General features: G+C 42.5%; 6 protein-coding genes and 1 long non-coding RNA gene across 20 annotated transcripts; 3 read left to right on the top strand and 4 right to left on the bottom strand.

Annotated features, from left to right (window-relative positions):
• Window positions 1-2,210: 2,210 nt before the first annotated feature.
• Window positions 2,211-27,651, top strand: intu (inturned planar cell polarity protein). 2 transcript variants are annotated; one of them, XM_085450994.1, is made up of 17 exons: window positions 2,211-2,414; window positions 4,627-5,216; window positions 7,561-7,646; window positions 14,148-14,363; window positions 17,553-17,671; window positions 18,280-18,369; window positions 18,986-19,063; window positions 20,477-20,663; window positions 20,966-21,019; window positions 21,607-21,669; window positions 21,949-22,158; window positions 23,958-24,050; window positions 24,133-24,564; window positions 25,009-25,103; window positions 25,191-25,380; window positions 25,754-25,896; window positions 27,028-27,651. In XM_085450994.1, exons 1-17 carry the CDS (start codon window positions 2,329-2,331, stop codon window positions 27,137-27,139), a joined length of 2,844 nt encoding a protein of 947 aa, XP_085307120.1. In that variant the 5' UTR covers window positions 2,211-2,328; the 3' UTR covers window positions 27,140-27,651. The 2 variants fall into 2 exon arrangements, with proteins under 2 accessions (XP_085307120.1, XP_085307118.1); XM_085450992.1 differs by lacking the exon at window positions 2,211-2,414 and adding an exon at window positions 3,009-3,336.
• On the bottom strand, window positions 27,633-40,941 carry ino80b (INO80 complex subunit B). Of its 2 annotated transcripts, none has more exons than XM_085450997.1 (5): window positions 39,985-40,941; window positions 29,754-29,934; window positions 29,516-29,667; window positions 28,681-28,853; window positions 27,633-28,518 (listed from the first exon to the last, which is right to left on the bottom strand). In XM_085450997.1, the coding sequence occupies exons 1-5, from the start codon at window positions 40,040-40,042 to the stop codon at window positions 28,054-28,056; spliced, it is 1,029 nt and encodes a 342-aa protein (XP_085307123.1). In that variant the 5' UTR covers window positions 40,043-40,941; the 3' UTR covers window positions 27,633-28,053. The 2 variants fall into 2 exon arrangements, with proteins under 2 accessions (XP_085307123.1, XP_085307124.1); XM_085450998.1 differs by lacking the exon at window positions 39,985-40,941 and adding an exon at window positions 31,737-32,067.
• On the top strand, window positions 32,145-50,220 carry aadat (aminoadipate aminotransferase). 2 transcript variants are annotated; one of them, XM_085450995.1, is made up of 14 exons: window positions 32,145-32,273; window positions 32,867-32,938; window positions 42,045-42,213; window positions 42,404-42,536; window positions 42,740-42,814; window positions 42,897-43,106; window positions 43,300-43,365; window positions 43,481-43,563; window positions 45,317-45,413; window positions 46,079-46,140; window positions 46,244-46,308; window positions 47,948-48,054; window positions 49,039-49,140; window positions 49,220-50,220. In XM_085450995.1, the coding sequence occupies exons 1-14, from the start codon at window positions 32,255-32,257 to the stop codon at window positions 49,259-49,261; spliced, it is 1,302 nt and encodes a 433-aa protein (XP_085307121.1). In that variant the 5' UTR covers window positions 32,145-32,254; the 3' UTR covers window positions 49,262-50,220. The 2 variants fall into 2 exon arrangements, with proteins under 2 accessions (XP_085307121.1, XP_085307122.1); XM_085450996.1 differs by lacking the exon at window positions 32,145-32,273 and adding an exon at window positions 32,275-32,427.
• Window positions 50,221-52,096: 1,876 nt separating this feature from the next.
• mfap3l (microfibril associated protein 3 like) lies at window positions 52,097-59,705 on the top strand. Of its 4 annotated transcripts, XR_014918832.1 has the most exons (4): window positions 52,097-52,532; window positions 53,937-54,337; window positions 57,839-58,776; window positions 58,864-59,705. XR_014918832.1 is itself a non-coding variant. In XM_085450990.1 (3 exons), the coding sequence occupies exons 2-3, from the start codon at window positions 54,070-54,072 to the stop codon at window positions 58,711-58,713; spliced, it is 1,143 nt and encodes a 380-aa protein (XP_085307116.1). In that variant the 5' UTR covers window positions 52,097-52,398; window positions 53,937-54,069; the 3' UTR covers window positions 58,714-59,705. The 4 variants fall into 4 exon arrangements, 3 of the variants coding, with proteins under 3 accessions (XP_085307116.1, XP_085307117.1, XP_085307115.1); XM_085450990.1 differs by having other exon boundaries at window positions 52,097-52,398; window positions 57,839-59,705; XM_085450991.1 differs by having other exon boundaries at window positions 52,097-52,489; window positions 57,839-59,705.
• A 573-nt stretch (window positions 59,706-60,278) lies between these two features.
• On the bottom strand, window positions 60,279-62,755 carry LOC146714582 (uncharacterized). Its single transcript, XR_014918833.1, has 4 exons — window positions 61,869-62,755; window positions 61,694-61,786; window positions 61,209-61,400; window positions 60,279-60,480 (listed from the first exon to the last, which is right to left on the bottom strand). It is a non-coding gene; the product is annotated as an uncharacterized LOC146714582 (long non-coding RNA).
• A 204-nt stretch (window positions 62,756-62,959) lies between these two features.
• Window positions 62,960-108,794, bottom strand: clcn3 (Cl-/H+ antiporter 3). 7 transcript variants are annotated; one of them, XM_085450981.1, is made up of 15 exons: window positions 108,367-108,794; window positions 92,178-92,359; window positions 78,221-78,381; window positions 77,271-77,370; window positions 75,935-76,122; window positions 75,455-75,577; window positions 74,794-75,000; window positions 74,580-74,660; window positions 74,230-74,482; window positions 73,668-73,954; window positions 73,392-73,578; window positions 72,726-73,124; window positions 72,421-72,637; window positions 70,532-70,607; window positions 62,960-65,189 (listed from the first exon to the last, which is right to left on the bottom strand). In XM_085450981.1, exons 2-15 carry the CDS (start codon window positions 92,338-92,340, stop codon window positions 65,007-65,009), a joined length of 2,625 nt encoding a protein of 874 aa, XP_085307107.1. In that variant the 5' UTR covers window positions 92,341-92,359; window positions 108,367-108,794; the 3' UTR covers window positions 62,960-65,006. The 7 variants fall into 7 exon arrangements, with proteins under 7 accessions (XP_085307107.1, XP_085307108.1, XP_085307113.1 ...); XM_085450982.1 differs by lacking the exon at window positions 108,367-108,794 and adding an exon at window positions 108,047-108,097; XM_085450986.1 differs by lacking the exon at window positions 62,960-65,189 and adding an exon at window positions 66,418-68,171.
• A 1,033-nt stretch (window positions 108,795-109,827) lies between these two features.
• nit1 (nitrilase 1) lies at window positions 109,828-112,740 on the bottom strand. 2 transcript variants are annotated; one of them, XM_085450979.1, is made up of 6 exons: window positions 112,534-112,740; window positions 111,987-112,220; window positions 111,682-111,785; window positions 111,446-111,582; window positions 110,821-110,946; window positions 109,828-110,728 (listed from the first exon to the last, which is right to left on the bottom strand). In XM_085450979.1, the coding sequence occupies exons 1-6, from the start codon at window positions 112,620-112,622 to the stop codon at window positions 110,462-110,464; spliced, it is 957 nt and encodes a 318-aa protein (XP_085307105.1). In that variant the 5' UTR covers window positions 112,623-112,740; the 3' UTR covers window positions 109,828-110,461. The 2 variants fall into 2 exon arrangements, with proteins under 2 accessions (XP_085307105.1, XP_085307106.1); XM_085450980.1 differs by having other exon boundaries at window positions 111,987-112,254; window positions 112,534-112,598.
• Window positions 112,741-115,185: the final 2,445 nt, after the last annotated feature.

Raw genomic sequence — 115,185 nt, 5'->3', positions numbered from 1 at the left:
GTTTGGATAGTTTTATGTGGAAAAAGGGTTGGAACCATCTGTGTTGGGTAAAGTAGCCTGGGTAGAATATTCATTTTCAGAAGAGCGATAAGACCGAGCCAGGATAACGGTAAGGACTTCCATCTCTCCAGATCTAATTTGACCTGCTCAAATAGGGGGGTAAAGTTACTTTTATACATCTGTTCAAAGGCAAGTGTGACCCTAATCCCCAGATACGTAAAGCCCTGTGGGGACCAAGTGAAGGGAGATGGAGAAGGGGACCGTGGTTTTTGTTTCAGACTGCCCAATGGCATCGCTTCTGATTTATTGAAATTAATTTTCTAGTCTGAGATTTCACTAAACTTAATAATAGTTTCAACCGGTGAGGGGACTGATGTTTCCGGCCGAGTCAACAAAACAAGTACATCATCAGCATACAAAGTAAACTTATGCTGTCTTTGTCCTACAGATAGACCATGTATCTCCGTCTGAACTCGTACTGCCTCTGCCAATGGCTCTATGGCTAGGGCAAAGAGCAAAGGGGAGAGGGGGCAGCCTTGTCTGGTTCCCTTCAGTATCCGGAAGTTGGAGGACTGCACCCCGTTTGTGAGGACTGCAGAGCAGGGATTGTTATAAAGTAACTTAATCCAGTTTATAAAGTTTCCACTGAAACCGAATTGGTGTAGTGTAAAAAACAGGTAAGACTATTCAACACGGTCAAATGCCTTCTCGGCATCAAGGGAAATTACCACACCAGGCAGAGATTTTTGTTGGAAGAACTGGATCATATTCAACAACCTACGCATGTTATTATATGAATTGTGCCCTTTAATGAAAGCCGTTTGGTCCTCATTAATAAGCGAGGGGAGTAAAAGTTCCAGACGTTTTGCTAATATCTTGGAGAGGATTTTCAGATCCACATTCAACAAAGAGATTGGCCTGTAGGAGGCACAATCTTCAGGTAGCTTACCTTTTTTAAGTATAAGGGATATATTGGCTTCCCTTAAAGAATTGGGCAAGAGACCCTTTTTAAAGGAGTCATTGTACATGTTCAGCAGCGGGCCAGCTAAAATTTCTCTGAATTCTTTATAAAACTCGGCACATAGTCCGTCTGGTACTGCTACTTTGCCAGCCTTCAGCTCTTTAATGGCATCTGTTTTGATATGGGAGAGTCCAATTTGAGGTTCTGGTCTCCAGACACCCTGGGAAGGTTAAGAGGGGCAAAAAATACATCCAATAGGTCTGCTGTATTAGTCTGAATTTGTGGTTTATAAAGGTCTTCATAGAAATTTCTAAATATATTATTAATACTGGTGTTGTCAAAAAACTGTTTACCATTTACATCTTGGATTTGCCTAGCAAATCTAATTTTAGTCTCTGCATCTTTTGTCAGTAGACAGTCTAATGCCGAGCATAGAGCATAAATTTCTTTGAGTTTACCCTTAGAAGGTTTTTTAAGATAATCTCCTTCTGTGTATTTTAGCTTGGATTCCAAAACCTTCCTTTGCTCTGCTTGTCTACGCTTCTTACCTTTAGTATATGAAATAATGAGACCTCTTGAGTAGGCCTTTAATGTCTCCCAGAGTAACGACGGGTTATCCGTGGAGGGTGTATTAATTAACAAGAACTGTCAATCCAAGATCGTACAGGATAGAGGGGTCAAAGTGCCAATGGCTATCCTGGGGGGCGGATTCCTGACGTTGCAATGAAGGAAAACTGTCGCATGGTCTGATATAACTATGTTACCAATCGAGCTAAACGTAACTGATGGCAAAATAAGGTTTGGGACGAAGAAGTAGTCAATTCTTAGTAGTAAGATTATAACTGATTCAGCTTTTTTCCAAGAGGTTTAATGCAATAAAAACGCTACAAACTGTGTTTTTTACTGCGTGGTTAAGTAAATGAGCATTTTTACATCACTTGCAGCAGCATTGCGTGATTCTCTGTGGATTTTATTTTTATGTACATATAAATGTGGGCTTGCCTGCAGAGCTTTTTTGTTGGTAGGCGTGTTTCTGCTCCACCTGCCAAGAAGACTGCCGGGACACATTCCGCCCTGCTGGCCTGCAAAAACACTCAAAACTATGAAAGGAGAAAAGAAATAAAGGAGGACCCGCTTTGAATTGTTGTTGAACCGTGCACCCTGTGATTGACGTGAGAAACTAGGGGGAGGATCCTGTCTGGGCTCAGACGCAGTTTGGGTTGCACGCTGCTGCTCGGGCATACAGAAACTTCAGGACGGAGAAGAGGCATCCATCAGGAGGACTAATAAAAGTTTTAAAGGATTTCTCTTCGGGAGTCTTCTTCTTTTATCGGGCAGGCTCGTCCCGGTGGAAACATGAAACATAAATGATGTTCAACGTTTCCATAGATGGAGGTTCATTCTCTAAGAACCTGGAGGACTTTGACTCCATCCGCAGTGTTCTCCTTTACAGGTCAGTCTAAACTTCACTTTACCCTCAGTGAGCATACAGAGCATTTACGCACTTTATTTATTTATTTATGTATGTATTTATGTATTTATTTATTTTTCTACAAAGGCGACGTCCCGTGCTTTCATTTGCTCGGAGACACTGTTTTGCTGAAATCCTGAGGGGATTTAAAAAACCTTATGTATTCAGGGAGGTGGAGGCACCGGGCATCAAAATAAAGGTGCAAATTAACAAAATAAAAGCCTATATTGTCATATTTTATAGGCTACTTAAGGCTCCATATTCTTTCAGTTTCTTTACTGGATTTTTTAAAAAATTTAAAACATATAAATCATTAGCAGTTAAACTGAATTATTACTCATAGTACGTATAATATGAGCAGGCTTGAGCTGTTGTCTGTGTGCTTGCTGCATTATTTTATAGGAAATAGCTTCACGGTGCCAAATAAACCGTTAAGTGTGTTATCGTACGTAAACATGAAGTAAACCGTATCCCCGACCCGTTATAACATGATATGCTTATGTTGCTAATAATTGGCGGCGTGATTGACGGAAAACACTATTTTAACAGGAAACTTCAGCAGGAAAGCAGCTAGCAAGAAGCAAAAGCTTCTGCGTTGTCAGGGGCAACTGTGCTATCCACCAATAGAATTCGGTGCTCACGTGTCACGTGACCACACCACAGCGCTCACCACTGCTTACAACATGGCGAGTGGATGTTGGTGCTTGTTTTGGTGAAAGTTCCTCTGTTTTTTCGCGCTTTTGGTGAACTAAGCCGTCCATAAACCGATGGCCACCGCGAATCCCCGCCACTGTGCCGGGAAAAGTATATCCAGCCGCCACACGGACGAAGAGACAGCCCAGAGCGACGAAGGTAGTGACTGTGGATCCACAGCATCGAGTTTCAGCAGCTCCGACTCCTCAGAGTAAGGACACACTATGTGTCAGAGACTAGAAACGTTTCACCTGTCTGTTCATTTCAAATGTCCAGATAAATGTTGCTTTTGAGTGGGAGTACTGCTAGGTTGTCAGAGAGCGGTGTCCGCAGTTTCCGTCTCCTCCCTTGTGCTTTTCATAGCTCTGGGCAATGTTTTCAACTTGGGAGGTAAACCTTCATAAATAATTACATGCTTTCTTAGTAAATTTATGGATGCCGTGTAAAAGCTACTTACCGCAACTTCTTAAAGTTAAAAGAAGAAAGACCCGAGGCAAAAATAGCTCCAACTCTTTTACATATGATGTTTGTACATATGGTGTTTTTCTCTGTTCTGTTTTTACAGCATGCACATGGTAGACATTGACATATTTTAGGAGTTTTGATATTTGTTCTACAGTTCACTCAGAAACCCCCCAGAAACAAACAAAAGTGCAACATGTTTGTGTGTATTTTTTTAAGGGGCAGTGAGACCTTGACACTGTTACAGGACCTTTCTGTATTTCCACCACATCTACCTAGATTCCTACAGAGACTGCTGCTGGCCTGTTAGGGATCAGGGATGAATATTCAAACACTAAAATAGTGATTATATGTGGTGCACAATAGGAACAGAGGTCGCACAGAGGTCAGATGTTGGCTTAACAGAAATATGAGATCTTATTAAAGGGTGGCACAGTGTTGGAGTAGTTTGCACTGTCGCCTAGGTTCCTAGTTTGAATCCTGGCTGGTGTCTTTCTGTGTGAAGTTTAGAAAATGCTATATAAATATATAGTTATACAAGTTTTCAGTGGTCAGTACGAGTAGAAAAGTGTTATATAAGTGCAAGTCATTTACATACCTATTTGTTGGCACTAATAAAAAGTAATCTAGTAATAAAGAAGTTAGAATCCATTTATTTTGAGCTAACTGAGAATAAAACAGAGATCAAAGAGGGGTTGGAGATTATAACCATTTGATATAATAGGATTTAAAGCCACCTGAGCTGGCATTTCAGTAAGTGTGGGAAACATATTTAGGTCAAACAGGACCTGATATTGTGTGATAATGGTTGCTTTTCTGCAAAAACAACTGTTGTAAAACCTAAAAAATAAACTCCCCGCTCTCTGAAGCATTAATTCATGATTAATCCTCCATTTATTAATGGCAAACATGCCATTTATACATTCTAAATTCAGCTGCAGTTCAAAATTTGTTGTAGACACTTATTATGAGTGAATTCTTGGAACCATACGGTGAATATGAACAGTACATAAGGCTTAAATCCTCTGCTTTCTCTCAGTGACCTGGAACCAGAATGGCTGGACGACATTCAGAAGAACGGCGAGCTCTTCTACCTCGAGTTGAGCGAGGGCGAAGAGGAGGCTGCGTTGGCCCAGCAGGTGAATCAAGGTGTATCCACCAATCATGTTCGCTTCAGTGAAAAAGAGGCAGAGATCATCACAGAGCAAAACAAGAAGCAGCGCTGCGGCTCACGGGCAAAAGGTGAGCCCACGCTTAAAAAGCTGGCTAGGATCCTGAGGAGGAAACGGCGGCCTTCACAGCGTAGAGGAGGGAAGGATGGGTGTAAAGACAGCTCATCGCCTCCAGCATCAATCCTGAAGAACCAGCAAGGCCAAAGGCAGGGTGTGACTGTTCAGCAGCAGCAGCTGAAGGAGGTGTGTGTCTACCTCAACCCTAAACGTTTAGGAGGTTCTTCGACCCCTTTGAGTGATGGCGGAGGCCTGCTGGAAGCACTGCTGGGTGTGGTGCATCGCCCTGCCTGGAGCAGAGGTCAGGAAGACCCTGCAGTGCTCACACGGGAGGAAAGACTGACTGTTCATGGATTAATACCAAACAGTCCAGCCATCAAATGTGGCCAAATCCTAATTGGTAAGAACATAAATCCAAAAGTCAGCTGGTTTTATCAGTGAGGGATATATTTGTTACTTCAAAGCTTATACTTCAGAGAAAGAAAAGTATTTGGGTAGAAATTAATCACTTAATTGTAACAAAACTGTTTGCGGAGGAGCTTGCGCCATCCTCAGAACTAAACTCCTACCTTCACAAGTGAGGAAAAAGTAGCTATGTAGCCATTAAGATTCTGTAACAATCATCAGCAGAGTCGAGATTTTAGTTGTTTTAGTACTGATAAAGATGAAAATTTAAAAAGTAGAAGAGCTGGGAGGAAAAAAAATACAGCCAGTGCTTGGGATTTAAAAAATCACCAAATATTGGTATCGGTTTTTAAAACCCTAGATTGGTCAGGCTTTAGTGGAGTCGTGTTTTAGTACTGACACATTAGTTTCCACACCACACAAGTGCCCTGCCAAAACACGGGCTGTAATTATGACGACATAGCCATAGTGACTGCATGCAGATTTCTTTTTTAATAATCACCTAAGCAAACCCTAAATGATGACTCTAGCATGCAACACAAGAAAAAAATCTTAGGGAAAAGAGAAAAGTCTGCACACCGTTTGCCTTCTGTTTAATAATCTGTTTTATTTTAAATTACACAATTAAACTCAAATTGGGATGTGAAGTGTATCTAAATGATGTTTATAAATAAAGTTCATTTCTTAGGATTTGTTAATTGACTTGTTATTATCATCATTATCATAGTAAACAAAGTAACCTAAGTTTGTCATATCTTATTTATTTAATTTTGCTTCTTGCAGTGTAGGTAGTAGCCACGTGTGTTGAAACCATAGTGCTAGTAAGCAGTATAAATCTGTCTGGAGCACACTGACCTATCTGCCCTGTTTAAAGAAATTTATTCAGTGCCATATTTTTATTCATGTATTCGCTCAGAGCAGCTTTACATGATTCACAATTGTGTTTTTTTTTAACTCCTTATTTGTTTATCCCAGGCTGTGTTGGAGTTACTCAGTTTATTGTCTGCTTGAAGCAAAAAGGTTTCAGCTTAGCTTTCTTCTGATTGATTTCCCTTCACAAACACAATGTTTGTGGGTTGGGCTCTTGTGTGTTGCATGACATGTCAGGGATATCCTCTAGCGAAGATCCAAGAGGAGAACAAACTAGGGGTCGACTTATGTCAGTTTTATAGGGGGAGATAATCACGTTCAGTTTTCTTACCAGAGCCACATTTCTTATGATCCAGTCCTCACATACTTGTTTGCGTTGTCCCTTCAAAAAGCCTCTGTTAACATTTTACAGTAGCTGAAGCTCTGCGTGCTTGTCAGCGATGAAATCGAGAACAGTTGTGGTCCTGTAACTTCAGCCGAGAGGACTGCGATGTTTATCGCGACTCCAGCGATAACTGCTGCTTTACTTTCAAACCGCAGCTCAGATTTCAGGAGCTACTTCAGACTGAATGCACTTGTGTGATGGCCTTTTACTCTTGTCATGTAACCAATCAGATAGCGGGTGTAGGTGAGATATTGCTCTAGACTTCAGAGTGGCGACTGCAAAGAGAGATGTGGCTGCGTTAGAGCCAAATCAGCAAAATCCACATGAATTATTTTTATTGTAAATCTGTAAAAATAAAAATAATAATAATGATACCAATGATTAGCAAAAAAATGCCTTAAACCTAATTCATCTACTTTAAAGAAAATCGTTATTCATGACCAACTCTAAACCTTTACAATCCTCCGCCTTAAATGAAGCTTTTACTGCAGATTTGCAGAGTGACTGGAACTTTGTGCGGTCAGATGTGGTCCTGTCTGTCTGAAAGCTAAGCATCTCTGAAGTGATTTTCTTCTTGGAGGACTAATCTTTTTTTTGTTGTACCAGCAAACAGAGGAATGCCAGTTGTACTTCACCACAAATGACTACCCACATCAGTTATGGTTTAGAGGAGCTTTTATGCAGTGCAGCTACATGTTTGAACAATTAGACTGCTTAAATACCTGAAATAGCTCCGTTACTGAGTCGGTGGAGCGCTTCTCTGCACAAGAGCAGGTGAAGCTCTTTACCGAATACAAACAGCAGTGGGTTTAGTAGCAGATTGCAGTTGCATATAATTAGTTTTTACAGGAAAGGGGTTGGCATAAAAAAATGAAGGTACATTTCCTTGTTATGGTTACATTAAAGAAACCTGTTTTGTATATCTACCAGATGCTTTCTAACTCTCACTGTATGTCTCAGTCCTAATATACACGGCGTGTCTATCTTTCTGTATAATGACAGTGTATTTGTTAAAACTTGCTGCTTTTGTTCTGATTGAGCCAGTTTACTTGATAAATATATACTTTCTGCATGTTTTTCTCAGGCGATGCGCTCGTAGCTGTAGACGATGTCGACGTGACCTCGGAGAATATCGAGAGGGTTCTCTCCTGCATCCCGGGACCAACGCAGGTCAGTGTGTGCGTGAAGCTGCCAAAATCACTTTTTCTGCTGGTGTTTGGAATTGGTGACATGCCGGTGGTGTAGTCAGTGATGATTTCCAGATCTGGATAAAGCTGACACGGGGAGTTGACGATAGCTCTGACGTACCTGGATTACCTGTAGCAGCATTCATTTATGGCTTTTATGGCCTTTTTTTTTTTTTTTTGACACAGCGAATCAACAGGAGTTTGTATTCTCAGCCTCTGTTAACAGTTAGCTCCAAAGTGACATGTTTTTTGTTTTGTAGTTATGCCTCTGTGAACTACCACGGTGGATTTTAATGAAGAAGTGCGGACTTTCAGCTTATCTTTTTAAACTAGTTTTCCACTAACTGTTTATGAATTACAGACATTTTTTTGTAAACACAGGCTCAACATTAATTGTAAAGATTAACATAATTTTAATATAAGGAATACTTTTTTACACTTTGATTGAAATCCTTTGCAGTCTAAAGTCTAGAACCCGTGAACTTCACAAAATGCTGTATTTCCACCTTAAGTTGCTCCTTGTTTTTGGGTCTCTCTGCCTTATGTTTGATTTTCAGTAACAGTTATGCTCTATTGGGTTGAAGAATATCCCATTTCTTTACAAACTCTTGGCTTGTTTTTTGTGTACTTGGGAACTGGCCTTACCTGGTCATGAAGCTGCTCATCAGTCAGTTGTCAAATTACTTTTGAGCCTTTTGTATAAAAATGGCTCCAAGTCGTAAAGAGTTAATGTATAACATAAATAAAGCTAGAAGTCTTACTGTCAATATTGGGAGGCCCCTTTTTTATTTGATGGCCACTTAGTGAGTGTTTTGTGTTGCCCTCTTTTCATTTGGTTTGATTTCTAAACGTATAAGGCAGCATGTATGCTTTTAAGATCCCGCTGCCTGTCATGAGCAGCAGTTGTCGAATGCAGATACAGATCAAATTGCTTTAAAACGCAGCGGTCCTGCCAAGCTGCTAAATTGTGAGTAAAAAAGCATAAGCCAGCACTGTTTAGAAAGCCTTCAATGATCCTTTGATCGTCAGCAAAGAAAAAAAAACAACAACCCGCAGTCTGCGTCTCAGATGTGCATTTTCACCAAAAAGCAGACCATCAAAAAGAAGGAATTTGCAAATGACAGAGTGTACGCAGAGTTGATGGCAAACATGGCGGATGCACAGGACGGCGGTGTGACTATTTTTCGGTGCCACAGGAAGCTGTTGCGGGACTGAAAGCTCAGCTGATTAGAAGTTGTAGTCGGAAACTAAATTACATCGTACGGGAAGAGCGAGAGAGATTTTTGGGGAAAAATGCGCAGCTCCTCGGGCACCGTGATGACTTTCAGAAACTTGAAATAGAGCTGTGCTGCTGACAGAATCATTGTTTGGTGTGCGTGTGGGTTTGTTGGAGGATAGAGTGTGTTTCTGTGCGGCGAGCCTGCCAAATGGAACACAGACAGTAGTTATTAAGTTTGAAGGGACAAATATTAGTATTAAAGTCAGTCCACCATGGCCTTTACCAACCCTGAATGAACTACAGCTTTTCCTTTGTGCCTGCATGTGTGTGTCCATCCATGAATGAGCGGTAAATGACTGACATCAACAGACTGGAATTCTAGCAAGAGCACACTCCAGTCTAACCACATCCTTATTATTTATGATGAGAGAAAGTGCTGCAGTTAGCCTACTCGGCCTCTTTACTCAGAGATTTCCCCAATTTATGCCCAGCCTCTTTCAAACTGTGGTACACCCTTATTTTTCACGTCATTTCAATTTGATGTCCACAGCTCAGAACTTACCGCTTTCATCATCTGTGCACCCAAAATAATTAAAGATATGCTATCATTAAATCAGTTTTTTTTTTTCTTTCTTTCTTTTTTTTTTTTACAGCTTTTAGAAGTCACTTTGCAGCACTGAGTTTGAAAGGTAGATCAGCGGGTGTTTCACCAGCGCTAACTTCTTCTTTAATAATACCCTTAAATTGGCTCAAATGGCCGAGCTCCCAGATGTAGGCGCCTGCTGGAGAGGCGGGTGGCCTGTGGTTAGTGCTGACAGGCCTTGGAGAGTTCTCAGGGAGCGATCGCTGGTTTAAAGAAATACGATTTAAACATTTTGACCAGGTAATTTGATCTTTTTTCTAAAATATATTAGGTAGGCTCCATGTAGTCTAAAGTTGGGAGAAATAAATACAGATTTATACCTTTGGAAAGTCTGCATCGGCTTATTATTTACTTCTCCGAGCAAACAATGCCCGTGTTAGAGTTTTAGCTCCAGATTGAGTTTTTTTTTCTTTAGAAAACTGTTCGCATAAATCAGTGTGAGCGGTTCTACAGTGTGCAATAAATGGCATAGTTCACATTCTGTGTTTCACAACCAGATTGTAGTTTTGGTGTGACTAGTGACAGTGGAGATGTAGTGGTTAAAACTTACTCACTGTGGGTTGAGGTTAAGTCTCAATTCTGTTCACTTCGCCTTTCTGCTTTTCCTGCAAACATTTTACTTAGAAAAAACGACTTAAAGCAGCTTGGTTCACCCCATAGGGTGCTGACCTTGGACAAGAGATAAACAGCATGCAAGCACAACCATATTGCTTCAGTTCATGTCAGCTTATTAACTTTTTATCAGGAAAGACACTTAACCCTTTAATCCCAAGTGTATCATGTTTGATACAAGAGTTTTTGAGACCTCTATATCAGCGGTCCTCAACCTTTTCTGTGCCACGGACCGGTTTAATGTCAGTCAATATTTTCACGGACCAACCTTTAAGGTGTCGCAGTTAAATACAACAAATAAAATGATACGACCAAGAAAAAATTGTGGTATTTTGTAAATATAATAATAAACGCAAATTCACTGTGTAATTGTGTAACTTTATTAGCAGCGTCCTCCTGAAATGCGCCAACAACATTGAGAGTAAAATCCTCCTCTCTGCCCCTTAATGCTCTCTGGTCGCTATGGTAACGCGTAAATATTTCTTTCAAAATCAGACACACAGCTACAACACGGGAAAAGACCGAGTTAACAGTAAAAACCCTGAAAACCATAAATTTCACACCCGATCCTCAACTCTCGCGGTCCGGTACCAAACGACTCACGGACCAGTACCGATCGTGGCCGGGGGGTTGGGGACCGCTGCTCTATATCATCAGTGTGATTTATAGGTTTTTGTTTAAGGTAAACAAAATATGATTGCACAAAAATGAAAACACACACAAATTAATATATCTTTTTTTATGTCCGATGGTCAAATAAACATACCAGCTTAAAAAAAGTAATTAAGTGCCCTGCCCATATGGTATTTATAAGGCTTTTTATTTACTATTCATTTGGAAATCATGAAAGTGGGACTGCGCTCTGTGTTTTAGCAGGAGCAGTTTCTTATAAACAAAAGTCTTGAGTTAAAACAAAAGAAATTGAGCTGGTCTAAAAATATCCCATAAATTTATACTTGGTTAAACACAGTATTTTAAGCAATACTCTGCTTTGCCCCTTTGTGCCACGCTAAAGTCTCACTGGCGCTCACGGGTTGAAATGCTAAATAAAATGTGATGTGGTGAGAACCTGACTTTTTTAGCTGAAGATATCTCAAATACCAACGCTAACTGAATCGTTAATTTTTGGGTTTAATCCTCATATAAATGTGACCTAGTTTAAGACAACCACATAAAGGAAATGTCTTTTTCTTCAGCCGGTTTTTACAAAAGATTCATTAGATATAATATTTATGTGTGTAAAAATGAAGAATGAAGTATAGCTTTGGCTAATATTGTGTAGTTTAGCCACAACAAGCTGTTGTCTCCCCATATCAACTTGTTGAATGTTGATTGCATGAAAGGTCAGGAAGGTGTAGTAGTTGTAGCTCACCATGTAAGTTCTCATGGATCTGCGTTATAGGTGGCAGTTAGCTGGTGTCATAGGCCACCACGTCTGTTCACCGATGGTCAGTCACAGTGGACGTAGGTGGCCTCCTTTATTCATCTCTCAAACCATATATCTCTCTTTTCTTTGGGTGCAGGTGTACAGCTGAGTCCTGTCCTGTTTAATTGCCTGTTTCAAATTCCCCTCCAGCATTTGAGTACAATTCAAACCCTGTGCTTCTGTGGCAGAGCCTTCCACAAACTATAGCTGTGGTCTTCTTCCAGCTCAGCTTCTGCTTTAACACAGATTGCCTCTCTGTGTCATAAATCTGTTTGATATGATGCAGAATTCGCATTCGAATGAATGATGGCATATTTTCTAGTCCCCGAGGCAGTGAAGTAACCCCAGACTCTAATATTTCCACCACCATGCTTCACATTTGGTATGAGCGTCTTCTCCTGAAGAACTGTCTGTTCTAAAGACGTCTGGTAATACTAACCCTGGTCCGTGTGTCCATCCGTCTGTAACTCTGACCCGTCTGTCTGGAGCACATTATTATAAAAAGCCAGGGTTCACTCAGATGGTTGTTTTTTTGTTCAACTTATAGTTTTGCTCTATTGCTCTTTTTGGAGTACAAAGTCTTTTTCCTGGCACACCTCCCATGTAGGTTAAATTTAAATGAGGTAAATTTGTGCAGTCTCGATCATAGATGGACTTCGACATCAAGAGTTACCTACAGGTCCTCTAATGAAATTAGGGAGTTCTTGGAGACGTCTTTTAACATCAGTTTGGTGTTGGATTAAACTTGCTTGGGCCACCAGCCCTTTAAAATCTCTGCCACTTGTAGGTAATTTTCCTTGGAGTGAAATATATTTTTAAAAAATAATTTAAATATGTTTTTTTTCCACGTCCTTTTCCTCCTAAAGAGCTCTTTAGGTCTTGGCATTATAGCAAACTGAACAACAGACCCTAAATGTTGCTGTCACTCATCTTCTATTACTTTTATTTTCGTAGATTAAACAGTCTTTTAATAAGTTGTGAAAAGACTTGCTTATTTGTTTCAGTGTATCATCTTTAATAATATCCACAACATTTTTTGTCCCGCTTTTAACTCAGCTTTGTTTTGATTGGTTGTACCTCATAAACAGAAGGTTTGAATGGTATGTGGGCGGGGCTTCTGCGCTCACAGACTATGTGCTCTGATGAACATGATAGTGATATGGTTTCTATACCACATCATACAGATTAAAGATTTGAAGAAAAAAATGCGTGGAACTCACTGTTTAAAGCACTCTGAGTTCTTTTGCACATGCTCAGCTCAGTATTTGAAATTTGACCACGTTTAATATGACCACTATAATCCAATGTTGTATAACCACTGACAGAAAACAAGGAAAAGCTCCAGAGGCCTGCTTCAAATTGTTAAAGGAAGGAAGAAGGTAAAGCTTTATTCATCCAGCTCTTCCTGAGCAACTCTTGCACACATTATGTTAACCAGCTGTTCCCTCTCACATCTGGACTCTGGCTCTGATTTACTTGAATTAGCATCAGCTTAGCTCCATAATTGGCCTCTGTGGCGCTGACAGCCTTCAGCCCAGAGTCAACACAGCGTGTGCGCAGGTATGCCGCTATAGCGTGTCTTTACTGTGAGCCGTCAGCACTAACTTCAGCCTGAACGATTCTTTAATTCAGTGTTTGCGTATGAGCGCACATACGTCCACACGGTCTTTCTTTGTGTTGATTCATTTTTGGTGTGTTTCTAATCTGTATGTGCATAAAAGAGGCTCTCTTGAAATGGAGAAAGCAGTAATCACAGGGCCTAACTAAAAAGTTTGATTAAATAAATACAGATCTTCTTTAATCAAAACTCCAGCACGATGATTTTAATTCATCTGTCTCCAGACTCGTCTATCGTGTCCTAATCTGTGAGGTCAGCAGGCAGCCTCTGACTCCAGCTATAATCACACTTAAATGTAGGTCTGACAAATTGTTTAAACAGAGACACCGCAGAGTTGCAGTTTCTCATCCTCCTGTGCGTCTCGGACACATGTGTTTCCATGTGCGGATGGTCCGATTTCCATGCGGCTCTTGTGTCTGTTTCCACTGCGACTTTCTATGAATGACAATGTGAAATGGAGGACTGTGGATGGAAAGTAAAACTGCTGCATGAATGAGAGCAGCAGTGCTGTCCGCTGCCTCAGCGCTGTTCCTCGGCCTTGTGAAGCAGTCTGGTTTTAATTTTAGTCAAACACACACACACAACCGCACCGATCTCTGCTATGTGTCATGCTGCGGTTAAGCCTAGATGTCAGTGTCACTTTCTCTTTGACAGTCGCCGTCCCGCTTTTCACTTTTCTCCTTAGTGAATGTGTAATGATTGAAGGTTTTTTTTTTTCTTTTTTCCCGTCTTTTGGAAGCATGGCACACATGCACACCTCGCCAAGTATAATCAAGTGGAGACGCAGTGACTTGCAGAATTTTTAGAAATGAATGAAATCTCTGAGAGGCCCTGGCAGGCAGACTGATGAAGTGATATTGTAAAAGAATGGCTGATTTTCTTCTTTGTCTCTCGGTTTGTTCCTTTACACTCAGAACTATTTCTCCGTAGTCTTTCTCTGATTTCCCTCATGTGTTGCTCCTCCAGGTGAGGCTGACCTTGGAGACCGTGGCTCCGTTGGACCGGGTCAGCGCTGGCGACACTTCCCTGATCCGTAGGACAAAGGCCTCTCCTCCAGTCAGCCAGCTGGTGCGGCTGCTGTGGGGCGAGGACACAGCCGAACTTCAGATGTCCATATCGCACATCCCTCATATCGTCATGTACCTGTCACTCAAACTGGACTCCACATCACCACAGGAGGAGGTTAGACAATAAAAATGCTACGATGAACAGTCTTTAAAGTTCATTTAATGAAATCTTTGTGCTGCGTTGGTGCTGCGCTGAGCTTTGCAGTCTGCAGTCTCACTCTTGTTCATGTTTGTGCTGTTGTTGATCCTTTAGGTTTGCCACGTCACAGAGAATTACAAGTTTTATAGACAAAGAACTTCTTTGAAGTTAAATGAAACTCGAGTGTTTAAAAACAGAGAAAAGTCTCCAGTGGAGACATTGTTTGTGCTTGTTCTCTTTGTTTCTCTGATCTTCATTGTTTTTTGCTTTGCTTATTTCTCACGATGACAAAGTCCGATGTGGCTTCTTTTCCTGTTTGAGCCAGCTTTTCAGCCAGTCAGTATTTAACCACACAGATATCTTATTCCAGATGGCAGACTTTTTGGAGGTTTGTGCATGAACGTGTCTCAGTAATCTTCCTGCTCAATATTCTGTGTGAAACTCAAAAGTTACACAGACAGACATGGAGCCATAAATCATACTCAAAGACCTACACTAGCACTAAATGGCGTTTGGACCGTCTTTTGCCTTCAGATCGTCCTTAATTCTTTATGGCACAGATTCAACAAGGTGCTGGAAACATTCCTCAGAGATTTTGGTCCTTTTTGACATGACATCATCACACAGTTGCTGCACATTTGTTCACTCCACATCCACGATGACAATCTCCTGTTCCAACACGTGCCAAAGGTGCTCTACTGGATTGAAATCTGGTGACTGTGTACACTACTGTGAGCTCACTGTCATGTTCTTGAAGCCAGTTTGAGAGGATCTGAGCTCCGTGGCATGGTGTGTTATCCTGCTGTGATCAATAGTGGGTCAGCCACCACCTCCAAAGTGTAAACCAGCAGCTTGTTGTTTGGTGAAAGCAAACTTAAAGTATTTGGGGGAATTTTTGTATCCTTCCCCAGTTATGTCTATGCAACCATGCTAGCCACCAGTACTGAGGTTTAGCAACATCTAGGATATTATTAAAGATAAAACATTGGCTTTGACACAATTTTTTTGGCAAAATGTTAAAACATTTTTGCATTTAAAGACTCCATTGAATCCCAAAAGGATAGACAAATAAAAAAATAGCAATTGTTTATTTTCATATTCATCTAGTTTTCTGTCAAAGTCTCTGGTGCTTCTGTTTCACTCATTTATAGCTAGTATTTAAAGTTATAACGAAGAAAAAAGTGTTTGCTGGGAAAAAAGGCAGTGCTGCTGACTCCACAGTGGTTATAAGTACTGTCACCAAAGCACTAAAGGTACGATTTGAAGGATTTATTGGCCAAAGAGCTACATTTAGACTTTGGGTCTTCCAGTTGAATTACAAGCAGAGTTCCTGTGTTTCTCTGCAAAAGGTTCCTGGAGGTCCTCCACTGAAAACAGGCTGCTATTAAAGAACAACATGTAGGGAGCTGTTAAAAGAGAAAGCCACCTTCAGACCTTAAATACTGCTGATAGGTTTGACCTAACTGAAACTGGCAGAATAAACAGAACCCTAAAGGCTGCTGTTGATATCCAAACCCCGGATGACCACATATTTTCCCATTCCTTTGGAGAGTAAATTGTTTTTTGCGGAAATCTGATCGTGACTTTTGTGGTCAACGGCTCTCATGACTCGGAGCAAACTCTATAAAACTCAATTTAAGACACTGAGCTGTGCTGAACAGACTGATTTAATTATCCACATTCTGACAAAGGGCATTCTGATAATGGAGTATTGAGTATTGGCCGTAGCTGTGTAGGAAACCCCAAGATTGGGAGTGGTGAGCTTCTCTTCTCTTCTGAATTTCTCTGATGTGAGTCAGACACTTCAGAAAACTACTACTCTGGACAGCGTCCAGCGCCTGCGGGTGCTACCAACCAAAACTAGAGAGTGGAGAGAAAAGCGAGAGGTGCTCTCCATCATTTTAATGCCGTGAACTTTCTATCCTGCCCCACGTTCCCTTTGCAGCAGCAGCGAGCTGTTCTTCCAGTCGGGCTATAAACAAAATAACATTTCCTATTTTAATTAGATCCATGTGCATGGTGCTGTTTTAACATCCCGTAGGTAGGACACAGCTCACTTGTAGTAAAGTGTTAATCCCAAAGTCTCTGCTGACCCACACCTCCCACACTGTAATCACATTTTCCCCGTGGACGCTGCTGGCAGGTTGACGTTGCCTTTATGGTTGCACTTCACTGTTCTGCAGTTCCTTTTTGTGTCTCTGCACGCCAGAGTTTTTTCTTCTTTTTTTTTTTATCTCGACCTAAAGAGCACTGGTGATAGAGAGTACAGCTTGTCTGGAGCCACATCAGCCAGCGGTTGATTTTTCTAAATGACAGTGCTGCGCACGAACCCGCTAAACTCTGACTTTGATTTTTTAAGTCCTTTGATTGTAGGGTAGTAGGAACCGGAGAGGTTCAGTGGTGATATTTTTGAGCTTTAGCTGTGCGATGTTTTGCTGATGTTTGTGTACAGGCTGAAGTTGCTTTCTGTGGTGGTTGTTCTGTAGCAGCCTCTCCGTGCGTGCTTTGTCCCCCAAGGTGAATATCTCCCATCGGCACTTGTTTGTGCCTTTGTTCTGGTTGCCAAGGCTATAAGAGGCCGTTCATTCAAAGTTTTTACCCCTCACCCACCATCCTCTTATCCTCTTGGCGGCTTGGATCTTATCCGCTCCTTTAAAGTTGCCAGCGTGCTGGGAGGAATACTAATAACTCAAACAATGCGCTGGATCTGCCCCAGAGCGCTCTGATTCTCTGCTGCTCTTTCTGCAGATTTTGGACCTGCAGATTTTTGCAGTCGCAGGAATAAGAGTTGTACAGAAACTAGCTGAACATTAACCGTGTGCCGCTATGTCCCTGAGAACGAATGGCAATTAAATTCCTGTGTGTCCTCCAGGACAGGAAAGTCAAATATTTAAAATGTGTTTGGAAACATTGGTCTTTAAAGTGACATATTTTTGTTGCTTTTTGGAGCCAAAGTGACATTGTTGAGTTGTGGCTCATCCATTCTTTCTTTTTTTTCTCTCCATAATTTATGGCAGAGAGCATTTGGTAGCAGCCAAGTTCAGATATTTCACATTCTGCTATTGAAAAACTAACCAGAGTTTGTTTTCCCCTCTATGCAGCGTGCGCGATTTTAACAATAGAGTTTGTTTCAATGCTAAGCGACGCTGCTGTCTGTGTCTGCAGGAGGAAGTCTTGTACCAGTACCCTGTGTCTGGAGCATCCAGCCAGCTGAAAGGAGTGAGGGGGATCTTCATCACTCTGTGTGACATGCTGGAGAATGTCACAGGCGGGCGGATCATCAGGTAGGAAAGATAAAATGTGCTGCAGCGTGCTGAATCCAGGCTACGCACACAAGAAAATCAGCAGAGCCATCTAATCATCATATAATGCTTAGCCCTATAGATCTGTTATAAGATGATAAGGGGATCTTTGGAAGATATCTTCACATGTAAGGGGAAAGAGAACTCCTGTATTGCGTGTACTGCCAGTGACACTGGTCTCTTGTCACACATGGTGCGCTTATGATTCCAAACGCTCTGATACTTTGTCAGGCTGGAGCTCACTGCCTTTATAGACACTTACTGCCTATTAACCTGATTAACCTGGTTGTGGTCACAATGAAGCCACTTTTAATTTAAGTTTCCAATAAATTTTTGTAGCAGCTCCGCCCCAGTAGGTCGCTCCATGGTGTACTGGTTAACTCACCCACCCACATTACGTACGTAAAAAAAAAAAAAAAAATCAAAGAAAACAAACTACAACACTTTTCCCTTAAAGTGATCACTGCCCAGAGGGTGAGCTGCCTTGGCAGATGTGTGTACTACTAAGAGTGTTTCTTGTATTGTATTAAAATTAAGTCACCCATTTCACCATCTCTCATATCCTCATCCATCCTCTTTTTCCCTCCCAGTTCGTCTCTTCTACTCGGCAAACATCTGGTACATGTTGGCTACTGGAAAGAAAGCAACAATCTTCTGGTCATCGGCCTTCCTGCTGAGAGGTAGCCTCAGGCAGCGTTACACACACACACGCACACACACACACACACACACTTATGCTGTGAGGTCAACTGCAGGCACATTCGACATGCTGTGTAGATATTACACAAGTCGATAGCACATGGCAGGTGTTAAAGTTTAACAGTAATTTTTCACGTATATCTTTTTTCCTTTTTTAAATTGCTGCCCTGTCACTGATGTGGCAATAAATCCTCCGAGCATGACCTGTGCTCCAGAAATGAAGTATTTTTGGAAAGAAGGAAAGATTTAAGAGCACAATCTGTAAAAACAATCGGAAAGGACCGTCTTTTTTTCTTCATCTCCTCGCTTTTAACTTTACCATGTGCTTCTCTTTGTCCTTTGTTGGCCAGATGAATGCCTCTTTAAGAAGCACGTGGTCGTAAAACGCTTGGCGAGATGAGTCACATTAGCCACCTTTATGTTTGTAGCGGGTCAGCCCCGACCAGTCATCGTCTCACGCCTGGAAATAATGGATCGATTCTTGAAGAACACCCACAAGCAGAAAAAAAAAGCACTGCCGTAAAAATGTTTTTCTCCGTGGCTGCTGGCTGTTAATCCAAATATTTGATAAGCTTGAATTTTTCCATTTCCCTCCAGGGTTCCTCTGCTGTATCTGCAGACCGTGGTAGGAGACGTAGTCCGCACACTAAAAGTGATGTACGGCTCCTTAGACAGGTTGGTCACTGTTGCCTTTCCCTCAGTCCTGCTGAGAGCTGGTTGGAACTTCCTCTTTCTGGTTGCCATTTTTCCACATTATGCAAAATATGCTGAAATCAAAGTAAAATGTCTTAGCTGTAAAGCGCAAACCTTCCCCACAAACTCATTATTGTCTCAATTTGTCTACTTGATGTACTTTCTTCTCATGAGCATGTTTTTTTTCTTTTAAAGGGGACCTGTTCCACTCATTTCTAGGCCCATGTATGTAAGGAGGGAGTAGGGGGAATGTAATCACTTGTTTGTTTGTCTCTCTTTGTTAGCAGGTTTCTAGCTGTCATTTTTCATATTTTGCGTGATGGTAGATCACAGATGGTACAGCTTGGACAAGGCCACAGCAAATGTAACAATAAGTCTAAACATTTGACCTTAACCTTCATTGTTGGCGCCAAAGTTCAAACCTGACCTTGAGGAAAAAATGTCAAGAAACCATATTGAACAATACATTATATAAAAGGGATGGAGAGAGCTGTGCAACACACTTTTTAAGTTTATTTCCAGACTGTATAAATCTCTGCAGGAGGGAAAAATGTATATCATGTATATTGTGTGCAGATGGGAGGCAGAGGCAAATATAAAATTAACAAAAAATCCTGATTGGATGAATTTATGTGAGACACGCTGATACACCACAATTTACTTGGAAGAACATGGTAAAGATTTTATACCTCAAAGATAAAGTGTGAGAAACTGTTCATCCTGAGCAGGAGCACTACTGGACAATGTGTAGGAATAAATCTGCAGGTCTCTTCCAAAGCTGTTCTCCCACTGAGGCAGCTGGCAGAAAAAAATGTAATAATTGGTTCAGGAGTTGGTCTTTGACTTCACTGTAATTTATCTAGGAAACCTACCATCTGGACTCGATGAAAAAGATAAATACTTAGAATAAATACTTTTTAAATACTAATGGTGGGTAGCGAAACATGCCAGACTATTAAAGACTGGATAGAAATCACACAGGAAGTAGATGACATTTTATATGACACAAGCTGTGTCCAAATTCATGAATTTGGACACAGCTAAAGACTGGTCAAAATGCAACACATTTTTGAATCAGAGGTGTTTCTTCTCTGTCTGTGCATCTGTGATTTATCTGTAATTTAAATGTGTTATATGTTATAGTTTTTCAACTCTAGAAATGAATCTAAAAGGTGCTTATGTCATATGCCTGAAAAGACTAATTACAAGGAACACGACTGTGAGTGCAGTGATGTGTGCAATTTTATTTCATCTTTTCAGTTGTTTTTCTCATGTCTGTTATTAGTAGATGAACTTGTGCTTTTGCATGTTTGCCAATTTCATGAATTAACATTAAACAATAAAATTAAATATATTTTTTTTAAAAAGATTTCTTCTAATTGTGTCCTCCCACAGTGCGTTCTGTAAGGCGGACCACGCTCCCAGGTTGGACCATTTCTTCTGCCTGTTCTTCCAGCAGCTCATCCAGCCCTCGCGTCTGAGGGAAGGCTCCTCCTCGGCACCTCCGCCCGACATCTCAGGGACTCTCTTCCTGGACGGACTGCCGGCGGTTCGATGGCTCACGCTGCCTCCAGAAATCAAGGTACACTGCTGGATCTGTGAATGTAAAGTTTCTTCTATCTTTCTGTTCTTACATGTGGCTATAGCTTGTTAGTTTAGCTCTGGTGCCCCCTTGTGTTCAATATTAAAAACAATACCTGCTTGATTTTGATTGATTTATTAAATCTGATTAAATTTTAATGGACTTCATAATGACAGTGGGTGGTGGGAATAAAGCGTAAGAGTTCATGAAAAATCACATTTAAAATGACTGCAGAAGGCAGCTTTAGTGTTAATAATATTTATGTGTGTGCGTTTTGTTTGGTTGTTTGTTTTCATCTGTAGATGGAGGTGGACACGGTTCTGTCTGACTTTGAGTCTTCTGATTTTGGAGAAATGGTAAGAAATGTTAGTTTTCCACCTTTATACGTTCTCTCCTGCACATATAAAGCTGTGCTGTCTTTGCAGTCAGCTGCAAGTCAGTGAGGTTTAACTCTTTCTCATAAAGAACGTCTAACGACCTGCCCCTGGACCCTTAATGACGAGTTTTCACACTCATTATACATCAATAAACCACTCTGTTCAGAAACGAGCTTCAAGGTTTACTCGCAGCAGGCTTTCAGGGGTAAAAGGTTAAGTGGGCAAAGACACACGACCATCATAAGGGCTTCTCTTGAGCATGTGTGCATGTTTGCTGAGATCTGTCTTCTGTCTTGAGCAGCAGAAGGGAGAAGGTCAGACTATTTATAGGAAGGCGTTCATGTCTCTGTGTGTATTTTTAATGAGCAGCTAATGAGGTCTGGTCTGTCCCTTTGTACGCGCAGCGCTAACAGGTTAGAGATGGATTATTGATGCTGGGAGCAGTGAAGCTGTTACTGCTTTCACTTAAATGATCATTCTGTTGAGCTCCACTGATTTAATGTTGCACTCACACAACACACAGAAAACCTTAAATGTGACTTTTTTTGTTCTATGTGCTTTTACAGTCTGAGGATTTCTTTGGCCTGAGGCGTCTGTATATAATCCTCGGCTCCTGTTTGTTCTATAAGGTAAGTTTCATAGTCACAACACGCACATGCCTGCTTCAGCGCCAGCAGCCTTATCATGTTTTTACTTCCTGATAGCATCTACGGTCTACACAGCTATTCTCGTCCAGATAACAGTCATTGTGTACATTAGGTGGCCTCTCACACGGGATAACAGGATGATGAGTGTGTTCTGTGGCTCAACAGCAAATTTACAAACAAATTAAGCTGTTAAATTATTAACTGAGAGGATAAGGGAGACAGTAATTTATCCTTTCATGTTTCCACTCCCTCCCCTTCCAGTCCTACCTGATCGCCAACCACCTGCCTAAGGAGGACTTGCTGGACGTGTGTCTGTACTGCCAGCACTACTGCCTGCTGCCGCTGGCGTCAGAGCAGCGCGTGGGTCAGCTGGTCATCTGGAGAGAGGTGTTTCCCCAGCAGAGGGCTAACGGAGCCACGCCGGGCTACAGCCAGCCAGAGGGCCGACACTTCCTCCTCATTGTGGGGCTGGTAGGGAAGGAAATCACTGACTTGTTTTATTGATATTTATTCTTTTCCTTGACAAAACTCCTTTTCTCATTTCAAATAAAAGGAGCATTTAATTATCGTGTTTACACAAAACCCACTTTAATCCCTCTTTACATTCACCCTCCTTGTGTGAAGAAAAAAGTACATCATCTCTAAATTCTAAGCATATATTATCTGGTCCTTAGTATTCTAGTCTTAAAATGAGGTAAGTAAAACCTCAGATAAATGACAAAACATGACATATTACACCTGAACCAAAATTAAAATGTCTATGCAAACTTGCATAGGAATTAAGTAGCAGTAGCAGCAGCAACCAGGTGCTGCTAATCAAATGCACTTGATTAACTGATCATCAAGTATGAAAGCAGAGGTTTTGGTGCAATGTTCCCTCTAATTTTTACGTGGCCGATCAACACAATTTAAAAAGTGGTATAAAATCCACACTTTTTCCAGCAATTGTTCCGTCTATGCTGCTCACATCTCCAATGGTTGTACACGTTGTTATTAACGTGGCTTCACTCCACATCAGCCGCTTTTCCAGCTAAAACACCGGTGTCGGCACATAAGGACGCTGTCATAGCCTGTCAACGACGTTGATTATCTGCGTATATACAAATGTGAATCGCATTATTGTCTGGACTATGGGATAAGGTGGCATCGTTCTAATCCCATACAGGAGCAGCCAGTCACTGACTGACTAACACTGCAAAACAGAATTGTTAAAGTATTAATTTTAATTTCAATTCAGGTTAGATTTTTTTTTTTGTGCGCAACACAGATTTTCTGTGCGCAGAGACCGTGCCAGCAGTGCACAATTGCGCACACGCGCAGCTTAGAGGGAACATTGTTTTGGTGTGTGTTAACGCAGTTCCAAGGAGGGAAGACAATCAATTGGAAATCCATCATTGTAGAGCAAAAAAGATTATTTACATTCGAGGCAGTTGTCAGTCTTCCCAGGAGTGGATGTGAGACAGACGGTGCAATGCTGAGAGAAACTGCACAAAAACCAACAAAAAACAAGAGCCACATCTCAGACTCAGACTCTCAGTTAGCATGTTAAATGTTAAAGTTCATGACAGTCTTTGGAACCTGTTTGTTTACAGGGGTTTGCAGGAGAAAGCTTCTTTTCTCTAAAAATATAATAACAACATGGCTTATGTTTGCAAAGTTAGATCTGAACAAACCACAAGACTTCTAGTTGATGTTCTTCGGACAACACCTCATAACAGCTGTCAGCACGGCGGTGGAGGGGTGATGATTTGGGTTTGGGTTGCAGCCACAGGACCTGGGCATCTTGCAGTGTTTGAGACGACCATGAATTCCTCTGTATACCAAAATATTCTTGAGTTAAATGTGAAGCCAGCCGTCTGAGAAGCTTTAAACTTGGCCTAAACTGAGTAATGCCACAGAACATTGATCCTGAGCACAGCAGCACATCTACAACAGAGTAGCTATAAAAGAAAAAAGTGTCACAGCGATCCAGTCAAAGTCCAGCCTGATATAAATTTTGTGGTGGGACCTTAAGAAAGATGAATACCTGCAAGCCTCAATAACATTATACACAGAGAGTGGGCCAAAATTCATCCGACTCAATGTGAGAGTCTGACAGAAAACAGCTGCCTCAAGTTGTTGCTGCTAAAGGTGGTTCTACAAGCTATGCAGTCATGGGGTGCTTTTTATCATGACTGTAATTCTGCCTCATCTCCTCAGTCTCTGCCCATGTGTGTGTTATCTGCCAGTATCGATGCTTCTTCATGATATCATTTTCCCTCTGTCCTCAGAGACACTTTATGCAGTGTGTACTGTTGGAAGCAGGCGGCTGTGCTTCCCCAGCTTTAGGCTCTCCTGGACCTGATTGTGTTTACATTGATCAGGTGGGCTTTTTTAAACCTGAAGATGAATTCCTGCCATGATCATTTACGTCAAACTGAAGCTCTGTGTTGTTCTGGCCCCCAGGTGAAAGCCACCCTGCTGCAGCTGGAGGTGTTGGAACCAGGTATCGAAGAGCGTCTGAATGCTCCGCCTGCTCCCTGCCTGTCCTGCGCCGACTGGTTCCTCCCTGCTGCCACAGCTCGTGACCGGCTCGACAGCCTGGCCTCCTCCTCGCCCGTCTTCAGCAAGCTCGCCGGTGCCGTTAAAGCCTCCTCGTCCGGGTACAGAGCTCGCGCCCTGTTTGGGGAGAAGTCGTGGAGGGCCAGCCCGCAGAGGAGCTTGTCGGACAGCGGGAGCGAGGGGCAGATGGATGCCGGGTCGGGGTCCAGTTCGTCAGCGGCTCCAGGCCTCAGTCCGCATTCCACACCGGACTCAGCCAGGAAGCTGGGAGGTCGTCGGGACTCGCTGGGGTCTGGAGGGTCTGATGGGAGCGGAGGCAGCGGAGGACTCTTCAAGGTTCATCTGTAATCTTTTAAGGAGTTTATATTTGTTCCTGTTTATTTTTTCATCTGTTAGCCAATATCAGTGAATTAAATTTGTTACAGGATGTGAAATATCTCATTTATTTTCTAATAAATCTGCACATAAATGGAAAAGTGCTGAACACAGAGGTTTTGAACAAGGTTTGGCTCAAAGTATTTTCATTGAAAATGCAAAAAACTTGCCCGAATTGTTTGCAACAAGCCAGCTGGTCACAAATAAAACAAGTTATAGGGAACAAAGCTGGAAGTCGATGGACTGCATTAACTTTAAAGAAATTAAAAGCACACTAATAGAATTTCTTTTTAAATAGGTAAAGTGAGAGTGGCTTAAATGTTTGTTTTTTTTTGTCTAAAAGCCAATTAAAAGCAGATTTTATTTAACCTTGACATTTTGATACACTTTATATGTTTTTATCAGATACCCAGGATGAAGCACCCAAACCCTTTTTACCTGGGCACCCTGAAGAAGACCCTGACTGAGAGAGAAACAGAGGAGATGTACAACACCATGAAGTAAGTGACCGGTTATCCGGTTCCTTTTACTAACCAGATAAAAACGATCTCTTTTCAGTTTGACCTGAGGTCCTGTGTTTGCCACAGACTAACATCGGGTGCAGAGAACACCTTGTTCCACTACGTCCTGATGGAAACCGTACAGGGAATCTTCATCGCTCCCACTCACAGAGAGGTGGCTCAGCTGAGCGGCTCCATTCACCCACAGCTCATTCGCAACTTCCACCACTGCTGCCTCTCCATACGAGCCGCCTTCCAGCAGAGTCTGCCAGCCAGGGTGAGACAGAAAGGTGTTTCCTTTAAGTGTGAGGTTTCCAGAATTATGTGGAAGCTCGTTTCTGCCGCTGACAATAAAAAGGGTTCGCTGGGATTTCTTTCATAGACAAACACATCAGGACCATCATGAATACAGCAGATTTTCCTGATCTTACACATTAACGGAGGCTACAGACTCATATTTCCCTCAACAGTAACTTTTTGGTCAGGACTTCTTTACCCAGCATGGAGAGACTAAGGTGTGGAAACACGAGTTTCCACTGTGGTTAAAGGAAACCCGTTTCCTGCAGGGCTCAGCGGGCGTTTTCTGTATTCTGCGCATTAATGTGTTGAATGAATCAGGTGATTGTTGGTGTGATTTTTGTTTCCCGTAGAGCCGCCGTGCAGCAGACAGGCCGCAGGGCGGCGGCTGGGGTCTGGGTCCCGTCAAAGAACACGGGGTTCTGTTTCAGTGTAAACCCGAGAACTGGACCGACCAGAAGAAACCTGCTCCCACCATGACTTACTGGGTCATTGGGTACGTCAGCTTCCACTTATCCACTTATTTGCTTTTTTAACCGCACAGGTTTACATGTTCAGATTATTCAGGCGGCAGCTGGAGCAATGAAGTGTGCTCAGGTTGAGTCCTCATCTGGGGACTGCAACCATTCAACTTTCTGTCTTCACCTGAATGATCGAGCAGCCAAACCTGATTCATAGCTTTAGTAAATAATATTACTGGAGGATAAAGCTGGTCTCAGTCCCATTCAGGGAGACTTCCAGTAACTCTGTTTTCTCAGTCTGCTGTTTAATGGCTGAAATGAATACGAAGCATTGTGCAGTGTGTTCAGTGAAACACGGGGAGGAGACGGGGAACTCGTCATGTTGGACCCGATGTTGGTACTTTGTGTTTATCCTGGAAAAACTCCCAGTCTCAGTAAGTCAAAGAGGAGAGGGGCAGGCAGATTAGAGATGGAGTTAAAACGGGATTTGTAAGGGTCACAGGGGAACAATTTAGAATGAATTAACTGAGCTCCTTTGTCGATTCATAACATGAATTTTAACATTTCTTGTTTCTATCCAAGGCGTTTTGTAAATGTGCCCCCGCCTCATTCTCACATACACTATATATATCATATGTTGTCTCCTCACATACAAAGTTTGGAATAATAATGGCCCACCTTGTTTTAAAGACCTTACAGTACAGTATCACCCCATTAGAGCACTTGGCTCTCTGCTTTTAAGATCAGGCTTAAAACTTTCCGTTTTGGTAAAGCATATAGTTAGGGCTGGATCAGGTGACCCTGAATCCTCCCTTAGTTATGCTGTAATAAGTGTAGGCTGCTGGGGGATTCCCATGATGCATTGTGTCTTCTTCACTCACTGTGTTTATACTCTGCATTTAATCATATCTGGCTATCTTTGTTTTTTTCCTCCGTCTTCCTCCCCTCACCTCCAACTGGTTAGAGCAGATGGCTGGTTCTGATGGAGTTTTTCCTTCTCACTGTCACCAAGTGCTTGCTCATAAGGGGTCATATGATTGTTTGTCTCTATTATTGTACGGTCTTTACCTTAGACTAGTCTTTGAGGCGACTGCTGTTACGATTCGGCACTATATAAATTAAGTAAATTGAATTTCTCATCTCAGTCTCCTTCCTTCGGCTTTCAGACGCATGCTGCTGGAGCCCGTTCCTCAGGAGTTCTACGTGTGCTTCCATGACTCTGTGCCCGAGGTTCCCGTGGAAATGGCCTTCAGACTCTCCTTTGGTTTGGCTTTGTGACCTGTCGCTATCCTCTTCTGCACCAGATCAGCGGCAGTGATGAACAGAAACTTTAAGACTTCGTTTACCAGTGAAGCATCCGTAACATCCTCAGGAAGATAATTCAAATTGTGACGCTTGTCGAAGCACGCGAGCATAAATGTAGGGAGCCTTTTTACATTTTTTTTTTTCCAACAGTGATATTAGGCTGACTGCTATTTTGTACCTTATTGCACATATAAAAGACCCTAGACACATTTTTTATGTGCACATGAAAATCCACTCAAGTCAATCAGGGAATACCTCATGACGCCATTGTGCAGAAACTCATGCAAGACCTTCCTGCAGCAGCAGCAGCGTACATGTCCACGCGGACACAGCACACAGGGGTGTAGTGATGTTTTCACAAACAGTTTACAGTGATGTAAAAATGCCTTTCAGTTGCTTAATTTAAACTTTGTACAGTTTTGTAAGGAAATTGACTCATTTGTTACATTAATGAATGAACATTAAAAAGGAAAATTATTATTATTTTATTGCTTCCAGACCAATTTGTTTTTTCACATTATTAACAACGAAAAGTGGAAACAGCTACTCTCAAAACTCAGAAACCAAAAAGATGCACTTTATCTGCACCAACAATGACGATGTTCTACAAATCATAATTACTGAATATTCGATTTGTACACAGATTGATCTTTTTAAAATATATATATATATATTGTACATAATTGGACGAGCAGCTCCACAGAGAATCATTATCATGACACATGAAAAAAGCATGTTGATATACAGTCTCCTCACACAGGTCAGGAAAGTCCAAAATCACCTTCCTACCACTACACAGTCACCAGTGTCCTGTTAACGTAAATACACGAGCATGAATACTCGCCATCGTCACATCCCAGGGTGGCATAAACTCAACTGTCTGGGGTTCACGCTGCGCTCTGCACGAGCATGAGGTTCCTCTTGTAGCACTCGAGGCTGCAGAGAGCAACTCCGGTCTTTGAGCACGAGTACTTCTTGAGGTTTGTGCACCCGCTCACTCCACAGTTCAATGGGGCTAGAGGAGGAGGGCAGGGAGGTGCCGGGGTAGGAGCGGGGACCCCTGCTGGGAAGGAGATGGCCATTCCCTGGACAGAATCGCTGTACCGAACCATGGGGCACTGGCTCTGCTTGGACTTCTTCTCCTTCATGCTTTTGATCTTGGCCTTGCTGGTTTTCGTCAGTCTCTCTATCGTCTGGTTCTTGTTCTCCTCTGCCTTCTTGGCAGCCTGCAGGCGTCTCTTTCGGGCACGCTCCTCCCGCTTCTGCATCATCTCAGCGGTCATCTCTTTCTCCTTGTAGCCCATGGGGAGCTCCAGGAGAGGCTGACTCTGCTGCTTGTGTAGCAGAGCTTTCTGAGGGGGAGAGACAAGGAAAGAAAAACATGTTTTAAGCTACTTTTAAAAAAAAAAAAGAAAAAAAAGTTTTACCCCTGATTTCAAATGCTGGAAGACCTTTCATATTAAAGTCAGGCACAGGTGAAAATGTTCTCCACAACACTGACAGCTGCTTCTTACCTGTCTGGCAGTGAGCAGAGACTCATCGATCTCCTTCTTCAGCTCTCCGTTGTCATCGAGCTCTCCTTTCTCCAGAGCGTCCAGCCACCGCTCCTCCTCGTCCACGGGCCCGCCCAGCATGGAATCTGAGTCCATATCCGGCAGAGGGGATGTGGCCAGGTTGCTGTCTTCATCTGGTACAAAACAATCAAGATACAGACAGTCTTTGTTGCAAGGCTAAAATAAAATCAAGATCAAGCTCTGTTGTGCTATTCTGTACCATCAGCAGATTCTCAGACATCACTGTTTGTTTCAGCTCTGAAGTTGGAGTCATGTAGGGATGCAGGCAGATTCTACTTATTAATGTGTGGAGTATTTCTTTCAAACCACAGTTTATAAACTGGTTTGTAAATATCAGAGGATGTTGTCAAGGTGATAAAAAAAATATTCAGTTCATGACCAGATTAGACAAAAGCAGTAAGTATTTGGGAATAAGAAAATATCTGGCAACAAACAGCACAAATGTTTTAACCTTTGGCAAAGGAACCATTTCTAACATAAAAATAGTATGTCAAAGACGTGTGACAAACACATGCAGAAAAAACCAACAAAACTGCCAGAAAAAAACAAAAAAAACAAAACCAGGTTTTTTTAAAGTATGCAACAAAGCTTTTACAAGAGCTTAGATCTCAGGAGGTTAGCAGAAACTTGAAACTAAACAGCAGGAACTAGTAATCATTTCTTTCAAATATGACTTCCTTCATGGTTTCATCCATGAAGTGTCAACAGTCCCGATCAAGCTGAGGTCATCCCTCCTCCTATATTAGAATTGAGTCCACTTGTTTTGCTAACTCACCGAGCCAGGCTCGATACTGCTCCAAAGGAACAGAGGGCTCGTCATCATCATCTTCATCGTCGTCATCATCGTCGTCATCAACGTTGTTGTCAATGATCATTAAAGGTGAGGGTGGACGAGCCACACCAGGATGGACGGTGAAAGTGGGAACACTGGAGAGCACAATGTCCTTTTAACTGACTGATCAAACTGATTCATGAACAGTTATCGATACTGAAATCTGGCTCAAACGTCTCACCTCTTGGTTCCCAGCGTCTGTCCTCCCAGTTTGATCTTCAGTCGGAGCTGCGGCGGAGGCCGAGGCACCACTACAGGCTCAGGCTCCGGCACCTCGGGGAAGCTGTGGTGCTTCTTCTTGTGCTTCTTGTGTTTTTTGTGTTTCCGCTTGTGAGCGCTGTGCAGGCTGGAGCCGCCTTCACCTGCAGAGGACGGGACAAAGCACAGATTAATACAAAGACCGTCAGTGAGTTAGTTGCTCATCCAGCTCATGGTACATCACAGTTCACAATTTAGAACTTTTAAATGGCTAATTGAGCACAGTTTAGGTTAAGATGATGAGACAATCACTGTGTGCAAGTTTGATTAAGTTCTGATCAAATCTGTAGGAGAACTGTGGAAGAACAGACACCTCGCCACAGCGTAAGGGCAGTGGTCCATCAGCTCGATGAGCTAAAACGCAAAATGATTTCTTTTCAAATAAAATGTTTACATCCACATCCATTCATCTTCTGCTTATCAAATTCAGATTCACAGAGCCAGACGGTTTTTCTAATTTGTTTTCTACAGAATTGAACCAGAAATCAAAGGTCAAGAATCAGAACTCCAAGTTGGTTTTAATATAAACAATCCACATCTTTGGATCTAGTTGTGTCATTTATATCCCCCTTTGAGTCAGGTAAACAAAGAAACTCATTAAAAGAGATAACTGTTTCCAAGTCTTTCAGCTTTCCATCACAACATATACCAACATGTATTTAACATAGGAATAATGTGACACAAGTAAAATAACCTGCATTGGAAACATCAACCTCATTAAAAAGCAAACAAACAAACAAATCCCTTTCTATTCTCGGGTTCTGATTATTTTTCTTGTTTTATTTGTGTGTGTTCTTTTAAAAACCACGTAATTTTTTTAATTACTTACTTACATTAATTACATCACTTTGTTCAGTGATGGCTGCCTTTTAAAAGGCCTAATAAACAGACTGTTTGAACCCTATAACAATAAAATTACAAATGAATCAGCTCAGAGTAAAAACAATATGATTTCACCTTTTTTTTTTTTTTTTAAATACATTCAGCAAAAAAGTATTTCATTCTAGTTTGCCATTTTTAATAGAGTGGCCGCTCCTACAGAGGTCACTGAAGCAGATAATCTGCCTATATGTATTCCTATCATCCTCCTCTGTCACACCATGTCCATCACTACATCCATGAACCTGCTTTGTGGTCTTCCCCTCCTGCCTGGAAGCTCCATCTCTCCTTTGTCCAGTATATCCACTACGCCTCTTCTGTACATAGCCACACCATCTCGGCTTTGCCTCTCTCCCTTTCTGTGTGGCCTGAGTTGTCCCTCTGTTACATTCATTTCTATTCTTGTCTATTCTGGTCACTCCCACTGAAAATCTTAACATCTCCAGCTCAACCACCTGTCTTTGTCAGTGCCACCGTCTCCAAATCACACAACATTTGTTGTGTGTAGTTTATGTGTTGTTGGGCTCACAACTGACCCACAGTCTGAATGCTGGCAGATTAAAACAAAACAAAACAAAAAAAAACACAACAACAACAACGAAAAGACCTTTTCTACTGCTGTAAGAAACTCTTTAAATCTACAGAGTAAACTGTGAAGGGACATGTTTTGTCCCAACTTGGAGGAGGTTTCTCCTATAAACATTTGTTTAAGATGCATTTCAAAATATCAGCCAAACTTCCTGTTTGTTATCCCCCCCAAACTATCAACACACACAGCCTCCATTTACTGCTAAAAACGGAGGCCAGCCACTACAAAAGGCCCACGTTAAGCTTTATACGAGGATGGGATATTCCAAGAGATCACCCCTGGTTTAGATGCGCTTATGTTTTGTTTTGTTTTATGGATATGTTTAATCAGCTTTTTGCAGGCTGTGGTTTTAAGCAGACAAACTGGAGACTTTAAGCACAAGGAAAGAATATACGAAAACGTGCGACTGCAACAGTACAAGCTTTCTCAAATACTCACCGAGAAATCTGGGGTGAATCATGTCTTTCCTTTTTCCCATTGAAACGACGAAACAAAAGCAGCTTACATAGCAGCAGAAACCTCACGGTAAACAAACATTAAAGCTTAAACACTGAGCGGCCTCATTCAGCCTCCTCTGCTAGCATCAAACAACTGCTAATATAGTCAAAAGGCTCAAAATAATGATAAAAAACCCAATTACCAATAAACTTTGGAGAAGAAACGCTACACAAAACATTAACTAACTCATTTTAGATATTAACTAAGCGAGATTACGCTACATTTTCTCACTCCATGTTGAACAACACGGAAGTTCCGCTTCTTCGTCGTTTTCCTGCTGTTTCCGCTTTCCCGCGCTTCACTGCACCCTAGCGGGGACCAGAGGAATAAACATTCACCAGAGACTGCTGCACAACGTCTCGTTCAGGCTTCGCATCTGTGAAATGTCGAGCAGCCGATATTTTCTTTAACGTGAAATAATTTCTAACGCTTCGTGACACAGACTCGTACAACAGAAAATGCAGACATTTCTGCCCGGTAAGCAGGCAGGCGTTAATATTTTTCTTTGTAGTACATCTTGGGTAATGTAGTTCAAGAAGCGGTCACCGGCGCTAACCACCACAGAAAGTCGCCACGCATCTAGAAATACACTGACCAGAAGCCCCCGCGTCGATTCTGCCACACGCGCAAGGTCAGTTACACTGCAGAGTGTGGTAGAGCAAATGTCATAACTACAGTTAAAATAATTGTTTACACCTATGATATGTTTAGTCCTGTGTTCACTGTAGCCTCCCATAGTGTGTGTCCGTGTTAGCTCACCTTATAGCTGTTTCGGGTTTATATCTATATATGTATATATAGATATATGTATATATAGATATATGTATATATAGATATATGTATATATATCGATATAGATATGAATCTGTTTTTACGTTACATACCAAAAAAAGGTAACACATTTCTACCATAGCCGCTGGCTCAGTTAAGAGCTACAGTTACAGATTAACTTACAGAAACAGCGTAAATGCTTCACTGAAAGCCTGTGGAAGGAGGTGTAAGCTTAATGGGCAGATAACCCCGCTGTGTGAGGGGAGGCAGCTGATATTTTTCACCTTGTAATTTGACAGGAAACATGAATTACGCTCGGTTTCTGACAGCTGTCAGTGCAGCGAGAAAGCCTTCCCCCATCAGGATGCTGAGTGAGTACTTTTCATATATTAATACACTTGTGTCCGGTTGTACAGCGAGACTAATGCACCCATTACAATAGCCAGTTTGACACAAAATGGTAAAAACGGGTGTTCCTAATCACCTTAAGGGTCTGTAGCTAATGTGGAATAGAGCCTATGATGTCACTGGTAGCACCCGTGTTTGGTGTTTACCTCTCTTTCGTGTGAGTTATGTCTGTGTGAGAATGCAAAAAAACAGCAAGTCTTCTGAGTTTTTTTCAGTTTTTCCTTGTCTGCTGTGGTTTTTATTTAACTACAACAAAAATGACCAATTAAACCGGTGATCTTTCTAACCGCAAGGTTCATATTTTCCATGCCATCTCTATTTACTCCACCGGAAACAGATGAAATAAACAGAACACATTAAAACACGAGTTTTATTTAGTTTATATGGTTAAAAAAAACGTCAGAGGCGTATAAATGACGACACTGGACGCAGCGTGTTCGGGTGATGTTTTCCAACTTTACTCGTAACCTTCTTTATGCAAAGCAACTTAAATCTGACTTTGTGTTTTTGCAAGAATCTCACTCTACTATCGACGATGTTAGTTTTTGGCGATCTCAATGGGGAAATTCTATTTGGTTATCTCATGGAACTGAACGATCAGCTGGGGTATCAATCCTAAAAAACAGATATAATGGGGATGTTTTACATACAGAATGTGATTCTGCAGGTCATTACATATGTCAAGTCATAAGATATAATGATTTAGTCTTAATTGTTACTAACATATATGGGTTTAACACGAAGCTAGAAAATGATCATTTATTTTTGACGATTGAAAAAAAAATATCTAGCTGGTTAAATAAATTTCCAAATGCAAAATTATTACTAGGTGGAGACTTTAACTGTATTATGGATGCTGAATTAGATAAATTTCCTCCAGGACATTCGAAAAGAATTAATACCACATTGAAGGCTGTTATGGTACGCCTGAAACTTACAGACATTTGGAGATTCAAATTTCCTCAGTCCAAAATGTTTACTTGGTGCAACAATTCTAACTCGAGACATTCAAGGATAGACTTTTGGTTAGTCTCAGAGAGCTTTGACAGCAATAGCATAGATGTAGGTGCTTGGCCTTCTCCAGCAACAGATCATAAAGCCATATATATTAAAATAAATCTAACTTCTCTACCTAATTCTTCTGTTGTTAAATTTACATACTGGAAACTCAACAGCTCATTATTACAAAAAGACGATGTGAAAAAGGATCTTAAAGAACTGATCTCAAACTTTTGGTCTATAGCTCAAGAAGATTTAAAATATGGTAATAACTGGGAATTATTAAAATTTGAAATTGGCAAATATTTAAGAAAGATTGGCAGCCTTAATGCAAAATCCAAAAGATTGGAGGAAGAAAATATAATTTCTCAAATCACACAGTTATCTAATAAACGAATTGACACTTTAACTGAAGAGGATAAAATGAACCTTGCTAAATTACAAGATAAATTAGATCGTTTATACACAGACAAAGCAAAAGGCGCTTTTATCAGATCAAGATCTAAATGGCTTGAAGAAGGTGAGCGTAACTCCCATTACTTCTTCAGTTTAGAAAAGAAACACTCAAGTATAAATAATATTAGCAAATTAATGATAAATGGAGTTATAACAGAGGATTACAGATTAATCTCTAAATATTGTAGTCATTTCTATAAGGAACTTTATAGTTCTACATTTTCTCAGGAAGATGCAAATCATCTCTTAGGATCGCTGAATGTTAAATCTATCAGCCAAGAAGAATCTATATTATGTGATCAACCCATCTCATTAGAAGAAGTCAAAGTTGCAATTGGGCTATTGAAAAATAATAAATCTCCAGGTACGGATGGTCTTACTGCTGAATTATATAAAACTTTCTCTGAAGAGTTGTCTCCCTTTCTTCTTGAGGTATTTGCAGAAAGCATAGGAAACCAACAGCTTCCCACTACGATGAATCAAGGTTTGACTACATTGATCCCGAAGCCTAATAAGGACCTATTAATGATTGATAATTGGAGACCGATTAGCTTGCTAAATAATGACTATAAAGTATTTGCTCTAATTATAGCTAACAGACTTAAGATGGTTCTTGACTTTGTTATTGATGAAACACAATCTGGCTTTATGCCCAAAAGACACATAACTAACAATATCAGATTGGTTTTAGATGTTCTGGATTATTCTGACCTCATAGATTGCAATGGTTTCATATTATTTTTAGACTTCTACAAGGCCTTCGATACGGTGGAGCATGAATTTATATTTCAAGCTCTGGATAAGTATGGTTTTGGCTCTTACTTCTCTACAGCGATTAAAACATTATACCATAACAGTAACAGCAGTATTAAATTAACAAACGGTACTTCACCCAGATTTAACATACAAAGAGGGATAAGACAAGGCTGTCCCATTTCTCCATACCTGTTTTTGTTAATTGCCCAACTATTGTCTAACCATTTGAAATCAAGCAATGTAAAAGGTATATCGCTAATTGGCAAAGATTTACTCATAACACAGTTAGCGGATGACACTACATTATTCCTAAAAGATGAACATCAAATCTCTATTGCTATTGACTCAATCTCTATATTTTCCAAAGCTTCTGGATTATACTTGAATATTCCTAAATGTGAACTTATGGCGATAAAAGACTGCTCGAAAACAGCTTTGTGTAACATTCCACTTAAACAAGAAGTTCGTTATTTAGGTGTCATAATAACCAAGAACCAGGAAAGTAGAATAACTCAAAATTTTTATCCTATTCTAGAGAAACTCAAACACAGATTTAATCAGTGGCTCTTAAGAGATTTGTCGTTAAAAGGCAGAGTATTAATAACTAAAGCAGAAGGCATCTCTCGTCTTACATACGCTGCATTGGCATTGCACCTTGATAAAAAGCTTATAAAAGAGGTTGATAAGTTAATTTTCAACTTTATCTGGAAAAATAGGACACACTACATTAAAAAAACAGTTCTTATGAACTCCTATGTCAACGGAGGACTTAATGTGTTAGATTTTAACACTTTAAATAACACATTCAAAATAAATTGGTTGAAGAATCTAATTACTAATCCTACTTCCATTTGGAATGCTATACCTGTGTTCATGTTTTCTAAGTTAGGTGGCACTGAATTTTTCCTTACTTGTAATTTTGATATTGATAAAATCCCGTTAAAGATCTCTGCTTTTCATCGTCAAGCTTTTTTAGCTTGGACCCTTATTTACAAGCATAACTTTAGTCCACACAGTTATTATATCTGGAATAATAAGGATGTTTTATTTAAAAGAAAATCTCTCTTCTTAGATAGTTGGTTTAGGAATGACATTGTTTTAGTCAACCAATTATTTGACTCAAATGGTATGCTTTTCTCCTATGAAGAATTTTGTTTACACTTCAATTTAGCTATAACTCGTCATGATTATACCAAAGTATTTGGCTCAATACCATCAGGGGTTTGTATGCTGTTTAAGAATCAACCTAATATCACTTCATTCCACAGGCCGTTGACATCTCCCATACAAACTTTTGTTGGCAAGATTTGCTTTTCTAAGCAATCTAAAAACAACAATAAATCGATTAGAGCTTTATTTCAGAGTACCATAACCACGCTACCATATGTTATTTTTTTCTGGAACCGGCTGTCAGATGGTATTATGTGGAACGAAGTTTGGAAACTCCCTAATCAGTTTTTAATTACCAACAAAATTAAAGATATTTCTTATAAATTAATACACAGAATTTATCCTTCTAAAGATTATCTTCAAAGCAAATTCAAATTAGACATTGATACAAGCTGTAGCTTTTGTAAAACTTCCAAGGAATCTACTACACATCTTTTTTGGTTTTGTAACCTTGTACAAGATTTTTGGCAGAGCTTATGTGTTTTTATTTCAGAAAATATATTTAAAGGATTTGTACTGTTTTGGAAATATGTTTTGTTTGGTCTGCACAAAAATCAAAAACAATTCAATTTTGATAACAGATATATGATTAACTTGTTACTTTTAATGGCTAAATTTCATATTCACAAGTCCAAATATTTAGGAAGACATCCCTCTTTCTATGTATTCTCCTTTGAACTTGTACAGTATCTTAACTCTATTAAGAACTCCACTAACCCAAAAGCTATAAAAACTATTGGTGTTTGTGAAAAAATCAAGATCTTTCAATCACTTTGTTCTTTGGCTTGATTAGTTACTTTCCCCCTAGCATGTTTCTATTGTTGTTTTTGAATGCTGTTCTTGTATTTGTTTATCTATGCATACAATTCTTCTGTAAGTACATCACCATTATTGTAATACTGCTTAATTCCATTTTGTATTGTACTGATGTTTAAATAAAGATTTTGGGGAAAAAAAAAAAAAAAAAAAAAAAACTTTACTCGTAACCCGGAAGCTCCCCCCACACACAGCCTTATGGGAACAGTAGTCTACTGCTACACCTCCTCCTTTTAGCTAAAGACATACTTCATAACGTCTCAAACGGCTCACTAGAACAGAAATGGGGAACATCATGAAACGTGAAAATTATACACATCCCTCATTTGTTCACTTACATTTAAACAAAACACATTATTGTAAACATCTCTGACAGCTTAGCTTTGAATAAGGCATGAATGGATAACTTTTTCCACAAGTCTTTAATGGTACGAACAGCGCGTTCTGCCTCCCCATTGGCTTGGGGGTACCTAGGGCTGCTCGTTTCATGTGTGAACTGGTACTCTTTGGCAAAGTGCTTGAACTGTTCTGATGAAAATTGCGGCCCGTTATCCGATATCACAGTCTCGGCAACACCATGTCTTGCAAAGGCTTCTTTTACAGCATTAATAGTGACCTCTGCAGTTGTGTGTCTCAGTTCAGCTATCTCAATGTACCTTGAGAAAAAATGAATAATCAGCAGGAAGTGTTTCTTTGACCACTCGAACAGATCCATGCCGACTTTTTGCCATGGGCGGTCGGGAACAGGAGTTGCCAGCATTGGTTCACGGCACTGTAACCTATGTTTTTGACATGTTTCGCACCTGTCTACCATTTGACATATTTGGGTTGAGATTCCCGGCCACCACACAGACTCTTTTGCTCTGGCCCTGCATTTTGAAACGCCCTGGTGGCCTTCATGCAAACGTGACAAAACCTCCGCTCTCATTTGAGGTGGTATCACAAGTCTCTCCCCTTTCATGAGAAGACCATGGACTAGATTGAAGTCCATTCTGTATTCCCAGCACCCCTTTAACTCTGGATCTAGTTTACCTTTTTCTGGCCAGCCTGTCCCACATTGATACACCACCTTTCTACACAGGTCATCCATTTCCTGCGCCAACTTAATCTCCTCCAACCTTTTATCTGTTGCTGGGAGATGGGAAACTACACCGTCCACGAAAACCTCCACCTCTTTTTCCAGCTGAAGATCCCCAGCAGAAGGAGGTCCTGCCAGCGGTGCTCGTGAGAGAGCATCAGCAGTGACAAGGTTTTTCCCTGGAACATGGACAATGGTGAAAGTAAAGCGCAGCAGCCTGAGGCGGAATCTCAGGATGCGTGGAGGCAGGTCGTCCAGGCCTCTTGTGCTCAGAAGAGGGACCAGGGGTTTGTGATCTGTGATTAGAGTGAACTGTAGGCCCATGAGGTAAGATGACAGTCGTTCACACACCCACGTTACAGCGAGCGCCTCCTTTTCTATCTGCGCGTAGCGTTTCTCTGTGTCTGTGAGACCTCTTGAGATATATGTGACCGGTCGCCAGGAGTTGTCAGACTGTTTCTGAGTGAGAACAGCCCCGACACCGTATGCCGAAGCATCTGCAGCGACTCGTGTATCTGCTGAGTTGGAGTACTGAGCGAGCACTTCTGGAGAGCTTAATATCCCTTTTAGTCTCCTAAATGCTTTTTCCTGTGGCTCCCCCCATATCCACTCGTTTCTGTCTTTTAGCAGTTCCTTTAATGGTGTGGTGATTGTGGCTAGTTGTGGCATAAACTTGGCAAGATAGTTGGCCATGCCCATGAGACGGCGCACATCTCCCACGCTCTGAGGCTGCGGCAGCTGCTGGATTGCTGTTATCTTGTTGGGATCAGCCTCAATGCCTTTTGCTGACACTTTGTGTCCCACAAAGATTATTAGACTTTTAGCAAACTCACACTTCTCATTCAGAGTGAGACCCTCCTTCTGAAACATTTGGCGCACACAGTGCAACCTCTGGTCGTGCTCCTGCCTGTCTCTGCCATATACAAGCACATCATCGGCGTGACAAATCACCCCTTCAAAATCTTCCAGCATCTGTGACATTCGCCTTTGGAAATGTTCCGGCGCCGATGCAATGCCAAAAGGAAGGCGGTTGAACTGAAACCTTCCAAAAGGCGTGATGAAGGTAGTGAGTGGCCTTGACTCTGGCGTGAGCGGAATTTGCCAGAATCCAGACCGGGCGTCGAGCTTTGTGAACACTTTAGCATCTTTCATCATCGCTAGTGTTTGATCTACTGCTGCTTGCTCTATCTCAATGTGATAAGGCTCCCTCAGCATGCCTAAACCTTTAAAAACGTTTGGGTATGCTGCCCTGAAATCTGTCACCAATTCCGTTACTGTGCTTACTCTGTACACAAGACCCAGAGCCTCACACGCTGGCCTGCTTAGCAGTGGCTGTACTAGACCTGACACAAGGTAGATGTCTTGAGAAACATTGCGCCCTTTCACTGCTAGCTGTGCCTCGAAGCAGCCTTTAACATTGAGTGGGTTACTGCCCGGCCCTAGTAACTTCTTTCTGGGTCTCTGCAGCTTACCATCCCTGTCTGGACTGTACAAACCCTCTGGAATAGATGTAACATCCGCCCCTGTGTCAAGTTTAAAATATACATTTTCCTCATTTAACTTGACCTTTTACACCCAGGGCTGTGACCTCCCAGTCTCTACTTCACCCAAGAACACACAATCCTCGCTGTCTGCATCTTTCTGATTTTCTGTCACTTTGCGTAGCGCTGTAGCTTCACTACTGCCACAGACCGCATCAAGGTGCCCTTTTTTCTGACATTTTCGACACTGTACCTCTTTGGCTGGACATTCTTTCCATGAGTGTTTGTTCTTGCGACCACAGCGGCCACATTCCTTTCCGCTTTGCTTGATTGGCTTTTGTTCTTTCTTCTGCCACGTCTGCGTTTTCCCGCTTGTTGTATTTGTCCGTATTGTGTCCATGTTCAGTGTTTTCTCCACTGCCGCGCTGCTGTGAAGTATTGGTTGTTGTTTCTTTACCGTTTCGCTCTGCCTAACTTTCTCAGTGGCTTTAGCAAGAGTCAACTCTGAGTCCATTTGCAGCAGCTCCGACAGTCTTTTGTCTTTTATGTCAACTACAATTCTGTCCCTTATGAGTTCGTCTTTGAGTGCTCCAAATGCACAATTTTCTGCAAGTTTGTGCACAGCAGTGATGAACGACTCTGTACTTTCCCCTTCCTGTTGCCGTCTGGAGTTAAACTGTGCTCTTTCAAAAATTACGTTGTGTTTTCCTACGTAATGTTTGTCAAATGCCTCTTTGACAGTTGCATATTTCTTTTTATCTGCATCGCACAGTGGTAAAACTGCCGAAACATCAGCAGCAGCGTCTCCTATAGCGTACAGGAGTGCATTAACTTGATACTCGTCTGATTTGTTATCAAGAGCAGTTGCAATGCGAAATCTTTCGAACCTTCTGATCCACTTTGGCCATTCGGCAGGATGAGAAAAGTCAAATGTTTCTGGGTACCGTGGTCGCCATCGTGACGTGTGGATCCCTGGCTTCCTCGCGTTCAGAATCCAAGCTTTCCGGTGCGTCTCCTCCCTCCGACATGTGAGGCTCGTGCTCGACCGCGCCCGCGCACGCGCCCTGTTGCTAGCGCCGGTCACAGCCTCGGCCGCGCTTCACCTGCATGCCGGTCTTGTTCGGGTTACCGATGCGAAAACTTCTCTCGCAGTTAACTGCACCGTACTGTACTCGAAAAAGAAGAAGAAGAAAAAAACAGTGGAGACCGCCGTTCGCACTTCTGACACCACGTATAAATGATGACACTGGACGCAGCGTGTTCGGGTGATGTTTTCCAACTTTACTCGAAGCTCCCCCCACACACAGCCTTATGGGAACAGTAGTCTACCGCTACAAGAGGCACATCCCAAATCTGCCCTGTTTCATTGCACATAACAGATTAGGTGAAAAGACCAGCTGAAATAATAGAACAGAAGAAAAAGCAAGCAGATGACAATTTCAGTTTTTTAACTTTTTCTGTTATATACAAATATTTCTGTTACAACTAAACATTTGTAAGTCTGGGTGGTGATGAGACTATAAGCTGGGACCTTTCTGTGTGCAGTTTGTATGTTCTCTCTCTTCCTGTGTGGGCACAATCAGAATTAAGCATGCATTTTAGACCAACTGGTGACTCTAAATTGATGGGGTGCAAAATGAGAAACTGTGATACTGCATCTGGAAGTCAGGAGTGGCAAAGATGTATGTGAGGTGGTGCAGGAAATGCATGAGGAGAGTGAGACAGTGATGGGGTGTGCAGTTGGAGTAACGGGTGAGTTCAAGATGGTGGTGGGATTACATCAGGGATTCACTCTGAGCCCCTTCTTGTTTGCAGTGGTGATGAACAGGCTGACAGATGAGGTCAGGCAGGAATCTGTGTGGGCTATGATGTTTGCAGATGACACTGATCTGTAGTGAGAGTGTGGAGCAGGTTGATAGAGAGCCTGCAGAGGTGGAGATATGCACTGAAGAAAAGAGAAATTAAGGTCAGGAGAAACAAGGCAGAACACATGTGTGTAAATGAGAGGGAGACCAGTATAACAGCAAAGAGCAGAAGTAGTGATCGTGGATGAGTTTAAACACCTGGAGTCATCCATGCAAAGCAACAGAAAGCACACGAGAAGTAAAGAGGAGAGTGCAGGCAGGGTGGAGTGGGTGGAGACGAATATCAGTGGTGGATTGTGACAGAAAGATAGCAGCAAGAATAAAAGGGAAGGTTTACAAGATGGTAGTGATGCTGTGATGTATGGTTTGGTGAGACAGTGGAACTGAATAAAAGACAGGACGCTGAGCTGAAGGTTTCATCATCTTCTCTCTGTGATCCCACATGAAGCTGAGCTGCAGCAGCGGTCACCTCCATCGCTGATTTCTTTGGCCGGAGGAGCTCCTAACTCCAACACCTTCCCCTTCCAGTCAGCTTCCATCACGGTGAAGAACGGGCAGACAGTCACCTTCGATGAGGTGGCGATGAAGAGAGCTCTGCAGTACTCCGCCTCTAATGGGTGAGAAATCCAGATGACAGAATCGGTCACTGCTTTGTGACAATTTTCAGAACAGCATTTCAGTTTGGATTAGAGGATTAAGACAGACACTCGTGCAGACATGTGCAGTATTTGTGTGAAAATAAAACAGATTACTATTTTATGAAAATAGATTTGTCTTGGAAACACCTGATTTCTCTTCAATGCGTAGAATACCTGAGCTGCTGACATGGATGAAAAACCTGCAGAAGAACCTCCACAACCCGCCGACTGCTAGCTACAGCCCTGAGAGCGGGCAGATGGAGATGTGTGTGACGACGGGGAGCCAGGAGGGGCTCTGCAAGGTACTGACACCATCACCTGTAGATTTACCTGTCCATCTGACATCAGCTGAACAGCTTAGACCCACTGAAACCCTTAAGCTATAGCTTTAAAGTAAGAATCTCTATATTTTAATATAGTTTTATTTATTATAGCAGTTTTTCATGTCAAGGAAAACATTCACAGCCTGTGTCTTAGCCTCGTATGTTTGCTGGTTTTGGTGCAGGTGTTTGAGATGTTGGTCAACCCCGGAGACAATGTTCTTCTGGATGCGCCCACGTATTCGGGCACGCTCGCAGTAGTAAGAGCATTTTTCTTCTGCACAACACAAACATTGTGACACGAAGCACTGCGACCACCTGACGCTCTCATTTCCTGTGCAGCTCCATCCTCTCGGCTGCAACTTGATAAACGTTCCCAGCGATCAGCATGGCATGATACCTGCAGCTCTGAAGGAAGTCCTGTCCCGGTGGGATCCGTCAGAGATCCACAAGCCCGGAAGCACCGCTCCCAAAATCCTCTACACTATCCCTAATGGAGGAAACCCCACCGGGGCCTCCATGACAGCAGAGAGGAAGAAGGAAGTGTATGAGGTAAGTCGTCGCCAAAGTCATACTCAGTGAGATAAATACATGCACACGCTGCAGATTTTGACTCTCTTGAGTCACGGTCGTACAAAGCAAACCAGTGAAGCGTGCACTCTGCTAATTACAGCTTGTTGTAAAGCTGCTTTCCCTGCAGATTCACTCTGACGTTTTTTATTTAAACCTCTCTTCTCTTTAATAGCTGGCCAGGCAGTACGACATGCTCATCATCGAGGATGACCCCTACTATTTCCTACAGTTTGAAAAGGTGCAAAGACAAGAGATTTTTTCTTTAAATGACAAACGGCAGCCTGTTAATCTGACCTTCATTAATAATGAATAAAGGTCACAGTTAGTTCATGTCATGTTTACTTGTGTGGCAGCCGTGGGCTCCCACGTTTCTCTCCATGGATGTTGATGGGAGGGTCATCAGGACCGACTCCTTCTCCAAAATTCTGTCTTCAGGGTGAGTTTCTCAACCTTTGTGACCGTTTAGGTGGGTGGATTTGTTTTACTCCCAGTACATGTGGAACTGATGTTCCCATTTCTTGATTTGCCCTAGCGACTATGAACCTGACACATAAATTTCTTTTACGTTTGTTGGAATGAAAACGTCAGGATCCTTCAGGAACACATATATTTGGGTCCAACCCTCAAGTAAACAAACTATTTTAGCGACTAAAATGACAGAATAGGGTGATGTATGACCTGTAATATGTTCTGCAGGAATAGTTTGTTTAAATGGCTGAATATGTGTTTATCACAACTGTAGCGTTCCCTTTTGTCTATGACAGACATGTTAAATAATGTTCTAATGTACTTATTTGTGGTTCTGGCATCACATTTTTTCATCAGATCTTTATGCCATATTTGGCTGCTTTTTTTTAAGAGACTGAAACACCACCTGCCTCTAAAGGCCACCAACTGTTCATGTACACAGAGATCAGTAACAGGGAGAAAGTATTTCAGGCAGCAAACGTTGTCCAAATATGCCTGAAAGCAACAAGTTTGTCCGTGGCCTGTGTCTGAGCTCCAGCTGCTCAGTTGTGAAACTGCACACACCTCAGGATACCTTGTAATCTTGTTCTGTTAGCTGCAGTTCACAGTAAAAAAAATTTGTATTTAATGGTAAAAGTGGAAAATCAGTACTATTAATGTTAAAATAACATGTTTCCAGTGTCATGTGTTGCTCTATTGGTATTCTTGCCACATCACTGGACCCGTGAAAAGCTGTAGGAGTTATAGATTGGGGGGGAAATGTCAGGAAACATTTTTATGAGTCAAAGTACCTCAAAGATCAGACACTGATGTAGCATACAGGTCTAGAAGGCAGCCCATGTGCTAAAGGGTCACTGCAGGGGTCCAGGTTCGAGTCTGCTCTCAGCCATTTTCAGTTTAGGTAAAAACGCTCAAAAATAAACTCCTAAAAAAGAAATATCACAGTGCCACATAAAAATATATGGCTCACTCACTCGCTTGAAGTTTATCTAGAAAAATCCCTCCGGTTATTTTTTTTATTTATGTTTTTAACTACATGATGTGATGGCTTTGGAGAGTGGCTCCATAGTTTTTTACATATTGACCTAACAAGCAAAAGTTCCCCGGTTTGTTTCCGGGAGGAGACACGAATCCCTTTTGTGTCATCAGGCATAAAAATCTGCCAAATCAAACACAGAGCGCTACCTGCTGTGGTGAAGCCTTGTGACTAAGAGAGCAGCCAAAGGTAACGCATGGAATAACTTTTACACTTTAACCACAAATAAAAAACAACAAATGCAGTTTTTTAAACAATCGTAAGTATAGTAGTGAGGTGAATTGTAGGAAATTATAAAGATTACAGTAGTATAGTGTGTAGCTATTTCTAAAGGGGTTCAAGCAGGGTTTACTGACTTATGTTGTCGACACATTCAGCGGCTTCCAGCCAAGTGACATAGTACAGACACTCGTTTATCAAGCAACATCCTCATGGACACAAAATGTAAATATGGCACCCCAGCCTTTATCTGCACAGTAATGTGTGTTTCCAGCATTGCTTATCCAGGCTCCAGTTCCTCAGTTTCAGTGAAGTCACATTGCGAAACACAGTCTGTTAAAACAGGATCCGGTCACAGAGAGTTTATGTCTTAGGTTTAAGAGTGAAGTTAATATTTGACTCCAGGTTTTATGTACTGTGAGTGTTTCTGACTTGAATTATTCAGCTGGTTGTGTTGTTGCTTCAGACTGAGGATAGGTTTCGTGACCGGCCCCAAACCGCTTGTAGACCGGGTGGTGCTGCACATCCAGGCTTCGACGATGCACACAAGCACCTTCACACAGGTGAGAAATCTCCCACTTAACACCACCCAGAATCTCATCGTATTCACCCTGAATGGACTAAAAGAAATCTTTCAGCGTGAAGTGCTGTTGATAGTGACAGTATGCCATCACATAAAGCAGCAGTAAACACAGAGCAGGGCAGCACAGTTGCGCAGTGTGCTAGCAATGAAGCATATTTGTGAGCAGAGTCATTACTGACTTTTATACTCTGCCAGATTAAGTTCCCACCCACCAGGCACGCCTGATTTGCACAGACATAAACTCAAACCAGGCGAGGATGAGTGGTGTGCTGCTGTCACGCTACATTTAAAGCTGAAAAAGAATTTATCGCGTGTCTGAACTAGCAGAAGCAGCAGAGCAGATTTTACTCAGAAAGAAGGAGGAGAGGATTAATGAGGACCTCCAAAAGATCTGCCTCCAACCTCTTATTTAATCCTCACCTCTGCATATTCATCTAATCTAAACCAGAAATGTTATTAATGCATGAAAGATTTAAAATGCAAACAGCTCAGGCATAAAAACCCCATGTGAGAAGGAGGAAAGTGTGCCTCTTCAACTCATTAAACTATTAATATGCAGTTTTATTATCTGCTGTACAGTCATTTTACAGTCAAATGATTTGGAGTGATGCCAATATATAATCAGAGTGCCCTGCTTTCTTTCAGCTCATGGTGTCTCAGTTGTTGCACAGCTGGGGACAGGAGGGTTTCCTCCAGCACATAGACAAGTATGTCACTTCCTGTCTGACCAGTTTGACTTGTTAAAAACTGACTTGGATCCAGTTACGTTTCCAACAGGAAATCAAACAGTTCTTTTCTTTCCTCTTGCAGGGTGATTGAGTTTTACAGGAAACAGCGAGATGCCATGATCAGCTCTGCAGACAAATGGCTCAAAGGTTTGTGCACTCACTGATGAAGCCCAAAGTATCCACATGTAAACAAGCAGTGACCTGTTCACTTTACTTCATGTTTCCTTTAAGCTGGACTCATAGACTCTATATAACAGGTGATGTAGCCACAGTCAGATCAGCTTTGATGTGTGAACACTCCAGACTGACATGAGTGATTCTGATAGGCAAACAGTAACGGCTTTTAAACATGGCCAAGCCGTGAAGGGTACCATGTTTTATATTCTAGTTCACTTTAAATTGTTCCATGCTGTATTAGGTATGTCTATAAACTAGTGGTTGAACCATAAAGTCAGCAGGTAGGCATTTAATGAGGTCAAGTTACCAATAGGGTAATTTTCTCTTTGCATCCAGAGGTGTCGCCTCCTGCTGGAAGCAACAGTCATCCTTTATATACAGTCTGTGCTTGCAAACATAAATTTAGATCTTTGATGGAAGGCTCACACCCACTGAGGCTGAAGGTGAAATCTGTTGTCAGCATACTCCGTTTTAAGGTTCCTGTATAGTTTTCTGAAGAAGAGCAACACTATTAAGCAATGACCAAGATTATTTGAGTGTGCTGAGGCCCTTTCTGTGCCTGTGTGGGTCTTTCTGGGTATGTGAATGTGGGTGTGAATTGGTGGATGACTGAATGGAGTGTAAAGCGCTTTGGGGTCCATAGGGGCTAAGTAAAGCACTATACAAATACAGGCCATTTACCATTTTACTCCAGCTTCCTCCCACAGTCCAAACACCAACTCGTTAGGTTAACCGGTATTTCTAAGTTTGTGTGTGTGTGTTTCAAATTATTAGGAAAATGTCTGGTTTACAGTTGGTTTCTCAGGAAGGAAATGGATTAAACATATTTAATATTTATTATATCCCCATTAATGGAAAAAGGAAAACTTACCTCTGCATCCAGACAGCTCTGACCTTCATTCATAACGGGCGGGAGCCAAAAGGTCATGCTGTATAAATGGAAAAGTACTGTAGTGGGGCCACACTCATATAAAAGTGTTAGTTATTTACATTCATCATAAAGCTTATGATTACTTACAATTAGACTTTGGACAGGTTGCCAGTCTGTTACAGGGCTAACACAGAGAAACAGACAACCACTGACACTCAGAGGCAGTTTAATCACCAGTTAACCTAACCCCACTAACTGCATGTCTAACTATGGGATGAAGCCAGAGTACTCACAGAGAACACACACACACACACACACACACACACACACACACAAACATGCACTCCACAAAGGAAGGCCACGGCCGGCCTGTGGAGTCGAACTCTGGACCTTCTTGCTGTAAGGCAATAGTGCCGTCATCTAACAGCAGTCATTTTTGTAAAATTACTTACATTTGGCAGCAGATTCACTAACAAACCCAGAACTAAGGTGTAGTGAACTATCAGTGATTTTTGACACTTCCTCTCATCCTTCTTCATCTTCCTCAGTCACTTTTCTTGGACTTTCTGCCCAGCAGCCTTTTCAGGAACCAAAGGCACTGAATCTAAGTGAGATTTTGTGGCTCACTGCACCAGCAGCCACTAAACCAGTGACTGTCTGCCCTACTTAAAGCACTGTATGCATTGTGAATCACAGAAAAAAATGCTCAGGCACTTTTGTTTGTGTGTGTGCGTGCAGATGTAGCAGAGTGGCACACACCATCAGCAGGCATGTTCCTGTGGATGAAACTGAAGGGCATAGCTGATACCCAGCAGCTGATCATGGAGAAGGCGTTGGAGAAAGAGGTCAGTGTGAACAAACATGCAGGTGCTGTTCTCTTTTCAGGTTAAGACCTGCCTATTGAACAGCAGATACCCCAGAGGCACTTGTGTGCGTGTGTGTGCGTGAGAGGGAAAACACTTGCACAAAGGCTGCTTTACAAGCACCATCTCCTCACAAACATACACACTCACACACAGTGTGTTTGTAATTCCATGCTACTGAATTAGCTGTGTATGAACAAGAGTGGGTACAATCGGGATTTTCCAAGGCCTCTGCACAGCAGGCTCGTGTCCTCTGAGTCCTGAGCATTTAAAGCCTTCATACAGCAGATAATAACACCACTGTGTCATTGGGCAGAGGAGGAATAATGGACAGCTGAATCTAAAATGAGTCTTTCAGTGCTGTCATAAATGCCACGGCGAACAGTTTACAGCCTGTGAGATCAAAACAGATACCAGAATATTTATACCCAATCCAAACTGCTATATCAGAGTGAGAAAGCTGGTTATCAGAGACAGAGAAGACAGGATGTTGACCAAACATGGAGGATATCCTGGACGTTATTCCTAGTGTTCCTCTCACTTCACATGAATAATGCCACAAATAGTAATTTTTTTTAAAAAGTTACCAAACAGAGAAAAATACGACGGTGACACAACCTGGCATAAAGGGAAACATTTGGCCTCACAGTTTGTAACCAGTACCTGAAATCCTAACAAAAAGCCTGCAGTAACTAAAATATATCACAAAGTTGTCATTTTACTCAGTGAGCTGTTTGAAAGCTAATGTAAGCTTTTTTTTTGACTTTTCTGGACTTAGACGGACACGATTGTAATTTTTATCATTTAGAGTAAAATCTGGTGACCTGCCTGGCTTTATGTTAGCTCAAGACACAGTTTGGCTGGGGTGAATGTAGGAAAAGACAATATGTAATATGTTTTATTCCCTATGTAAAAACTGGAGATGTGTAAGAACTGGTGATACATGTTTGTGTGTGTGTGTTACAGGTCCTGCTAGTTCCTGGAGGCGTGTTCATGATCAACAGTAGTGAGCCCTGCCCCTACGTCAGAGCGGCCTTTTCTCTCAGCACACCGGAGCAGATTGATGAGGTAAACAAATGGATAAACAACCAGATAAACAATACAATCTCTACAACTCAATCTAATCTTGTATTTCTTTCCCCACCAGGCTTTGAAAAGACTCTCTGCGCTCATCAAAGAGGCTTTGTGATGGTTTATTCGTCCTTGGCAGATGCAGGATTTTTTAAATATGTGGTTGAAGGGCTTAGTTTAGATTTAATAGTGCGTTCTTATGACTGTCAAAATTATAGTGTTACAAGCCCAAAATCAGGACCTACACAGAAAAAACTATAGGTGTGCTGACTGGGTGAAGAAGGTATCTGATCATTTGAGTGATGCCCGCCTTCCTCAGCTCAGAGTTTGTTTAGCAGACCAAGAAATCGGTACAGCACACCCTAAACGCTTAATGAAGTTCTTCTAAATCTAGTTTTTTCAAATCTAACCATCACCCATCACAGAGACGTCATAATCTCTGGGATGAATTCATGTTAACAAACAGATCATTTTCCAGAAGAAAAATGATCCCTTTCTTAGCGAGCAGGAAGTCAGAGAGCTCCGTCTTAACAGTTCTTGATATAATTATTTTAAAGTAGACCAGAGGCCTCTGCGACAAAGCAAGATTTAGGTTTATCTGGGTAACTTCAAGGTTAGCCCTGAGTTTTGTGTACTATGAAAGTGGTTCACTTTCATGCTGAAACATTCAAGCAAGTAAGTAATACAAAGGGAAACGGAGAAGGACGAGGTGGAGGGAGGAACAGAAAACGAAACCCTGAAAACACTAAACATAAATAAACTAAAACTAGGAACTGAAACCACGTAGAAAAAGCAAGGACTCAACTCCAAGAAAGAAAAATACAGCAAGACCTGAAGCACCACATAGCTGAATCGAAACCTCAGCACAGCAGCAACCTCAAACTAAGAGGATCAGAATATCCAACACATTAAAAACCCTCTAAAGAAACTCTGACCCCTGGGACCCAAACCAGGGCAAACATGGCAGACACAGCCTCACTGCTGTATAATGAACAATGGCTACACAAACTCATTACTGCATGAGAACATGGTTTTATCTCATCTGTGAAATAAAGTAAGGACTTTTTACCTTTTGTATTTTGTTGTATTTTTTTTGGAGTCTGTTTGTAGTTTGCTGCTCAGGGATTGGTGCAGATGATAAAATCAGATCATATTGCAGGTGGCCTGATCTGATTTCACTTTACAAAGTAATTGGTGTGGTTCTTACATAGTGCTTTTCTACTCTGAGCACTCAAAGCGCTTTAGAAAACTTGCCTCATTCACACCAGTGCTTTTTCTACGCTTGTTCTAGCTAACATTCACACACATCCATAGCAACTTGAGGATAGTATCTTGCCCAAGGATATTTGGTATGCAAAGTGGAGGGACCTGAGAGCTGGTCAGGTTCAGGTGGAGTCATGAACAATTCAGCACCGACTCGTCTTCCTCTTCATCCTTTTTTCTAAAGTCTGCTGGCTCTCACATAACAGCACCTGCTGACAACAGCAACAACAGGGTCTATCTGTTTGGTGGGAACTGTTTTCTTCTCCTTTGTACAGACTTCCTGCCCCCGCTGTGTTAATATGTAGCAGTCTGAAGTGTTTGTGTACTGCTCAAACATTCATCTGGAAAGGAGGACGGGGTCAGCGAGGTGGCTTAGATACAAGACTGTTAACACTTTACCCCTCTCACTGCAGTCGTGGATGAAGCGTTCAAATTTGAATGCAAAGATTTCTGTAAATACCAGGATGGGAATCTGAACAACAACTGAAGAGGAGCAACTGTGAAGAGGTCTCTCTTTGAATGTGTTTCAGTCAACAGTAACTTTAAAACCGAAGCAGTGCCCCAGATTTGTTTGGTATAATGTGAAACATTAACACAGAAATGGATGAAAGCACCAAAATCCTCTCTAGAGCAGAAAAGTTGAAATTCTCTTAAAGTTACTGAATAAACTTTTGTTTTGTTTTTACTTTGAAACAATAAAAACAACCGTCCACACAAGCTAAAACACACACCACCTCCTTAACCTCCACAGCTTCTATACATAGATGAAGCATTGACTTAATTATTGACTGCCTGCTGAGGTTCTGGCATATAACGTCAATCCCCGACTCGCGCTGTGGCTTCAGGGTCTCCTTTTATCAGGCCTGGTAAACAGAATAACAGCCTGTACAGGCTGAATGACCCTGGCCGGGTCTAAATTTAGAGCAGCCTTTATTCTGCCTTTAATTGTTTCAAAAGGAAGCTGGCATTGTGATCCACATACAGTCTTTTCCTTGAACGGCCTTTTAGAATGTGTTTTCACCACAGCCCATTTACCTCTTACTATAGGCCTACGCTGTAATGCAGACATGCACAAAATAACCTACTTAGTGTGCCATGCTATTAAATGCCACAAGGCTTTATGTGAGCGAGGTTATCAGTCTTTTGCACTGGAAAGCTGTTCAGACCTTACTTCTGTCCTCGTGGGAGTCTGGAGGCCGGGCTGCATAAACATGCAGCAGTTATATCCTGTGTGAGGAAGGATAAACGAGGCTCCAGCACTGATGCTCACAGGTGTGTTGTGTATTAACGCTTCCAATTAATATCTTACTTCGTGTGTCTAGGTTTGTCTGATCTATCTGAAAGTAAACCATGTAAACACAAGTATCATTTTAAATCAGCCCATGGTGCTTAATTTTTAATTAAATTAAAAAAAATCTACATTTTTTAAACCTGTTTTGTGTATTAACTTGTGGCTTTTTGTGGTTTAACTTGTCAAGCTCAAGTTAACATAATTTCCAATATCTTCCCTGCCTGGTGTAAGCTGCTAATAAATTAACCAGAGAGCATAAGAGAACCGGTTTAGTGATGGTTTGGATAAGTTGAAGTACTGGCAGCATATTAGCGGTATTAGATCGTATTGCACTGCACCAGTATTTGTTCATGTGTTGCATTTTTCCCACCCTCTGCGCACCCCACGTGATCAAAAATCAAGCAAAGAATGTTAAAATGGATTAAGTTATAGAAACCATGTCACAAATATTCTTTTATTGTATAAAGTGAGAATTGAGTTTGAGTCTGGCAGCCATCTGTACAGGCAGGGCAACCCAAGCAACTGGGCGACGTTGCCTCCCTCCGTGCCTTGAAGCAGCTCAGTCGTCGTTTGCAGAGCGAGCTGTCAGCGGTCCGATGAGGAGGAGGACGATGATGCCCGAGCAGAAATAGCACAGCGATAACCGCCGACTATGGTAGTTTCTACCAAACTTTCGAGGTGAAACAGCGGCCGACCATGATGTGAGTATGAAGCCCGAGTTTTATTAGCGGGGGAGTCGCGGATTTTGCCGTTTTTAGGACCGTTTATCCGCCGCCGCTGCCATTGTCAACGGTAAGGACCGGCTTGCTGGACCGCTTGGCTCTCCGCCGAGGAGGTAACGTTGCAGCATTACCCGGTGTCTTTTCAGCTATTTGTTTCTCCTCTTTTGGTCCAGTAACGTTGACAATTTAACTGTAGCGATACATGAAATGAACCCTCGTCCTGTGTAAACAGTCTGCGGTGGCACAGTTCTGGAAGGGTCCCCATACATATATCTGCTGTCCAGCACGTAGCCGGGCCCCACGCCCTTGTTTTATTTTATTTTATCCTCAAGCACAGTTTAAAATCTTAACAGCTCAACCACACATGACTAATATCCGCATTGACATATCTGTATTCTACCTAATTGATAAAGTAATGTAGGTAACGTTATTTTTGTCGGAGGGACTTTACGTGTGACAGCGGAAAATAGCCGGAGCCCACACACAGCTCCGTTATGTGGCAGTCTCCCTTTGTTTTCATACTAATCGAGCCCAAAGATGCGGTTGTAACGCAAAGCAAGGCTGCCTATATGGATAAAACGTTAAAAAAAACAACAACAACATTGTTAATCGTAGTTGTTGTTAAGCTGTACTATGTGCGTTATATCTGTCTGATGTAACACTACCAGCCTTTAGCTGGAATATTAGCTCGATGTCAGCTTCAGACTAGCAAAAATGCTGCCGTTTGATGTTGCTAACTTTGAAGTCTATGAATGAACATTTAACGGTGTTTTAGAGAGGATTTCTGTGTGACTGGCTCAGATGCGGATGCAGTTTATTGCAGTGGAAGCTGATTGAACAGTAGATACCGTTAACCCTGCGAGACATAAAGGAAATGGGTGATTAGTGTAATAACAGCAGCAGTGGTCAAAAATATGGTATTTACCGGAATAAGAACTCAGTGTAGGGGAAGTAACTGCGAGGTTGCAGGGTTAAGATTGTTGTCACTTTAAATCTAGCACAGAAACAGAATCTGCTGCAGGTTATTAAACATGGAGTGCGTTTCTTCATAGTGTATATAAAGCAAAGTGCTGGGCCACACCTCATAATCTTTGAATTCAGGTGGTTAAAATCAACCCTGAGTGGTGTTATTGGAGCGTGGGAGCCTTTAGGAACCACAGCAACTCACCCACAAAGTCCCAGATACAGTTACGGAGCGGGGTCGCTGAGTGCTGAGGGATGTGGCATAGGCATTAACATCAGCACAAACACTGCCCTGGGAGCTTTGAGGCCAAGGAGCTCTTGTAGGAGCAATATGCAGGTGGCCCAGTACTTTTGTCCATATAGTGTAATTGTAAATGGATACTTTTAGATCTTAGATCTTTGTGTGAACAAAATTCAAATGTAAAAACGTAATCCTGTCTCACAGAAGTGTATTAACCTATGGTTGGAGTTCTAGTTATCAAAACATCTGATTATTATTAGTTTGTTCCTGGGCTGTCTCTAATTATTGCATGCCCCTCACTTTCTTGCTTCAGTGAGATACTTCATGGACCTGAGCTGAATACCAAATTACCCTCAAGCATCACGAGATAGCCAGTCTGCAGGATGGAGTCCCTGGAGGAATGACAGTTTCGTCCCCCTTGGGTAACAAACCTTCAGCTAGAGAAAATGAACTGGGCCGGTGGATTCGTTTTTCTGGTCCTGGTGTTCTTCGTCGCCTCGCAAACTGCCGGGGCCTCACAGCTTAACGCAGACGGAAACTACACGGAAACCGGTAACGCGACAGACGGAGGATCTGTCCCCGCTGTGTTCACAAGCGTGAGCCAGATAATTGCCCGAGAGGGGAGCTGCACACTGATTGATTGCAATGTCACTGGAGACCCATTCCCCAGCGTTCAGTGGTTCAACTCCCACGGTCACCGGGTGGACACGAGCGGTGAGATAGACTTTTTTTTAAAATTCATTATAAACCTGGTTTCCTGCTCTCACTTTCCTATTATAAAATGATCACATTAAAGGAGCCCACTGAAGTGAGTGGTTCCTGACTGTTTTTCTTTTTGCAGTGACATTTTTATTTACTTGCAGCATCATCATTGTTACCACATGAGTTTAGGGTGATTTTCTTAATTGGAGTAAGTTAACGAGGACTTAGAAATCAGCATAAACACTACAGGTTTCTCCCCACGGGAGCTTGTGCTGTGGGCTTTAAACATTCTGAGCAGTCATCGTAAGAATCTAAAGACCAGAAGCGTTGCTGGCTCTGTATTCAAAGAGGAGTCTGACTTGTGTTCCTGGGGGGATTGTGGCCCAATTATTCTCCATTTTGTCTGGCAGCAGTGATTATTCTTTTTCTGATGGATGGTCTGTGTCAATTAGATTCAGGAAGCCTTAAACTAGTGATTTTCTTTCGAGCCCACTATCCTTTTCTCTGTGATCCACCTTAGTAGAAACAGGGAGGGAGCAGTGGTTTGTTGTTTTCGCGATCCTCCTGAGCCGACCTGTTGAAACCTGCAGTTGAGAGCGAGAGAAAGAGAAGCCGCAGTTGTTATTATGACCTACAAACCCAGAAGTGCGTCTGTACCCACCACTCAGCTTTTCCCTTGGGTTACACTCAGGAATATAATTAGGGGCAGATAGACTTTCCCATAGCTGGCAGTACTTCACTGAGCAATAAACGTAGCAGAGTCACTAACCTGGATCCTGTAAAACGAAGCCAGTTCATCATACCCAGGACATATTTCTGTTATCAGGTCTCACTTACTGTAACATTACCAGTCAAACTGTCACAAGAAGCTGGTTTATCAGTCTAGCTGCCAACACTTTCAAATGAAAGAGGGGTGACGTTAGCAGTACCTGGCCAATCAGAAACACGCACAGATCTGCTGGTGAAAGTTCTGTGCATGCTTTTTACAAAGATAAAGGGAGCAGATGTGGGTGTGCGAGAGGAAAAGGGCTGTATGAATGTGTGTGTCTGGCTTTATCAAAGGATAAGTGAAGGTCCAAAAGTACATATGTGTCCTGTTTATGATTAAGGTTAAAAGAACAAAAACTATTTTCAAACAATTAAAACTGATGCTCATCTGGGAACAATAGCGACTTTTAGACCCAATTTAAAAAACCAAACCTTAAACCTTCTTAATAACTCAGCGCTAAGATCTGAGGGATACTCCAGGAATAGTGCCTTTCCCTAGAGCTGATTGATCAGTAGTTTTGTACCTGTTGATCTCTTATTTTAAACAGAACATGCTCAAGAGCAGGTGGCGTGTGAAGCAAGAGTAAAACACCCAAGGTTAACCCTGAAGTTCCCTCGATAAGCCCCACATCCTACTTGGTAGCACAGGCTTCTGCAGTTTGTTAGCTCGTAGTACTCGGCAGCACATCAGTCATTTTATAATCTGGTGGTGGTGATAAAATTAGAAATGCTCGCCTCCACATGAAAAAGGCGGATGGGCGGGACACTGTTTGCCGGCCAGGCTACATTTCCTGAATGCCCATTCATCCTTCTCCTCCTCCGGATAGCAGTGTGGGAAATTGATCGTGATTGCCGAGTAGAAAGGAGCAGAAGTGGTTTTTAGACCTCATACTGCAGATTTGTAAAAGCCCTCTGTGATTTCTGTCCATCTCTTGCTCCCACACAGTAGAGACAGTGAGTAGCTGGGGAGGAGGTGAATGCACTAAAACGTTGCTCTGTGGGGGAAATATGCAGCAAATAGGGTCGTTAAAAACAACTTTCAGCCAAAGGTAGAAAACGGCAATAACTCAGGAATGTTAACTGCATCTGCAGAAAGACTGCAGAGCGACTACAACGCACCTGCGCTGTGCTGCGCTGCAAAACCTTATCAGACAAGCATCTCTTAAGCTGAGCTCAGCACAAAGATTGGAATCAGGTTGAAACAACAAACTTTGTTTGGTCTGTAAGTAACAATATCTCCACCAGCACCTGGTACCACCTGGTATGTGGTACCTCACTAACAAGCACGTCTTTGGACTGTGAGAGGAAGTCGTCTGCTTCTCCATCACTCACTAGAATAGCTCATGAGGGTGAGAACAGCAGGCATCGAGTGCTTTTCTCCTTTCCCTTTAAACCACACACAGGTGTTAACAGCACCACTCTGACTCCAGGCAGTTTCTCAGCTAAAACAGCCACTTCACTATTCTAATGAGAACTGATACAGAACCAGCAAACATTTAGGCTACACACACACACACACACACCCTGTATGAATCGCTCTGCCATGGATTTGACTGTAAACCACATTTTAATTAAGCACTTCTCGAGTTACCTCCTGTGCTGCCTGACAGGTGCTGTTAGTTATCTGTCACCACAACTGGTGGCCAACCCTGTGACTGAGGTTATCAAATGTAGGCTAGCAGGGAACCAAACTTTATAGATGACGTCATTACCCGTGATCTGTTTACAAGTGGGTAAACAGATCGCTTGTGTGCCGATCAGTGCTGGAAACCTCAGCACATCGAGACATGTTTAAATATTGAAAGCATGGCAGGAACACTAAGGTCACTTCAGCTCTGCGCTCACACGCACATATGCAAACCACATGTTACCTTAAAACGAGTCAGTTCATTTATCTCATTAACATGTAGCACTGTTGACTTCAGCATAGAGGTGAATAAGAGAGTGCCGATGCTTTAAAGGACTTTCTGTACAGTAACAGGACAGGCATGAAGATAAAACGCCGTGTTTTCCTGAGCGGACGGATTCTAAAACGCAGAGTGAGAAGGAATAAAAAAACAAAGTGCTCCTATTCAAAAGCAGCAGCTGCAGAAACACAGCTGAGGAGAGGTTACAGCAGACTCGCAGAGCAGGGAGACTGATGCATTAAGAGGATTTTCAGGGTTTAAACTCTGACTTCAGTAGGCCGTGTTGTACCACTGAGTGGTCATGATTCTAAATCTGGTCAGGATGTCCAGTTTCTGCTAAAACTAATGACGGGATTTTCTTTCTGCGTGGTCTAAAATGTTTGGCAACCGCGAAGACGTCTCAGTCGGAGCTGCTGTAATAAAATGATTTTTAACCAGATTTTTTGATTGGGATTTAGTTTACTCCAACATAGCAGACAGCTTTTCTTATTAAATGATAGAAGATAAAAATGTCTACATTTCTGTCAAACAAGGTAACAGAGTCATTGCCTTGAATAGACAAAGACCATTTGTGCCCATAAGTCACTTCTCAGAGGCTCAGTGCAGGCCAGGAAAAAGCTCATGTTGTTGGCTCAGTCGGTTAGGATAACACAGCCATGACCAAAATAACTTCCAAGGAACCGAATCTGCACATTAACAGGGAAAAGCAGCAGCAGTGACACAGTCAAATCCTCCAAACTCATTTCAAACAGATGGGCCACAAAAACAAAAATCCTGATTCTTTAAAAGTTTTTTTATTCCATGTTTTACACATTCGTGACCTTCTCTGTGTCTGCAGGAGGGAAGTGGTCGCTGCTCGACAACGGTGTCCTCAACATCACTGGCATTGAGTTCGCGGACCGCGGGAAGTACACCTGCATGGCGTCCAACGCGTACGGCAGCTCCAACTGCACGGTGACGCTGCGCGTGGTGTTCACCAACGGCGACATGGGCGTGTACTACATGGTGGTGTGCCTGGTCACCTTCACCATCATCATGATCTTGAACGTCACACGCCTCTGCATGATGAGCAGCCACCTGAAGAAGACGGAGAAAGCCATCAACGAGTTCTTCCGCACCGAAGGCGCAGAGAAGCTGCAGAAGGCCTTTGAGATCGCCAAGAGGATCCCCATCATCACCTCGGCCAAGACGCTGGAGCTCGCCAAGGTGACGCAGTTCAAGACCATGGAGTTTGCGCGGTACATCGAGGAGCTGGCCCGGAGCATCCCGCTGCCCCCACTCATCATGAACTGCCGCACCTTCATGGAGGAGATCCTGGAGGTGGTGGGGGTGGAGGAGATGAGGCACACCTTCCTCAGGCAGGCTCCCGACGGACGCCGGCTCCCCTCCATCGGGGTGAGAGATGTCTTCACAATCCTGCAGGAGAGGGAGCGGGGACGCAGCGAGTCACCCGCCGCCGATTCCGACAACTCCTCCGATCACGAGCAGCCGCAGCACATCGCCATCCAGGTGTCGGTCCACCCGCCACTCGTTGTCGGCGGGTACAGCGAGGAAGCCGCAGAGCAGCCAGAGGCTACGGCGTCCCCGTCCCCGCCGCCGTCTTCTCTTCACCACAATGAGCAGCCCGAGGACACCGAGGAGGTCGCTGCCGCCGACGAACCGGTGGCAAGCAAGACCCCAACATGCCAGGTGTTCTACGAGAGCCACGTGTGACGAACTGTGGCGAGCTCCGGAGAGACGATACGTTACCCTGCTATGCATTTCCACTTGAAAAAGGTCCATAAACATTTGTAAGTTCACATTTTGAGGAGAAACAATCAGTTGTATTTATCGTTTGTGAACAATCTCTCTAAACCTCTGCAGGCTCATCTACTGAAAATCAATCAAAAGGAGACTCTGGGTGCTTGAATGTATCCGGGCGGAGGAATATCAGTGTAAATGTAACAAGCAAAGCATTGTAAACGGGCATTTCCTGTGTTCTTATTTAAAGAGTTGTGGGGATTTTTCAGTTGGTAGTTTCTTACAGTGCTAGGGGTTTTTAACGACATACTTCAGAAATCTGCCTCAAGCTGCTCTGCGTACTCTTGTTTTCGGATTGTGAAAGCGAGCTTCCTAGATCCACTCCAGAATTCACATCCAGCTACTGTCACAGCCTACAGATGCATGCCGGACTCTAGGAGCAATAGCCGACAGTCCGACTGCTTACTCATGATTGTACAAGCTCTCTGCATCTCTAACAACATGGAAGTAAGCAAGGAGAGAGAGCACACACACACTGGGTGGAGCTTAGATCTGTTTCCTTTAAAATACTTTGAGTATTTTTATTATTACTGCCCATTTTGTGCTGTGATTTTTGTTTCTTAGTCATTTTTATCTTCTTACTAAGACTAGTGTCTTGTTTTCGCTTGAGTAGAGAAGAGCAGCTTCGCTTCCTTTGTGATTTTATTTTAATTTGACTCCTGACCCGATTTCTGCGTCTTCGTCTTCCTTCTGCAGAAGCTTTACAGTACAGTCGTATTTCTGCTGCATGTTGGGATTTTAGACATCTTTCTCTGGGACTGAAATGACTCCTTTTGTTTGGCCCTTCGCTTGGCTTACGGTCCAGTCTGTGGCAGATATGAGTGGGCGATGTTCTGCTTCTTCTGGTGCTCTTCGATGCTTCTCTTTTGTAGTGGAATAAAATGAAAGTGCTGTGCTTAAAATGATTCCACAGTTTGGTCTGATGTCTTTTTTTCATTATCAGTCATGAAGTTGGCATATTAAATGGAACTTATTATGCTCATTTCCAGCTATTACAGCAGCTTTGCATGATTCACAGTTCAAAGTAATCATTTATCACAAGCAACCCTGTATGAAATAAGCCATTATTAGCACCTCTCCATTTACACCAGTAGTTCTCAGCTTTTTCTGGTGTTTCCTTTTTTCCCAACAAGCAAAAGGTTCCTGGTTCAATTGTAGGAGGAGACAAAGTCTTTGGGGTTGTATCAGAAAGAGCATCCAGTGTGACATGACAAAAACAAAACAAAAACATGGAGCTGTGGTGACCTCTTGTGAAAAAAATGGAACAGTCATCTTACTTCTGATTGGCTGAGAGAAGAGAAGCTAAAGCATCAAGCGGCTGCAACTATGCCCTTTAATAATACACTAACAAGGCTTATTTTGAGCCATGACTCATGCAAAGTTACTCTAGTAGAATCAAGAATAAAAATCTAAGATGGAAGTGGGAGTAACTGACCTCCTTTAAAAGCTGAATAAAGACAAAACAAGTTGCATTGAAGTTTTGGTCCTTTTATTCTTTTTCACTGCAGTCCAATAACAAACCACTCAAGGTCTGCTTTTTCCTCAGCTTGAAATCGTATGCTCCCGAAGGCATTCATGTGAAGGGCGTTAATAATGCAAGTTAGACCTTTTTGTGTAATGGCTGTGGTAGCCATGGCTACGAGGCTGTGCCAGACACAGGTGATGGAGGAAACAGATCTCCTGAGGAGAGAAAAAAATAAAATAAGTCTCATTTCTTTCAGAATGCAGGTGAACAGCAGCACATTCATTCAAACAACAAACCCACAAACTGAGAAGCTGCACACAAAATGTTCACACAGCTAATCCGATGTTAATATGGATTTAGGTGAGAAAGCCCTGTTTGTTTCTGAATCTGCAAGAGGATCAGACACCGTTTTGTGAATAGAGGTGAACAGGGAAAGGACAGAGTCATGAATGATAGATGTGTAAGTGGATCGCTGTCAGGTCGCTGAGACACTGGGCAGGGACTGCTCACAGAAGCTGGTCCATCTCTGGGAAACCTGAACCTCTCAAACTCAACCCCATTCCTGCGTTTGGGACAACATTATAAGACTTCCTGTCTGCACTAATTAGCTTCTGCTAGTCTGAGGACAAGAGATAAATCACAAAGTGCAGTGCGAATAAACAAATGTCTCGATCTGAGAGAAGCCTTTTCTGTTTCAGCAGCAGGCTGTTGCATTACACCTAAAGGGAACCTCAGACGCTTCAGTAAGACACGAGTTCATTTTAGGCTTGAAATCCTTTTTTAACATCACAAAAAAAGCAATTAATATCTGTTTTACAAACATGTATAAACAGAAATGACTTCACGTCTCAGATTTCTTGCAATATGACTGAGCAGTTGTTGAGAAAGCTGCAACCACAGAGATTATTAGGAGAGACTGAATGAGAGAGAAGATGTTTCATACCGTCTATGCACAGCAAATCATCAGTGGAAGAATCATCAGTGGAAACCTATTAGCCGTTTGTTCTGTCCTGCCACACACACACAGTGTCAGCGTGTCCTTGGAGGAAAGTGGGGTAAGATGAGCCAGTGGGTAAGTAGATCCACCCTAAATTTAGGTGGCATTTCCTGTTTCAACTGGCTCTGGAGGAAGAACCTGATAAAGTGGATAACATTCTTTTTTAAACAAGATTTTCTTTGCATCATCAGTTGCATATCAAATTCTGCTTTTATCTTAGATTATATACAGTAAAGTTATACCACAGCTGCCAGATGTGCCACATCTGTGTCAACAATATGGCAAATTATGGCTGTGGAGCAACATGAGAACAGAGAGTGAGTGCGTGCCTATCCATGCTAATGTTTCTAAGTGCCCGAATAAACAACGTGCAAAGCAGGGTGGAGAGTATTTGCACAGCATTTGACTACAAACAATAATGAAATCCTTACAATGTTTACAGTAAGTGATAGCTCGGCCTGCAGGTTCTTCCTCTGGCAAAGACCACAAGATTGCAACCACAACTCCGAAGAAAACCTGATGACCTGAAATACAAAGCAGCCATTACATGAAAGGAAAAGAGACAGCAAATCAAGAGTTACACTCACTGGACAGTTTATTAGGTACCTTCATGGTCCATGTTGGCATGACAGCATCACACATCTATGATTTGAATCTCCTCTTCTTCCGCATCTCAAAGCTGCTCTATCACACTGAGATCTGGAGACTGTGGAGGTTGTTTGAGTTGAGTGAACTCATTATGTTCAAGAAACCAGTTTGACCTGAGCTTTCTGACATGGTGTGTTGTCCTGCTCGAAGCAGCCATCAGATGGTGCACTGTGGTCATAAAGGGATTGACATGACTGGCATTAATACTCAGGCAGGCTGTGGTTTTTAAATGATGCCCAGTTAGTACCGAGGGGCTCAAAGTTTGCCAAGAAAATATCCCCAACATTATACCGCCACCAGCCTGGACTGATGATACAAGGCAGGATGGAGCCACGCTTTCATGCAATTGACACCAACTTCTAATCCTACCTTCTGAAAGTTCCAGAGACTCATCAGACCAGACGCCGTCTATTGTTGTCCAATTTTGGTGAACCTGTGAACTCAGTTTCCTGATCTTAGCTGACAGCAGTGGCAGCTGGTGTGGTCTCCTGCTGCTGAAGCCCATCTGCTTCAAGATTCAACATTCAGAGATGCTCTTCTGCATCGTCTACTATGGTAACAATAGTTATTTGAGTTACTGCTGCCTGCCTTCAGCTTGAAGCAGTCTGCCCAAAATAAAATCCTCCAGAAAACTGCTGCTCACTGGATATTTTCCCGATGTGGGGAAAATCCCAGCAGTTTCTGTAACAATTATACCAGTGTCAGTTTAAACTTCAGTAGGTCGTCTTGATCACGTGTGTTGAGCTGCTGCCATGTGATTGGCTGATTAGATTTACAAGCAGTTGATCAGGTGTACCTGGTAACCTGTCGGTCAACAGGTGAATGGTTTGTATTTTATAGAGCACCTTTTTTTTTGTAAGAATGAGTTTCTATTTTAATGAAAAGGGTAAATAAACTTTGTCTTCGTGGAAACTATAAAGTTTTCTGAAAAGTCTGTCTGATTCTAAAATCGAGGACTTTTGTGAGCTTCATGACAGCTAACAAGTGGAGCTCAACAACCTGACAACAAGCAAAACCTGCCGAGAACAAATCACACATCAGTCCTCGTGTGCAACTTGAATCTTTTTTTTTTTAAATTTAAAACAAATTTTAATCTTTACAGGTTTTATTTTTAATATACAATCAAACAATTGTTGCAATCATACATGAAATTTATTATAGTAATGCACAACTCTATCCAGACTACCCATAAATAAAAAAAAGAAACAAAAAAAAGAAAAACATCGAGATCAGTATGAAACACAACGTTAGGCAACACCACAGGTAACAAAGACGATCCTGTCACACCACAGCAGGACAGTCACTGCAATGCAAAGACGGACACAGGAACACACACACCTCACTTCATTTCCCTTCATCGAGTGATGACGTTTGATTAAAAAAAAAAAAAAAAAAAAAGAGGGAGCAGAGAGATCGGGGTGTGAAAAGCCTAAAGAAAAAACAAAACAAAAAAAACTTGTGCCAGGCACTTGGCAGACGTGGGGAGAAAAGAAAGAAACCTGGTGTGATTGAAAGCGACAGACAGTTGCAGCCAGATGTTCTGCAGTATTATCCTCTACAACCTTGAAAACAATGCAGGGCAAAAAGCAAGCTTCATCCGAGGCGTTAGTGACATGTTAGACCCAACAAACACGCGTGGATTTAAGGTGGCGGCAGCTTTGGATCAGAGTACAAACTCTATATAAAAATCTCTCAAACTCCAACAACTGTAGTGCAGATAAAGTTGAATGGTTTTTAATTACCGTCTGCTGGCTTCATCTTCTAAAACGTGACAATTTACAGCTTCACAGCCTCTGAATGTTGGGACGAAGCACGTTTATTAAAAACACTGAGAATCTGTGGATCAAAGCATCGATCACGGAGTGCTGATCAGTTGATCTCTCTTTCTGTCAGTCTTTGTTGTGTAAATGAGTTTGGAGTGTTAAACGCCACCTGTGGGGGCTCAGACGATCAACTTTTACATATTCTATAATTATAAAAGGCGGGCTGAAGGTACGCGAGTCATGTTACTGATGAAGTTACTGATCACTTAAAGCAGACTTTGGAAATGATTGGAGAGCAATAATCTAAAGGTCACATGGGGAGAAACAAACTGCGATTCCACAAAACTCAACCTTTTTCCTTTTTCCCTTCCTTTTCTCTCGCTCTCTCTCACACACACACACTCTCTGTCTCACACACACACAGACACACACACAGCACAAACTGGCTCAGAAATGGACGCACAGAGATCTTCACTTCTTCCCTCCTCACTGGGAACACGTTTGTTCTTGAAATACAGTACCGTCCTCTCTTCCTCACACACTCTCTCTCTCTCACACACACACACACACACACACACACACACACACACACACACCTCATTTTCACATGACCCAGGGAAGCAGCAGCGTGCCATGATGCGATCACAAGAGGCTGCCGTGTTTTCGGGGTGAGGAGCGTAAGATCATCCCCTCACTTCCGATGATAACCTGGCTGGAATGTAGTGGTGCTAACGACACGCACACACACACACACACACAGACACACACACACTTCACAGGTAAACAAGGTAATCTTCTGCAGGACGGACAGCTCAGGTGTGCGCAGGGGTGAGGGAAGTGAGTTGTTTTTATGTTGCTTTTTGTTTTAAACTTTATTTAAACGAGAGCCTGGAGGCTTCAAGGTCCCTCATCGCGTCCCTCATCAGCGGTTCATCCTGACCTTTGACCCCAGCCAGGCGGCATCCACCACAGAGGAGGGAGACAGTACAAGGGGGTGAGGCACGTGTAGAGTGCAAACGGGCGTAGCTGTACAGGTTTAGGGAGTCTTTTGTGTGTGTGTGTGTGTGTGTGTGTGTGTGTACAGCATGCATGAGTGAGGTGTCTGCGAGTGCAAAAGTGTGTGTGTAAAAAGTGCATTCCTTGTGTGTGTGCGTGCCTTCGACCCGTGACCTCATCGTGTCCTCGGCAGCCGGACGATGAGAACAAAGTCTCGTGTCATCGTCTTCTCCTCGGGTGGCCTGAAAGTCTCTGGAGGCCTCAGTCAGTCAGTCAGTGAGGTTCAGGGTCTACAGCTGAAAACTAAAAACGAACAAACAAAAACGGGGTCCGCGTGTCAGAGACTGGAGCCGTTCAGGAGGCACACCTCTTCCTCCTCCTCCTCCTCCTCGTTGCCCCCTCCACCCCAGCCGTCCTGGAAAGAGCGGATCAGTTGAACATGATGGACTCTGGATCCTGATTTGCCATTTGAGCCATGTGACGAAGGATATCTTTTTTTGTGATAATACCAAGAAGCCGCCTGCAGAGGGAGACAAAGAGGGACAGAAGCATGAGGAGGTGGTGGTGGTGGTGTTGGTGGTTGGCAGCTGAAGTAAAGCAGGAAACAATAAAAACATCATGTTTTTGTTGGCAAAAACAGAATCGCATGGTTTAATTTTGGCTCTGGTATGACATTAATTATATGAATCTGTGTCAGAATGAGGCCAACAAAAGCACGAGTCCCTGAGGAAGCAAAAGTCAGCAGCAGGAGGTGGAAGAGGAAAAAGGCAGGTGAGAAACAGCACCCAGCTTCCCCCGCTTCAGACCCCTGCCACGGCCGTTTGAGATTTGCTGCTGAGCAAAAGGAGGAGCTGGATCCTTCAGAGGAGACAGGAAGCAGTGAACAGGAGTAAAGTCAGAGGAGCAGAGGAAGAGGCGGTGCCCATCACAGGAGTCGGGACATTTCTATCTTTTACCTTTTCTTTTTATTCAGTCCAATTTAAAGCTTTTGCAGTAAGATCAGACAGCAAACATCACAGTGATGTGCAAAAGTCTCGAGCCAGCATCACTTCTTTATATTTTGTTTCCAAGCAGTCCGGCTTTTGTATTTTTTAAAGTGCTCTTGAGCAACAGTTCTCCAGTCTTTTTTGAAGGACTTTCAAAGTTTTTCATTGGATGCTTTTTCACTCATTTTCAGTCCTTGTACTTGACCATTTTCACAGGAATGCTTTGTTCGTTGGGCTGCGTAACACTGGTTCATCCTTTGATATTTTACAGGTTCATGATGTGCCTACACGTAATTGACAACTTGTATCTTTAGACACTTTGTTACTGCCTGTCACAAAAACACATCAATTGCTCCTGTTCTTTAAACCTGTGAGAAATATTTCTAATGTTTGACATTTTTCAAAGTGCTTTCTGTAACATCATTTTCATAATACGAAGCCCTGAATGTCTGACAGGTGACAGAGTCCCCGTTGGTAACCAGGCGACAGTGTCACATTAAAGGGCCGTTCACACAGGAAGTGACTCACATTAAAGCATCATTGGTTGCTAGTGGAGAGTCCAAGCTCCAGTTGCCAAGGTAACCCTCTAATCTGTTTACCACTCTGTCATATATCAATCAGCAGTGCACTTCACCCTCATTTCTAGTCGATCGCCTCAAAGATTAACTCTCGACAGACCCGCTTTGTGTCGCCAGCGGTTATATCGCTCGCATGAAGTCAGTCATCATGGGTCTGTGGAGATGAACAACATTCTGACTCGAATTTCATTAAAAATGTAATCATGTTTATTTCAGATTGCTAAAAAACTTAATGGTGAAGGGTTTGAACTGTGTAGAGCCAGAAAGTCTACATCGCCCAGTCGTTGTACAGAAAAACATTCAAAGTCTGTTTTTTAGTGTGAAGTTCCACATTTTAGGATTTATTTTCCCTTCCAGGTTGCATTTCTGATTTCTCTTTTCCTGAAAGTTTCCACAAAACACAGGTGATTTCAAGTTGTGATAAATTACAGCTCATTTCATAATCATGTTTCAATAGCGATTTCTGACTCCTGTGATGAATCCACCTCGCAGCACTACGGAGCACTTTCTCTCTGTATGACACTGTAAAGGATTTAGTCAGTCAGCTGGGGCCATTAAGGACTAACACGGCAGCTTTTTAAACATCGGCGATGCTCCTGCTGACTGCAGTGAGGTCAGGTGAAGAGGAGAAACAGCTGAGAGCAGTGAGAAGAAGAAGCAGTGAGCTATGTGACTCCTACAGAGCTCAAATCATGTAGAGCTGGGTCCAAAGAGCTCAGTGTGCTTTGTGTTAATGCAGTCAGGTGACCACAAGGAGTTCATGCGTTTATGATTAATCGTGATCTTCAGCTGCGTTTTGACCCTAGAAGGCAAATAATTGAAAGCGAACCCAGGTCTGAGTGGGTGGAGCTGAGGTACCTGTGGAGGGCGGAGGTGTGAAGCAGCAGTCACACAGATCAGACCTGGGTTCCCCCGCCGGCTGATCAGACCGGCAGCAGAGGCTCGGGAAGCCAGGTGCAGATCAGAGTGGGTCAGGTGAAGAGTGACCACAATGTTTCCAGTTAAACCAGCAGTGACCTGCCCCAGCTAATTTCAGGTAAAAATCTGGGCCAGGAAGTGAGCGTAGCACCACCTGCACTAACATTACAACACATTAATAATAAAGCAGCCTGTAACTGTGCTGTACACCTGACTCTTCTCTGCATGCACAGCAAGGTCATAAATCTGTGCTGCAGACCGTCATTATTCCTCTGGTGCTGATACACGAGTGTGCGAGCTGCAGTTTACGTGTGCAGCCATGTTAGCTGATAAACGAGCCCTCCATCCTTTCGTCCACACTCGGACGTTTCTAACGTCTGATATGATGGCACCAAAAATACTGAAGCTTCAAAATCTGGAAACAGAAGCAGATGGGTGGTGTCACAGTAGCTGATGTAGCCATGTTGCTTATTACAGATTATTATATCAACTGGAGCTTGTGCAAATGGTGTTTTTTGTGTGTTTCTAATGACAATATACACAATTTACTTATAATTTACTTTGAAAGTTTCTATTTTCCTTCCTATTGCTTCTCATAATCGTGCTTTTTTAACATTTACTCCAGAGTATATTCTAACACCTTCTCCATGTCTGCTGTGGGCCCACACGCAGAAGGCGGGACACTGCTGGCTCAGAGGAAACATCGGCAGGTTAAAGAACAGGATTAGTAATCACTTCATAAAAGGAATCATGTGATCATCGCACGCTAGCTACATAAGCTACAGCACTACTGGCACCAATCAACACAACATCGTCACTCCACCACGCGCACTACCACTACAGGATGAGGGGGATTATAGGAATGAGTCGCATCACTACAGATTGCCCCCCTCCCTCCCTCCTACTAACATCCCCCCCCCTTCAATCTTTAAAAGGACTAAAGCAACGGTGGTCCGCTTTCCCAAGGCGGCTAACTACTCGCCCAGTCGTTGCACAGGTGACGGCTCACATGTCGTTGATCTGTGGAGCCCCCGGGGCGGTTGTGGTCGAGAGGGGAGGGGTTTTAAAAAAAAAAAAAGGGGGGGGGAGGGAAAAAGCAGTCGTTAATGAAAACAGAAAACTTTGGGAGGCTGAACTTGAAATGACTTCTGTTGTGAGGGGGAGATGGGAAACACACAACAGGCTTCACGGTTACACGACTGCACACATGCTGAGTGTCTCTGATCACACAGTCAGCCAGGAACACAACAGGGTGCTGTGAGTGAACGGGGCTAGCACGAAACAGCTACTGTGTGTACAAATGCAGGTCGATGGGATGAACTCTGCTCTGTGGGAATCTACTGAGCCCCTTTCAGACACCGTCAGCAGCACTCGTCACACGTCTGCTAAACTACCGTTTATTTTTAAAAACCAGGAAATCACCGTTTCAGTTAATATCAGTCAATTTATGTTAAACGTCTTTTACTGAATAGTGTTGAAAATCTCAAGCCGTGTGAAACAAAATGTCCATGAAAAGCAAAAGAGTGCGCCTGAATCTGGATTAGTGACGGAGAACTGTGCATAAAATCCAGAGATTTACAGCGACTACAACGTGCCATCATTGTTCATCACACACAATCACTAGCTCAGCCTGCTTTATAGCCTGAAGTATCTCAGTTATCAGGCACAGTGTTAGTTTATGACTCACTTCTGTTTGCTTACACACTCCATGCAAACTGCAGCTTTTAAGTGGTGCGTGTGCATTAACGCACTTTATGGATGCAAACAGTTTTAGGGAGGGCGATGCTCGTTATCTTTACTATCAATTAATACTTAATGGACACCGTTTTTTGTAGACCAATATCAAAACGTGTAACAGAGTTTGTTTACTCTGATGCAGCTGCTCAGGTGCGCGCTCAGAGGCTCTGGTGGTTTCCCCACTAATGTGTTTGAAGTTGAAGGTTTTGAGTGTAAGAGGCATATCTGATCAAATCAAGGCCCTGATCATGCTACAACCTGGCTCGATGAATATCTTCAGGTTCTCAGTAAACTCTGATTTATGTCCCAAACTAAACACACAGTTAAGTCAAAGGACAGCAAAAAGGAAGTTCAGGCACTAAATGTAAGAGAGGCAGCTTTATCCACCTGCCACGAGGCTCTGTTTGACTCCAAAAAGCAAAAACAAGAAAGCCACAGAAAGAGAAGAGAGTCATTTAAATTAAATAGCCATGCAGCTGAAACACAGTGTGCTTCTCCTTGAGACAAATATCAAAGTAATGGAGTTGAAAGCAAAGATAAGCTTTGTTTTCATGTGCAGCTGGTTTTATGCCACAAAGCTGGGCTGTACGGCGCAGAAAAACTACATGATGACAGATTCTTTACTTTTCAACTGAAGCTTCCTCCATCATCAAAAATCAGTCATTTTTTCCCTTTTACATCAGGATACAGTCTAGTTTTATTAAATGCTTCGCACTACCAGAAGCTACTGTTGTCATGAGTTTGAGATGTTTATGTGCTGGACTAAACCAGAGTTATGACGGTTTTGTGTTTTCTGATTAGTTTCAGCGTCGACTTCAGTTTAGTTTGTTCTGTTGTGTTTTAGTTTAGCTGCCGTTAGTCATAACGCTCAGTTTTAATTTTATGAGTGATTAAAATACTGAAGTTTAACTGTCAGCGGTGAGATTCAGCATTTTCCTTTGTTTTTTAAGTAAAATTAATAATATTAGTTCATTCTTTGTGTTTTTTGCTGCTTTTAAACTACTTTTAGTTTTTATTAACAATATTATTAACAATAACCTTGAACTAAGCATTTTAACGGTTATTAGACTTTTTCCTTGAGGACCAAATGACAAGTTTGATGAAGGCTGTGTTGTTTGTATTACAGGACGTCAATAAACTCTGTTGTCCAGTTTCTCAGACATGAGAAGCTGCCATGCCTGAGCAGCTGAGCCTTTGTCTGGCCCTTCGTGTGACTCCTTCTGCGTCCAACACGAGTCACAGTAAGCGCTGAAGCTCGTGTCTGAAAGGGGCTCTGAACTGATGTGGGCGACAGTTCCCATCGAGGTCCAACATTACAGGACCAGCCTAATGCTTCTCTACGCGATGTCTCCGAAACTGCTACAGCTACCATGAAGATGGAGGTCAGACTAGTCTGTCTACGCATGTTTGGCTTCATTAGAGGTAAATCCACAACAAACAAACCCAGGAGCAGAAAAGTGCTTGAAGTAAGGAAGAGGGCAGGAAGTCTGGATGTTTTAGCCGGGAACTGCCATCAGCTTTTCACACTACACTTCATGCATCCCCCCCTCCCCTCCCCTAAGAGGCAGAGCCTAAGAGACAGGTGCAAAAAAAAAAAAAAGGTGGGGGAACAGATCACGTGTGAAAGGGGCGGGGCTAGTCACCAGGGGCGGCGTGTGCTGCTTGAGCTCCTCCAGATGCTCTAATATATTCTTCTTAGTGATGATGCCCAACACAATCCTGAAACACACACCTGTTACTCAGCAGACTGCCCAAAACAACAACAACAACAACAGACAGACACAGAGAGAACACACAGCAGCAGTACACAATAAACACAACAAAAAATACAACTCAAAACTAACAAAACTAAACACGCAAATACAACTAAAGTTATAAATGAAGTCAAAGTGTAATGATAAAAGAATAACGGTTTAATTACTCATAATATGACTGATTCTTCTGTCAACAAATCCCATGAAGAGGGATTTTACACTCATCTGCCACTTTATTAGGTACACCTGTTAGACTGCTCGTGGCACTGCCATCCTGGATGTGCAGCAGACAGATGTGCAGCAACTGTGTGAACTTCTCATGTCAACATGGATGAAAATCTCGGTAATGTTTTAAACACCTTGTTGAAGCAGCTGTGAAGACAAACCTGGGTCACACCCAGTACTAGCCAGGTGTACCTAATAAAGTGTACAGTGTCTTTTTTAAGCTGTAAAAAAGATTACGTTACAGCAGAGTATCAGACAGGTGCATTAAATGACTTTAGGTTTATCCAACGCGAATGTAAGAATCATTAAGAACCAGCATTTATTAGCAGCTAATAATAATCCAACCAATGAACCTAATCCCTCTAATCTCTGTAGGATTGCTCAGTGTTTTATAAGTACTTGTTTTTCAATCATTGTGTAACGTTGTTCTTCTTCATACGTATAAAGGAGGCCTTGTTCCTTCCTTACTGTTACAGGAGTGAGTGTTCATATTAAACATTTTAAATTATGAGATAAGTGTGTGACTCTGAGCCACAAACTCAGCATTCGGACTGCTCTATGTGCTCAGTTCTTTCTGTGTTTTGCTCTGTATGACATCACTGTCTATCACTAAAACAGTCATCTCAGGAACTCTGAGCAAATCCCCTGCTGTTCAAACCTTCTGCTTAGGAGGGGCAGCCAATGAGAAGGAAGCTGGCTAAAGTAGCTGCCTATATTCAGGTGGATGAAGACCCAGTATCAGGTAAATACAGATTATTCTGAACTATTAATCAAGCAAAGCTACTCTAGCAAAGCCCAATAACAATAGAAGGAAAGATCGTAATAAATTTACATCTTTAAATCATCCTGAACCTCCTTCATGACTGACAGTTTAGGTCTTTTCATGAGATTTGTTGACAACAACAAAAATATGAAAAATAAAAAAAACTAGTGTCATTATTTAAGAAAGAAATAAAAGGTTAATCCTAAAAAAGGTAAATGAAACAAACACTGCTGCACAGTTCCTCTCCAGTGATCATCACAGCAAATTAACGCGGTCTGTCTCGTAGTTTCAACATCGCACATCTGCAAAGACCCAAACAGACCGGATCTCCTGCAGGCGTCTCCACACGTGGACGAGACTTTACTTTCAAATTAGTTTCACTGAAGGTTTCTCGCGGAGGTAAAACCTTTAACGTTCCTCCTCAGATTCAGACCACACATCAGCTCCTCTTACTGTCTATACTCCCACTGCGTGACACCTGTTATGTGTTTGTGGTTAGTTTCCGTCAGCAGCTCAGCCTCTCCTGTAAAGGAGACCGTCACTGCTCACCGGGAGGATAAAAGGAGGTGCAGCACAGCGATTAGGCCAGGCCATGCAGATTACAGCATAAATCCAGGGATCCCAGAGCTCATGCAACACCAGACAGTGTGTGTGTGTGTGTGTGTGTGTGTGTGTGTGTGTGTGTGTGTGTGTGTGTGTGTGTTAAGCAATCACTACACCAGAAACAACGATGTGAGACGGATCCACCTTCAGCTCCTACAGCACCTCCTTCCTTCCGAGACACACTTACCCGTTGTGAGTAACCAGGCACTGGCGCAGACCCAGCTTCCTGAAAATGTCCACCACGATCTCCATGGGGGTGTGGTCAGTGACGGTGAAGGGGCTCATGTCCAGGATGGAGCGAAGCTTGAGGGGTCGAGGGCTGTCGGCAGGCAGCGTGGGTGCATGCTGGGTGAAGTACACCCTTGAGTTCAGCACGATGCCCTCCTGTTTGCGGCGTGCGTTCTCTGTAGAGATATGAAAAGCATTCACTTTACACCATCTTTAAACTCCAGAAGGTCACGGGGGGTTCAGGTGTTGTCTCTCCAGTCTTACCTATAGCGATTGTGATGTCTCTGCGCAGAGCGAAGCCCACTAGCCTCTGGGACTCCTTAGACACGATCACAGGGAAACCATTATAACTGGTTTCATTGATAATGCCCTGCAGCTCCTCCACAGTCAGGTCGTCCTGCGTGAGCACTGCCAACGGCGGGTCGTTGCGTCGGGGCCTCATCACCTCCCGGGCCAGCGTGGTGTGCGTGAACTCCTCCTTTGAATCCAGGAAGGGGTATCCGTTCAGTCGGATGTGGGCCTCGTAGATTCCCTCTCGACCGAATGCATCGCCCACCCATTTGCTGGTCATCACGGCGGCCATGAGGGGGACGATGTACTCCAGCCCGCCGGTCAGCTCGAACACGATGATGACGAGGGAGACAGTCATACGAGTCACTCCACCTACAGAGGGAGGAAGGCGTGACAGTAACACGCATTAAACTACGACTCCAACTAAACAAGTGTTTATTTCTATAACAGATGAGGCAAAGCTACACATCCCTGATCACATGTTACTCACAGTGAGTAACATGTTCTGACACAGCCAGTTATTGCAATAGCAGCAGGATATCTCATATATGCTCATCACCCGCCCCTCGGTGCTGAAACGTGAAGGCTTTGGCACAAACTGGTGGCAAAGCTTAACAATCCCATTAAGTGCTGACTCACCCAGGCACGCTGCAGCTCCCACCATAGCGTAGAGCCCTGGAGTGATGCAGTCAGCTCCGACTTCGCACCACTCTTTGAACAGGAACCAGTCGTGGTGATAATATGCAAGCTGCTCCATGGCAATGCCAACAATCCGCCCCGCGATCGCCCCGATGGCCATGCTGGGGATGAACAAACCCGACGGTACCTAACGATGAGAAAGGAACATGTTTCAGTGCTGATGAAGACTCGCAGGGCAAAACATCTGCTTCATTATTAAGGAAAAAAATCTCTCACCTTGAGTCCAAATGTGAATATAGTCATGATGATTTTAAAGATGAGCGCCAGGCACAGCTGCCACATGGCCGAGTAGACGCCGGGCCCCGCCGGCTGGTCATCAGAGAAGGCTTTGGTGCCGTTCATCTGGCTGCGGTACTGACAGAGCTGCGAAGACTCCAGCGGACCGCAGTCGGTGAACAGCTCCTTTATCAGCTCGCTGGTGTTCTTACGCGTGTAAGGGTTTGGGAAAGCAACCACCGCAGTGATGGCCGCCACCAGGATCACCTCCAACACCGGGTACCTGCCTACAGAGCGAGACAGAGGTTTGTGTGAAACGCCTCAAATGCAGATTAAACACTGTTGCTCTGCTTCATGGAAAGATGCTTTTATACATTTGATTTTAAGAAAAGAGGATTTTAAAATTCAGACACGGCACTGTGGAGTCACTAAAATCATAAAAAGCACATGAGAGGAGAGTATCGACTGATAGAAACAGTCTTTATTCCATTTCACTTTTTTCCACCATTAAGCTCTCAGTAAAAGTTTTAAATAGTGAGGTCACCACGAGGTCACATCATACCGAAACGTGTCGACTTGCGCCGCCGGCACCAGGCGATGTTGGCTTTGATGAAGAAGGCGCCCCAGAGGCCCCCGAACACTCCCAGCAGGATGAACGGGAGGAGCTCAAACAGGTACCATGGCGTGTGGTACTCCACGTAGAACAGCACCAGGCGGCTGTTCCCAAACGGGTTAATGGAGCGAAGCACGAAGGCCGCCACCAGGGCCGCAAAGAATGAGCGCCACAACGTCTTTAGAGGGAAATAGTAGCTCACCTGAAGGAGCGAGGAGAGCATTGGTGGATTAATACTGTTGCTGTTACCATCACATTAAAACAACACCACATAGTAACTTGTTTAAGTGCTGATGCACCTCCTCTAAGCTGAAGAGGACTCCCCCAATTGGTGCTCCAAAAGCAACAGACACCCCGGCAGCTGACGCGGCAGAGAGAACCTGAGAGCACAAAACAAACACACCTCAGCACCAGCGCCGGGCTCGTTCACACAGGCACAAACTACTAAAAACACTCCTACGTATTAAACATTTATTACTCGTGCTACAGGGACCTGGACTTTTTTGCTCTCACCTCTCGTTTCTTGGCCTCGTTCTTGCTGTACTTGGGGAAGAGGTAGGAGAAGATGTTCCCACAGCAGCAGGCCACATGGACCAGGGGGCCCTCTTTCCCCAGGCTCAGGCCCGACGCCACAGCCAACACCAGAGTGATGGTTTTGATCATCAAGGTCCACTTGCCCAGATATCCCCGGATGATGAACCCACTCAGGATGGTCTTGATCTATGGCAGAGGCAGGAGTGAGGAAAGCGAGGTGCTCAGGATCAGACACGTAAACACATGAAAGTTAAAATGAAATAATGACATAAATTCACTGGGTTGTTAGTTGAGCTGCATCTCTGCTTTCAGGTCATTGTCTAACACGTGCCGCTTTTGTGTTTCCATGGCAACAAAGAGCCCCCCCCCCTTTTTTTTTTCTTAGCAGTAAAATATTTCACATCTCCCAGCTGAATTAATCATTTTTAAGTGCTTCAGTACATTAAAAGATCCTGAAACCCATCAGACTCTTTCACAGAGTCACCGGGAGACAAATCGATCACCCAGCGAACAGTCGAACAACATTTCCCATTTAAGAGTTCAAGGATTTCCTTCATGCACATCGATGTATCACCAGAAGAGGTTAAAATGAAGAAAGTTTCAGCTGTACCAGGACTTACAAAAGCAATGTTTTCCTCACCTCTGGGATCCCTGAGCCGCAGGCGTACGGCGCAAACACCTTAACCAGACAAACTGCCAGGAAGGCGAAGGACAGAGCCCAGTAGATGTACATGAAATAGTTCATGATGTACGAGCCGGGGCCCTGCAGAGAGGGGCGGATGAAGAGGGAGGGAAAAGTTAAAGAGTGGAAGAAAAACGTCCAAACCTTCAATAAAAAATTTAAAAAAAAACTCGTGTGGACGCCTGAGACTACGTCTGCCCTTATGTGCCAGTGTCACTGCAGTCAGCTCATGAGAAAAGGTGCAAAGCTTTTGCAAACTGTCTACTTTTTAATTGAAATTTTTTTTAATGAATTTGAACAACAAGGGTTTTATTTTTGCATCGTTGCTTAGAAGCCGTAGCCTCTTGGTCTCACTGCAGTGACGAATACGTACTGCAGAAAATGTCTGGTTTTAAATCGACAGCATGCGCTCCCTTTCATGTGCCCGTGTTCCTCTACCTCAGCCTGCCCCAGTATTAGCTCAGCCCAGCTCTTCCACTGAGGACACTTGTCCCTCTCAGCGAAGGTGGTCTCATTGGACGTCCAGCAGCACTGCTCGTGGTTGAACCACAAGGCGCTCAGACACACGCCCTCCTTCAGGTCGTTCATCCAATCAGCAGCAATGTCAATCAGGCCAGCCAAAGCACCTGGCGGGAGGAGGGAACCAGGAAAGGAAAGGAAATAAAAGGGCAAAGAAGTGAAGGCAGGGACGAGTGGGAAAGGTGAAGAACAGAAAAACAGAGAGAGAGATGAGTTCTTAACTACACTACCAGGCTTACTACCTGACAAAGATGTTTTCAGGTGATTTAACAATAATTCTGAGAAACATCCTCACTGAATATGAACCTAAACGCACACTAGAAAACTCTGCAGCAAATCTTCACATTAGACGATCTTCAGCTCTCAATGCATAAATATTACAGCACAAAAATCAGTGTCTGACTTAAACAGCAAAGCTTCTTTCGGCTGCTCCTTTATTCACAAACCTTGCCACAGTGGAAAGATTCACATGTTTGATCTGACAGATGTTTAATGCCTGATACCTGGATATCCTGATACTGGGATCTGGGTCTCCTCCTGTTCTCTAACCAGTGACCTTTGGCATGTAAGGGGACTGTGTGGCTGACATTTTCATATCAGATGGATCTTTGTAAACATCACAGGCTCGCTGACCTTCACGTGAGTGAGTGCAGCCACATTTCTAGATTTCTACATATTATTACCATCATTTTATCCGCCTACTTCTCCCACAACCTGTCAGTTTTTTGGGGAGAGTGGGGAAAAGGCCTGTTGGTGTGATAAAGACAATGGAAAGTGGTATCTGTAAGTTTATCAGTAATAATTATCTCATTTCAAAAGGCTGTATTTTATGAAGTAATGGACATTTTAGGCCCTAAAACAGCTCAGTCACCCCAGTTTTAAATCTATATAATGTGATATCACAGTGCAGAGCTTCTTTTACACAAAGAGCCCAACAGGCATACGCATTTTACTCATTTCTCCCCTCTGTAGCCTGGACCTTTTCATAACTACTCCACTTTGACTAGCTCAGCTAGAAAAAGATTTTCTGTTATTTAGTGGCCATAAAACACACACGGCGAGGATTTCATGGCTCTGAGATGTGTCACGTGGGGCTCTGCAGGAAGAACAGTGTGCTTATAAGAGGTGGGTGAGCGAAAGCACAAGACAGTGAACAAGAGAAAGACTGAGTGTGAGCTGCCTGAGGCAAAGCATGTGAGAGTCACCGGCAGGGCAGATAAGAGCTGTGTGCACTTTAGTACCACATGTATGTTACCTGATGCCAAGCCAGTGAGCGTCACCACCAGCCAGCCGGACCAAGCGTCGTACAGGCTCTTGGTGAACTCCCATGCAGACTCCTTTTTCTTACTATTGATCTGTATCAACACACACAAAAGACTCAATAACAAGCATCGATGGCTAAAAATAAAACTATTAGATCAACTTACAGTGAGAGTAATGCAAGTGAGGGAAAGGTTAACAATACCTCATCAGCCTTTTACAGCTGAGGGGTAAAAACAGTGACCTTCAGTGACAATACACCACCTCTACAGGCATGATATTCACTGTTGCCTCAATATAACAGTCAGCTGAGGGGCGGAGAACACCGGGTATGCAAATAACATTCAGATTGTCCTGCAGTAAAACACTTGGATAAAAGTGTTGGCAGACCCGAAATGTGCTCATGACCAACTGAAGGGCCGTAAAATCTCCCACACACTTAGCCCATGAATGCTAGTGGTGGATAAGAAACTGATCTCTTAATTTATAATTTGGAAACTGTGGTCGAGTTTGTATAAATGAAAAACATTATAAGACGGGATCATTTTTGTTGGAACTTCTGCTGGTAAAGTTTTGAGTTTCTCTGAGTACATAAGTGTTGTTTACCCTCTCTGTTAAGCCATCAGAGCAGTAGGTCCTGATCCTACCTGACATTTCTTTCTTTTATGTGACCCAAACAAACTGTTTATACAACAGGAAGTGCATAACACAGTGGTGGGAAACGTATCTTTTTTTCTTTCTTTAAATTAAGTAGGGCTGTTTGTGGCCCGTGAAGAAGAATATTTTCTTTGCAAAATATTAAAAATATTTTTCTGTCTCTAGGTGGAAGCTCTGACAGGTTTTCTAATATACATACAAACTGGTTATTATATCAAAGTATAAAATTTTTTGCTCGAAGCTGAAAAGTTTTTATTTTTTGAGCTGGTTTGGCGTTGGTGTCCTCACCTTCCGGTGTCTCTCGCGGTCCTTGCACTTCTCACGGACCCAGTCGATGGTGTGAAAGTCATCGTAGGTCCCAACACCAGGGATGGGCTCCTCTAGGAAGTCCAGCAGGTGGGTGGAGCTGCTGGGAGCCCCGCCCCCGTTCGACATGGCGTAGTTAGATCCTGAAGAAAAAACAACGAGCACAAGTTCACGGTCCAATTTTTTAAAAGAAGACTATTGACATTTAAAACATATTTGAAAGAGTAAAAAACAAGAAATGTGATTTTTTTCCCCACAATGTATGAAACCAGAAGGCTGTGTGAGCAGGCTTACAGTGTTACACCATACATCAGTCTGATGACTTTTCAAACGATACATTTTGGCAGTTTATACTTCTGATTCTTACACATAATCCTTGGAAAAGAAAGAAAGAGATCCGTCACAGTGCTGCCTCGGCTGCATTAGAGTTACACCTCCTCCATAATCGAGCCCCATCACAAGCACCGCAGAGATCACTGCACGTCCATCACTGAGATCTAATGAGACTGCTGGAAACACTGCAGCCCATCACCTCATGTGGAACAAAACCCATAACTAATCATAACAGCTTACCTCTACAAACTAGATGTAACCATTAAAGGCCATTACATTTTAAATATATTTATGTATGTTTAGGTTTGCTTTGAGGGTAAAAGCCATTTTGAATTCTGCTTCACTGGTCCACAGGCTGCAGGACCATGTGACTCCCTTCAGGCCAAATAACCACTTCTATCTTGTAAGTAATGACTTGAACATGACTTAGATTATTATCAGGAAAAATTCATTAATGATAAGCGAAACAGCAGCAAACATTGTTAGCCGAATACTATATGAATACCCATATAGTATTCAGAGATGGGCTGATCCTCTCATTCTGTGCAATGACTTTGCTCATTATGCTGGGACGAGACGCCGGCAGTCATTGGTTAGGTCTGACCTGCTCTGGCAGGACGGACATGCTCAGTATGAACACAGAACAAAACATACTGAGTCATCTGCACACACAGACACACACACACACATCAGGGCGAGTTGAGGGGCCGATTCTCTGCTTCTTATCTGAGAAGCATCACAGGCTTTACACGGCTGACATTTCTCTTTGCTGCCTGAGGCGGCGGCGTGATGAGAAACGATCTCTGATGTACAAGAGCGACCTGTGGGAGACTTAAAAATCCCTCCACAACATCCGTATAATGCAGCAGGTTTCCTTAAGAGCGCCATTTAGTTTGTTTAACTTGGGACAAAGCCTGTTTGAGAAATCAGAGAAAAGTCCATCCTCTGACATTTAAAACTGTTATCAAATCGAGCCCGAGCCTCCTCCTTCAGATGACACAAGTATTCATCTGAAAACAAAGACTGAACTGTGCGCAACAATCAGATTAAATGACACAACAACAAGGCCTGCAAATCCAACAAGTATAGCTCATTTCTCCTGTGTGGGGACAGTCAACAATATGAGATTAATGAACAAATACGAACATGGGTGTAATTACTGCGTGTGTTAAAACCAACACCACCAAAGCAGACAGTAAGATGGCTCACAAGTCCTACCTGACCCAGCTGATAATGACGGAGACAAAAGATCCAATGTTTGTATTTTACTGTCTTTAACAGGTGAGCAGCTAAACCAGGACATCTTCATAAACAAGGCTTTCAGATATTTTACTGGGACATCTAAGCAAAAAGGCTTTTTCAGATCTTCATGCTGAGCTCGTTTAATACTTTGGTGCTCTCTGAGCTTAGAGATGAACACGCGGAAATACAAGATAGTCATCTTCAGAAAGTTACTCACAGGAAGTAACAAGGCTGCATGTGAGTGCAATGACACTTTCTAATATTTAGACAACTTTAAATAAACAAACCTCACAAGTTCTGAATAGGAAACTAGAGCAGGGTCAGCACACTGTGATGAACTACTAGTAGAGCTACACTCTACTAGTACTCTACTACTAGTAGCTCAGCTTTTGCACAGTCTTCTTTTTTTACTCAAGTCCAATAAAGAACAGAATGAGCTCCCTAAAGGATTAAAAACATGGATAGATTTTCATATTTATATCTCCTGACACACACACACGTTCAGCTTTCTCTCTTTTATTGACATAATGCTTTCCCTAGCCCCTTACCCTAACCATTACAAATGAATGCCTAACCCTAACCATAACCTAATTGTAACCCTGACACTAAAACCCCATTTTGAGCCTCAAAAATGCCTTCAAAAATGTGAGGACCAGGTTGTGTGTCCTCACAAGTGACTGCTGGTTCTCACAAGTACATTAGAATGCAGATTTTGGTCCTCACAAAGATAGCTAGACAGGAACACACACACACACACACACACACACGCCAATTCCCAGAAGCCATACTTGTCAGTATTAATTAGATGCACAGTCACCCTGACTGAAATAAAAGCGCTGCAAACATGGAAGGATAAAAAAGAAATCCCTGCAGTTCCTCTTCTGGCCACTTGAGGCCATTTCCAAAAACGAGCCAATCATGCCATGACAGCACTGTTTTTGCGCACAGTCCCTGAGACAAAGAGTAAAACTAAACTAAATAACTGTGTCAGAAGTTTACAACACAAATTATAATTGTTTTATTTAAGTATTTAGTAAGATATGCAAATATAATATCAGATAAATTTACCTTCAATAAAAAGAAACAGCCTACAGTAGAAACAGCATTTCATTATATGGTACCCACACACAGAGAGAAGCATAAATACAGTATAAGTGCCAAACCAGTCAAAACATACAACGGGGTAACTCTCATGACCTTCAGTACAGCAAACACATCAATTCCAGGCACCACAACAGAACTCCTCTTTACATTTTTAATATCTTGAGAAACTAAGAATGAACGCGGCTTATCACACAAAGGTTTGTTCATCACTGTGACCTTAAGTGGTTGGGATCATTAAAACAGATCATGAAACACATCCTCATGTTGTCCTCTGCATTCCTACACAGCCACATCATTAACTACTACTGCAGGGGGGTAACGTCAAAATCTTTCTGAGACATTAGTCCAGAGTAAAGCCCGATTCCCACAGACCTGAACGGGGCCGTAACAGAGATTCTGAAAGAGCTGCTTATTAGCTCATGTCGCTCCCTTTGAGGTTTGACAGGATGTAGGAGGAGAAGAAGCAGGGATGAAATGCTCCTGATTAGACGCTGCCTATCCTGTCCAGTGAACAGTAAGGAGTAGTGACTGTGTAAGACACTACTGCAGCTGCTGTGGAGTCAGCAGCAATAAGGAGAAGCATTACAGAGATTGTATCCGTCTCCATTTTGATTTCAGAGTGACGGTTACAGATGGATTGGCTGAGTGATGGGGCGATGACTCAGTTCACAACACAAGCCTCATATGTTTGCTTTGGACAGGTCAATAAACTAGGTGCACCTGTAAGGGCTCAACAAATAACAAAGGTAGAAATAAACCTTCTGTTTATGTATCGAGTTTCCTTTGACTAATCAAGGTTACATCTGCATAGTAACTACAAAAGAGTGACAAAAATCCTTCTATAATTTCGGTGGTTTTAGTTTATTGAGAACAAATTTCAATTACTTACTTTGTTGCGACACCACAAGTTGGACATCCTGTTGCTATAACAACCTCTGCTGACAGAGCTCTGTGCTGTTTAGCTGACATTAAATATATCAAGACAAATTTAAAACTCAGATTCGTAAAGGATCAAGCTCTGGAAAAAGGCCTTTAGAGTTTGCAGTTTTTATTTAATGAAATGAAATGATGTCAGTTTAAGTATAATCCTAAGTTTATCTTCACCTGCCTCTTGCATCCTCAGTTGTATGTGTGGCAGAGAGGAAAACACACAGTGCATCACCAATGGACTGGCCAGAGACCGGACTGATCAGACAGCCAGCTTCATATATGTTTGATTATGAGGCAGTCAGTTTCAGGCGAACAGTCGTCACGCAGCCACATGCTAACAAGTGGTTAGCATGGAAGCTCCTCACCGTGATTGAAGATGCCATTTTGCCAGGGTAAATCAGAGGGAGACCACCTCAAAAATGAAACGATACCCTACTTAGACACTTGTATCACCCTCACGCAGCTGACGCATGGACTTTTCAAAGAAGCTTACAAAGAAAAAGGCGCTAAAGCTAAAGCTATCCAGGGCTCACAGGCGGCCAGCAGCCTCGGTATGAGCAACGTATCAAAATCGTTACAAGGATGACTGAAAAGGATTTTTAAAAAGTTGATGGCTTGTAAATACTGAACTGAAGCCTGACTCACTGTAAAAAAAAAACAACAACAGAATTTTGTCACAAAAAATAATTTTCTCAGAATCCTTTAGCCCTGATGTTACCCCTTAATTGAAAAAGTTATTATCCAAAATTATTATCCTGGCATCTCTGTAGATGATTCACAGCCTGACTCATGAGAGGAGTAGAAAAAAAACAGCCTGATTGAACAGGAAATAAAAAGACTCCAACACACAGCTGACAACTGGTTAATAAATGCTAACCACGAACACGACCACAAACAGTTTGGTTAGAGAAATGTCCAACGTTAGAACAGGTTCATCATACCACAGCCTAATGTGACCCAATTTATTTGTGTGTTGAACTCTTTTTCATGACAACGTGAAGAGCAGCACATATTACACAGAATCTAATCATTTCACTTCTCATTTTCATAAGCGAGAATCGAGTACACAGCACATCTAAATAGTCAAATCAGAAGTAAAGGGACTTCTATGTCACTTCCTGGACTCTAGTATCTTACCGTGAGAGTCATCTAGCGAAGTGCTCATGGATGTGGTTAACAATGTTTCATCACATCCTTAAATTGTGCCTAACTGCATTTCAATGTAGTCATCTAAGTCACAACCCTAACCCTCCATGCAGAAGTGGCAGCCACAGAAGCCCATAGTTGGCTCCATTTATCCTGGAGCTCAGGTTTTGCAGGTTTCCACAGCACATCGACATAACCGACACCATAAATGCTGACTACACTGGCCTCCATGTTTACGTCAGTGCACCACGTGCTGCTATTGCTCTTTTGCAGATGTGCCAGCCCATCCTTGAACCTGACAAAGGCCACATTTATAGAAAAACAAAAGAGAAAAGTGAATGCTTTACGAAAGAGACGAACTGCCTTTAATATTTTCTGCTGTCGACTGGTTTGTTGACCACAGCAGTATCTGCCTATGAATACGACGGAGGATGAAGACACGACTGCTGCTCTACACTGCAGAACCAACGTGGCTCGATTAAGAAGGGAAACGTTTCAAAACAACAGATTTCACTGATGGAATAAACCAGACGAGCCCCTCCTGATGATGCTGCGCTTTCAGGCACTCATTAGTCCCACTGCAGGTGTGGATGGTGACGCCACGGAAACCAGAAACCAGAGGGGATTGTATGTGCGCACATTTCCAGCATCGTGCTTGGATGGTTCAGCAGACATGCAGACAATACACATGCATATTAAAAAAAGAAAAGAAAAAGAAGGCTTCAGCTATGTTCCCCTGTGCATTGGCACCGCGACGCTGCGGTCCTGCATTGGAGGAAGAACGCCACGTCAGTGTGCACGGAGTCTTGCTGACAGTGGAGAACACACTTCTCTAAATGAACAGACAGCCTTCCTGTACAACCATCACCAATGAAATGAGAAGTGACTAGAGGTTTCATGCTTCACTCCAACAACCACAGCTGTATTAATCTTCATTAGATCTACTCTACTACTGTTGAGTAATTCAAAGAAGGGTTTAGAGGCAGCTGGGTCATCAGGGTTAGACTTCTCAGCCATCATGTGATCATAAATGATCCCATTAGAGCCCGAGGACAGACAGCAGCGTGCTGTCCACACTGCTGGAGTCTCTGGAGTACCATGAACCAGGCGGACAGAAAAATGGATCAAAGTCCAAAAGGTTGTGTTTACGTGCTGCTCACCAAGCTGAGACAAGGCCACAGTGTTTCAGGTCAACGACCACAAGACGATCGACTTACTATAAGTTTGTTTTGCAGTGCCTGTACTCTGCGCACTGCACCGTGTCCACTTTCACCTTTAATTCAAACTTTTCAGCAGTACAGCTAGTGTGCTTTTGACCGTAAAATTGCTAGAAATTCCAGAGTAACAACATTAAACTGATGAAAACAGAAGACATTTGCCGACTGAAGCGTGAATGCTGGGAGTAGGGGTTGCCTACTAAGCTTACGACAAGTGTTTTGTCCCTGCTCGCTCACCATAAAAAATCTAACAAGGCCAAAAGGAACCAACTCCTGACTCCCTGAACGCCACAGAGGAAAGATAAAGATTAGAGCAGAGAACATGTCATAAAAAAAAAAAAGATAGCCTGGCTGATTGATGCGAGTTGACATCCTGTATCTTGCCAACAGGTGTCCTCACACTCACTGCAGGAAAGACTGTGAGAGGTGCAAAGACGCACAGCAGCGCAGATGTACAAACATCCAGCTTACATGTGCACAACCAGCAGTTTCTGCAGAACGTCTGTGCACAAATTAAAATGGATGCCCGTGATGTTCTCAGGCCCGAGCTCGAGTCTTCACACCAAATCCACCCTGTGTTTATCTCATTATCTTTGGCTGACGTGCACACACTGCTGGTTAATCATCAGCAGGAGAGGCCAGAGCAGGAATGTGCCGGCTAGGTAGCTTGTTGACTGTGGAAATGGCAGCTTGTGGTCCATAAAGCAGAGGAGGCAGTCGTTTGCTCCACCTGCCATATGGATACATGCACTCAAGTGTACAAGCAGAAGGAGGTCGACCTATGTTATCGCAGCAGCGTTATAAAAGGAGGGAATCAAGAGGGAGGGGGGGACGTGTCGTTACCTCTTCTAGGGATCTCCTGCAGGGGGATGGTGTCACCTCCCCCGTCGTAAGGCAAATAGGGATCGGCCGCCGCGTCCTCCTCCTCCATGTTGACAGTCTAGATGAGGCTAAACTAAACCGTGCTCAGTTTCATTACGCTATGCTCGCTGCGTGTGCCATTCGCTGCTCCCGCTGCCATGTTTACCAGAGGAGGACAAATGGGGCTGTGTGAGAGAGAGAGCGCGCGTGTCTGTTTGAGCGGAAAAACGTGCCTGTGTGTGTGTTAGAGAGCGCGCACAGTCCTCCCTCCCTTCCTTTTCCTCCTCGCTCGCTCCTCACTGCAGCAGCTGACTGCTAGAGTTGATGATGTCATCATACACAGGGAAAGACGATCACAGGCCGGTCGGCCCTACCCGCTTTAGTTGCTAAGGGAGATCAGTGAGCCGTGCCTCTTACGGAAGAAACCATAGTGTCGGGTCACAGGGGTGTGCGTGTGTTTTACAAGCGGTGGAGTTGGTGAGCTCCAAAACGGAAAATTCCACTCTAAGCACTGCAGTAAGGAGGATAAAAGAAAGTTTTTACAGAGCCGTATGGAGTGAAACACATACACCATGCTTTAAAAAAGACAAAATAGCTAACTAGCAACAAATTTGACCAGAGATTTACGATTAATTAATTTTTCTGAGCCAAAATGTCCAACAGTGAATGTTTCTTGCTTTTCTTTGTATCATATGGTAGTTAATTAAATCAATTAATGATAAAAAAAATAAATAAAGTCGGACTAATATTAATTTTTTTAATAGTTTATGGCAGAGATGGGCAGTAACGCGTTACTTGTAAAAAAAAAACAAAAACAAATTGTGGCCACAAAATACTACTTCGTGCCCTCGAAATAGTGTAACGTGCGCACGAAACGTGGCAACGAATTACGCATTTGTGGCAACGAAATAGATGACGTGCGCACATCACAGTTGCGTACAACTATAGGCATAAGAGTAGGCTAAACCCATACACCATGGACAGAGACAGTATGATTGAGTTTTATTTTAGGCTGGGAATGAGCTACAAATGCATTTTGAAAAGCCTGCAATGCAAGGAACCATTATTACGGAGAGACATTTAAACAGGATATTGAGAGCCAAGTTGCTTTACAGACGTAATTGCTACCTAAATAATAGATTTTATTGTCAACCAACTGCATGGGCCTGGGAAGGATCGCGGTTATCGGTCAAGTGTTTCGTGCCCACAAATGAGCATTTCGTGGGCACGTTATACCCATTTCGTGCCCTCGAAGTAGTATTTTGTGGCCACAATTTATTTATTTTTTGGACCATGTCATCAGAGGGGCTCCTAGGAAGGTGCAGAAAATAGGTTTAAATGTTAAACAAATTTCTTCCAGTCAGAGAATGTTGCATATAATCAATTTTTTGCTTGATGCATAAAGTTAAAAGGTTAAAACAAATAAAATAAGTTTTAAAAAGAGACTTTTCCATTTGATTACATTTTGTATGATGGATTATGTAGAAAAAGTAGAATTGGGCTGAAAGATCTATCGCTTTATCACCTATTCAGGTTGTAAATCGTGTTTTTAAAAAGTAACTAAGTAATTAATTACTTTTGAAAATAAGTAATCAGTAAAGTAACGGGATTACTTTTTCCCGTTCCTGTTTAAGACTGATGTGCGTTATTTCAGGAAAATCAAATCCCCATTAGATCTGCCTAGTCTCCGCAGGGAGGACTAAAACGGCCAAAAAACCCACATAATGACCATATATGTAACAGTATAGAGGTCAAGGGATGACATGCAAATGGCCAGGTGGGGAATTGAACCCTCAGCAGCGAGGACAAAAACTTCAGTGCAAAGCTCCTTCAAATCCCAAAGGCAAACAAGCACTGTGACACATTAAACAGTGGACGTAAACAAAGACAGAAAAGTAAATGCTAGCAACGTTTTTGAAGGCTAGTGAAATTGAGATAGTTAGCGTATATCTGCTGCCTTGTGACCAGCAGTAGAGCTATGGTTACACCAATGTAAAACACATTAGCACAGGAAGGATGTAGGATGTGGGTTAGACTGTTCTCAGTAAACATTCATGTTTAGCCAAGAGTTGAGCTCACCCAGAGCACAAGGTTAGTCATTAATATGTTGCTGTTTAGTTTGAGTCACTAACGTCCACGTTGAAATCTTACTCCACAACAGACTGATTCATTTCTGAAGTGCATCAATATTTGCTGTCCGTGACACTGTGAAGTTGTAAAACCTCACTTGAAGACGCACTACACATGAAGAATGCCAATAAAAGCCAATAAAAAGCATTTTGAAAAGCCTAGAGCCTCAGCCAGCACAGTACACCTCTACTTACATCCTAAAATGATAAAGAAAACTTTCCACACCAGTTTTTATCTGAAATCTCTGTCAGTCCATGGATGGAAAGAAAGAAAGCAGAATGTAGTAGTTGGGCACTGATGTGTTGTCTTGCCTTTAGCATCCAAGAAGAAAATGAAACATTTATGAGGGTTGCAAAAGAAACTGAATCCTGAATAAAAACTAAAAACAAAGTTTCAACCACGTCAGAACAGCAGACACAGACCAAAACAAACAAAAACAAAAATCACCCGAGATATTATCTGGACATCCCAGAACTTAGGCACTATGACTCAACATTACTGGTTAAACATCTCCAAAATAACTGAAAACAATGTCACGGGTAAAATCCAAAAAGAATCAGTCCCTATGTTTCAAAGATGTTTTGTAAACTCGGTGTAATCACGTGTTATTATATGAAACAAAAACCAGACTCAGTTCCCTCTTTTGTGGTTTCAGGCTTAACATGTGTTATTCTAGGATTTCACAAATTGAAATCCTTTTACCTTCACGCCCCCTTACCTTTTGTCACGCCGCGTTATCGCTGCTCAGCAGTGGCACAGGTGATATCAGCCATAGTTTGTCACCTCCCTCCTTTAAAAAAAGCCCTCGTCAGCACTTCAAAGCAGCAAAACCACAACAGGTCTCTCAGGTTTCCATAAAATGTGTTCCAGTAAAAGTCCAGTGCAACAAGTCTCACTCCAACACTCCATGGGACTACTGAGTGATCCGGCTCCTTGGTCACACTGCAGTCTAAGCTCAGACGAAGGCTTTACGGGGCTTTCTATGAACCCACCCCTCACGTAAAAATAGCACAGAGAAGCAGACACGGGCAGCACACCAACTTCAAGGAAAGGCATTCATCCAGAGATTTCCTTCGCTCACACCAAGACTGGTTCATGGGAATGCTGTTCCACGTCTATCACACACAAAGCATGAATGACGAGTCAGGTAGGTGGAGCTCAGGCCTGTAGTAATGTGCTGCATTACAATATGGTCCAAAATATCAATGTGGAAAGGAAGCCAGTCATTAGCTGTTAATTACTGTTAGTTATTAAAGATTTCTTAAAGAAAGAAAAGGGTTTCTCTGTCTGACTGTGTCATTAGTGTATAATTAGTGTTTTCTCTCACAGTTTTCTGTTTGTAGCAGCAGTGAGAACACAAAAGGTGACAGCTTAAAGTTAATTTATGCTTTCACCTTTTCACCACGTTCAGAGTACATCAACAGAACCTGAAGACACGGAACTTTAAGCCAAACCCTCTTATATAAACACTCAGTACCTGAAACACACCCTCTGCTACTCTCTGCACATAAAGAGACGAGACAAAGACGACAACTCTCAGAGCCATCCTCAATATTTCCACACAGGATGAATTTCAGTGACTTCAATGATCCAGCTCCATGGTTGGTGTATACCCTGGATTGGTATACACCAAGCAATACCAAACAATTACTATAAAATGTACTATAAGACATTTAAGGAACTATAATACTATCAGGCCATATCTCCTAAATATTACTTTTACTACCTGCGTCAAAAATATTGGGTGGGCTATTTTACGAACACTAATATACTAATATCTATAAAACATGTTCAGAATTTTATACTAATAAGCTAACATGTCAAAATGCTAAATCAGAGCAAAAACTAACATCAGTGCTGTAATTGTGTATCCGATGTCACTGTGTTCGTAGTTTTCTAACAATATATACAGTGTTGCTGTTCCACCGCCATCACTGCAACTGTCCAATCACAACATTGTGATGTCACAGCTTTGCGGCTCAGTGAGAAACACTAAGGTGTAGCTCATGTTGAAGTGGAAGGGGTGTGCTCCATATAAAGATGGTTTCTTTTGAAGTGGAAATTTACGGCTGGAACATACCCTCAAGTCAGATCTCCAACTTGGAACGTCAAAGCAACCCCACCGACCCCAGCTTAACAGTCCAAGATGGTGGCAGTGCACATAAACAGCAGTTAAACTGTAAACGGTGTGGTCAGTATAGCCACTGTTATGTATTTGTGACTTTGGCTAAATAAGCCACACACAGAACTGACCAGGGTCTACCCGGGAACGTGCTGCAGTGTTTTTGAGTTACAAAGAAAAAAGGATCGAGCTGTGTTCTAGAGGTCGCTTTCAGAGCTTGACTTTGCTAAGGAGCAAAACCAACCCCCTAAATTTGCCAACATTACTTTAAGATAAAACAAAGACTATTTTATAACAATTTTTAAAAAATGCTGTAAGAAAAGCAGTTATCAATCACTATTTAGTTTTAGGCAGAAAATGAACTGCATGGTGCAGCAGAGTGGTTAGCACTATCACTGCTCACAGGAACAAGTTCCTCAGTTTAAATCCACTGGCTGGGTTCACATCTTCTTCCTGTGCCTGTATTGGTTCTCTCCAGCTGGTAACTATAAATGCTTGTGCATCACTCAGTGCTGGCCCTGTGACAGAATCCCGACCGGACAGCTCGGATAAGCTCTAGCCCCTATGGATGGGTGTAAACTACACATTTAGTTTTAGAAGGGGATTTGCTCTAAAATAGGTCTTTAGGTAACACATTAATTTGCCTTTCTGTTTTTGTCTTTTTTTACAAAAAGCCCTGCAGGCAAACTTCTCCCATGTGCAGTCTTTCAAAACTGTATATAAACATGATTTTCAGTCCCAATGACTGAAGAAATCCTGATAACGAACAATATCAGGTTGTGTAATAGCCACATGTTAGCATGCTAAACCTACCTGCAGACATAAATCATGCTTCAAGCAATCAGCTCTACAGCTGATGCCTTTGCTGCTCCTGTTAAGATCCTGCCAGGATACTTTTGTTTAATCCAGCCAAACTTGATTTACTTATTTCTAATGATCATTACAACAAAGCTAGCCAGACTGACCTTGTTCCGTACAATCTCCCTCTTGTCTGGTCGCCCATGCAGTTAAAAGTCACGTGGTCACCCTCAGTTTCACTGTTTAATAATGAAAATGCTCAGTCAAGACTCAACATTTTACTTTACTAAAGGGAAACTCCCCTGTGAAACCTTTCAACCTTTACTTAGACTGACTCTTAGGGTATGTGTGTATGCTTGGCTACAGGTATTAGTGTTTACTTTGCAGATTTAAAGTCAGGAGAAGGAGCAGGAAAAGTGGCAGAGATGCACGGCTGCACTATTCAGTATGCAAGAAGAGCTGCAATCACCGGGACCACAGAAAAGAAAGATGACAGTCAGGATTGTGCTTTCAGCACAGGCTTACCAAAAAAAAGAAAACAATTATTGTCGTGTACTGTATCTTCATTTTAAGTCATCTGCAATTCAAGAAATGTATCAAATAGAAACAGTTGATCCTAATTATCCTTTTATCAAAGAGGGAAAATAACCTCTGTGCTAAACAAACACTCAAAACAGGGTTGAAACTGAATGCGGTGCCTTTATCGCCTGCATAAACACACTAGCTTGCCAAAATCAGTCTTCGTTCTGCATTCAAAGAGAGACACCGCTTCAGCGCAGAGATATCCTGACTAAACACGAGCGGCTCATATTTGGAGAGCCGAGCTCGGCCGACACCTCTGACACCATCCTCAGCACGACGCGCGCTCTCTGTTTGATCAGCTGCGAGTAAGAAATTAAACGAATCAGCATATTTACTGAGACGAGGAAGAGAAAACAGGAAGCTGCGGATTGGGTGCTGATGGGGATAAGCGAGTCGGAGCACCACTGAGACGCTGACTGACTGAGAAGCGGGTGACCGCGCTGAAAAATGATAGGCATGAAGGGAATTATGAAACACGGCAGCTTGGCACAGAGATCACATTCAGCGCTGTCTGTGATTGAAGTAATTAAGTAACTGTAACATTTGCTCCAACATGGCAAAACACAGCGGATCAACTCGCTCTGTCATATGACAGTACTACTACCACCACCTCCGCTTAACAGCTACCTGACACGAACATCTGCATGTGCCAAGGGATGAAAGGAGGAGGAGAAAGCGCAAAAGCAGAAATGACAACATGCAACGAGGCACACTTTAGGAAACAGGAAGCAAGAACATTAAAGAGGTGATAAGGTCAAACTGATCAAGGGAAACAGCACGGCAAAATAAACAGGATGCTAGAAGAGGACAAACTATAAAACCACGCAACAGAGCAACAATTATAAATAAGGTGGTATGCAGAGACAGCAACAAATGAACAAAGGAAGAAAAAAAACTACATGGAGCTGCTGAAACTGCCTTACATATGATTACAAAACAGCTAATTAACTCAGTTTTAATTGGACGATATTGATAATCAGTTAAGTACCATGTCTGTTTTACATGTTTGTTACTTCTGTTACATTTAATTGATGAAAACTATCATATTTGGTAATACAGCTCCAGAAATTTTCATGGGTGAAAACAGGAAGAAGTTAATGGTTCTTAAAGAAAATCTAGAAAGTGAATACGAGATAAGATAAGTTAAAGTTCTTTGTCTTCAATGGTGAAAATGGAAGCAGGACAATGATGCTGGGTGGATGGTTTAAGAGAAAGTTTTTCCAGGGTTTGACATAGAGAACAGTTGATGATGATGAAGATGAGGGTGGCGGTGGCACAAGACAGAAGCGCACACAAGCGTCAGCAGTGCGATGACTCACAACCAGAGACCAACAGAGAGCCGTAAGATGGCAACGATGGGGAAGCTCACTGAGAGTTCAAGGAAAGGAGGGTCGGGGGATTCGTGAAGGGAAGCTCAAGATGTCCAGATTCTGACCAATCAAAGCGCTGGAAAAGAATTTCCCGTACTCCCTACCTGGGGAGGCAGCGTCCCCATCCAGCAGGTTGTCGTCCTCGGTGGTGTGGAAGTCCATGATGACGCCGGCTCCATCCAGCAGCTCCTCGTCGCTGCTGGCGCTGGCGATGCTGTTGTAGCTGTTCCTGCAGTAACCTCTGTGGTACAGCTGCTCCGACTCCATTTAGCAACGCGCCGGGACCCTGGGTGATAAGGAGGGGAGTGGTGGAGTTATACATATTGTGCTTGATTAGAGTCTACATGGTGAAGTGAGTCTATGATGGGCACAGGTGAGCAGGGTGGTATGTTAGCAGGTAAATAGCAACGATAGACGGGCAAAACAAACACATCAGAATCAAATACAGCAACGCTTTGATGGTTGATACATTCACCGAATGGTCTGTAGACCTGTGTGACTGGGGCTCGCAACTGGTCGAAGAATACCCATCATTACTTCATGACCAGTGGATGCCAAATGGTTGCAGACTGGTCTCTAGTCCAGTGTGAATGCAGACTTATTCACATGATCCTACGCTGTCACACATCCACACACATCATGGGTCTGCAAGTACACTTTATCCCACCCCAAACAGAAAATTTTACCCTCTCTCTTTTTCATGCATCACACATGCTTTGTATCTCCATCTGTACTAACTGAATAATATAAAAAAGAGATAACAAGATCCAATAAATACACAGCATAATAAAGATATTACACCATTTAATCTGTTGGCGTTTTGCAGAGCGTAGCTTTGATATGATAAACCATCTGCAGCCATTAATTTCTTTCTGCAGACGAGAGGGATGAGACATCCATTCAGCTGAAAGATGAATGCAGGCTGACAGCGGGTAATGAGAAGAGAAAAACGCACGATGATGAAGATGATGATCAGACCCAAAGTGAACCCTTCATGGCAATGACGTGGCACAGCAACAAATCAGACCTGAGGCGCAGTGAGCAGAAGAAACCTCCAGCCTCTAACTGAAGAGATCAGTCCATCAATAAATCCCAGTGTTGGGGTTATTTTTCAGACTTAAATGGGTCATTTAACCACAAACCCCCCCCCAAAACCTAACAACCCTATATTATTACTTATTCTTAACGCTCGTCTAAAGTCTTTTTTCCCTTTTTGTGTATGTTACAGGAAAAATGTTTCTATGTTTCTTTACCTTCTTTTAAATGTACAAAGATGCCTTTTGTCTGCCCTTTGCCTATGGTTAGATTAGTTTGGAATTATCTTTTTAGACTTTCCCAGCAAACACATCTTGTTTCTGGGACATATTGTTTTAGATTGTTTTATCTTCCCTAGCTCTCTGCTGACGAGACTAGCGCCATATATGGAGTTGTTTTATTTTATCTGTTTATTATTTGTTATCCTGTTCTCACTGTCTCTGTGCTCTGTGCCTATAAAAATTACCAAGCCACTGTGCATGGTGTGAGTTGTTCTTAGCAGCTCACCCGTGTACACGTTTGATAAAGAAAGTAACTTTGTCTCATTGTGTCTTTATTTCTCCTGGGTCTTTTACAGAGTTTTCCCCCAACATTTCTTGGTCCTTCGAGCCGGAGCGCCTCCATCGTGTCCCATCTCCGTGACCAGTCCACGTTGCTCGCCTGTCGACAGCTCACATACTAGGTGTGTGATAAAAGACCAAGAGCGTTAAATTCGAGTCTTGGCCAACGTTCTTAGAAAGCGACCCACGGTGGTGGGGCCCGATCGAGGTGGACCAGACCCGGCGACACTGACCAGGTAGATACAGACACACTGACACAATCTTGCGTAAAAGCGCATTTTGAATTCAGGGAATTTAAAATAGCGGAAGTAGCTCGTCGACTGGTAGCTCTGGGAGCTCGTTGACTGGAAGCTTTGAAAGCTCGTCGACTGGAAGCTTTGAAAGCTCGTCGACTGGTAGCTTTGGAGCTCTGGGTAGCTCCCCCAGCTGGGTCTAGACTGGGTCTAGGGAGTAAGTAGCTCTGGGAGCTCCCCTTATCATAAGGGTTCCGGTCGCGCGCGCATCGAAGCTGTGAATGTGTGTGTGTATTGTTTTAATTAATGGAGCAAGCTGAATTTTCACGGTCCAATAAGAGACTGAGCTGCTCCTACTGTGTTTTTCTTTTACTGCTGTTCACTGACGTGCTGGTGAGTTGAGAGAACGGTCGAGTTCCGTCTCGTAAAGTTCACACCGCTTTTGGAAATAGTCCGAAAGTAGAAGGGCGTGTGAGCAACCACTCTTGTCTCTAATACCAGCGAAGGTCATAGCAGCTGTATCGTGTATAAATTACTTAAACAAAAATAAGTAAATACATAAATAAGATGGGTAATCAAGCAAGTGAAATTAAAACTCACTCCTGCTGACGAGCAGTGGTGAGAAAAGAAAAGTCCAGACGCCGGACAAAAACAGTGTCTGTAAACTGAGAGATTTAAGAAAACAAAATATAAACAGTCAGAAGAACAGAATCCAACTGCCAGTTTAGTAAAACCAGAAGACGAGACACTGTGCAGTTCCCACAATCCTTTTAGTAAACCATCACTCACTCCTGCAGCCGCATCTGCAGCAACACCCATATCAGGAAGAACATAATAATCCCTTATTAGGTGAAAACTAGAGATCAAAGTAGTTTTGTAGTAGTTCAAAAGGGTTGAAAACAGACCCCACTGAGTAGATATAAATATAAAAAGTACGAAATAAAGATAAACAAAGGGAAAATTACAGTAGAAATTATCTTTAGAGTATTTGAAATTAATAATAGCAAGGATAACAACCTGTAAAGTGATATTAACAATGAAACACAGTTGGCATGATGACCATGCCCACAATGTATAAAATGAATATAAAGCAAATAATTCACACGAAAATATTTTAATAACATAAATAAGGTATATTAAGGCTGTGTCACTGTTCAGCCAAGGACAGTGTGTGAAAAGGTAACTGTCTCCACCCTGGGAAAAGGATGATTCTGCAGGTCATCTGAAGCCCTTGATGGATACAAAATAAAATATAAATAATATATTATAATAGAACTGCCTGGTCCGCCATGCAACAGAGAGAACAAATGTGACCGCAGATTGGATGAATTCAAAATTATCTGTTTACTGAATAAGATGATCCTAACTATCAAATTGGCTCAGTAGTAGTATAGTGGTACACACTGATAAAATATTATAATATGCTATTGCTGTTCTATAAGACAAAGAGGATAATATTAACAATGACATAATATTAATATGAAGAGGCACCTTAGTCGGTTATGATGTGAGGTGGATAATTGTTAAGCAGTAGTCTGCATCAAGCTTAAGGTTTGCTGAAACTCAGTGTAATGACATGTGAGATGAAGACAATACGGAGAATAACTAAACTAATGAAGTGCATAGAGGCACTTGACCAGCTTGAAACCTATCATCCTAGAATGACACATTGCTGAGATATAGAGCACACCTATAATAACAACCAATAAGCAAAACCCTGTAGACAACAGCTACAACTACAGGATTGAGAAGCTGAATTAAATATGTAGACACTGCTAAGCTGATGAGCATGTTACACATTTTCTTTTCTTTTTATTTATTTGTTTCTTTTAGAGCAGAAGCTGCTGTAACACACCCAAAGAAAGACTCTAGGTCTGACCAACCGTCTCAGTCGTGGGCAAAAAGATGTCAGTCAATAAAATTCTAAAAGATAATTTATTGACAAAAAATATATCAAGAGATAAAAGATAAAACAGTCCAGTGTCCCACTTAAGAATTGTATAAAAACACACAGTCCCAAGGCCAGAGCCAGCTATGCCACACAGCCAAGTTGCACCCCACATGTTGCCTTTAACAGGGTTAGAAGTTGTCCTTGGAGACCCACCACCCTGCAAGCATATAGTCAGTGGTCACTCAAGCCTCTGCAACTCTGCTGCCTTTAGGCTGTGGCATATAATAGGCCCTGGCCTGCACAGAGAGACAAAACGACACACTTAATATAAAATTCATAGGGCAAAACCCATCCATCCCAAACATATCTGATTTCATCACATTACATACCTGCACAGAGAGACAAAACAAAACAGCAGTGGTTGTAGTGTGGGCTATAAGTAGACCAGTGTATCAGTGCAATCAAGTACACCTGCCTCTAATTAGTCCAACCTCATTCCAGCCATTGGCTCACCAAAAATGTGACACACACAAAACCACTCCCAACCCAGTGCAACTTCACACAATAATATAAAGCTGAATTAACACAGGCACATTAGTCTACCATGTTACAAGCTGCATGCTATTAAAAGCCAACATATGCAGACTTCTGCCTTGTTCGGATGGCAGCATTTTTCTTTTTCTTTTGTGTCCTGACACGTTTATGTTTTTTTTTTTGTTTTTTTTTTACTTATTAGGTTTTCATCATTTTTAAATACAAAGTTTTCATTTTAGTTTTCATCCTTTTATTTATTTATTTTTTGTAGTTTAGTTTTATTATTTTTTCTTGTTTATTCCACTTGTTATTTCATTTACTATGATTTTCTTTTTCTTTTTCTTCTTATTATTTTATTTTGTTTTATTCTTTAGACCAAATGACTTCCATTTCTGCTATGCTGACATTTTGAAAATTAAAAAATTGCTTAAGATACTTAATAAATAACCTTCACAGACAATTGTTGTATACATTTAAAATAAGTTAAAACAGGAGGGAATGTTACAGGAAAAATGTTTCTATGTTTCTTTACCTTCTTTTAAATGTACAAAGATGCCTTTTGTCTGCCCTCTCCCTATGGTTAGATTAGTTTAGAATTATCTTTTTAGACTTTCCCAGCAAACACATCTTGTTTCTGGGACATATTGTTTTAGATTGTTTTATCTTCCCTAGCTCTCTGCTGACGAGACTAGCACCATATATGGAGTTGTTTTATTTTATCTGTTTATTATTTGTTATCCTGTTCTCACTGTCTCTGTGCTCTGTGCCTATAAAAATTACCAAGCCACTGTGCATGGTGTGAGTTGTTCTTAGCAGCTCACCCGTGTACACGTTTGATAAAGAAAGTAACTTTGTCTCATTGTGTCTTTATTTCTCCTGGGTCTTTTACAGAGTTTTCCCCCAACAGTGTAAAAGCTTTATTTTGTTTTGTATGCCCAATTTTTCAATGGTGTTTGGCATATGAATAAGAGACATTTCTTTATTTTTGTTTCTTAGCCTACTTGTTTTCTTCAGACAACACTAAAAATTTTAAATCTTAAGTATTTGATACACCAAGATGGCGCCGAGTATGGCAGCCTCGTCACGAGCTCCCCCAAGCAACAGCTACACTCTTATTTTGCACATATATTTATTACTCTCAGATTTAGCCAGTCTTATATTTTTCTTGTTTTATGTTATTGTATTTTTGCACAACTCTGTTGCTTGTGAAGCTCGCACACAAGAATTTCACTCGCATGTACTGTACCAGTGTACCTGCACATGTGACGTGACAATAAAAGTGATTTGGTGATTTATTTGGCAAAGATGATGCACCAAACCGAAGGCCCTTCCACTCGCAGCGCAGCCAAGGGAAGGTTATTTATAGACTGAGGGATTAAAATGACACATGGGTATCCTCTCCACAATGAGAGCACGATTATGATAATATTCCTGCTGGGGGAAAAATTACAGAGCCTGTTCAATGCCACTGCATGCCACCTGCTCTTACATCTCGCCCCCTTGTGGAAAAGTTGGAAATTACAACTCAATACGTAACCACAAACGTGACTCAGGACCAAACCAAAAGTGATCCTCAGCAGGCCCCACACACGATGACAGTGCAGCGGGTCCTGAAGATTAAAGGTGACCTTCGGCTATTAATAGAAATATGTACCCCGAAACATGATGAGCCACGCTGTAATGGGGAAAGATGGAATATCAGCAGCCTGGTGCTGAATAATGGAGGGTCTTTATTAATCAAGGATGCACAGGTGGCTCTATATTTATCCAACACACTTGTGAAAGGAGATTTGGGCTTAAAACAGACATTAGCTCTCTATATTTATATTCCACAGGAGCTAAACTTCCTACAGAAAAGTAGCGTAGAGCTGAAACCTGACCACTGCTGATTTCTGTGTGTGTGTGTGTTTTTTCCTGCTTGGATAACACTGACTGAATTATGGCCAGAAGTAAAACATGCTTAGTCAGCCCTGTAGTTCCTACGTTGCTTCACGCTAAAGTCGTTCATTTCCTGACGGGTGTTTCTCCACACAGTGCTTTTCTTCATATTACTTCCTGAAACCAGTTAAATTTAGACTTCAAGGTGCACAAAACTCTGTTTTAAGATAAAAACAGCGGGGAAGGCACTGCTATTGTTCATCTATCTTCTCCTTGTCAGATTATATCTGACATAAAGTTTGAGGGTTTTCCCCCGCTCTGTTGCTTTTTCAGGATTATAAGGAAGTATTTTTTTCTTCATTAAGTATTGGGATACTGGAACTCACTGTGGAACTCTAGACTGACTTTTAAAATAACCATATGTCCATCAGTGATACAGATTCTGTCATTGGATCCAGATTGAATATAATAGTATAAAAGTAGACAGGGAAAAGGGAATAGCGGGAGATCCAGCTTTCCAGTGCAGGCCAGAGTCACACTGGGCCTGTCACAATTAAGTGGCATCGTCCTTAAATTCGCCCCAAAAATTAAGCCCATCTTAACCTCTGCACACTGCACTGCTGAAAGTCTGTGTGTGAGTCACAGCTGGTGGTCACAGCATGTTTTGAGGCTGTGTTAACAATGAAGTGAATTGTGTGGTTCACAGAAAGACACACACAACGGCTTTTTGAAAGAATAAATATAGATCAAATACAATCCTCTGCAAACATGAGTAACCTGGTTTTGTGACAACTCTCTCCTGTCTTGCTAGCCTTCATTCAACAGCCCCATATGAGGTACTTCTCCACACCCTGCAGCGGTGGTTGCATTGAATTTTTTTGTCACATTTGGCAACTGCTTCGATGTAACTGAGGCTAAGTCCACACTAGCCCGGATAGATCTGAAAACCGTGTTTTCGTCTGAAAACGCTCTGCGCCCACACTAGCGTTTTCAGTGGTTTTCACAGAGTTGTGCGTCCACATTGAAACGGCCCAAAACGCTTACGTTTCAGTCCTGCGCATGCGCACAAGCGAGTGAGAATTAAAGAATTTGAAGAAAAGCTATCTGGAGCATGTACAAACTGATATTCATCTGTCAAAATTGAGAGCAATCAAAACAACTGCTGTATGCCCTCCGCTATCTTTGTTTAATTGGTCAAATGACTGCATCACATGACTAAAATGCGTCATCATTTTAGAAAGGCTGCGTTTTCGAGTGTCCACACTACGACGGGGCAGCTCCGTTTTGAAATGAATGCGTTTTCGAGAGCGTTTTCAAAACGCTGCGTTTCTCAGTGTGGACGGGGGCCAAAACGGAGAGAAAACAAGAGAAACGTGTGGACGTAGCCTGTGATGATCAACTGGTCACCCAGAGGTGGAACATGCGACACATGGCAACCTGTTTCCAACGATCGTGGTCCGCCTCAGATTGACTTCAATCATTCTCAGACAGATTGGTGCAGGGTGAGGTTTCTGGTTTCAGGGTTTCTGCCTATGGCATTTGGCAGTTGAATCACTATCTGGCAGCACCTACCTCACGATTTGTGGAGGCATCTATGTGAATTTCTTTAATGTCATTTTCTCCATATGTACAGCAGACGGCAACAGATCTGCAATTTTCAATTATTACTCATCACAATTAATAATTGTGCACTAATACACAATTTATCATCATCTATCCCGCACAGTTTGCAAATAAAAATGCTAAGTCATTAAATATCCCGTTCTTACCCACCCGCAGGAATCACACAAACATGTTTCCCATAACTGGACCCCTCCCTTCAGACGCTGTTCTGTAGTGAAAATCTCTCACCTCCAACAAGCAAACGCTGACACTTGTTATGACAGCACACGACAGCCTTCTGCAAAGGCCAACGGTGCAGCTACAGAGCAGTAATCCTCACTGGAACCAACTCCACAATGTGAGGAAAAAAGAAAAGACAAACTTTCCCCGAGCCAACAATCACACTCATTCACTGTGAGACGGGATTTCCCTTTGAGCTTTATCAAATCAGTACGGTCAGGAAATTCAATTCAGCCTATTTGCAGAAACAACCCTGAGGCAGAGATTGTTTTCTCTTCGCTGTTTGACCTCCAGTTACATAAAAACTGCCAAGATCTTGGATCCATACTCTGCCAATTCTGGCATTTAAATAAAGCGCACAGCAGGGGTGCTGACTCACGAAGCATCGCAAGCTAAGACAATAAAATGCACGTATGAGATGAACCACACTGCTGCGTCTCTTAATGATGGACAGCTTCACTTCTAACCATCGTATTTTCTTTTACTCAGCTCTGCTAGTGCCATGTGATAGCTATAATTATGACAGTCTGCAGTGTACTTGTTCAAGTTTCCCCTCTTTCTCTGCAACAGAAATCAAAACAATAATTACACCAGGGAGACCGGAGGGTGTTGATTATTTAGGAGCTGCAACCGAGCAACTCAGATTGCAGCTCGCTGTTTGAGGGTAAGCTGATAAGTGCGGCATAATCAGCAGCGCAGCAACAAAATGCTGCAGGGTCTGCTGATGTTATACAACTAGTTGAGCAGCGAGGGACCTTATCTTTCTTCAGCCGGTCACTATGGAGGTGTTGCCCAGGCGACTGTTGCTGAGATGTGACTCAGCTTTTTACCCTCCCTCTAACGGCTGGGCTCGTACCTCCTTCACAGAGAGGACTTGACATGCGTATCCATCATAGGCAGCGGGCGGTCGATATATGGATCGTGAACATCCGATGTAGAGCAGCCCAGCACAGCACGGGGCTTTCACTCATCATAATTAACAGCACTTCAGCAACAAGCAGCCAACTGCTCTGACTGTGTCACTGACACTGATGGCTGAAGGTGTGAAGTCATGCAGGGAAGTCAATTTGAGAAAATAACACACGCATATACAGCCAAACATGCACATATAATAAATGTAAGCAGTTATTAGTTTACTGAAACAGACGAGTATCATTTAATCAACTTATATCATCATTTTTCTGCCACTTCAGCACCAAACTTACACCCAATAGAAATGATCGTTTCCAAAATGCTTTATAATTATTTAACGAGCAGTCAAAGTAAAATGTAATAAGGGTAATACTTATAATAACACTACTACTATCAGTGATAATATATTTGATCAGATAGGCCGTAGTCAAACAGGGCTATAGACTATCTGGCAACCACCAGCTACAAGTGGAAAAAGCCCCCCCAAAAAGCAAAGTGTATTCTCTCCCCAGTTGGCTAGTGTTGCTAAAAGTTGATAGCAGTGTCTGTGAAGACTACTAAAGGCCCAGGCACATTTGTTGGTCAGTGGCAGGTGGCCTGGGTTGCCTGCAGTGAGGACTCAGACTTGTCTGCAAACGCTCAATAGTTGCTCTACAAGCGGTTGAGAACCTGAGAAAGATGCAACACAAACTGCAAAATATTTACCTTCAGAGTAAAAGCTGCACCTATGGAAACATGTTTGCTGCAGGAAGGCACATCTTTACTTTGATGGTGAACGTGTCAGCTGGGGAATACTCACTTTTCCCTAGAGACCGGTGGTTGCCAGATAGTCACCAACCCGTCTCTAGGTCTGTGTGACTGGGTTTAGCTTAAAGGCACAACGGTTCAAACTACATGTACCTAGTTTATAACATTAAATCTGTACTTGGAAAACTATACGAAGTGGACAATGTGTTTGGCAGATGATTATAAAAGTATGATTAATAATAATAAAGTTATTTATCTTATAGTGAGCTATAGACATAATCTGCATATCTATTTAAAATCTACATTTTCAAACAGACCAGTGAAGACTGAAGCACAGCATTGAGAGTATTTGCAGTGTGACTCAGCAGACAAGGATAAACTAACAATAACCTAAAAATGTAAAAGTTAGACGTTATAAAACAAACAATTGTTAAAAAATAAAAAACAGTAACGAAAAAGAAGATAGTTGTGAAGTTCAGGCTCTTCTGCCTGCCTGGCTAGCAGCAAACACTCAGTTGTGTTTTGTATTAAAGAGGCGGTGCAGAACAGTCAGGAGGTGACTGCAGAGCCAATACTGGGACAATGAAAGGCTTTAACAGTAGAGTTAAACATACTTCTAAAACAAACTGGCAGCCGGTGCAGAGTCCTTAAACTGGTCTACTATGTTCACTTGTCTTTGCTCTTGCAGGAATTCTTGCTGCTCCATTTTGAACAAATTGAAATCTATTAAGTGGTGTTCTGACTGATAACTGTTAAAAGGCCACAGCAGTAATCTAATTGAGAGGAAATAAAAGCATGAATAATAGCTAGACTGCCTCTAAAACTCAGTTTTGATCGAGTCCCAGTTTCTCAAACGGTGGGAGCAGAATATGCATTTCTCCAAAGCGAGTTTTGTATCACAAAGAACAAATATGTGATTCAATAACAACAGATTAATACAGGTGCTGATAGCACAAGGACCACAGAGGAATTCAAAGTTGTATTTATTTATTTAACCTTTATTTATACAAGTTGTCGTATTGAGATCCAATGTGTCATTTGCAAGAGCGACCTGTTCCAGACAAACATATTAAAATTACCAATAAATAGCTAAATTTGTCAAATGTACAGAGTCAAAATAAGTTCTGTATGCACATACACATTATTGTGAAGTGGTGCTACATAAATAAACCTGAATGGAACTGAACTGCATGTTGTTTACTACACAGCACGTCAGCAGTGGCGTATTGGTAGCTAGCAGGAGAGTTAATGTAGTGTGGAGGACACTACCAGTAAAAGGTCGGCAGCTTGAGGGACTGCACTCCAACTACAGACAGCTTTTATTTATAAGTTCACTGAAGTATCAGTAAATCTTTACCTAAAAAAACTAAATTAATTGTCATCAATTGTGTATAAACCGCAGGCCTCACTTTGAAAGCGATTGTATTTTGGTTGCTGAATACACACACACACACACACACACACACACACACGGAAGTAACTTGACAGAAAAGTATATACTCAGCAGTCAAAAGCACTAATACTAATTCTATTACTGTCAATAACAATGAAAACAAGTCTCACTAAAGACACAGGCTGTATTTTTCTTGTAAGGAAGAAGACAAAACTGAGACTTAGCAGGATTTGTAAATGTTCAACCAGTCTCAGGCAGTGTGTGTAATCTGACCTACAACATAGCAAGGAGCAAAGCTTACAGACCAGGTCATAAGTGGATAGGAGGGAGAGAAACAGTTGAACGAGCTGCTGTGAGTGCTGATTAACCCAGCAGAGAGCAAATCAGATAAAGAGCATTGCAGCGCCTTTGGTCTGACCTGTCTGTGTCTGCCAGGGTGGAAAAAGTGAAAGCGCCACAGATGCTGATTGTGCTGTGACGGGACTACCGGCTAATCAGAAATTACACACACACACACACACACACACACACACACACACACACACACACACACCGGGTTTTTAAGCACAGATGGATATACAAGAGTAAGGGAACATCACCATGAGGTTATGCATAATATTAAGAATTTTTTCAATGTCAAGGTCACTTTGTCAACAAGTTAGTGTCAGAGCTACGTGAATAGAATAAAAGTGAATATTAATATGAATGTTGATCATGATCAGGCTCATCACTAATCACACAGAATATCTGTGTGTCTGCAGCATCCCACATTTCACATCATGTGTTTGACATGATTTTTACAGGAGAAATGTTTAGTTGACTTAAAAGAAATCTAAAAGTATTATTACTGATTAGTACATATTGTAATTCCAGCTTTGTAAAAGTGGGGACTCACTGTTTTTGTCTTTATATTTATTTTGAATTCAGTCTTTTGAAGTGTTGAAAGTTGCTTAAAAACAGTTTAAAAAAATGATTATTAGGTCATTTGTGATGATCATTCGTTACAGTTCAGGAAGTTAAACACAACCAAAAACTGCATGATTTATCAACCATGCAATCGGTGGATTTCATAACTAGATGTTCCTGATGAGGAACATTTTTAGTATTTGAAAAATTCAATATTAGATCCACTTAAAAATATTTTTCTACCAAACTTTTTTTTACTCATACACCATCAAGCTGGGACCTTTCTGTGTGGAGTTTGTGTCTGCGTGGGTTCTCTCCCTGGGTACTCCGGCTTTCTCCTACAGTCCAAAGACACGCAGTTAGTGGGGTTAGGTTAACTGGTGCATCTAAATTGCCCATAGGTGTGAATGTGAGCAGTGATCATTATCAACTAAAACTGTCGACCTGCCCAGGGTGTACCCCGCCTTTTGCCCTATGGTAGCTGGGACAGGCTCCAGCCTTTCTCCAGTGTGAAATGGTTGTACAGGATACATCTACAGTGGGGCAAAAAAGTATTTAGTCAGCCACCGATTGTGCAAGTTCCCCCACCTAAAATGATGACAGAGGTCAGTAATTTGCACCAGAGGTACACTTCAACTGTGAGAGACAGAATGTGGAAAAAAATCCATGAATCCACATGGTAGGATTTGTAAAGAATTTATTCGTAAATTAGGGTGGAAAATAAGTATTTGGTCAATAACAAAAATACAACTCAATACTTTGTAACATAACCTTTGTTGGCAATAACAGAGGTCAAACGTTTACTATAGGTCTTTACCAGGTTTGCACACACAGTAGCTGGTATTTTGGCCCATTCCTCCATGCAGATCTTCTCGAGAGCAGTGATGTTTTGGGGCTGTCGCCGAGCAACACGAACTTTCAACTCCCGCCACAGATTTTCTATGGGGTTGAGGTCTGGAGACTGGCTAGGCCACTCCAGGACTTTCAAATGCTTCTTACGGAGCCACTCCTTTGTTGCCCGGGCGGTGTGTTTTGGATCATTGTCATGTTGGAAGACCCAGCCTCGTTTCATCTTCAAAGTTCTCACTGATGGAAGGAGGTTTTGGCTCAAAATCTCACGATACATGGCCCCATTCATTCTGTCCTTAACACGGATCAGTCGTCCTGTCCCCTTGGCAGAAAAACAGCCCCATAGCATGATGTTTCCACCCCCATGCTTCACAGTAGGTATGGTGTTCTTGGGATGCAACTCAGTATTCTTCTTCCTCCAAACACGACGAGTTGAGTTTATACCAAAAAGTTCTACTTTGGTTTCATCTGACCACATGACATTCTCCCAATCCTCTGCTGTATCATCCATGTGCTCTCTGGCAAACTTCAGACGGGCCTGGACATGCACTGGCTTCAGCAGCAGAACACGTCTGGCACTGTGGGATTTGATTCCCTGCCGTTGTAGTGTGTTACTGATGGTGACCTTTGTTACTTTGGTCCCAGCTCTCTGCAGGTCATTCACCAGGTCCCCCCGTGTGGTTCTGGGATCTTTGCCCACCGTTCTCATGATCATTTTGACCCCACGGGATGAGATCTTGCGTGGAGCCCCAGATCGAGGGAGATTATCAGTGGTCTTGTATGTCTTCCATTTTCTGATGATTGCTCCCACAGTTGATTTTTTCACACCAAGCTGCTTGCCTATTGTAGATTCACTCTTCCCAGTCTGGTGCAGGTCTACAATACTTTTCCTGGTGTCCTTCGAAAGCTCTTTGGTCTTGGCCATGGCGGAGTTTGGAGTCTGACTGTTTGAGGCTGTGGACAGGTGTCTTTTATACAGACGATGAGTTCAAACAGGTGCCATTCATACAGGTAACGAGTGGGGGACAGAAAAGCTTCTTACAGAAGACGTTACAGGTCTGTGAGAGCCAGAGATTTTCCTTGTTTGAGGTGACCAAATACTTATTTTCCACCCTGATTTACGAATAAATTCTTTACAAATCCTACCATGTGAATTCATGGATTTTTTTTTCACATTCTGTCTCTCACAGTTGAAGTGTACCTCTGGTGCAAATTACTGACCTCTGTCATCATTTTAAGTGGGGGAACTTGCACAATCGGTGGCTGACTAAATACTTTTTTGCCCCACTGTACATGCATGTTTAATCCATCCATCCTCTTCCACATAGCCTTATCAGAGTCGCCTATCCCAGCTCTCCTATAAGGCAGGGTACACCCAGGACAGGTTGCCAGTCTGTCACAGGGCTAACACATAGAGACAGACAACCATTCACATTCACACCTATGGGCAATTTAGAATCACCAATTAACCTAACCCCACTAACTGCATGTCTTTGGACTGTGGGAGAAAGACGGCTTGCCTGGAGAGAACCCACGCAGACACAGAGAGAACATGCAAACTCCACACAGAAAGACACTGACCCAATGGTGGAATTGAACTCGGGACCTTCTTGCTGTGAGGCAACAGTGCTAAACGCCGGGCTGCCACCATACATCTTTAATTTCTTTCAAAAAACAAGAAAGAACAAGAAACTTATGCATCCAATTCTTGTTTTTGAATAATTTTAAATTTATTTAGAATTTTCTCTAATACACACAGTCAAAAGTATATATACACTCACTTAACTATTAATAAGTAGTGTTTTTCAACATTTTTATCTTGACTTGGCCAAGGTTTAATAACTTGTTGTTAGTGATCATGATCAACTAAAACTGGTCGTTTCTCTTCGTCAGCATTAAAGGGAGTTGTGGTAGCATCATGCTCAGGAGCTGTTTTGCTGCCAGTGGTACTGATACATTACACAAAGTGGAGGAATAATAATAAAGGAGAACTTCCTCCAAATTCTTCAACTTTACCTCAAATCAGCAGCAAGACAGATAAAACTTGGACACATTTGGGTGTCCAAACTGACGATGATCCCAAACACACTTCAGATGTGGTTTTGGATCGATCAGGCTAACATTAAGCTTCTGGAATGGCCTCCCCAAAGTCCTGACCTCAACCCTATTGAAAATTTGTGGACTGCGCCTAACAGCAGAGACCATGCTAGCAAACCAACCAATTTAAATGGACTCCACACCTTCTGCCAAGAAGAGTAGCCAATATTCAGAAGCTTGTTGATGACTACAAAAAGCATCGAGATGTGACTTGCTTAGGGACATTTAGCCAAATACTAGTGGGAATGTATGTATATATTTCAGCTTTTACATATATATGTAATTTTGAATGGATTAGAGAAAATCAAGAGTAAATTCCAACTTGTGCACCAAGATCTGTTTTTAAACTCATTGCTGTATAATCATTCCAGCCTGGAAAAAGAACAGTTTAAAATCACCATAACATTTCTGCACATGATGAGTGTATTGTAATTCTGACCTGTATGGTTGTGATAAATAACAGCGACCACAATTAGGACTTCATGCATATGACAGCATAATAGGTCAACTTCAAATGATCAATGATACCAAAAAACAAAAATCAGTTTCCCTTCACAGAAAGCCTGAAAACGTTCACTTTTCGAAAGCTACTACTTTCAGTGATTTGGGGACATTATGCCTGAAAAAAAAATACTCATCAGTTTTCAAATGTATTTTCCACTTTGTAGAAAACACCTCAGAGTAAAATTAATAACATCATGCTGAATTATCTGGTGCACGAAAAGAAAACAACACCACTGTAAAGATGCAGCGCTTGACCTGCAGACCAACTTTTTTAAAGTCCCTGACAGTTAGTTAGTAAGCGAGTTATAGCTTAAAAATGCTCCTATACATGAGATTAAGTAAGGAAAAGTCAGCTTTCAGCTCCAGAGCTGCACAGGTACAGACGCACTGATGCTTCCTCGGCTCCAATGAAGAAAAACAACCCTGTCAGAGCCAGCATGGCAGAAACAGAATCGCACCGACAGTCCTTTCTCGCACCCACACGAGCTCGGCAGTTAGCCGCGCGTGCACTACTATTACATCTGCATTACAGGGTAAACAGGTCCAGAAAAAAAACCAACAACAACAAGACAACAGCCCCAGCTAGACTCACCCTGAGCTGCAACCCGAGGGCCTGACTCCAGCAAACTGTTTGCAAAACACAGTGAAACGTGCAGCCAGGCTAACAGTAAATTTCCACTGAAGGGGCATCGACGCGGAGCCAGGCTAGTATCCACAGCTAGCTAGCAAACCCGCTAGCACCTGTTCGACAGCGCCGAGGATGAGAAATGAAGCCAAGTTCACTGAATCTGACAGCTACAGGAGGACGGGTGGATGGACGGAGAGCTTCGGAGGATGAAACACACATCTCTGTTCTCCAGCACACAGCTGGCTAACCTTCACCTCAGCACCCGCAAATGACAGCAAACGTACCTTCCTGATGCCTCAAATCCAGCTCGGACGCAGCAGTTCATCCTTTTCCTGAGCTGAAGCCGGGGTTTAGTTTCCTACGCCGAGGAGCTTGACATTCTCCTCATCCTGGTGGTGTTTTCCTTTTTTCAGTCCCATTCCTGTGTCAGTGACGTTCACTTCCTGTTCCCATCATATTCCAGCAGCAGCAGCGGCGGACATCGGCGGACAGCGGCTCCCACCCACCGTCTCTGTGATAGCACAACAGCCTGGAAGCAGCCAGCTGATCAATTATTCATCCCACACTGCAACCGAACAGACAGAGACGACCGAAGGCGCTGCTGCACAGACGTGTGTTGTTCGACTAATCACAAAATTCAACCATTTCAATCAGTTTTTAGTTATGCAATGCAATGGATAAGCTTGTGCACTGTGAAATGTCCAAATTCGAGGAGTGTGCAGAAACATGGTTGTCCAAACTACTTCCACCAGAAACAGTCATCATTTCTGGCCAGTGGACCAGTGGAAAGAAGTGAAGTTTCAATGACCTTGACCTTTGACCATAAAAATCTAACCAGCTCATTTTTCAGTCTGAGTGAACTTTGTCCCAGATGTGAAGGAATTCCCCTGAGGCCTTCAAGAGAGCAAATCATGACACTGGGATGGACGGACACACTATAATCGGACATAGTTAATGGAAAAAGTGGCAATTAAATCCACAAATAAAGCCTTAAATTAAGCTTGTTGACTAAAATTAAAATAAAACACAACTTTACTTTAAAGTTGTGTTTTGTCTCTTACCCACTTGACTCCAGGTAAGAGACAGATCGGGATTGTTGGGATTCATGGTTTAGTCATGTTTTCAAAACCAAAAATTTCTGAGAATAAAGGTGTTTTGTTTTTTTTACACCTCTTGAATGTGTTCATCCAGGTTTGTTTAGTTAATATTTGATTTTATTTGATTGTGTGTGTTTCTGGTTGCATGCGGGTTTTTATTGTGTGGTCACTTTGTCCTACAAAAATAAATAAGGCAAGAATATTACCCAAATAGCAGCACTGTGGCACGGTGGTTAGCACTGTTGCCGCATAGCAAGAAGGTCCTGAGTTCAATTCCACCATCAGGCCGGGGTCTTTCTGTGTGGAGTTTGCATGTTCTCCCCGTGTTTGCGTGGGTTCTCTCCAGGTACTCCGGCTTCCTCCCACCGTCCAAAGACATGCAGCTTGTGGGGATAGGTTAATTGGATAATCCAAATTGCCACTAGGTGTGAATGTGCGAGTGAATGTGAGTGTGAATGGTTGTCTGTCCCTGTGTGTTAGCCCTGCAACAGACTGGCGACCTGTCCAGGGTGTACCCCGCCTCTCGCCCTATGACAGCTGGGATAGGCTGGATGGATGGATTTAGAGCTGTTATACATGTTTAACTGTATGCATAAGTTTCTTGCTGGAACTGGGATTTTGACCCATCAGACAGAAACAAGTCATCACTGAAGAAAAGCAAAGACTCATTTTTTTTATTAGTGAACACAAGAAAACAAACAGTGTCGTGTTTTTAGATAATTCACATTTTAATAAATTAACTGTGAAAGACAATTCAGTTTTAACCCCGCTGTTTCTCATCACATCTTTCACAATATCTTCTCTTACTGCAAGATTTTGCTTTCCTCCCTTCCTGTGCTCTTATTGGCCAACAGCACCACCTATTGATGAGGAGGAGTAATGTCACTTACAGACTCGTGGGATGATTTTAGAATTATTTTCTTTATCGGAAGAGCTAAAAGGCTGAGTGAGCTTTAATAACTGGAAATAAGATGACCTACTACACTGATGACTCAGAGTTTAAATCAATACATCTCAGATTTCTCCATCATGAGCAGAGAAAACTAATTTGAACTTCCTCAATTTCTGTCAACTACTGATGTAAAAACACTGACGGTTTCTTTCCACACAGGAAAGAAAAATTTCCACCACCTCGGTTTGTTGATTCTGAGCTCACAATGATGTCTTTTTTGATCTCCTGTTAATGCTTGAAGTCTGAAGTGAAAAAAGGACACCTTATTCTGCCGCCTGTTACAGACATCCTGATTTGTAGATCCATCATTAAACACCTCCCACATTCCTCTCAGGTTTGAGGCAGGCTGCGGTAGAAGGCATCGTCTCTGCGGTGCTGCTGGACCGGCATGTTCCTCCTTGTGCTTCTAACTTTCCCCAGGTCCACCTCCACAAGCACCAAACCTGGCTTCTCCTCCCCGCAGTCACCCAGCACCTCGCCCCAGGGGTCCACGGCCAGGGCGTGTCCGTATGACGAGCGCTTCTCGTGGTGGCGTCCAACTTGTGCCGCTGCCAGGACGAAGCACTGGGTCTCAATTGCCCGGGCACGTAGTAACACCTGAGTGTGAATGCATTTAAAGGGACATTTTTATGGACACTGTTGGTTTATATCTCACAGCAATCCAGCTGTCCTATAATGAGCCAGCTCACCTCCCAGTGAGCAGCTCCTGTGGCTACAGTAAAGGCTGACGGGTATGTCAGGATCTCAGCCCCGTGTCTCTGCAGGGCGACCGACAACTCAGGAAATCTTAGATCGTAGCAGATGCCCAAGCCCACCTGCATTAAGCACAGGGTCAGTAGAAACACAAAGTGCACGTGCCCACCTTAATGTTACTGCACTTAATCAGTGCTTTGGTGTTTCAAACACTGCAAATCATCATCTTTGAAGTAGTCCAAACAAGACCTTGTAGAATAAATAACCCTGACTTACTTTTGGTGGATATTTAACGTCAAATGTAAAGAGAAACTTCAAGATTCTGTGAAACCAGCATGAAAACTAGTAAATATTCTTATTTCATTTACCTTTTTTCTCAGTTGTCATCTTTCCCTCATTTCCTCTCTGAGTTTCTTTTATCTTAACTGAACTCACCTGGCACACATGTAAGGACTGTAAAATAAAACCAGCTGCAGAATCACTGCTTTCTTTTGCATTCTGACTGGATTCCCATGATTATAGCACCCTTAGCTTACATTTGAACCCCTAAATAACTAAATGTTTAATTTAATAAGAGGAATTAAAATTAATTTGCATGTTTAAAATCTCTTAAAGTGACACCTTTCCGATTGGAGTCTGGACCGGGGCCACGAGGGAGGGTCCAGGAATGGTGAAAGCGCTTTCTTTGAGGGACACGCCTTTTTCTGGCAGCTCCACATCGAACAAGTGGGACTTCCTGTAGACTGAAACGATGTCACCTGTGGAGGAAACGACAGCGTGTCAGCGTGAATGAACTAGATTTATTTTAAAGGGCTTTAAACAGAGACAGGGAGGGAGGGCAGACAGCGGAAAAGCACCTCTATCGTTAATTATGACGTGACTGTTGTAGATCCGTCGGTCAGCCTCCCAGTCGTGTCCCCTCTCATGAAATCCTCCAAGAGACAACCACAACTCCAACTTCCTGAAAGAAACAGCGATTTAAATACTTATCCACACGTTTCCAGCTGACTCCAGTTCATGCACACTATGAAACCAAGAGCACATTTCGCCTTAACAAGCTGATTTTACTAACATTGCACTTAAGCAGTTAGTGAGAAGTTAATCTCTCCAGTGCGTTTCATTGTTGGCGCTGGATAAAACAGACTGAAGGCTGTGTGTTTACCTGGCCAGCTGAGTGTATCTTGAGATCGTGCCTCCTGCCAGGCTCTCTGACAGCGCCAGCGTCTCCTCTCTGCTGGATCCAATGTAGTCAAAGCCCTCAGGCAGGAAGACCATGCTGGCCCCTCGCTGCTTGGCTTCCTCCACCAGCTGTTTGCAGGCAGAGAAGTTGGCCTCTTTGTCAGGGGTGGCTGTCACCTGACAGACAGCGGCCAGCGGGCGAAGTGAGCCGGACATGCTGCGCAGAGAAGAGGTTGTTTTTCAGCTGCAGGCTGGAGAAAACTTTCAGGTCAACCACCACCACAGCTGATCATTAACTACTGCTCTTACTACTCTGTTATACAGTTACTGACTGCAGCTCACTGTGGCTTTCAAGGACAGGTAGACATCTGTAAAACAAAACCTACAAATAAATCAGTATTTGAACCAACTCTTCAAGTTTTTATGCTCTTATTGGCTGACATAACCCCACATTTGCAAATTCATGACACTTTGTTACAAAGGCTAGCTCACGGCTGTAAGAATAATCAACAACAACAGCAACAGCATACCTGTTTTGCAGCCTGGTGTTGTGCCTCAAAGCTGGGAACGAGACCAGAAACTTTGCGGATGATCCCAAAACGCACCTGAGCGTCAACATCGGCCCCAGACACTGTCACCTTCCCTGATTGGGCGATTTTAGTATCATCATATAAACATTTACTTCTGTGTTCTGCTCTGTCCTCTTCAACAGGAAGAGTTAAGGTTCATTCTTCTTCTCCTGTGGGCTCCTACATAAAGCACACCAGCTCCACCTAGTGGAGAGTCATCGTATTGGCCTGTGACTAACAGAATGCTAAGAAGCACCCTGAGAGAGCAAATCTCCACCACGGCAGCTCACTATCTGACGTCCACACGTACACGGGTATTTTTGAAAACGGAGATTTTCCGTTTTCGTTTTAAAAAATAATCCCGTCCACACATAAAGGGAGAAATGAAGGAAAACGCTGCTATGAACATGCCAAAGCAACAGGTGGCGATATATTCCTAACCGTGCAGAAATGTTGGCCAATCAGAAGTCTAGAAGCCTCGGTGGGAAAAAGTAAACAAAGCTGGGGCATAGAAGCAGAACCGAGTCTGTGTGGAGGGACAGTAACTGTGTGTATATGTAAGCATTTAAACACTGCAGAGAGTAGAATTAACAGTAACAGTATTGTAGAAATTAATTTCACCGAAACAATAATGTGGCGCACAGTGTGACATCAAAAAATGCGCACACCTCTGCGTTTTCTCCGTTTTTCTAGTCCACACGTAAATGCAAAAACGGAGTTTTCAAAAATATCCACCCTGGCCGGAGTTTTTAAAAATCTTCGTTTTCAGTGACCAAAAACGCCATTTACGTGTGGACGAAAGGTGCAAACGCATAGAAAAATCTGCGTTTTCAAAAATACCCGGGTACGTGTGGACGTAGCCTTAACGTAAATCAAGTAATTTTATATATAAACATTTTGTTTTCTTTTTGCTCTATAGAGGTGTTTTAGGAAGTTGCCAAGTGCTTGCAGTAAAAACAACAAATTTTCAGGTCAACTTGAAAGAAAGGCAGATGTGGTCAAATGTGATATTATATATTTAATAGAAAATATAACATCAAAAATATAGGGGTGGGATTTAATAAGTTTTCTTCGTCCCACTCCTTTTTCAGTCAATTTTTGTTTTTTGTTTTGTGCATTTTATGTTCAATATAGGTATTTGTTGTGCCTGAAAATGAACAAATAAATGAATGAATGAAATGAAAAATTTGTATTTCAACTGCTCCAGTTTGCACAGTTTTCACTCTACAGTCATCGTTTTACCCTCAAAACTTAGGACTGTTTGTCTTCTTTTAAACAATGCATTTCTCAAAGCTAAGGGATGTAAATGTTTAGAAATGTAGAGGATGAACCTTCTAACTGAAGCATAGAACATAAAAAACAAGATAGTGTTTTCAGTGAGGACTTTGTCTCAACAGCAGGGAAGACCCTACTTTTAAACTGCTCATATGACCACTTTATTGACATCAGGAACATAAAACACACACCGTTGTGTAGGACAAGTCCTCAGCACCCTCGCGGTTATGGTCTTGATTTTGAAACTTTTGTTCAACAAATGTACGGAGGCAGATTTCACAGGGATTTGTCACAGTATTTGCTGCAGTCACACTGAAAGCTGTTGGCAGTTGTTTTCAGATGGTGAATTTAAATATATGCGAATGATGGGTCATTCTGATTGGCACATTAACTTCAGGCTTGTTTTTCATTGGCGGATTGTTCTTCAGCAGACAGGTGGTTCATATCTGGGCAGTTACAGTCAGTTTTAGAATCTGTGGTGGATTGTCCCACACGTCTACTCAACTAACCTAATTGAATGCCTCTGTTTTTAGTCTGTATAGTTTCACACGCACACAAACACACACACAGTTTAGACATTTAGAAATTTAAAATACATAATTCCAATCTTAAAGTGATATACGGTCTATGAACTGTCATCAGCATTCACACCACACTTTGAGGAAATGCATTCTCTAGTTTTGTCATTTTTTGTGTATATTTATTGTTGTTTAGTGACTTTTATATATAGTGTCTATATTGTATGACTTGTACAGCACTCTGGTCAACCGAGTTTGTTTAAAATATGCTGTAGGAATAAACTTTGACTTGACCTGACATACTGCTGCTGTTATGCTTCATTACGGTGGCCCCTAGAGACAAAGCACGTACAAACTCCAAAACACTTGCAAACTCCAAAACACGTACCAACTCCAAAACAGTTGCAAACTCCAAAACAGTTGCAAATTCCAAAACACATGCAAACTCCAAAACACTTGCAAACTCCAAAACACTTGCAAACTCCAAAACACGTACAAACTCCAAAACAGTTGCAAACTCCAAAACAGTTGCAAATTCCAAAACACATGCAAACTCCAAAACACTTGCAAACTCCAAAACACTTGCAAACTCCAAAACACGTACAAACTCCAAAACAGTTGCAAATTCCAAAACACATGCAAACTCAAAAACACTTGCAAACTCAAAAACACGTGCAAACTCCAAAACACGTACAAACTCCAAAACACTTGCAAAATCCAAAACACTTGCAAACTCCAAAACACTTGCAAACTCCAAAACACATGCAAACCCCAAAACACATGCAAACCCCAAAACACAACGGAAGTGCTCCAGGACGCT

This window comes from Copadichromis virginalis, linkage group LG3 (assembly GCF_057382275.1).
Source record: "Copadichromis virginalis isolate Kocher_CV1m ecotype Utaka linkage group LG3, C_Virginalis_male_GT1.1, whole genome shotgun sequence".
Classification (NCBI taxonomy): Eukaryota; Metazoa; Chordata; class Actinopteri; order Cichliformes; family Cichlidae; genus Copadichromis; species Copadichromis virginalis.
Note: the sequence above shows the minus strand (reverse complement) of the source record. Positions and strands in the feature narration are given on the sequence as shown.

What these genes read in the sequence shown, in the direction of transcription:
- intu (XM_085450992.1), top strand. Translation starts at nt 3,200, where the DNA reads ATGGCCACCGCGAATCCCCGCCACTGTGCCGGGAAAAGTATATCCAGC. An exon ending in ATCGGCCTTCCTGCTGAGAG is followed by an intron (nt 18,370 to 18,985) that starts GTAGCCTCAGGC and finishes ATTTCCCTCCAG; the next exon opens with GGTTCCTCTGCTGTATCTGC. An exon ending in CGCTGCCTCCAGAAATCAAG is followed by an intron (nt 20,664 to 20,965) that starts GTACACTGCTGG and finishes TTTCATCTGTAG; the next exon opens with ATGGAGGTGGACACGGTTCT.
- aadat (XM_085450995.1), top strand. An exon ending in GCCAGGAGGGGCTCTGCAAG is followed by an intron (nt 42,537 to 42,739) that starts GTACTGACACCA and finishes GTTTTGGTGCAG; the next exon opens with GTGTTTGAGATGTTGGTCAA. An exon ending in ATTCGGGCACGCTCGCAGTA is followed by an intron (nt 42,815 to 42,896) that starts GTAAGAGCATTT and finishes TTTCCTGTGCAG; the next exon opens with CTCCATCCTCTCGGCTGCAA.
- ino80b (XM_085450997.1), bottom strand. Translation starts at nt 40,042, where the DNA reads ATGTGGCCGCTGTGGTCGCAAGAACAAACACTCATGGAAAGAATGTCC. An exon ending in AAGAATGTCCAGCCAAAGAG is followed by an intron (nt 29,935 to 39,984) that starts GTACAGTGTCGA and finishes CGTCCTCTGCAG; the next exon opens with GTGAAGGCGGCTCCAGCCTG. An exon ending in CTCTGCTCACTGCCAGACAG is followed by an intron (nt 28,519 to 28,680) that starts GTAAGAAGCAGC and finishes TCTCCCCCTCAG; the next exon opens with AAAGCTCTGCTACACAAGCA.
- mfap3l (XM_085450990.1), top strand. Translation starts at nt 54,070, where the DNA reads ATGAACTGGGCCGGTGGATTCGTTTTTCTGGTCCTGGTGTTCTTCGTC. An exon ending in TCACCGGGTGGACACGAGCG is followed by an intron (nt 54,338 to 57,838) that starts GTGAGATAGACT and finishes CTGTGTCTGCAG; the next exon opens with GAGGGAAGTGGTCGCTGCTC.
- clcn3 (XM_085450981.1), bottom strand. Translation starts at nt 92,340, where the DNA reads ATGGAGTCGGAGCAGCTGTACCACAGAGGTTACTGCAGGAACAGCTAC. An exon ending in TGGGGACGCTGCCTCCCCAG is followed by an intron (nt 78,382 to 92,177) that starts GTAGGGAGTACG and finishes TTTTTTCTTCAG; the next exon opens with GATCTAACTACGCCATGTCG. An exon ending in GCGGCTCAGGGATCCCAGAG is followed by an intron (nt 75,001 to 75,454) that starts GTGAGGAAAACA and finishes CCTCTGCCATAG; the next exon opens with ATCAAGACCATCCTGAGTGG.
- nit1 (XM_085450979.1), bottom strand. Translation starts at nt 112,622, where the DNA reads ATGTTGACGCTCAGGTGCGTTTTGGGATCATCCGCAAAGTTTCTGGTC. An exon ending in AACACCAGGCTGCAAAACAG is followed by an intron (nt 112,221 to 112,533) that starts GTATGCTGTTGC and finishes TTCTCTGCGCAG; the next exon opens with CATGTCCGGCTCACTTCGCC. An exon ending in CGTCATAATTAACGATAGAG is followed by an intron (nt 111,583 to 111,681) that starts GTGCTTTTCCGC and finishes TTTCCTCCACAG; the next exon opens with GTGACATCGTTTCAGTCTAC.